Raw genomic sequence first — 126,021 nt, 5'->3', positions numbered from 1 at the left:
ATCTTATTCTGTGGGTTTCCTGCAGTGGAAATTTCTTTGGTAGCTCTGAAACACAGTGGGCTGTTGTCACTCAGTTGAGCAGTAATGGCACAACTGGGAAGCAGTGGAAAAACTGACATTGGAGTGATAACTGTAGCCTTTGATGTCTTTATTCCCCTACCAGTTTTCAGGTTTGTTTAATCGCTGGCTTGCTTTGTTTGATATCTGATGCCATTATGTGCCCAGATGTATGTTTCATTGATGTAAACAGCTATTGCTGCTCCATGCTAGGAAAGAAACAGCAGCAGCCATCGGCCTGCACTTCTGTAATGGACTTGGGCAAGGGAGGAAGGTGAGGGTGCCTTTGGGGTAGAGGAAGCAAGGGACCCCAAGTCTGAACCATCCAAACTTTTAAAACGAAACAGAATTTTGATGGGTTTTGACTAAAAAATTTAATTGCCTATGAATACTAAAGTCTGCTTGCTACCAGGTCAGCTGCCAGATGGTGGATGCTTACAGATACTCCAGCCCTCCTGATTGTTTTCCTTTCTTCTTCTTTTTCTTTTTTCCTGAAGGAGATGCCAGAGATCATATTGGCTTTCTCAGTACACTAAGGGTGTCAGAAACCAACCTGAGCAAGCATTTCTGAACACAGAACTATGAGACAGAATATTTTTCTTAAGTATTCAATTCAGAAATGTTTATGACTGTTTTGCTTCATCTATTCAATTTACACATATTATCTATTCTGCTACTTCGAACTGACAAGAAAAATTATTCTGCTACTTGGAACATTTTCATGTACTTAGATAATGCAGGAAAAAAACAGGGAAAAATATCATAAAGAAATTTTTTTTGTTTGTTTTCTTGAGTTGCACCATAACTCTTACACAGCAAACATTCTGACTTTATAAAGTTGCTAAGCCTCATCTACGTGTCCCCAGTTTTTTAGTATTCCTTGAAAGATGTTTGCATTAATGTATTTCACAACTGCATTGCTTCACAATATCTTCATGTCTCATAAATCAAATGTCTTCAATTTTTCTCAGTTGGGAGTTGTGGATTATAGAAATATCCCATAACTACCATTGTCTCTTGCTTGACAAACACCTGGAAAGTGATACTATTTGATTTGAATTCAAGCAGGAGTAAGTCCTGTACTCTGCAAGATTTTTGGTTTCCTTTGCAGAGGAAACCTCTGAAAACGAGGTCTTTAGACCCTCACCAGGCCCCTGAAAACCCCTGAGGCTGCGGAGCCCACGGGCATGGCCCTGTGCATCAGACCAGGAGGTTCCTCATTCTCTTGTCATTGCACCAGGAATGGAAATGTCAATAAAGGTGAGTGTAGAAAGTAGTAGAATAGGCAGTGGTTTCACAGCAGTACATGACGTAAATCTGTAAAGACCCATTTGTACAAGGAGACAGTGGTGTGATTAGCAGAAAGAAGCAGAGCTGTTCCCCCAGTGACACCAGTAGAAGCCCGAACTTATAGCACTAGTCAGCGGGCATGAAGCTTGTGCCACTACAGTGGGAGAGGTTACTGGGTTGTTGGCTGGCACTCACAGGGTGCTGGGAACATCCCCAGCTCTGTTGGGGCTGTCAGCGCTTGACGCCAGGCCTGGTGAGGGGGTGTGAGAAGGTGGAGAGTGAGGGGAGATGCTGAGGCAGGACCTCCAGGGGCAGCTGGCCTGCCCCGCCAAGAAAAGAGCCTCCATCTCATACTTCGCCCTCTGACAGTGCTATAATGTGGGGGCAAAGGAAAATAAAAACGTGGCTGCTTTACCAGCGAATAATTGAGAACCACTTGGCTGGAGTTTGAGAGGGGGGAGAGAGAAAGAGGGAAAGAAGTATCTTAAGAAGTGACATCTGTGAATGTTTTTCCTGTCAGTGTAACATTTCCTTTTCTGAGAGAGAGAAAACGTCAAACCCACTGGTTTCAGGAACAAAGGAAAAGGCCACTCTTGGTTTCCCAGGCAGGCTTGGGTCTCCCGTTCTGCACGTCTTCTCTGCTCAGCCTCTGGCCACCCTGCCGAGAGCCAGGAAGGGCAGAGCACGGTCAACAGGCCAGGTTTCCTGCCGTGACAGCTTGCCTTCTTCGTGCTTGCCTGGTGTGTGGCTGTTGCTTATGCCTGCTGAAGTGCTCCGTGTGTTTTCATAGAATAGTTTGGGTTGGAAGGGACCTTTAAAGATCATCTAGTCCGACCCTGCTGCAATGAGCAGAAACATCTTCAACTAGATCAGGTTGCTCAGAGCCCCCTTCAACCTCACCTTGAATGTTTCCAGGGATGGGGCATCTACCACCTCTCTGGGCAACCTGTTCGAGTGTTTTGCCACCCTCACTGTAAAAAATTTCTTCCTTATATCTTGTCTAAATCTACCCTTTTTTAGTTTAAAACCATTACCCCGTGTCCTGTCGCAACAGGGCCTGCTAAAAAGCCCATCCCCATCTTTCTTATAAGCCCCCTTTAAGTATTGAAAGGCTGCAGTAAGGCATCCCTGCAGCTTTCTCTTCTCCAGGCTGAACAACTCCAACTCTCTCAGCCTTTCCTCGTAGGAGAGGTGTTCCATCCCTCTGATCATTTTATGGCCCTCCTCTGGACACGCTCCAACAGGTCCATCTTTTTCCCATGCTGAAGGCTCCAGACCTGGACGCAGTACTCCAGGTGGGGTCTCACCAGAGCAGAGGGGCAGAATCACCTCCATCGACCTGCTGGCCCTGCTGCCATTTGTTTGGCAGCAATAGGCATTTCCCCTTTGTACAAAGAGAGGGAAGATTCACTTGGAATTTTGAGAAAAGATAACTATTTCATCTAATAAATAAGGGGCCTGCAGCTGACTGAGAGGTTCACTTGCTCTGCCAGTCTCCCTCCCTGACACTCGCTGAGCTCACAATTTAACCACCTGCAGGGGAGGAAGGAGAAAGGAGATGCATGGGGTGAGCTTGGCTAATACCAGAAAGCAAAAAATTCTCTGTGATCCACCAAAAAGGGAGAAGAAAGAAAAGCGCATACAGTAAGGCATATTTTTTCTTCTGCTACGTTATAAAAGAGAATCTAGACACCCTTTAAATCTAAACCAAACAGCAAATCTGATTCTTAATATAATTCAACTTTTTGAACAGATTAGAGACACTGAGTGCATCAGGGCACTGTGTGGAACACTGATAGCTTGGTCATTCTTCATTCTGTAGGGATTTGGCCCAGACATGCTCTATTATATGATGTCCTAAGAGCTGCTGGTCCACTGACATCTTCTGGGTGCACATGAATGTTTCAGGAGAAGCAGTCTGTCTGCATACACACGTGGCTAACTGGGTGCAGCTGTATGGCCATTGGCTCAGTGGCAATCCTGAAACTCTGCAATGCTGCCCTTGCATTAGGCTCAGCTTTCAAGAGCTCGTTTGATTGCCAGGTGTCACGGCACATGGGGGATGCAAGGTCAGCCCATTCTGCTCACAGGGAGGGTTACGTGGGAGGTGCTAAGCACCGTTGCTACATGGATTTTCTCAAAGCAAGAGGGGTCTTCTCCTGTCCCAGCAAGCCTGCCATAGGACAATGCCCCAATATCATTGCACAAACTTGCTGTTGTATAGGCAGATCAAGACCATAGCCTCCTTGTGCTTTACTGAGGTCTGTACTTTTCAGTCCATATGAGCAACTGCTTTCTGGTTCCCCTTTGACAGACATTTAGCGACATGTCTTGTAGTGGAGCCGTTTTTCCAAGAGATTATATCCTTCTAAAATATGCCTCACTGCAATCTAGAAAACCAGATAAGCCAAGGTTTTATTAGAAGTACTGACTATCAGATGAGACCTGAGGAAGTGAATTGACTTGATAATGGAATGAAAACCTTGGGTTTTTTTTTAAAAAAACAGTTTACAAAATGGAGACTGGGGGGCAGGGAGGGAGGGGAGAATTAAGTTTAGAACGTAATTCCTCCACGCTCAACAGCCTCATTTACAGGAAGAATACAACAAATCTCTTGTTTTTGCAGCACAAGGGCTTTATACAGGTAAACATGTTGAGAATGTTGCCTGTAGTGTTTGCCCAGCTAGACCATAAAGAATTCCTGTGAGCGGGGGGGAGCTAGTGCCATTGCACAGCCCCAGCGAGCTCTGCTTTCCTCCTGCCTCCATCTGCCTCAGCGCCAGGGAGGGAGACCGCTGGAGTCGTACTATTCCTGTGAAGCCGTCCAGCACGTTTATTCTGAGTACAGACACAGTGGTCTTCCATTTTGCAATTACAGAAACAAGAATATCCTGTCGAGCTTTCTCGCTTTCCTCCCTTCCCCACTGCCACCACTTGGTATGGCTGTAGGGAATATAAATGGAACAGGAAATTTGACCGCGTCCAGGATCAATGTCATTAAAGACACGTCTTGTTTTAAAATCTAATTTTATATAACTGCTCTGTTATATAATATGCTTTTGTTTGTCGTCTTGATTTTTATCGAGGTAGTGTACATTCCCCTGGACCTTTTCATGAAGGAATGTTTATACCTGTGGGCAAGCGCTAATGGCAGTGAAAGGCTTGCATTCATGGGAACAGCATTTAGCAATTCATGGTTGCCAAGGTAAGCAGCAAAGGCATGCCCTCTGCCACTCCACTGCCTCTAAAAGAAACAGTCTCTAAGGTAACAGGCTAGCACCCCTTGAGGCCAAAAATCTTTAGCTTTTTAGACAGAAAAACACATTAAATAATACCAAGAAAAGCATTTTTTTGTCCAGGCATTTTTTCTTCACAACAGAAAAGGGGCTCAAAGTGTTCTATTTTTGGTTCTGTGCAGGAATTTAATTCAGATGCTGCCCAGTGCTTTGTGCACTCAACGCCCCTTTGACAGTTTAGTTTCAGGGGCTCATAGGACTAATGAGCCAAGGCATGACTGCCGTTGGAGGCTGGCGTCTCCCAGGCCTGTGACTGTTGTTCAAGTGAATAGGCAATTTCCCTGATTAGCCTGGAATTTGCAGCATTATCTGGATGGTTATTTGGCATGAGCCCTTTTTCCAGGATCACAGTCAATGTGGCAGATTGAGTCACCTGAAGAAAAGGTATCCAGAGGCAGCACTTGCTAGATGATGCTTGTGATGGAACAGGAGAACAGGCTTCTCTTCTCGACTTCATCTTGCTCTGCAGCCACTTGCCAACGTCTTTTATCTTACTGTAGCAAAAGGGAGAAGGAGGTGAGTCATCACATTTTCCCAGTGCAAGATTTTAACTAGAAGAAGAAACAAACATTAGAGGGCTGTTTTTAAAACTGAATTCTAACAAAAAGTAAAATGCAACAGCCAGATCATCTTTCTGCTAATGTCGGTGCATCAGAGACCCATTGCATGCAGAAGACAATTTATCTATGTCATCTGCACAACATTCATATGACTCTAACACCAGTAAAGTTTGCTGGATGTGGGGAAAAGCAAAAGAAGCATTTTCTGGAATATTTTTTTTCTAAATTATTCAAGCCATTGCAATTGCTTGACCGTTATAAAGTGACAATTCATTGACTGTGACCGAGTAATACAGGACCTACTGGTTGTAATATGGTTTTTTACATCTGGTGCAGTTCCTGCAGTTCCTGGAATTGTCTTAGAGCTCTTCATGAGAGGGGAGATGCCTCCTGGAACCCTTTTGCAACTTGTTCAACAGACTTGATGCTGACATTAATACATTTTTACTCAGAATAGAGGCAGACTGACAATCAGACCTTGCTGTATTTTCAGGTGTGCAACATGTGTCTCACATTTCAGTGAGTCTTTGGGAGTAAACCTCACATTACTGAACTGACTTATAACAGTGCAGGGGGGATAACGATTTGCCTACTTTCAGCCTGACAGAAAGGATGCTGCCCTGATTGCATTCAAAGAAAGGACGTACATCACTGACAATTCACTTCTCCCTTTGCTTTCACTTCATGTTCTACAGACTAAAGTAATTACGGAATAACTATGGACTTTCTAATGGTTCGAAGCATAACACAAAGAACATTAAACACAGAAATGAATTAGTTATGTCATCCACCCCAGAAACACCCACAATGTGACAATTTGTTATTATGCAAAAGATGCGAAGTCCAGGGCAAGCTAAGAAGCATCCAGACACTCTCTTTAAGTTCAGCACCTTGTCATGTCCACATTTTGATGCAGCACGCGTTCACATGCTGATCTGCCAGAGAAGTCCTGCTCCATTTCAGACAGAGATTCGCTGGGGCTCACTAAATAAGAAGCAATTTGGTATTTGTTCATTGCATGTCTTGCTCTTTATTCACATCTAGGATGCACAAATGAACTTAAATTTCACTTCAGGTAGGATGGAGACATGTAGCTGCCTGAGCAAGTTGCAAGAAACAGCCTGTCTTCTTTGTCAGAGTCTGCAGGCACCTGAGCAGCCAATACAAAACGTCCCTATGCTCGCTCCCTCAGTTCTGGGGGGGGTTTAACAGCTTGTCTGAAGTTAATGGCCTCTTTCTGCTATTTTCTAAGCTAAGCAGCCCTGTGCCTAAGTCCAATGGGACTGGATGTTGTAAACAATAGCTTAGCGTGCCTAGTACATGCCCACAACACTGAGTTCAGCAGTCACAGCCACTTCCAGCAGCTGAAACACGACCAAGTTGTGAAATGAGTCTGGTCAAGAAAACAAAAGCACTGAATCTCTAAGTTTTTGCATATTCTCAGGAAAATCCCTATAGATTTGGCTGAAACATTTCAGAACCATTCATCTTGAAGGAGATACACAATATGCAAAAGTTCAATTTGATAGACTTTTAACTAACAGAAAATAAGTTCTTGAAATATGATGTTTCAGACAACAGTAGTAATAGGGAGCAGTATTAGATTCATCTGTGAACTAGCAAATAATAAGAACTAGGGACTGAGTTATAAAAAAACAGCCTTTTAAGACGCTGGCTTCAGTTTACTTCCCTGAACTTAGTGTTGATATTTTTGTTTACTCCACAAAGTGGGTTAACATGAGAACTCTACTCTGTATCTATAATTACAAAATATTATTTGATGTCCAAGCTATCATTATTAGCTGAACGGTCTGAACTCTTTTATTTTCTTCTTTTCCCAAAGAACCATTATGCTGTTAGTGTGAAAAGACAAAACCTTGGGAAAATTAAAGTAAAAACTGATTGCTCATACTTTGACAATGTGGTTTATAAAGCCTGTCTTTCAACAGCTATAAAATACATACATTCCCATGTTAGAAATATGAAAATATGTAACTGCCATTTGCTTAATGGCTCTTAAGTGTAGTTGGAAAATGTATTACTTTCATCTGACTTAATTGCCATCATGTTTGTCTTTCTCTCTAATCTCTGTTTTTTGATCTGTACTTTTGCAGATCCTAAGGCACAGTGCACACATGCATTTATATAGCATTTATATTCCAATGTACACATAAACTGACATCTGAGGGGCTGATCTAAAATTCAACAAGGTCTAGAACTTGACTCTAGAACAACTAGAAAAACTCCTAGCTAAGCATCAGTCTATCCCTGTGGAGCTCTGAGCAGGACTTTTCCTCATAATGCATTCCCTAGATTTCAGTCGCTGCTCCCAGAGTAGGTACAGGGACTGCATTAATGAGATTTTTTTTTTCATATTCAGGTTTTATTCATCCATTTAGCAAAAAGTTGACTGATGATGGAATTTCAAACAATCAGTGTTTTATACAGCAGCTGGATATTGGAGCTTTTAGAATATTCTTCCTATACCATTTAAACTTATCCAGTGCCCAAATATATTTGTCTAAAAATGTTGGGAACTTCACTTTGGTTTGTGTTCTCTGTTCGGACACATGTCAGAGAATGTAGACTCTTATCCAAACCTTATTTGAATAAGTCAAATGTCTTGATACTGCAAAATTGGAGAGGAAGTGATTGGAATATAAGACACTCTCGACAGATTTCCAACTGGGCCCAGTTGGCACTACCAACATGAGCATGAGCCAACAGTGTGCCCTGGCAGCCAGGAGGGCCAACCATGTCCTGGGGTGCATCAAGCACTGTATTGCCAGCCGGTTGAGGGAGGTGCTTGTCCCACTCTACTCTGCACTGGTGCAGCCTCATCTTGAGTATTGCCTGCAGTTTTGGGCACCACAGTACAAAAAGGATACAAAGCTCCTAGAGAGTGTCCAGAGGAGAGCCACAAATATGGTGAAGGGCTTAGAGGGGAAGCCGTACAAGGAGCGGCTGAAGTCACTTGGTCTGTTCAGCCTGGAGAAGGGGAGACTGAGGGGAGACCTCATCGTGGTCTGCAGCTTCCTCACAAGGGAAGGAGGAGGGGCAGGCGCTGATCTCTTCTCCCTGGTGACCAATGATAGGACCCAAGGGAATGGCAGGAAGATATGCCAGGGGAGGTTTAGGTTGGACATTAGGAAAAGGTTCTTCACCCAGCAGGTGGTGGAGCACTGGAACAGGCTCCCCCAGGAGGCAGTCATGGTGCCAAGCCTGACAATATTTAAGAAGCATTTGGACAACGCCCTCAGACATACGGTGTGAATTTTGGGGTTGTCCTATGCAGGGACAGGAGTTGGACTCAATGATCCTTGTGGGTCCCTTCCAACTCAGAACATTCTATGATTCTACCACAGTTTCAGCTTTTCTTTGGTAGTGTTGGCATTTATTTCCATGTCTATCCCACATCTAGAAGCATGAAAGTAAAAACATTTGTAAAAAAGACCAACCTAACATTTCAGGAAGCAAGGCAAGCTTTGGGCAGTACTAATTCTAAGAATAAGCAAAGATCTTTTATTTTGCTTGAACTACTTTGCTCATCTTCACCTCAGCATTTGCCAGAAAACCTCAAGATATTAAAACCCAAACCTCTTACATGAACACAGATAAATATAGTGATGTCTAATGATGTATGTAGTAGGAAAAGGAAAATAACCGTGAACTGTGTTATCAAGGATGGATTCATTGTATTTGCTAGATAATAGTAGATACTCATGAAGAGGAAGAGAAATCCTTCTCTCTGGCCCGTGTATTTATGGCTAGACCAAAGTCTACCTTCTGAAGTGTTTCTCTAAAAATCCTGGTATAAGCCATGTTTTTTGTCTCCTTCTGGCTTAAAAAAATTAATCCTGTAAATGGATGTAAAATATTGTTTTTCTTTCGATCCCATGGGTCACATATATGGTTGATAAGTAGAAGCTAGTAATCTTATCCCTGTGCACTGCCCCTTAACCCCACCACAAATAACAGGCCTTGTTGTTATAAATGATTTGCATCTTGTGGTGCTTTCCTGGCATTTGGGCTTCTCAAGATCTCCCTCATTTTCTACATTAATGTCTTACTGCAACTGGGACTGGTTTAGAGGTGATGATACATGAGCCAGGAAGAACCCTACCTTATTTTCAAACCAAGAAACAGCTCATTGACCTTACAGCTAAAACCACCAGCATCCTTTTGCTTTTAAACTGAAGAAAAGTGATGGGAAGTCACTGAAAAACAGTAAACGTGAACCACTCTTAAATGCCAAGCTGGCTTTAAATACTGTTTTGACAACACACAGAAAACTATTTATTTTGAGACTTACGGGACTTCTGCAGGAGTTGGTGCAAATACAATGAAAATGGTAATGTTTACATAATCTATAAATAAAACAGTAAAGAAACCCAAGTCCCACCAGGATCACAAGTCAAAAAGGAGTAAGAATAAACAAGATCATTAATACACAGATTGGTTGATTTTTTTTGCCTTGATAAACAATGAAGTAATTGATATACACATATCTGCAGATATATATAAACATGCAAAACTCAGAGAAAACAAAAATGTTTATCAAGGCCAATTTCCCAAAATACTACTTACGGGAAGCAGTTGAAGGTTTAACAGAAAGGAACTAGTTTCTTGGATTTGTAACTAATATTTTTAAGAGAGTGAGTTAGATCCTAGAAAGACAATAAGGACACTCAGGTAACATTTCCTAAAGGTAAAATTAATCATAAAATACAGCCTAATGCAGACGGAACCACAGCCTGAAACTATGTGTGCAAAATTGTCCACATCTGCATGTGCGTGCTTGCTCACTCACCCAAAATAGAAAATCTTGTCTAAAAAAAGTGCCCTTGTTATCACATATAGTAAAAAGATAACTTGATAAATCGGGGTGGAAAAATATCAACCTCAGGTGTTTGAGGGGGCAGAGGGAATTATATACTGTGCTTCCTAAACTTCCTCAGGATTATTTTTTGACTGTTTATGCAAAATTAATGGAAATGTCTCTTGGTCCTTTGGGTTCAAAGCAAGTCACTTTCTCTTCCTCAGAATCTACTACCTATAAAAAGTCAACATTTCCATTTCTAATCTTCAGAGTAAATTACAACTGATGGAGAGGTAATGCAATAAGCTTCATTAGCCTCATTTCTATAGACACAGTATTAACTAAAACCTATTTTTCTTGTAGACATACTAACATTTTTATACTAATGGCATAAAAATAATCTTATTCTTGGTGAAATACACCGGTGAGGGAATCACCAGCCATCCAGATATAGCAAGGTTTGAAAAATGAAGGTAATTTTACTAGAATTAAAAAAAATCTGCTCTGGGATTTGAGGAAGCTGAAGTTAATGACCTGGAATCCTTAAAACTTACTTACACTTCCCACAGCGTTGGCAGAGAAGAAGAAAAATACATTTTAAAAGTTACACAATCCTGTGTCCCCAGTTTTCCACCACAAGGAATCACTGAGCCAACACTGAGCTACAGTGAATAATTTCCCCCTGTTTTAAACAGAGGGCACAATCACTGGTATGGGTGTAGCTATGGCTTTGTTCACCTGGATGTTAGTTAAGGATGGTGGCTGCTGACCTTCTGTCACTGTCTTCTTGCAACCACTTGTGATAGATCGCTGCATGGATGAGTTAGAAATAATGAAGCTCCTTAAGAAGCTGTTTAACCAGGTATCCCTGCTCATCCTCCTGCAGTGTCCCTGAGTGCTCCTCCCTTTCTCAGCACTCCTGGCCCCTCGCACTGCGCCAAACTCCAGGATGGGTTGTCTCTGTGCTCTTGGCACGTGCCTGCCTCCATGCAAGCACCTCCACCCCAGGCTGTCAGACCACAGTGTTTTCCAGATGCAGAGAGGCAAATGTAGTTTTGACCCTATACTAAGTGTGGGGATAGAAATATGCTTGAGGGGTCATATCAAGGAAAAAGGTGGGTGGACACTCCTCAGTTTGGGGTCAGATGAGTATATCAATCTGTTAACCAGAACTTGGTTGCACTGATATGCAATGTATGTTGGAATAAAATGTCTCAGAGAAGGTGTCAGAGGACCAATGCTATATGAAACTAACCCACAGGTTCAGTGCTTTTCAAAGAATGGGGGTTATTTTGCTGCTACAATGCAAAACAAATATGAATAAAAATATGTGATGCTTTTACAATGTCAATGAAAAAAAGAAAAGGTGAAAATTTAAATTTATGTTAAGAGGAATGTGATTTGTAAGACAGTAAGATAAGAGAGGGAATTCTTTTACTCTGCTGGGCTCCTAGTTACAATAGTGAAACAACTTTTGGCATAAGAGTTCGGAAGAGATCAGTGCAAATGATGACATTAGAAAATATGACGTAGAGGAGAGGGTAAAGGAACAGGGTTTGTTTAGTCTAGAAAACAGAAGACTTAGAGGGGACATGTGCGGAGCAAGTTATGGACTGGATTGTTTAGATACTTTGGGTTGTTTTGTGATTTTTACATTGATCTTTTCCTTTCTGCTTCATCTTTGTAAACGTTTGCCTACTTACATAATTGAGTGTATTGAATTAAGTAATCAGAGGTACTCAGGTTAAAAACTTACACAAATTTTTTGACAGTGTAGCTATTACACAGAGGAGTTTACAGTTTAACCTCTTTTTACCTGGAAGTTCAAAAGCGAGAAAGAAACAGAGTATATGTTAGTGATTTTGGTTTAAAATCTTAAGTCTACAGCAATAAAAGCTTTGTGTTACACTCCTTCATCTTCTTTTTGTCATTTGAATTTAGTCAGGGAACAAAAAACAGCTAAAAATCCTCTTGTAAAATTGTTCTAGCATCCATGTGTATATGGGCGTTCGCATTAAGTACCTGCAGTTATTTAACTCAGAAATGGAAATATAAATCGTATCTTTTTCTATATAGTATCTATAAGGCTGAATATGACTTCCAGTCACTGAGAACTATACAGAATGAGAAAATTCTTCTGTGCTTCCTACTAGTATTATATGGTCAACTTTAAGGAAAGCATACTGGGAAGGATTTGGAAAGGTGTATTTTGTTTTTCAGTGGATGGCTAGTGCTTGGGTTGTTTAGATAAGAGACATAGATCCTGGAGGTGGCAGGCTGTATGCCAGGATTCACAGATTAAGCAGGAGTTCAGTTTATGCATGCGGGAGAGTTGCTACATTTGCAGACTTTCACAAGAATTGGTATAAAAGCACCTTTTCTTAGGCTAATACCAAAGCAAAATACAGAAGATGATGACAAGCTCTCTAATTAGCTTGAGTCATTTTTCCTAGGAAGCTTACGAAGTGCTTGCCAGGTTTTTAAGTCCTTATCAGTAAGTTTTCTAATATCAGCAAGGAAAACTCTTAACCATTAAATAAGGATCAGCAAACACCTACTCCTGCGTAAGTGTTTAGGCTTTACACCTTAGTTGGTGATAAGTGACTTCCAAAAGCCCTGTGTGACTGCTTCCTTCCACTTGCATTGCAGTCAGGGGGCACTTAGGTTTGGTTTTAATGGGCCCTGTACAAGGCTGATTTAAGGGCCCTCCAGAAACCTCTTTCTGGGCACTGTTTCTCCAAATTATTTTTTGCACAAACACCCAGTGACTTTCTTATGAGTTGGATGTTTTGACCCAGATCAAGCAAATGTGGAAATCAAGGGGACTGTTACCACTAACTTTGCTGAGCACAGAGTCAGACCCCTGAAGTTTTTGGAAGTGTCAGGCCAAAACTAATGTGGCTGAGACAGCTGGAGGCCTGTCAGAGCATTCCTCCCAGGCTCTCAATCCCCTCTCAGCAGAGCAGGTAGCTAGAGAAAGCTAGCCTTTCAACTTGCTTGCACAATAGTGACCGAGATTGGAATGCCTCTTCTGGGATAAAACAAAAACTAATGGGAGGAGGTCTGTCACACAAGTTCTAATCAACTCTTTTTTACGATATGGAAAAAAGTTATTAAAAAAGCCCATGACTTTTCACTTTTGTGTTGGTAAGAAGGAATGGAGTACAGGCAGCTGCTCTCTCTTCTGAACCATCTAACTTTTTGGAAACTTCCAGGAATCATGCAGAGCCTCTCAGCAGATAGGGATGTGCTCAGCTGTCATTTGCATGACCACTTATGACTAATTAGGAAGAAGAGTTGAGAGAGCTAGGGATTAGTTAGAAATGCCAGAGGCTGTGGATATGTCCACACTGTAACTCAGGTGCTCAGCCTGTTCTCAGGCTCCGTACCTCTATTCTTTTTCTTCCATGGATACCAGAGTCCTGGGCTGCCCTTTGGAATAAATCTAGTCTTCCCTGAGATGAAATCCAGAAATTATTCTGGGGATAATTTACTCCCAGAAAACACTAGTTTGGCTTGTTCAGCTCTATGCAGTTTTCCTATGTTATTCTAGCAAACTCATGCTCTCAGGTACTCTTACACAGGCTCGTACCATGCCCCATGGTGTGCATTAATTTGTCATCATACTAGAAAGACACCACTGCAGCAGGCTGAAATGTTCTGAAAGGTCACAACATAAAATAATGCTGTCTTAGGGCCATGGGGCCTTCCTATGGGCTCCAGAGGAGACAGCAGGTGAGTTGCTGCACAGTATCGCCCTGAGCAGTATGGCTGCAAGTCACCCCATGCTATCTGGTGTAGGATCGCTCCTGGGGGAAAGCCTGTAGTAATGTGGTTGTAGTTGATGCTGCAGAAATAAAACGGAGAGTTCCTAAAACAGGGAAGAAATAGAAGTATTTTTAAGGATTCTCAGAAGAATGAGGAAGATCTAAGGAGAAAATATATTTACAATCTATTCAGACAATAAAAGGGATGATGGATGAAGAGCACACTACTTGGATAAAAGAAGCTCATTCTACTTCTGCCAATGCTTCATTGTAATATGCGTCAGCCAGGCCCCAAATAGTGATTTGCTCTACCATAATTCCTGCATTCAGTTACCAGTGAAATATATTTATTGCCGGTGGTTAGCATCCAGCCTTTGAAATGGTGCACTAAGTGCCTCATTTTTATATTATTTAGTCAGAAAAAGTCATAATTTCACTTTGTTTTGCAAGTATTCCGACAGATCAAGGAAGGCTCTTTTTATTTTGCTGTCCAGAGGTCATGTGAGTCCCTTGCAGAATTTTTGGCATCGAAAAAACAAGAGTTAAATGCAGCATCTTTTCTCCTTGAGCAGGGTGATATGCGCTGAAGGCTCAGCCCTCCTTCCCTGCCCGTATCCCAAATCCCTGGAGACAGAAGGCAGAACGGCTCCTCAAACCAGCATGAGGCTTCACTCCAGAGACACTCTAGCAACAATTGTGCCACTCTGGCAGGAAACAAGGAACAATTTTTCTTTCTGTTCTTGAACCTTCTCTTCAGAAAAAGATAAGGACCTGGGAGATTAAAGATCTCGAATTCTAGACCAGCTGTGGCCAGCACACAGCAGAGCCTCCTCGGCATGCCACCAACTATAGGAAGCAACTGCTGACAGGCCTATGGGAAAATGGAAAATGTGCTACAAATGTGGTAGTCTTTTTCAAGAATTTCTGCTCCCAGAGAGCTTTGACAATCCTGCCTCAGCACCAGCCAGGGTGTGCTGGGCAGCCTGGCCAGGGATATTGGCAGAAACATGGGCAAGCACCATGTCAAATCTCTTCATTCCCATGCTTGGTCTTCTAGCAACCTGTGCGGAAGCAATGCGGCATGGCGGTCCATGAGAGCTTACTGCAGCAGCAATTCCTCGGGAAGTACGGGTGCTCGGCAGCCTGAATGTCCCAGCCATGTAGTCTTGAAGTAACAGGGATTGGTTTGGACAGATTTGGTGGGTGCACTGACTATTTTATTGACCTCTCGGGCTTTCTTAGCAATAAAGGTATAAGGAAGTGAAGGATCTGTTGTACATACAGAAGAAATCGTATGCATTTATACTAAACTTTAAATCCGAGGTTATTAACATAAACACTTTGACCTCTAGAGGAGAAGCAGTGCAAAACAGAGGAGAGGTATTTTTACATCCCTTCACTCCCAGGACAGCACACGAGAAGAGCCACAGCCTCAGGCTTCTTCTTGGTGCATTCCCTCCACTTAATAGCTTGGGTATTTTTGTATTGGGCAATATCAAAATGCTGGGACAGCAAAAAAAGAAAAGCCTCAAACTATTCCAAAGGCTCTTGCAGTCTTAAAAATTTGAATACTAAACTAAATAAAGTGGTGTGCCTGGTAGTTCCCTTTAGCTGTGATAGACATGTATAGTTATGTGCACAATGGCTTTCATTAGCCATCACTTTACCTCCAAAGTAAAAAAAAAAAAATCCATTTACTCAAGGTCTGTTCTAAACAATGGTCCTAAACTAATGATAATAAAAAACAGTTCTACAGGCACCCCTTGGTTTGGTTTTAACTGTAGAAATCTTAATTTATGTGCACAATTTTTTTTTTTTAAATGTTACAGTCCTTGTTCAGGAAGGCTTTTCTTCCTTTTCAGAGAGCTAACTCCCTTGCAGACAGCATGCATAAATACATATGTGTATTAGGCACACCAAAGATCTGTGAACAGGTCTGGTCTGGTCTTGTCTTGTCTTATCTTATCTTGTTTTGTTTTACTTCACTTTATTTTAATTTTGGTTTTGGCTGCTCATGCTTCTACATGCAAGTAGTTCCAAATGGAAAAAAATTGCTGAGATGGGTATCTCATTTGGAGAAAGTAAGTAGAGTTAAAGCATGCATAAGTTCATTCAATGATCAGGGGATGCTCTGCACTGCCACTGCTCTCCTTGTGCCCTCTTCCTCACCTTGCTTGAACATATACTGTGGCACATCCTGAAAGAGAAGTCTCCATCCACCACTCCCTTGATATTGATATAAAGGCAGCTTCACCTCCACCCAGATTCTTCCCTTTCCTCAGTAACCATGAAAACACAACATCCATCTTTCCCTCTCTCTCACTGTGTCTTTGGACTTTAAGCCAGGTAAGAGTATGAGCTATAAATTGAAGTGAAATATACAGCTGGGTAAATAAAGTGAGACGAAAGGGAGAAAAAGGGAAACATGTTTCCTATCACAGAGTTTAAAAAACAGACTTGGCACACAAGGGGAAAAAACAAAACAGGAAACAAGGTTCTACATATAAATTAAACTTTTTCACCCTGAACCTTTTTAGATAGCCCAGGAGTAATAAGAACGTGTGTTTCTTGGACCAGCAAAGCAAGCATTCCAACATTAAATGGCTTCCTGTTCAACACATTCAAAGCCAGAGACTGTTTTTGGGGGTTGGTTAGAAATATGTGTGAAGTATGCACTTTTACTTCAGGCCAAATCAAATGTTTTTAATCTCCCCCCCCATCCCCTCCCCCACCCCTCCCAAAAAAAAAAAAAAGCGAAATGTGACCAAAGTTTTCTCCTTCACTGAGGAAGTTCAATGATTAGCCTTCAGTTAATCTGCAAACATTCACACTTCCCAGTAAAGATACTTAGAAAAGAACTGGTGAATGACATTCTGCACTGGCATTTGAGGCTGTTGAGCTGTAATGAGTAGATGCGTACAAGAGCTCAAGAACTTGGCCCCATGCAAAGACAGGGAAAGAATGAATATTTGAGCGTGTGAAGTGTGTTACAGCATTTTCCCCCATTGGTATTAAACCTATAATTCACAAATTGTTGATCCATTTTCTTCCTCTACCTCTTCCTCAGCCTCGAATGTTATTTGGTACTGCATGTTCTTTGCAGATAGATCTTTAAGGGTTGGGTTTTTTTAGGTTTACAAGGTTTAATTACATGGTCAAAAGTGAAAATAACACACATGGGAAAAAAGCATGGAGCACCATATGCCATGGATGCGCCAAGGTGAGGAGGTTTTCCAGTTCCTCACTGAAGCCACAGGGTACTTTTTGCAAAAAAAATCACAAAAGTACACCTTTTTTTTTACAGCTAGTGGGCAATAGTTACATCTAACTAACCTGGGCCTCAATTTTTCCCTTTCAGTATAATTTCAGAAGTCTCACCAATTACTGCTTCTAGTAACATATTTTCTCCCAACTCCAAACAAACAGAAGCCCTGTAAGTGGTAGCCAACTATTTTCTTTTAATATTTTTTTCATTCCAGTGTTTTTGAGCAAACTCGGGATCTAAACCCTGTTCTGTTTCAATATTTGAAGAATGCTATGTACTGAGTACGGTCTGAGATGGTATGTTGTTGTGAGACATTGGTCTTGTCTGTTGCTGTTATGCCACCTTGAATGAACCAAGCTGCATACTTTGTTTTGGTTCTTTCTGCCGATTTTTAAAAAAAAAAACAAAACCAAACATTAGCAGGCCCTTATAAACGTACATTTTTGGGTTTTCACTTGAAGAAAATACATCCTAGGAAGAGATCTGGATCTCTAGTCTCACCTAAGTCAGTAAAATTCAGGCTATGCTGATTTGCACCAGACTAAGCAATGATTTTCTTTTGGCCCAGCCAACTACAGTACTCATTTTCAGAGGTACTGCTGAAGATAGAACTAGCAAAGATAGTGGAACTTAATGAATACTAGATAGACTCCACTGATGACTCATCTCTGGACCTCCACGTACTTCAATATCATATCATACTTGATATCCAGAGCTATTGCTGGGGAGGAGGGGGGGAAATAACCAATGAAGGACAGGTTTCCTGGATCCATCTCTCTTTGAAAGTCCAGCTTTCCCAGGAAGAGTCTTAGGAGTTCAGTTTCTAGTGATTCTGTGGCAGCTGCTCAGTGGGGCTCTTCTGCCACCTCCCTGGTGCACTTAAATTCAATTTCAGTTCAACTCCATGTCCACGTTGTCTTCTGCCCTTCAGACTCTTTCCTTCCCACAGGCCCATTCAAAATAAAAGCATCGTGTTTGTTTGCTATGTCTGAACGCTGCAACTTCCTTTCCCCTGACCTTCACCATTAATCCTTTTGAGTTTCTGTTCTAGCTCCCTCACATCTAATATCTTATTTCTATATACCAGTTATTTTTCTCATGTGTTAAAACAGTCCTTAGCAAACTAACATGAGTTCTCAGGAAGGGGAGTTGGTTTAGGTATGTTCTATGGAAGCTGCCTGGTCCAAACTTTCTACAGAGTCATGTTGGCAAAACTACAGGCTTCCAGCAGTAATCAGTATCAACAGGTTAAAAACCAAAGGCATACACTCTGGTGTGATCAATATGTTTCTTGTACCTCTTTTCTTCTAAAACTGACTTTTGAAACACATCCTTTCGCTTGGGACAAGGGAAAGTAAAGATCTTCAAAATACTATGAAGATACACATGAATTTTATGAGTGAGCCATAACAGTTACTCCTAGGTTCCCTCCCCACACACACACTTTTGAGGAAAGAGAGAAATAAAGCATGATAAAACACCAAATGAAAGATAGAGCATAAGAGAGAGAGAAAGAATGAAAGGAAAAAGAAAAGAGAAGAAAAGGAAAAAAAAAGAAGAAAGAAAGAAAGAGAAAGAAAGAAAGAAGGAAAAAGAAAGGAAGGAAGGAAGGAAAAGAAAGAAGGAAAAGAAAGGAAAGAATGAAGGAAACAAAGAAAGATGGTCAAGAACAGAAATCCAACTAAATATGGAAAAGAAAGCCAACACAAAAGAAAGATTTCAGGGATAATTTATGGTAGTTTAAATCCCTATTTCTTTTGCCAGGCAGAGAAATCCTAATCCTGTTACATGATCCTAACATTTTTCCAACTGCTTCAATGAATCATTGCCATTACCAATATGGCCAGAAATTTACTATATCAGCTTCCCAGACACTGAACACAGTGTTGGCAGAGCTGACAGATATTAATTCAGTGAGTCAGATAGGGTGTTCTTTTTTTATCTCCAAGGCACACAGCAGCAGCTCCAGCCATGTCGCCACTGCAGCTGCTGCCGAAAGCTGGGCAGCCAACATGGTAGGAGTGGGATTGCTGATCAGTGGTACTTCAAGACTTGCATGGTAAGTGCAAGCCATCCCAGTAGGTAATGAGACTATTATTGACATTGTGGAGTACTTCCTCAAGGTCATGTCGGTCATATTCAGGAATCTAGAAAAAAAACCCAACAAATAATACTATAGCTGTCATTATAATGATACATAGTTGCAGGCATCTTTATCTCAGTTGATAAGCTTTGTCTTGAAACTACCTTTTTCAGTCTCACAATGATTCCAAGTCTCCATCACTGGAGTTTTGTACCTGTGACATTATTTACTGTGGAGAATTCCACATTTTACTATTTTTTCTTACTTGCTTCTAGCATACATCACTTTCAGATACAGCTGCTTAAGCAAAGCGTTATTTTTTTTTTTGTGGAAGCAAAGTCCATACATCTACTCTTTACATAATGGAAATAGGTTTTGTTCCTTGGCAGGAAAGACTTTGGGTTTTTTTCTGTATCTCTGCTAAAGAAATAGATAGGGCTGAAGGTGATTGTGATAGAATCGAACAATGAATACACTCTGCACTCAGTAGAAACACACCATGAAAGCAATCTGAAGGTGCTCTGAAGCAGTCACGTGTGCTGTGGAGTCAATATATGGTTGACTTTTGTCAAGTAGCATCAGTGAACGAAGTAACAGATAGAGGCTCATGTTGCTCTTCAAGAGACAGCAGACTTTGTTTTCTCTCTTTTTTCCGTTCTCTCTGCTTTCAGTGTTCCATCCTTTGAATCATTTAAGAAGTCCAAATTTCAAAACCAAATACTCGCTGAGAAAGTCAGGCTATGCTGATCTATGACTAGGAAACTGCAGCTGTTTCTTTGAGATGGATGCATCACTCTACGCTTGTCTTGTTCTTGTGCTTTCCCCCAGCCACAGTTGGCCACAGGTCAAGAGAGAATGCTAGGGAGATGAGTACATCTGCCTCTCCTTATGAGCAAATTTACCTACCAGAGTCCACCCCTTCTCTACCATACTGCATTACTCTGCAGGAAACTCCTTTGGGCCACCCCACAGTCACCTCAGTTTCCACACTATGGGGGACTGATGCTCTAGGTGCTAGCAAAATGGATTCACAAACATTGGTCTCCAGCTCCAGTTTCTATCTGTGATATGTAAACATCAAACCTACAGGACTTGTCTGGCTGAGAGTTTAGCAGAAGGGGCTCTTTCTCTTTTTTTCAACTGCACTTGTGTTCATCTTGTTGGCCTGTATCATTTTGATAAAGTTGCACTTCAGGGATATTCAGAACCAAAGGCTGGATTCATTAAGTGATTTAGACAGTCTTATCTACATAGTAATTGCTTTTTCAACACAGTCACAACCATATTGACTCATCACATTTCTGCTGAACAACCAGATGGGTATCAATGCACTGCAGGGAGATCTGGGGTGCTGTCCCATACTGTCTTAATACAAGTTTCTGTGAAAAGGAATCAAGATATTGTTTTTCAGTTGTCCAGCGCAACTTTGAGTATTCTTTTTTGCAGCAAGATGTATAAAAGGAAGACTAGACAACTGGCTAATACAGTTCGGTAATGCTTCTGTTCTCCCACCAGAAGTGTTACTTGTACAAGGCTACAGGAGCGCAACCTGTTGCATCTTTGCTTCTGAAAGTGAAATATCTGAGTGTGAACAAACTGTTAACACATCATGTACGTTATATTTATGGACGTCTCGTCAGCTTGATCATGTACATAATTTGCAGGTATGATTTGCCATGACACAAACATTAAAAATATGGTAAAATACTGTAGATAGCTTTTCACTTAGCACAAAGGAGTTTGTGCTTTCTTTTGGTGTAGTCAACAGAAGTGCTTTCTTCTGGAAGAACTTTATATTTTTAAGAACTTTTTCCTTTCCTTTCCTTTCCTTTCCTTTCCTTTCCTTTCCTTTCCTTTCCTTTCCTTTCCTTTCCTTTCCTTTCCTTTCCTTTCCTTTCCTTTCCTTTCCTTTCCTTTCCTTTCCTTTCCTTTCCTTTCCTTTCCTTTCCTTTCCTTTCCTTTCCTTTCCTTTCCTTTCCTTTCCTTTCCTTTCCTTTCCTTTCCTTTCCTTTCCTTTCCTTTCCTTTCCTTTCCTTTCCTTTCCTTTCCTTTCCTTTCCTTTCCTTTCCTTTCCTTTCCTTTCCTTTCCTTTCCTTTCCTTTCCTTTCCTTTCCTTTCCTTTCCTTTCCTTTCCTTTCCTTTCCTTTCCTTTCCTTTCCTTTCCTTTCCTTTCCTTTCCTTTCCTTTCCTTTCCTTTCCTTTCCTTTCCTTTCCTTTCCTTTCCTTTCCTTTCCTTTCCTTTCCTTTCCTTTCCTTTCCTTTCCTTTCCTTTCCTTTCCTTTCCTTTCCTTTCCTTTCCTTTCCTTTCCTTTCCTTTCCTTTCCTTTCCTTTCCTTTCCTTTCCTTTCCTTTTCCTTTCCTTTCCTTTCCTTTCCTTTCCTTTCCTTTCCTTTCCTTTCCTTTCCTTTCCTTTCCTTTCCTTTCCTTTCCTTTCCTTTCCTTTCCTTTCCTTTCCTTTCCTTTCCTTTCCTTTCCTTTCCTTTCCTTTCCTTTCCTTTCCTTTCCTTTCCTTTCCTTTCCTTTCCTTTCCTTTCCTTTCCTTTCCTTTCCTTTCCTTTCCTTTCCTTTCCTTTCCTTTCCTTTCCTTTCCTTTCCTTTCCTTTCCTTTCCTTTCCTTTCCTTTCCTTTCCTTTCCTTTCCTTTCCTTTCCTTTCCTTTCCTTTCCTTTCCTTTCCTTTCCTTTCCTTTCCTTTCCTTTCCTTTCCTTTCCTTTCCTTTCCTTTCCTTTCCTTTCCTTTCCTTTCCTTTCCTTTCCTTTCCTTTCCTTTCCTTTCCTTTCCTTTCCCTTCCTCTTGTTTCTGTAACATGAAAACTAAAGAAAATAATTGGAGACCCAGGTACAATAGGTTCTCTTGCTGGTGAAAGCAAGCTCCTCAGACAAAACACAGTTCTGAAGACAAGATGGACTCTGAATTGCTCTCAGAAGAAGGCTTAAAACCTGCAATTTCCAGCTATTTCCAGCTTACAGAAAATTCTAGGGTCTTTTGCAGCTCACCAGATGGAAGGCTGGAAGTCCTGACAGTGTAACTTCAGGTTTCCTTGAGGGCTATACTGCAAGTACAACCAACAGGTAGGCCAGAAATGGACCAACAGGGAACAAATTGCAAGCTTCAGCAGGCATTTCATTCCTAGTCTGCATAAATTACTGACGGGCTAGTCTAACATTTAAGAGAGGTTGCTCGACTCTTATCCCGTGGTAGATGCTAGGGCTCCGGGTGCAACAACTGCCCTGTTCCGTCTGCACCAGGCAGTGATTCTCTGCAGTCCTCTTCTTCCCCTCATGTGTACAAAGTGCTGTGATGGGAGACTGAACCAAATTCGAGCTCAAGGCCAATCTAAATGATTGATTATTAGTGATGTTTAGTGTTTATTAGCAGTCAAGCCTTTTCAGGAACCATATTAAGTGTAAAACAGCAACTCTCTCTCTTTGTCTCTGTCAGTATGTACACACACACGTGCACACACAGGCACACATGAAAGAGCCCCAATTAATTTGAGGAATGCCCAGATGTCACTGAGTGTGCTGGAAGGTGGCTTCAATGCAAGGCTGATACCATGAATGTTATTACATTTGAATGGTAATTTAGGAATGGGAACTATGCCATTTTAGCCAGCTTGTTATCAACACACCATATATTCATGGTAGACTAATTAATCATCATCTTGTCAAAAACAAGGACTGGAGATTGAACATAGGACTTAGTGGTGCCTGGGAGTCCCCGACAATGCTTCTGAGCCACAGGAAGCAATTCTGTCAAAAGGCATCGAGAGCGGAAAGATGCAAGCAGGAGCAAGTAGGAGGGAAAGAAACCCCAGAACCTGGGGTTATGCTGGGGGTCCTTTCCCCTTTCTTTCTGTGCATGCAGAAAGCAGCTGATTTGATATGTTCTGCAAATAGATACAAATACATGCACAAGAGCTGGGAACATCTTGTACACAGATGTGAGTCAGTACTTGGCAGGTGGCTAACTGGAGTCAGATTTCCCAGACAATAATTACATTTTCGAAAAAAGAATTAAAGAGACAAGAGAAGAGGGACTCATTCCCACCTGTCAAGAGCATGAGCTCTGAAGTGAAATTCCCTTTTCTTTCCACGTAGTTGATTCTACATCACTTCAGGTGTTGCCTGCATAAAACATCCAGGAAAGATACAATGAATCTTATGAGGGTATCTTTTTCTACAGGTTAGACTTGAAACTTGAGGTTTCTGTCCTCCAAGCTGCCCAGCCAGTTCTGATCTGAAAGCTGTACAGACATAATAACGATGTGGTATGGTGTTCAAACATGTCCTGTGAAAAGGTCACAAGACGACTCCCATTATCAGTACAGTTGGCTGAGGAGAATGGTGTGTGGTACACTATTTGTTTTATTGTTGTCCGTGGGCCAGAAAAACATTTCCATAGCAAGACATAAATGCACCTTGAGGACTATGAACTCAGGCATATCTGCTGCTCCTATGGCAAACAGCATTCAGGTTCCTCTTAGCCCTGTGGGACCGTGTCTCAGGCTTATAGCGCGTTTTCTCATGTCAGCTTGAACAGCCAGATGTGGCCAGAACCACAGATCTGTAGGTGGGTCATGAATCTGTACATTGTAATTTGACTTTTAATTGCTGCTGATTTCAAATTTTGCTTATTCTCTGATAATCAGTCCTTTTAGAGATGTTTGAAAACTGTTTTTTCAAAAACAAAAATGCATGTGAAAATGTTTGCCTTTGGTAGAAAATCTATCTGCCTGTCTACCTACCTGTCTATCTATCTATCTATGTAGATTGCTAGCTATGGAAAAGCGGAATGCTAAGAGTCAAAACAAATTAGTTTTGGGCACAACAGTATAGTTGAATCTTTGTGTTCGAATTTTCGGATGAAAGGGCACACTCCTGTGTTGACCTCTGGCTCCTGTAATGAACCAGATCTCCTCTCCAAGTGAGCAGGCTGTGGTGTGCCCTGGAAAATGTGGTTTAACCAGAGAGCTATGCCTAATGAGGGAAATATGAGCATAAGGCCTATCAACTATAACATCTTTAAGGTATTATGATACCATTTCTGTTTCCAGGGAGGGCTGAAATATTTTAATATTTTAATAATTTTTGTTAATTTGTTACCAAATTTTCTGTGGAAAGTCTTTGCTACCTTTATTCCTCTTCAACCCCAGTTCTCAAGGCAGCTCTAGATGTTTTCTCTGTTTGTTTAATGCAGGAAAGGGGTAGGCCATGTTAAAGCATGATCCATGTAGGGTTGGATCTTCTAGGAAACTGCATCTGAGACAGTGTGAGCCACAGGAACAGTGTTAGGCTGTGTCTCTTCACAAGATTTTTTAAGGTCCAAGCTGCATTTTGTCCAGGATATTATCATTTTTGCTGTAATAATGTCCTTTAGCATGCATGGAGCAGTCCAAAGAAAGCTGAATGAGTAGGAACCACATCTCCATGAGAGCCAGATACCACCGCAAAACCAGTGGGAGGTAATATTTTCCAAGTGACAGAAATGCCCTACCTTGAGATGGGACAATGGCACAGAACAGGATATATTTTTTATTCATTTTAATAGGAGGGAGAGGGATTTAGTGAGAGACAAAGTGCAGAAGCTAACAGATAGATTATATTAAAAAAATCCTCACAAAAGTACTTTGCTGGGAAAAGTGAGATTAAATATTGCAAGAGATACTTGAAGACTAAAACAAAGGAATTTTTTTATATCCTCAGTTTCCTTTTCTTAAGCAAATTCCTGGGGATACTTACGGCACACAGCGTTACAGCTTCCAGTTGTTTCCCATGATTGAAAGCTTCCAGGTTACCCAGCAGCTGCCAAAGGAAATGCTGCTCTCTGCAGCAAGCATTGCTGTCAGTTCAGTCCTGACTATGGCCGATGGGAATCTTCCGGTTGATCGAAATTCAGCTGGATTGAGCTTTAAGCGATTTAACTTTCTGAGGCTCGCGAGGACACAGAAGTTCCCAAGCATACATTTGTCTTTGGAACCATCATGTGCATGACAGGTGCCATAAGGAAAAAGTTTGGGCTGATAACACCATCCTAGGCTGCACCTAAGATGCACCCGAGGGAGAAGGGGCAGCCCTTTTGCATATGGTGCTCAGGCTGCCTCATATTGCTGTGAGGACAGCTTCCTGAGTCCATTCTGCCCAGGGAAAGGACACCCAGAGCCCACTGATAGCCTGTAGAAAGCTTCCAAAATACTGAATGTATTTAGCAGAAAACTCTCACACTTTGTCAGTACCAGTCCTCAATACTGAGCAGAAGTCTGGCGTGGCAGGCTGGCAGTGAGGGTCTGGCCCCTCTTGTTGCTCGGTTGGTTTTGGCCTTTCTGAGGATGCAAGCTATTCAAAGGGAATATGTATTTCATGGTCTGAAATAGTATCTTGGTTACGGGGCCCCAGATGCAAAAAGACATGATATAAAAAGTGTGTTATAAAAAGGACTAAATATTGATCTGTTCCTGTGGTGAATGGGCGTGAATGGGCTCAAAGTGCTGTGCTGTTACTTTTGTGGATCTCTGAGTAGAGGCCACTGTTTATAAAAACAAACAAATAAACAAAGAGCTAATTAAAAGTCTTTCAAATCTCATCATCTCTGAGCTTCAGGAGTCTGGATGCCAGCTAGTTCTGAATCAAGGGTGCAGTGTCCAGTTCCGATTTTAAGCAATATCTTATACTTTGATGGGCACTTAGGGTAGGATTTATCCTTCCTTACTTAGTCCTCAAAAAGTTACTTAATCTAAAACTACAGTTGCCCAGTCTGTGGGATGTCTGCTTTCAGATGTCCTTGAAGAATTTCTTAATCATCTGGCTTTTGGAAAACTTGTTTTCCACAGCTTCTCTTAAAGAGGAAACCGTATGCAATGAGGAATCCAGCACTCACTGGGCCAGGAAGAGAGGGAGAGGGAGCACAACGCTTAAGGGCTAGCAGGTTGCAGGGCAGTTTCCATGTTTTACTCAATGTTTGCATAAATTGACTCACCCTTTTTTGGGCATCGATTGAAAACTTGAGGAAAGCAGGTACCAAGGCTCAGTCTGTCCCATCTGACTGGCTCTAGGCAGCTGCGTGTGATGGAGTGCAGGTGGTTTAATGTTCAAGTCCCAGGTGCCCAGCTCTGCTGAGGCACAGTACAAAGGAAACTGGAGATCTAAGCTTTTGGGCACAGCCAGAAAAATTGAATGTTGCAATACCTCTCCTTCGAGAAATTAGTTCTGCTTTTGGATCTAATGTCTAGTCCGATCCATACACACTGCGTGTGCCCTGTGCCTTAGTCCGCATCTGCATCTATTCCTCTTATCCCCAGCCTTGCCACTCCTGCTTCCTTACAGGATTATTTTTATTTTGACCTATGACCTTTAGCAAGCAAGTATTTTTGGCTGGGCTGAGTTCTATATCAAAACACATTTTCCTTTTGGAGCAAAAATAACAGAAGAGAATCTGTAATTCTCTCTAATGTCTTTTCCCCTTAAGTGGTCACTTGAAGGGTAAAATGTCCACCACTACGCAATGGAGTTTTGTTAATGGGGCACTGACACGAAATAAACACTTCTGCATAGTGTACATGTACTTCAAACCACTCCTCATTAGTACCGTTTATTCTAAATTGATCATAAAGTTATAAATGGAGAGCATACCACTAGCGTCTATTAATATGGGGTCGGATTCTACAGCACTCACTACTTCCAAAAAGTGCTTACTTGCACCAGCAAGTTCTCTTTAAAGTAATGGTGCTTTGGTTCCTTTTTGGCTGCCTAATCTGGCCCACATTTAGGGATGCAACAAGATTTTTTACTGCATTGGTAAGATGATAAAAACACTTTATGGAAAAAATTTTAAGCTCTTGAAGAAAGTGATAGCTGATGTCATAAATATCATTCTTTCCATATCCTTCTTATAGCAGTGTGGAGTGGGGATCTTCTGCTGCAATGGTTGCCAGTATTTCCAGTTTCACACTCTTTTTCAAGGGGTTATGACCTTCCTACCGGTAGTTTGAGCAGAAGGTTGTCGTGGAAGTGTTTTTCCCTATCTTGGAAGAGACATATTGGATTTAAATTGCAAACTAAAGTAACTGTTAATGTTTGTTAGGTACTTTGTTAGATACTAGTTGTTAGAATGTCTGAGACATTCGTTCACGTATTAAAACTACATGTGGCAGCAGTTAGCAAAATCTTCACTTTAACAAGAAGGAAGCATAGACTGAATGGAGAAGTGCTGCGCAGTATTATTTTTTTCACCTCTTTAACCATTGTAAGAAATCTGTTTTTAGCAGGGATATTTATTGTGTCAGTACCAAAGAGGGGCTTGACTACTATGTAAACAGATGTGTCTGCAGTACCTCTTTCAAAAGACCTAGCACTCTCTATTCCAACCTACTTTCTGTTGAATGGCAGGCTCTCAGTCTCTCTCCTGAGATCACGCATAAAGCTGAGAGTTAATCACACATCCACAAAGCCGGGCTGCTGCACTGCTCCTACAGCACCGTTCTGACAACCGTCCTAAGTGTGTCTGCGGTCCCTGTGTTCCCATCCAGTCTTCTGTCAGTGCTGCTCTTTAATTTAAATCTTCTTCCTTGTTTTCTATTTTTATTTTTTTTTTGTCCTGCATTATATTTGTAAAAAATGGAAAAATACTCCCTGTGCATTGCCTTGCCAAACCAACCAAACCATGATAACTTACCTTCTGTGTAAATTTTTTAGCACTCCTGATCTTTTAAGAAGTCTTCTTGTACTTCACCTTCACTTGAATATAGGTGACTATACCTATATAAGTGGCTGTACATGTGCACAATAAACTTGGACTCTTACCTGTGCACACTGCAAAAAGATGCTTTAATGAAATTTCTCTGCCCTTAGCCTTATCACATTAGCCCTTGAGATATTTTCAAATGGTATGACAAGAATCAGTGGTGAAATTTATCGTGTCTCTGCTTAAAAACACTACTTCTAGTGATATCCTTCTCCATTTACTGTGTGCTTAGGGACCTCAGCTCCTGCGACCAGATTCAGATTTATCTCATTTATCCATTGCCACTTGAAAGCTGACATCTAGTCCATGCTAGCTGTCTAGGGTAAGGCTCTAATTGATGTAAGGCAATTCAGCTCACTGATCTTAAGGTGGAAAGACTTGTATCTTCACAAAATGGTTTGTCTCTTTTAACTACAGAAGAAACTAGAGGAATTGACTTGACCAGATGCCATAACTTTGGGATGGTTATGTGAGATGAGTCCTACTCCAGATCTGGATAATACTTGAGTATTGGAGATGAGAAAATGAAAAAAGGTTTGAAGGAAGAGACAATACTGCATGTCACCAGTTCCATTTATAAGAAAGAGGGGGCATACCTAAAGCTGCTGGTACTGCACAATATATTAGCGATAAAGTGCTCTCTGCACTAAAAAAAAGTGGGGAGCAAAGAGACTCCCAAAAATTTGAGTGGAGAGTTGAACAAAGAAATATGAGAGTTATTATTAGTGGTTCAAATTTGTTTATGAAGACTTTTAAAATGAAATCATCCAGAGATTTATAGCAAAGATTGCAATTTTGGCCTAAAGAAGGAGAAAAAGTTAGTCTTCTTTCAATGTTAAAACACTGTTCAATGTTCATGATCTACCGAGATTTCCTAACCTTATCAGGAGAACCTGAAAGAAAGTGTCTGAGAGTGGGTGTCACCAGACAAAAAGAAATAAACAGGGGCTAACATAACTATGAAATTCAGCATGTGAAAAGATACTAGGCAGACAGTCAAAATTACAAGAACAAATATACAAGAGGGCAGAACTCTTACTGCCAACAATTACAGCAGTATTACATATCACTTGTGTTCTCACTTATGCTAACGTTATGCTAGTACAGCTCACTTGATCTTTCTGGAACTAGTCCTGATTTTCAGTGATGTGAAAGCAGAATCATCCCACATGTGCCTCTTGCTTTTATTTCTCCTCAGAACTAAGAGCTGAGGAAGGTGGAAACTTCTTGTGACTGTTGATATTACACCCTATGGAAGGCTGGGCTGAGAAGCAGGAGTTGAATATCTTTGTATATGTTCTTCTGTTACACAAGAAATTATTTTCGAATGCAAGCAAAACATTGACCCTGGATCCTGCTGCACTTAACAGTGGTGTTAAGAGTTCTCTGCAAGCCAGTTGAGCAAAAATAATGAAACACTAGTGAAAGTTCAAAACCAGGCCTCTTGCTTCTGATGGGAAAATCCAGAATATTCTCCAAATCTTGGCTTTCTCTGGTTCTGACTTGGATGAGTTAATATGTTATTAAAGATATTAAAAAATCCTTTAATTGAATAAATAGTGCATTTTCAAACACCAATTAGTTTCTTAGGTGAAATAATTAAAAAAATATTAGTAAAAGTTTCTGAGCGTAGGGGTTATTTTTACTTTTTTGTGTGTTTGTTTCAGTGCTGATGAATAGGTCAGCTCCACACCTGGCTACTACAGTCATTACTGTTGCCACTACAACTACAGCTATGCAATGGAGAAACATCTTGAGAAAAGGCAACTGCATCATTCTTAACATAAAGAAGAAATCTTAATACTTGAAGGCCCTTTTGTGAGAAGTCTAGCACAAGCAATACCACCCTCCCAGTGTTAGCAGGCCTTCCCGGTTGAGGTGTAAGATGGATATAGGGAAAAAATGTCAGCAGTCCAGGAGGGTTGTTTTTCTTCCTTCTGAGAACTAGGGCAAAAGCCCAGCTGGGCTATTTGCTGGTATCCTGAACCATTATTATTCTCTGAGTCTCATTACAACAAAAGAAAACAAAACAAAAACCCTGCCTTTGTCTCAGGTCATTCCAGAACATTTGCCCTCCCCTGTTATGTATCCAGGCAGGAAATGTTTTTCTTCTTTTAAAATGAGCAATGCAAGGATATTGTGGAGAATGCATGTAGGGCAATATGCTATCAGCACCCTCCAGTTGTTTATCATGGCCATTTTCAGCCCAAACGGGGACACTAAGTTCTCTTGGATTCTCACTGTGCTGGCAAAGTCATCTGTGTGACAACAAAAAAACCAACAACCACTTCCTGATAAGTTGCAGAGGATTACTTTTCTCAGTCTTATCTCACAGTTTCATTCCACTACTGAAAAGAAATGCAGAGTTTTACAGCAGGCTTGCCTCTTTACTGTATATTTGTCAGTGATAACTGTACAGTTTTGCCTTCTCACATGCTTTGCTTCTTTCTGGAGGAGATAATAAAGACGACTTAGTCTCCTTTGCCCTGTGAATAGATGTGGCCTATGTCTAAGGTCACTTCAAAGCAACAGACCCTCAACTGCAGTTTTGGCCAGGGGCCTTTTCTATAAAAACGCATTGTTTTGCTGGAGGCAGCAGAGTGGGTAGGGTTATGGCATGCCAGAGATGCACAGGAATGTGAGGCTACTTCATAAGGACAATTTCCAATCTCAGTATGTCTCTCTGCAGCAGTGTTGTGTTATGAAATTATCATGGATGTTTTATGCAGAAAGCTTTATGTTCTAAAGGCCAGCCACGGTGCCACTTAGGCGAGAAGGGTTTCTCTCTCAATTAGGTCATGAGACCAAAAGCACAGCAAGGGGAAGCCTCCTTTTGGCACACAGAAAAAGGAGACAACTGACAGCAGTGGAAAAGTCCTCACACTTCCTCAGTCCTTTTTCTAGAGAGAGCAATTTTCAGGGTATTCAAGGCTCAGTGGTGTTGGCTGCTTGATTATTTTATACCCCAGCTTGTTACAGTTCTCCTCTATGTGTATTTTGTATATGTCCACAACAAATAGCATTTTTAATTGCACCCTGAAAAGAAAGCAAAGCTCATTTTCCAACTGTGGGTGCCAGCTGGAGAGTACAGGGCTTGTTTTCTTTCTAAAACATAGACTTTCTTTTTAGCCTTAGCAACTACCTCCCACTTCCTCTCCAAATACATGTTTGATGCTTGGTAGTGATCACTCTGGTGATATTAACCGATGGGAGGAAAAAGGCAGGAGGATGGTCAGGATGATAGCCGCAAATTTAGGAAACCTAAATTAAAATCTCTGTGACAGACTTCCTATGTTATTTTACAGAAATCACTGAGCTACAGAGCCACAACAGGCTGCATTTGCCTTGATTTCTGTGCTTCAGTTTCACACCTGTTAAATGTGAAGCATAGAATTTCTATCACATGAGTTTATGTAAATTCAAATTGTGAAGTTCCTAGCTATTTGCTGTAATGGGGGCCACACTGCTTTTTAAACTAAGATTTCTGAAAGGGATCATTAAGATAGATGGCAAGAGGACCTGCTTTTACTTATTTGTTTATTCTCATCATGAGGAAGCCCAGTCTGAGCACAAGAATAAATGCTGTGGAACTGCAGAAGAGGATTTCTTCATCAGGAGCAGATGAACAAATCCTTGCAACCTTGTTGGGAGAAACTGCTCCTCTCTTCTTAGGTTTTCCAGAAGAATAAGTGAAAAACAATGGCTGAAATAATAAATTCTTCTAAAAAATTAGGGTTTCCTGTTGAGTAATCCAAGGCTTTATTGTTTCTCTGGAAGCAGAGAGCTGCAGCCTCTTAAAAAGAAAAAAAATCAACCCACTAGTTAGCACAGACTAATACAGTAAATGTTAACACTTAGTATTCATTTCTTGACGTGCCTCTGGAAGTGTATTTCTTGCCCCAAAGAATTCCTCAATGATAGCTTTCTGACTGTTTTTGTTTGTTTTGTGGGATTTAGAGTCCACTGATATGAGGTATAATTTAGAAATACAGGAGGCTAAGAAAGAGTTAATTTAATTTAAATAATTCTTTTACTGTCTTCTTGTCAAGTACCTATCCAAATCTATCAGCAAACTGTTAAATATAAGTCCCAGTCCTGGGCCCACGCAGGTAGAAAGGGAAATGATTGCCTCTAGTCAGAGTTGAGACTGTGGGCTCTTGCAAATAACAAAACATACCCAAGCACTGTGGGGATGGGGCTTTTTGAGTGAACAAGCATGAGGATCAGTTGGCAGTTACCTAATGTAAGTGCACTGCTGCTGTGGCAAAGTAGTCCCTGTGATCTAGGGGTTGAAGGTAAGTGCTAGAGTGGCCAGCACCAACCTACTGTGAGTAGCAGAACAGAACCAGCACAAAGTTTCCCACAGCTTGACCCAAACTCAGCAACAACTGCTGGCAGGAGAGGTAATGTTTCAACAGGACAAGTTATTCTTCAGTTGCTTGCCTTAAAAAATTAATGCTCAGTGTTGCTATTGCAGTGGAACCATAAACTCTTCTGCAGCGGTGACAACTTCTGAGTGGCAGCTGTGTTCTACCCACCAATGTCACCTGCAAAGTTTTTAGTGAACTGCTACAGTGAGAAAACTTATGAGAACAGAATTATTTTAATTAATGCTTTTCTTCTCAAACCTTAATGTTGTTAACTTTAAGAAGTCATTAGAATGCTGGCATGAACAAGAGACAATGCTTATGGGTTTTAATGAATGCAAATGTGGGGAGGAACCCATTTTCATCTTCTAAGAAACAGAAGGGATTAATCTAAAATGACATACTTAATTATTCCAATCAGGCCTTCTTCAGTGAGAGGCAATAAAAATAAGAGCCTGTGATTATTTCTATATTTCTGGATAAAAATGTTGATGCCATTAGCTAAGAAATATTTCAGTGACAGTTTGAAACAAATGTCTCCAATACACTTTTAATGTAGATCTTAAAGGTTCATTATTCTTGGCTAATTGCATGCCAGTTGATCATTAAAAACAGATTTGCTGAGGCTTAGGAAGCATGCATCCTTTACATGAATGTTAATCCTCAATAAACATGCTTTTAACAATCAGTTGGCTTACTTTATATGTATAGCAGGGAATTCAAGTCACAGAATGTTCGTAAGATGCTTACTTCAAAGTACTACTATCATTTCCCTACTTATCCTGTACTGTCTTCTCTAATTAAATGGAAAACCAATTATTACATAGACATAAGACACTTTTCTAATTTGGCTTTTGGCAGATTTCTCCTTTGCAGAAGTTCATTTCTGGTCGATTGCCCCAGTTTAATATTGAAAGTGCATAAATGAAATGTTGTCAGAAAAAAACATTGTCAGAAAGAAAAAGTGCACCTCTTCGGTTCATACACAGAACCATTGCATGTAAATAGATCTGTATTTTCTGAAAGACAGTTCTGCCCTGAGCCTGGTGACAATTGATTCAGGCCTAAAGGGTTCAGAATGGTCACTCCAAAGACTGGAGGCACATTAAAATCTGCCTGGTATCGTTTTACAGAGAAAATTTCATAGCGCAGATGCATTCAAAGATTCACAAACATCTGCAGCCATTTAAATTGGTTGTGTCAAAACAAAAAGCCTCGCTCCAAATTCTCTTAAGCTTTGAAGACAAAAGAAGGTTAAAAATCTAGATCTCATTTTGTAGCCTAGTTGATCTCCATTATCTAAGGCATGGTTGAAAAGTGTTTTCAGGTAGAAATCCTGTAAAAACAGGTGATGTCATCTTAAAATTGGGCAAAACTTGCTATTCTAGCTTAATTTAAATTTGAGTTCTTGCTTTTATTTCAGTACAAAATTCAAATAAAATTAAGAGCAGACAGAGACGCTAAGAAGAACTTCTGCCCCCCTAGTTCTAATTCCAGTCATTCTGTGAGATGGAGAATAGGAGAATATTGAGGTTTTCCTCTTATTCTGATACCAATGTATCACCCATGCAGTGCTGGTCATTTTTGTCTCAATTCTTTATAGTTTTTCTGAGATCGTGAAATATTTATGTTGAGCTGTATATTCAGCTATATATTTATTATTTTAAATATATTTATATGTTGACACCTTTGAGCACAACTTGAAAAATAAAGCATATGGTTATTCTTTCTGGCAACTTTAAGGTTTTAAATCCCTTCTCTACTCAGCTATTTCTCTAATCAGAGAAGAGATCATTGCTATATGGTATGGCAGAGATCACTGCTTGTCTCCTCTCAGCTCTTCTGTGCCACCTACACAATTATTCAATACAGAGGTAGTTATTTTTATTTTCAGATCTTTGGCAACATTAAATATACACACATCTTTGTATATATGTCCCCTTATTCCTGTAGGAGGAGAACGCTGCATCCTTCTGCATGCTGTTTGTTCTGTTAAAGACCTGTATGGAGGAGGAAAGGAGCCTGCTTGCAGGGCTGCCGTGTGAGTTGGCCCAGAACCATTTGGTATAATCCAGCTGACTATACTGCCTGTAAAGCCTGTTAGGATATGGTGGAAAAATGCCTAACAGGTGACTCCAGAGCAAAGTTTTCTGAAGGTCACAGATCTTACTGTAGAGAAATTGCAGAACCTGAAGCTTTTGCAGAGCCAGGGAATGAAATCCTGGTTTCATTTGGGGCAGCAAGGATTTTTCCAGTGATGCTACCAGGTCAGATCTGGTCAGGTGAGATGCAGGGACTCTTACTTTCAGCAAATCTCTGGGTATCAATGCATCTAAAGAAAAGCATTTTGTCTTTTCTGGGGGAAGGTAAGAACTCATCACAGCTGCATGATCTGCAGAAGATGGGGCTAGAAAAAGATTTACCTTTCCCCTAGACTATTTGGAGTGATCTGTGGTTATGGTGCAGATCAAGCAAATGACATAACATTGTTTGCCTATAGGTACACAGTTTGCCTCTCAGTTTTACTAGAAAGGGTCACAGGCTTAGCCATCAGTAAACTATATCTTGCTTTGTCTTTCTTTCTTCCTCTGTCTTTTCCTCCCAGAATAGCTCGGATCTGAGATTCTCCAAACCACGATTACTTCACAGGGCTTTTTTCTATCCAAGCCCCTGGGCGAAACAGCAGGTGCACCACGAGGTTGAGAATAAGCCTCCAGGAGAAATGCTAATGGTCAGGCTGCTGACCCACATTGCACAGCTGGCAGGTGCATGCTTCCTCTGAGGATGTCCCTGCTACAGAGAAGGTTTGGGCTCCCAGAGTGGTGTGTGTGCGCAGCTGCTCATAGGAAGTGGAGGAATAGCCCTTTCTTGTAAGGAAGTTGTCCTATTAGTCACGAATCCAAGACTGACCTTTTCTTTTCTGGTGGAAGCTAAGACTGGGTGGCCCTTGGCTTCTTGCAAATGGACATATGGTTATGAACAGGGCTCATGCGATGATATTAATGACTGGTGATTAGTACAAGGAAATACCAGGCACATGGCCTGTTCTATAGGGGGTCATCAAGCTAGACATGGTAGCTGTATTTCAAGAAAATGCCTAATAGCCTGAAGGCTTTCTAATAGCATTAGAAGTTTTATGTTCTGGAGTAAGGTAATCAAATCTCATGCTTCAGGGCACACGCTGGTCTCTGCAGGAACCAGCTCTCCCCCATGAGAGCTTTATGCAGTTGTCTGGGTGGTTTCCATCTTTTCCCAGAATGATGGTAAATGGAGGCGGTTGGAGGCAGGACACTGAACTGCATGGAGTGACTCCCACATATCTGTGTCCCCACATAGCTCTTTAAGGAGCTAAAGATTTCAAATCCTATAGAAATGAATGCTTATGACAGGAAAGCTCCAGCAAAATGCCTTCAAAGTGAAACCTTGGGCCAGCTTTCAGTCTCTATTAGGTAGGTGCAGTGCTGATTGAATTCACCCTCAGAATAGAGAACAATACTTGGCAAGCTGCTTCTAGTGAGGAAAAATGATTAATGTTTTGTGTCAAGTGCTCGTAAAATGGTGTGGCACTTGTACACAGTGTCTTTTCTGTTCTTAGGTAGGATGCTAGTGACCGCATCAAAGCAAAGCAGAGTGTTCACAGCACCAAGTTTTTGTTCTCCAGCTCCTAACACACTGCCATGCCAGCCAGCTTCTCTGTATGCCCATCTGATAAAATCTGTGCCCTGTTTTGGCTGCCTTCTACTCCTTTTCTACTTTTAATTGTCTCTGTGGCTTTTTCTCTTCCTTTTTTTGTTTTTCTTTTCATTCTCTTCTGCCCAGCTGGAGGAAATAATTTGTCAGTTGTTATTGAAATTTTTACTTTGATCTGGCTAATGTAAAATATTTTAATCCAGCACAGAATTTGATGCTGCCACTCTATCATTACTAAATTGAATTTTTTTCTCACGGGAACATTTCTATACACATATATATGTACTTAACAGTAGCATGGACAAAGGCAAATTGCTCCAGCAAGGCAACTTTCACCATCAGTTCAAGCCAAGATTTCTCGCTTTTTTCTGCCTGGAACACAATGTTTAAGTATATTTTTCTCATGATGTCACAGTCAATGCCAGTATTTTTCCCTAGAGATACCCCATATTTATTGTCATTATTTTTCACAGTCTTGTAAAAGGTGCGATGGTGCAGCTGAGGAAGAGTTTTGAAATGCTACATCTCAAACATTGGGGTCTAGAAAAGTAATTGGCTCCTCAGTCACTTTGTGAGTTTAACCACCAAAACTACTTGAGTTTGTGCAAAATGAAAGCTAGTCCTCTATCTGAGGGAAAGATGAAAAAGTAGAGAAATTAATCTGTCGTTTCTTTTTTATTTACTAGTTAAAAGGGGAAAAAAACCTGTCCTTTGTCCAGTGGAAAATATAGCAGTAGTAAATATAGCAGTAGTAAATGAGTAGGTACAAATATAATGCAATGTTACCTTTGTCATTCCACATGGAAACAGCAGAACAAGCAAAATAGTTCACAGAAAGTGCTACTGCCAGAGAAAAGCCTTCAGCTTTCATTCTTCTTGGGATTATCCTTTTTCCTTGAACACAGACTATTGCTGCACGTTGGGATCTACCCAGACATGCTGGAGCACATAAGCTCTCAAAGCTGTGCAGCTTTGAGGAGAAGCAACAAACAAGGGATGAGGCAGGAAAACAAGGGATGAGGCAGGAAAACGGCATGTTTCACATGATGGTCCCTTGTACCTGTTTTTCCAAAGAGGGCCAAGGATGATTTAATTCTGCCTTACACATCCTTGTGAAGTTGCTTGACTTTTAAAATATCATGATCTCCTTGTTCTTCTCTAGGGTTTGATGCAAATGGAACTTGAGAAGACCTCTGAAGGAGATGAAGACTATGGATTAAAAGAAGTGATTTGGGCAATGGAGAGCGATTGACCTGAAGTGGGAAAAGACTGAAGCTGTGATTTGTGATGCAAGAGGAAAAAATTAGGAGGGACAGAGTTTTAAATGGCCTTGGACAAAAGGACAAGAATTGTTACCCTCATGCAGGAAAAGAAGGAAATCCAGTAGAGAGGTAAAAGAATGTGATCGGAACTTTTTGTTAGTGGTTTTGCTTTTTGTGAACGAGAATGCTGCAATACTGGAAAGCAGTGGAAGCAGAGATTGTGACAAGCACAGCTGCAGATATACAGAACAGAGCTGCAAACAGCTTCTAGAGGATGTTTTATCTGCTCCACTGCTTCAGCAGAAGACCACCATACACTCAGCGAGAGAGACTAAAAGTGGTCTGTGATCATCAGTCAGTCAGTCAGACACAACTCTCCTGGGCAGAGTGAGAGGGGATGCACAGCCTGCAGATTTGTCGGTGGGTTTGATGGTAAGAGGAACAGAGTATCTGGGCAGGGAGAGGAGTATGCAGGAGGGAGATGTGAGAAGGTGAGTCTGTTCCACCTAGAGCAATTAAGGAGCCAGCTTTGTTGCCATTGCAACATCACTTTACAAAACACGAGCCCAATCCCTAATGAGCTTAACTTTAAAAATAGGAGAAAGCCTTTCTTGCCTCAGAGTACTTGTTATGTGCTCAGAATGGGCTGTTCTCTTTCCAAAAGCTTTTCATCTTAAAGTGAGTTTTCGCCAACTGGTCTGAGACGGAGCTCTGTGAAACAGCATGGCAAAAGAACAAGACCGCGTGTCATTCAACTTTAATAAGTCATGGGAGAAGACATTGTTTAGCCTTGCAGAGTTTACACTCTCAGATTTATAACTGTAAGTAATTAAAAAGAATCAAGACATCTTGGGCCTGTCTACGCTCCAGCTCTTACAGGACCCAGTGTCCTGCATCTGGCACGGCTCAAAGGTCTGTGCCCTTTCTGAAAAGGAAGGGACTAATTGGGTTGCTAGCAATGCAGGAGGCTCTGTGGGCAGTAGGGAGAGTTCTTGGGGTCTCCAGGCTGGTTAGGGAAAAAGGAGAACATTGCTAAACTTCTCCCTTCTTGCAGAGAAGACTTTTCGCTCTGTTGCCATCACAGTGACTCCAATATTTTGGACTGTTGTACAAAGCTTTGGATCCCAAAGATATGGGCTGGGGAGTGAGTGCACACACAGAGCTACAGCAGAGCTGAGGTCCCACTCTGCTTTTGGGGGGCAGGTGTGACCAGCAGCTGGGAGCAGTCTGGGGAGGGCTGCAAAGGTGGCAGATCTCCCTAGCAGTCTGGGCTGGCTCGTAAAATGCACCAGGCAGGATCCTGGAGTCCTAGTCCACATAAGCACCAAGGGCAAAAGGAGGGGCAGGACAGAGTTTTTGGATGCTAAGTCTAGGCACCTTAAAAACAGCAAAGCTTCTATGGCAGTGATCTCAGAAATGTTTACAGTGCTCTGTGCAGGGCTGGAGAGAGAAGCCAAAAGGTAGACTTGTAATGTCCTGCAGAAAAGACGGTAGGTGAGCAGGGACTCAGGATGACAGGAATGGGGGGTCCTTCTGTTGTATGGGAGACATATACAGACATACAGGCTTTGTCTAGATGTTAAAGAAATGAAATTTCTAGTGCTTAAAATAAGAAGATTGTGAATGAGTTTTTAAACTGAAGAGCATTAAAGGAAGCTGGTTGGTATGGAAGAGCTCATGGTTTGAGACAATTCTTCTGTTCTGGATTCTGTATCCAAATAGGAGACAGATCAGAGGATCGATAGCCACATAAGAAATGGAAAACTGTCATTTAGACTTCAGGGAACCAAATGAGCAGAATGCATGCTTCCAGAGGATTGCAAGGACTCTAATGAAGAAGATGAGAAAAATGGAGTACATAGCCCTTCACAAAAATATTGACACTGGGTATGCCAGGGCCTTGGTGGAAGAAAGATCACCACGGTATATGGTGGTACAAAATATACCTAAAAACATAGTAAACTCTTCTGGTACTGCAGTAATATTTGAGGTTAATGAGAACCTAACATAAAGGTAAATTAATAAAATAATAAATTAACTGCCTCGATGAATAACACCAAGTTTGTACAGGCTGAAATTCCAGGCCTAAATAGGAAGAAAAATAAATCATCAGGTCCCTATCTCCAGCTGTCTGATGAAGTAAGCAACAATGATTGCCATTCTAGGGAGATGGAAATGTGGTGCAGGTAAGAAGGTAAGGAAGTTTGAATAAAACAGGGAACAGCATTACATGCTTGTTTGCCCACACCTTGAGTGCTGCATGCCACTCTCATCCTGTCAGATGAAAAAGGGTGTATGACAACTGGAAAGAGTTCAGAGAAGAGCAACAGGGATGGCTGGAGATACAGAATGCCTTCTGCATGACAAAAAAATAAAGTAAACTAAGGTTTTTCAGTCTGGGAAAGAGATGACTCAGGCTGATGTAGTAGAGGTCTATAAACTCATGCATTGTACAGAAAGAGTAAGTAGTGATGGATGTGATTTAAATATCTCTTCCAACAGTAAAACTACAGGACATCAAATGATGCTAGTAAGAACTAGATTTGGGGGCGGGGAAAGGGTTATTAACATGGTTGTAGTAGTCCAAGCTGACCTAAGTTCAAAGGGAGACTTGATGAGTTCAGGGAAATTTGTTGAGAATTTCTAAACACATTGAAATCATATCTGCTTCAAAATGCCACTGAGATGGAAATATTCGGAGGCTGTGACAGTATAATGGGGAAACATCATGCATGCTTGCTTTATTTTAGGATGTTCCCTCAGCATTTGCTTGGAGATGATATGGTCCTGTGGTCTGATCCACTACAAGCTCTTATGTTATTGTGCGAAAGTAATTCTTAATCCAGACCAGTGGTGGACAGAGGACTCCCAGACTGGGCCTGACACGTGCATCTCCTGATGGGGCTTAGGCCTGGGCTGGTTGCTGTCAAGACATAGAGTAAAGCTTTGAGAGTAAAGCTAGTATACGATATCTCATGCCCACTGCCTTCACCATGATGCAGCAGTTGCCTCCCATCAGTGCCAGTGGAGCTCTCTCTGGAGCCATCCATCCTGTGACCCAGGGCAGAAATGCAACTGCTTCAGGAAGGACGAAACCCACCCTCGCCATTTCAGTGCAGAGTTTACAGGGGAACCCCACAAAGATTTGCCCTAGCACAGCTGGGAGGGTGGTTGGCCTCAGCCCCGGAGTGACGTTAACCAGCTGAAAGTGGGAAAGGGGAGGGAGAAAGGATAGTCTTCTCTGAGAGAAGGTAAGAACAACTGCACCCTCCAGTGCCTTGGTATAATTGTGGCATTGTGCGCTAATCAGAGCAATAAAATAATCTGTACTAAAAAGTGTACCTTTGTTTTATAGGTCATTTTTTTACACCCCCAGTATTTCATTCATCTTGGGCAGAAAGCAACACAGCCAAAACAGTTCAGTTGCCTCAGCCGAGGGCAGGACAAGGACACGAATAGGTGTTGGTTGCTTTTTGCTGCCTGACTGCGGTGAGTTGACCCTGGCTGGATGCCAGGTGCCCACCAAGCCACTCTATCACTCTCTCTCCTCAACTGGACAGGGCAGAAAAATACAACAAAAGGCTCATGGGTTGAGATAAAGACAGGGAGATCACTCACCAAGTACCGTCATGGGCAAAGCAGACTCAACTTGGGGAAATTAGTTTAATTTATTACCAATCAAATCAGAGTAAGGTAATGAGAAAATAAAAACTAAATCTTAAAACACCTTCCCCTCATCCCTCCCTTCTTCCTGGGCTTAACTTCACTCCCGATTTTCTCTACCTTCTCCCCACCAGTGGCGCAGGGGGACAGGGAATGGGGGTTGCGGTCAGTTCATCACACGTTGTCTCTGCTGCTCCTTCCTCCTCAGGGGAGGACTCCTCACACTCTTCCCCTGCTCCAGCATGGGGTCCCTCCCACAGCAGACAGTCCTCCATGAGCTTCTCCATTGTAAGTCCTTCCCACGGGCTGCAGTTCTTCACAAACTGCTCCAGTGTGGGTCCCTTCCACGGGGTGCAGTCCTTTCAGGAACAGACTGCTCCAGCATGGGTCCCCCACAGGGTCAGAAGTCCTGCCAGAAAACCTGCTCCAGTGTGGGCTCCTCTCTCCATGGGACCACAGGTCCTGCCAGGAGCCTGCTCCACTGTGGGCTTCCTATGAGGTCACAGCCTCCTTTGGGCATCCACCTGCTCTGGCGTGGGGTCTTCCACGGGCTGCAGGTGGATATCTGCTGCACCGTGAACCTCCATGGGCTGCAGGGGGACAGCCTGCCTCACCATGGCCTTCACCAGGGGCTGCAGGGGAATCTCTGCTCTGGTGCCTGGAGCACCTCCTCCCCCTCCTTCTTCACTGACCTTGGTGTCTGCAGGGTTGTTCCTCTCACATATGCTCACTCCTCTCTCTGGCTGCAATTGTTCTTGTGCAGTAACTTTTCCCCCTTCTTAAATAGGTTATCCCAGAGGTGCTACCACCATCGCTGATGGGCTCGGCCCTGGCCAGCAGCGGGTCCATCTTGGAGCTGGCTGGCATTGGCTCTATCAGACATGGGGGAAGCTTCTAGCAGCTTCTCACCAAAGCCACCCCTGTAGCCCCCCCACTACCAAAACCTTGCCATGCAAACCCAAGACACTGACAAAATGTAATGTGGACCCAGTCTCCAGGAAACAGAGGAGCCATAGGGTTTGGGGATGGAATTTTTTGGAGTTCAGTTTTTTTGCTTAGCCACCAAGGGCTAGGTACATGTATCTGACTCTAAGAGATGATCCTTGTAAGAGGCTTTTAAGAAGCTTAATCACAACATAAATACTAAGGCAACAAACAGGGAGCATGGGAATCTATAAGAATTTCTGCATTACGTAGCCTAAATTCCAATCACGGTCCTCAGAAAAAAAGCAAACTGATCAGCAAACAGAACAGAAGGACGCACTGGTGAGAGGTATTTTCATGTATGACTCAATCGCTGTATCCGCTGCATGGTGATTTAGGCCTTCTCAAAAGTTTGTGCTGTCTTTGTCACCCACTATTCAAGCTCTCCATATGGTTACATGTGTAGCTACATTCACCAGACCTGTGAGACCTGTGTACTCAAGTGGGAATTAATATTCATTGCCAGACTTTTTTGTTTTATCTTAAGGGGATAAAAGTTATAGTGGAAATATGTCATCTGAGAAGGTTTTTTTCAGTCATTCTGATTGGAAAAGCCAGGGGCAGCACATGCTACACACTTTTATCCCAATTTTAGTAAATTCAGATATGAATACAAATGGACCCTGCATTTTCAAGAGCTGCTCTATAGCTGAATGTATGTGCTAAAGCACAATGGAAAAAATACTGACGAAAGTGCCAGATGTCTAAAGCAGTTTAAATAGAGCAGACCAAGACTGCCTGGCTGCTGATGCACAGTCCTGCCAGCTGGCTTATGGGGTTCAGGTACAAGCAAAGCACTTGGGCTCAGAGCCACAGACCTTGAACTGATGGTATCAGAGCAGAAGATGATTTATTTTTCTTAAGTCCTGGATATGGACATTTGCACAGTCATTTAAAGAGGGGAAGTACTACCCTGCGGAAGCATGTTCATTTCCTTTGGCAAATTTGGGATAATAATTAGGAACTGTGGCAGAACTACTTAAAATTCAGGGAGATCACTGAGACAAAACACAGGCCTAAATTAAAAGTGGAGAACACAGCACCAAAAGAAAGAAAAGCTGTTAGCAGTTCACAAGGAGATAAAAGTCCCTACCAAAAAGGAAAACCAGGTAGTGTTATCATGACAGAAAAAAAAAAATCTGTTGGGTATGAGCTATTCTTCTTCAGGAAAGAAATAAAATAAATGATAGAATGAAGGGAAGTATTAACATGTAAAGTGAAGACTCCTCTAGTTGAGGTGGTGAAGACTTTCTTATTAGGCTATACATCACTGAATCACTAGGCTGCTAGACTTCTGGCTGAGACCTGCGAACATTGATAGTTACTGCCTTTGCCAGTCAGAGTAGAAAAAAGGCTAAGCTGTACTGTGGGTGCCCTTTGTCACAGACGATCCACCACCAGCAAGAGTTTATTCTTTTGGCTGGCATATCCTTCCCCAAGCACCACTGCCAGCTCTGTCTCTATGCTCTGGGGAAGAGAGGACTGATAACTGTGAGCAGACACACAACAGAAAGAACAAAGTGAATAATTCTGCCTCCTTCAGGTCCATTAAAAGCTGTTCATGGTCTTGCTTCTTGCTCAGAGTACTTCAGAAAGCCTCTTTACTGTCTTCCTATGGTGAGGATCCCAACACCTTAGCTACAATAACACATTACATCATGAATAGCTTTAATGAAGGTAATGGAACCTTTAACACTCTACATACGTAATTTAAACTGGCTTACTGGCAGGAATAGTGTATGTCTATTCTAATAAACTCTTTCAGCCTGCAAAACAGTGTACTTGCATGCAAAGTCCCTGCTGGGAATGATCCCAGGAATGTTCAGACGCCAGACCATGTCCAGGAATTGTTTGGGGGTGCTGGCTGGCAGGGACCAAAATTGTGCCTGGGAGCCCTCTGATGGGGAACTGTATAGACAATAGCATTCCAGTGCCTGGGACTGTTCCTGGGCACTGTTTAACTTACTAGCATAGACGTAACCTCATTGTCTAAAGTGATGGACTCCGGAGAGCTTCTCAGTTCGAGGATCTGGGTATATGTCCCCTTGCCTCCCAGCCTCGTTCTGAAGTGAGAGAAAGGCAATCTCATGCCTTGACTGCTCCGAGAAGGAGACTTGGATACACAAGTGAGAAGGGTGACTGTACAGACAACTGCAGGACCAGAGCACTCTGGCACACAATTCATCATCGGTCCACACGGACCCTAATATGATAAGGCATTCCCTCATTTTGTGAGTGTACCAGAATACAGACCTAAATAATAATGCTTATGACAACAGGACTCAGTCTGCATCTATTTTGCTTCTGTCCCTTTTCTATGGAAAATGGCTATGTTTGCCCTTGAATTCCTTCCAGAGCACTATCTAGGCATGAACTGTTCTGTAATTAAACTAAACTATTTCAGCTCACAGGAATAACTGAGTGCAATTTATCTGAGAGGAATGATGTGTATGATCCCTATGGAAGCCTGGAAAGACTTTATCAGCATGCCAGAATAATTTCATAGTTTAAGTAGAGAGGCCTAGAATAAACTCCACAGTCTTCATGAAGTGCTCTGTACTAACAACTTTGCTATATTATTTGCATTAGACTTGCTTAAAAATACCCTGTATGGACACAAAGAAAATTGTATTGCTAATTGCACATTGGGAAAACACATGAGTTATGACTTGAGACCAGCAACATGACTGCTGCTCAAACTGAGAACTGCAGAGTTCATCAGAATTGCTCAAATGATGGTAAGTGGAGCTTTATCTTCCCCTGTTGCATTGATGATGTGCTTCACACTGCTAGAGACTTTAACGGTGTTAAAAGAGGTCAGAAGGGGTTTTGAATCTCAGAACATCTGTCTGTCAAGACCCACTTCTGGGGTCATGACCCCACTTCCAATTATACTGCCAAGCTTGTGCATAAAAGTAAGGTTGTGACCCTCGTTTAGGAACTAGTGGCTTAAAATAAGCTCTGGGAAGAAGGAATAAAAAACATTTACAAAGCAGTGTATACTTGGAATGCATGTCAAATGTAGGGTACTTTCCAAAGACACAAGACTAGGGTGAGGTCATGCAAACATGCAATGCATTGTATTTCTATTTGGGTCATTCTTTTTCTCCATAAAAGGGGAAGAGCTAACCATTCTCAAGACAGAGAGAATCATAGCAGCTGTACAGGTTCTGCACTATTAGGTGATTTAGATTCCTATCCTGCATTTGAATTGTCAAAGTGCAGAAGTTACACACCTAGAAGTAAATAGCAAGATTTTCCATTGGAAACTGGGAGTTCACCTGTTGAGAATCAGGATGGAGCATATGCTATAGTGGCTGAGGGTATTAGTCAGTCACAGGATAACTATGAAACACTGACAGGACCAGTCCTGAAAAAGGCACACATCATCTTAAGATTTATCAGATATGACATTTCTAATATAGCGTGCAGATGAGTCTGAAGCATCACTGGGGATTTTACCTCTGGCACCTAGTACAATTTCTCCAGCAAAATGAATTTAAACAAAACATGTGCAGAGAGGATGATTGAAATGGCCAGGGGATGAGAGTCTTGTCTTACAAGATAGAGACTGAGAAGGACTGGCTTATATAGCCTAACACAGTGAAAGAAAGAACAGGACTGCACTGCTTAAGTCCCTTGATGGGTGAAGGAAAGCAGGGGAAGGAACTATCTGAGCTTAAAGATAGTGTTGCACAGGAAAAAAATATGTTGGTGTTTTTTTTTTTTATTTTGACTATGAATCATTCTGGGTTAGAAACTGAAAGAACTGGCAGTACTGCGAAGTCTTAGCAGAGGTATGACGAGTCTGGGGCAAGGAACTTAACTGGTTTTAAGACATGCTGAATGGGATTATATAGGAAGATGTATGTAATATCAGGAAACAGGGAACAACAATACGGACATTAAGTAGGTGGTTCCTACTTAGTAGTAGGTCCTAGTTCTCAGGAAGAAGAAGAATATGATTATCCTTCTGACAGTAGTGTACCCTGGCTATGGTACATCGCCCAAGGCTCTCCCTAGCCTGACACTGGAATGCTTACAGAAAACTAAGGTGGAGTTAGGTCTGCTGCTATATAGCAGATTCATCTCTAATAAAGAGGGTTGTTTTCCAGATGCAAAGCCAACATTTTGCATTGCTCAATGTCATATTATCACTCATAATTATATGCAATTCGTCTCACTCTATGGTGTTTACAACTTTTAAATGTGGGTAGTCAGTTATAATAGCATTCTTATAGTGTTAAGCAGTGTCTTCCTGTCCCATTTGCTCATTTCATTTTATGTGAAACAAATGTGATTTTTCTCAGTTCTTAACTATTTTAATTCTGTATATTCTTTTCATGATCAGTTAAGTGTTTCTACTGAAAAGTTTACATAGTTTTCCAATTAAATGTTTATTCCCTTTCCTTCCACTATGATTAAGGTGGAAACTTTATCAGGTTTACAAAAGGGATTAAATGGTGACAGACAATGCAGCCTACCTCGTGCAATTTACTGACTTTTCAAACCAGATTTACTCCAGAGAAAGAAAGAATAATTCATACCCAGATTCTTTGTAGGGAACGCAGGCCTGTTGTTCATGCAATGCAATTATGCAACAGAGAGCAGGCAACACTCCTAACCCCCCAACAATCTACTACTGTAATGAAGTTCAGGTCCTGATTGGAGTCTGATCACTGGGCCTCCAGTTCATCAGCCTTTTTTTTTTTTTAATAAAATAAATAAAAGAGGCTTTTCCAGAGATGTGAATAGACCTGTGAACTCTAGGCCTGTCATCTCTGTGCCGTATCTCTTCCCTTTGTTCCGTATATCTTAGTTCCCTTCCTTTTATGGGTCTTACTGCCTGCTGTTGTTTTCCACGTTATCTACTGCAAGCCAAAACACTGGCTGGTCAACAGAACCCTTGGTGCCCCCACTTATGTGTATTTAAGAAAGAGCATCAGCTGCTGGGGGTGGTGGACACATGGAGGGTGACACTGCTGACGAGGTGGCTGGAGGTGCACACTTGGGAGGAGGTGCTCTGTGCTGCAGGAAATACCTCTGAGGGACTGGGGCTGTGGGTGACTCACACCAGGGCAGTGACAACCCTGATAGATTGCAGCGAAGGCTAACCCACACTGGAACAGAAGCACCCCTGAGGGACTGCAGCCATGGATGATCTCAGGGATGCCCATCTCCAGGATGTCCTTGAGGGACTGTCACCAAGGATGACCCACACCAGAGCAGAGACACCCCTGGGGGACTGTGTCCCATAGATGGATGATAGAATTGTATCATAGAATCATAGAATTGTTTAGGTTGTAAAAGACCTTTAAGATTGTCATGTCCAACCGTTAACCTAGCACTGCCAAGTCCAACACTAAACCATGTCCCTAAGCACCACATCTACACGTCTTTTAAACACCGCCAGGGATGGGGACTCAACCACTTCCCTGGACAGCCTGTTCCAATGCTTGACAACCTTTTCGGTGAAGAAATTTTTCCTAATATCCAATCTAAACCGCCCCAGCACAACTTGAGGCCGTTTCCTCTTGTCCTATCGCTTGTTATTTGGGAGAAGAGACTGACCCCCACCTCGCTACAACCTCCTTTCAGGCAGTTGTAGAGAGTGATAGGGTCTCCCCTGAGCCTCCTTTTCTCCAGACTAAACAACCCCAGTTCCCTCAGCTGCTCCTCATATGACTTGTGCTCTAGACCCTTCATCAGCTTTGTTGCTCTTCTTCGGACATGCTTCAGCAGCCAAAATTTCCTTTCTTCCAATCCTGAGGAACCTCCCCTGATCACCAAGACCTGTCAAAGACAAATTGCAAGTACCCTTGCGGTGATGCCTCCCAGCTCCCTCAGCATTCATGAGTCCCATGGACTTATGCTTGTCCAGTTTGTTTAGAAGTTCCCTGACTTGATCCTCATCCTTCAAGAGTAAGTCTTCCTTGTTGTAGGCCTTCCCACTGATCTCAGGAGCCTGGGATTCCTGAAGATTGTTTTTACCAGTAAAGACCAATGTGAAGAAGACCTTGAATACTGTGTCCTTTTCCATGTCTTTTGCCACAAGGGCACCTGCCTTATTCAGCAGCGGGCCCACGTTTTCCCTAGCCTTTTCTTGTTGTCCTTCATGTTTCTCACCAGATTCAGCTCCAGGTGGGCTTTGGCTTTCCTAACCCCATCTCTGCACAATCGAGCAATGTCTCTGTATTCCTTCTGGGTCATGTCTCCCTGCTTCCACCTCTTGTATGCACCCTTTTTTTGTCTGAGATTTATCAAGAGATCCTTGTTCATCCATGCAGGCCTTCTGTCATCTTTGCTTGATTTCCTTCTTGTCAGGATGGACCATTCTTGAGCTTGGAGGAGGTGATCCTGGAAAACCAGTAAGAAGCACCAGAGCTGGCTGAAGAAAACCAGTAAGAAGCACAGTGGAGTGGAAAGAAGCCAACAGGTACAGAGCAACAGGCAGAAGCTTCTATGCACACAACCCAACTTCCTGGGCCACCCACTGCTTCACCATAGGAATTGGGATGGACTTAATGTATCCCACAGCAAGAATAAGGGAAATTGAGACTAGGAAGTAAGGAGGATAAGTGTTTGACTTAAAGTAAGCCTGAGGAAGGAGGAGAAAAGATGTTTACTTAAGTGTTTAATTGTTTATGTTCTCTCTCTCTTTTTTCTCAATACCTAGATCAGTGATCAGAAATTTCTGTTAATTGGTAATTAATAAAATTAACTAAAAATAGCCCAGTTTTTGCCTGTGATGCTAGCAAGTACAATAGTCAAACTTTCATTTCACTGCACTGTGGAGACCCTTTGGCATATTCTGCTTGCATAATGTGGAGATGCATTAAAATCTTTGGTAACTACAGGTAAACTCACATTAAGACTCTTTACACTGAGTACTCTAAAGAGAGCTCGGGTACATAGTAGGGAAAAGCCAGCTGAGCTGTTGAGTCTACAGCAAGCTTTGACTACACTAATACAATGTTGAATCAAAGCTGATTAACTTTGCTGTGCCACAGATACATTGGTTTGAGTTTAGTGCTGCACTTCTGTAATTGCTCAACTTCCAAACTACATCTGGTTTATGACTATTTTGGAGCCATGGAGCAGACACACAAAGGACTACACCCATTTCTGTAGATATTTTCTGCTGGATATGTGTCTACTATGCTTTGAGCGTGAACTGCTGCATGTTTGCGCTGTGAGGAAGTAAAATTCTGCTGTCTTTTGACTGTGGAAAAGCCTCTGAATATGTTGCAAAGAACGTTTGGATGCACACTCTTTGTGAAGGCTCAGACACAGCCATAGGCAGTATCAATGCACTGCCACCATGATTTTGTCTGTCCTTGTAGGCTCATTGCATGGCTGACATTGTGCAGACAAGGCAGTGGAAAATCCTCTCAGGAAAGGTTCTTTATTATGTGCTAGAGGGAGAAATAGATGAGATTTAGAAGTACTCTGATCTGTCCTTGTAAAAGCACAGGCTCCCAAATCTGAAAAGCCAGTGTCCTACATTGAACTCAAGTCTGGGAGCTGTAGAATAAAAGAATTTTATGGGTAGGGCTAGAATCTTTGTTTCGTTAACCAGTATGTTTAAAAAATGAAAGTTCTCAGATTAAAAAACAAACAAACAAACAACAAAGAAACAGTTACAGGAGATGTGACTCTTTCTTCTAATACTATTGCCAAACATTTTTTATTAGATGCATAACAAGCTGAAGAACTCAGAAAGGGCATGGTTGATCAGAAGATCCCTCTACTACGTGGCCAAGAACAGATGTATGTGGAGACAACCAGATATATTAAAAAGAGTATTCTGGCAGATCCTTATAAACAAAGAACACGACAGCTTGTCCATGTCAGCATGTTGTACTGTCAGAGAGGATTAATTCTCTGCTTAGCATCCTAAACATATGGAAGTCAGTGGGAACTGGAGTGACAACACCTACTAGGAGTGGATCAAATTTTTTCCCCCCTCTTGGAGCAAAGTCAGTTAGCAACCCAGGAACACCCCTGTTCCTTTTGGCTGGTTCTCTTGCCTTTTTGGCCTTTTTTCTCCCCAGGTGCACGGAAGGATGAGAACTTGCTGAGTTGGTTTTGAGAATTTAAAAATGTGAAAAAAGGGAAATTAGACCCTGGCTGTGGTTTAAATTGAAATGGAGATCAAAGTCCAGCACTTTCAAGCATAAAGGGTGTGTATACATTTTGGGAGCAGCTCTAAGTTTGATGTAAGTCAGTCTGCTTGTGTAATTCTACCATACCTAGCCCAGATTCCTGTCTGCAGTTGTGTTTATTTTAGAAAAAGTCTCTCTTGGTATTAAAAAAATAAAACCAAAATTTTTCTCCTTCTAGCACAGTTATTAGTAAAATCAGGATGAGAATTCTGCTTCTGAAAAACAAAGGTCTGCTAGCGGCTACACTAACACCAAGCTACTTCATCCTTTGTTACTCTCTGAACTCTTAAGTGGACCCATTTTTTTACTTACTACCGCAAAGCAACATGTGAATGGAAAGGCACTGTAGAAGGCTGGGTGGCTTTGAGAGGTACTAGGTGACCTCTGATTACAACAGGTGGGAATGAAGTGTCAATGGATGCTCCTAATCTTCATGCTGAGGCTACTGCACTGTCCCATGGCTCCTGCCAGAAGTAGGAGAAGATCTGCTAGCTGCAACTTCATGTGTATGGGGAAGAACATTTCGTGCTGCTGTCTATCTTCTTTGTATGTCGGACAGTTATCTGTGGTTGAGGAATCCCTTTTCATTTAGTATCCCTTTCCTCTGAAATTGTTCTGAATTTGAAACCAGAGAAGTCTTTTGCAGTTACTGTTGAGATCCAGAAAGAGTTCTGGGGTATTAGTGGAAGAAAATAGATCTCCAACATTACTTTTTTTTAATGATGTCTGAAGGGGATAGATAGCAAGAAATATCACTCTAAAAATAGCTCTTTCTTTTGGCTCTATACATCCTTTAGGTAAGACATTCCTAAAGCTTAAAATAATGAATATTTTTAAAAAAATCCTCCTGCAGAACCAAACTGCAAAGCTGAGAAGGATGACCATTATTTTTCATTTTTTGTTAATCTTTACTCCTTTTAAGTTCAAATCTTGATCACTTTTTTATTTATATACAATGGTTTGTTTTTTTTTTTTTTTCTTATTTTAATTTTGTTGTAGTCCTAAGATCTCAGATGAAAAAGATTCAATGAATAGAACTTCTACCTGGGAACTCTGAATAAAGCAGGATCAGTTTGAGTTAGGTGTTTACCGTATGGAGAAATGAAAGGATAGCTGTCTCCAAAGAGACAACATTCAAATTAATTTACCGCCCCCCCTCAAAAGTAAAAACCCCTGGCCTGTCTATTGCTTGCAGCTGCAGTTGAACTGGCAAGAGAAATGTCATGCCTTGCTTTATTGCAAGTACCTGCTGAAACATTAAGTACTTTCTACCACACAAGCAGAACAAATTTTCAATTATTTGACCAGAATGTTTTTGCCTGGGGATATTCTGTCATCCTTCTTGTCATAGCATTGAGTCTGTGAAGATGCATGTGTGATACATGCTTGCTATGCCCATGTTTTACAAGTTATGAACTGTGAACTCCGCAAAGAAGTGAGTTGATTTGTCAGCTGAATGAGCCTGGGAATAAAATAGAGGGCCAAAATCTACAAAAGGATTTAAGACTGTAACTGCTTTTTAGGCATCAATGCTCAACATGAAATTGATGGGAGGTTAGGAACCTAAATACCTATGTGGATCTTGGCCTGTGTCTTGTTGATCCCCATCCAGTGTCTTGTTGATCCCCATCCAGTGTTTTGTTGATCCTCGTCCAGTACCTTGTCGATCCCCATCCAGTGCCTTGTCTCAATAGCTTCTCTTTCTCTAATCAGCTCCATGTTTCCTGTAGTCCTGATTTACAGCTATTTCAGGATTCATCTTGTGATACAAGAATGAAGGAAGGTGATTATTTCTGGGCTCTGGTTACTGAGATCCCGTGTTGGTAATGTAGTGTCTAACACACACCACATTATATGGGTGTCCGTTCGTACCCTGGCTTTGAAGGTGCCCTTGGACTGGTCCTTATGTGAACTTGGCAACCTGTCAGAAGCATGACTGCACAGTTTTGGTAAGCTTGGAAAGTTCCTTTAAAGGCTTGCAAAAGGGAAAGGCCTCATTTCAGCACATTTTTACCAGTGACATAATCTCCTTTTAATATTTTTGTATATAAAGCATAGTGCCATTTACCAGGTCAAGAAACTCACTCCCAAAGAATGTATGCCTCTGACTCTAGGAGAGAGGGTTTAAAAAAAAAAAAAAATGTTGTTGCCGTTCAGCAGCTTTCCTGGGTGTCTCATTCTTCAGCTGATCCACATTCTTTCCCAGTGAGTGAGAACATGATAAGGCACTAGTGCCTATTTATAACTGGAAGGGAGAGATACTTGCTTAGTGATGCAGTACTCAGTGAAGGAAAAAAGGAGAAAAAGCTGCCCAGTCCCTAATGCTTGCCCTGAGTTCTGCTGTTGGTTACTCCTCCGTGCTGGCATCCTTACTCTTCTTTGGAGGGCACCACATGTGACTTGGCCTTTGAGAGCAAAATATAACAACGTGCTCAGGACTGTGCAAAATGAGTCACCAGGAAACCATGTGTGCTTTTCATCTCCTCGTAGTTTTTGTGTTTGATTTTTGTTTCTCTGAGAATGACTATTTATACTGTGGTAGTACTTAGAGGCCCTGATCCAAACTAAAGCCTGCATTGCTAGGCTGTGTGCAAATATGGGGTGAGAGACAGGTTCTGCCCTTAAAAGCCAGTGATCAAAGTGACCCTGACAACTGAAAGATAGGACAGGAAACGGATATGATGTAACTTTCCAAAAATTACGCCACAGATCAATCACTTGCCAGACAGAAGAATCATTTACTTTTCATCTTCTCCCTCCAAACAGTTAAGAATGCAGTAGAAGGTAAGACAAACCTCAACAGGGGAGAATTCAGCCTCAGTGAATCACTCTGGTTGTTGCTTGCTATTCCTTGGTTCATTGCCTTGTGCTGGATGAGAGAAAGAGGGATCTTGGATCTGTTTTGTACATGCATCGCAAATGTCCTCACCACAGTGGTATGAAGATGGCAAGTTTCCAGCCTTGCTGATTTTGTGGCTCTACTCTTTTACTTTCAGTTGAAATGCACCACATAGAATATATATGGCCTCAGAAATGAATCTTCATCAGCTGAGAGGTAGCCTCCATACAGAACAGCTTTCCTTTTAGCAGCCTGTTCAGCTGCGACTGTGTGAGAGCTGAGAAGGAATATATTTTTTGCCAGCCTGGTAATCCAGGCTGCCTGTTTTCTAACCTGGCAGGGAATGGATGGGTAATTTTATTCCTTGTCTAAGAGATGGGAAAAGCTGAATATTAGGAAAGGAATATTAGGAACAGACAGCACAGATTTACCGAATTTCCAGTGAACATGGACATTTTTCTTTCCGTGAGGTTTCTATCCATATTGTTTCGCCAGTGAGCATAAAAAAAAGCAAGGCACCACTTCACCCACACTGTCTTCTTGAATGTCATTTCATGATGTATCTGGTGTGCTGATATCTCTTATGTAAAAGATCGATGAGTATGATTTGAATAAAACCAAGCGTGTTCTAAAGACATTAGAGTTCTACTGGAATTGCTTTAAAATGTATTGACTATATCAGTGGCTGATCCCCTTTTTAATTATAATTCTCTACAAACTTAGTCAAACTGTACTCTGTTCTGTTAGAAATTTTCATCCTGGGCTTTTTTTAGGAAAAGCCACTCTCTGCATGCACCTGTAAATATTCCAACTAGAAAAACGTGAGGAAACTACTGCCACATTTATTTAATTAATTTATAGTATTCGTTTATTATTGTTCTGAAAACTAAGCTGGGCTATGAATAATACTGCTCTGGAGATTTAAGCATGTGACTGACAAAAGAGAAACTTCATGAATGCCTGAACCAATTGTAATGGAAAAGAGAGCTATAAAAACCCCACCTAATATTTTTACTAATAATACATTTTTGAGGTAATGTCTGCATTGTGCCTAGGAGCCATAGTCATAGACTACCAACACAATGTGGGGAATACTGGTGGGTGAGATCAAAAGAGGGTGACTCTCCCACAAATTTATCGTCTCTCTGAAAGAAGATGACAGAGCTGGATGCCAGCAGAAGACTGGTTACAGGTATGTTCAGTGCTCTTGGCAGCGTCAACCCTCTGGTAGCCAAACTTTTGTCAAGGTTTTTCCAGGCATCTTGTCAAAAGAGAGATTTCAATAGGGATTTGAAGGAAACCAGAAAAATGGCTTTGCTTTCAAGACCATATTTGAAAATTCAATTATGCGTAGTTATGGGACGGCAAAAGATGGAAGTCAACTATCAGTATAGGTGAAATAGTAGGGGAGATAGGAACTAGCTAGTGAGGAGCCTGAAGTTTTTCTCTCATGTGAAAGAGTAAAGAAACACAGTTTAAGTTGTAAGGAGAAAGGTGACAGTAGTCAAAGAGATGGATTAGAAAGATGAACATTGTAGTAACTTTCTGAATGGCTAGGAGAAGGGTAATCCTGTATTAATTAAAGCAGAGGAAAGAAATGGATATATAAGGTGGCATGGCTGGGCAGCACATCTGTCTCATGGTAGAGCAGCTTTTCACATTCTTTTCCTGCAGAAGTGAGAGAGACTTAATGCCGAGGAACTGCCCTGCGGGACAAGTGCCCCACACAACCGGGCCTCAAAAATGGGGGCTTCTTTGGCTGCAAGAAGCACCCCTCCAACTTACTCCCTATAAAATAAACCCGCTGCTTCTGTTGAATCTCTCTGGATGGAAAACACAGGGAAAATATTCATTTGTGCTCTGTTTTCCCTTACTGCAGGGCAGGAGTGTCCAAGAAAGCAGGTGGTGACATGGGTGTGGAGGACGGATGGCAGAGCTCTCCCCACAGTGTCTGAAGTGGCCAGAGACTGTCCTGGCTTGTGGGTATTACCCAGCAGTGAATCCCTCTGCCTGGCGTATGTTCACTTTGTATAATGCAAGATGAATGAAACAAACCAGACAATTTGGCCTTAAGATGCTATAATTGTGAACAAACTGTCCAGAACAAAAATGTTTAGAAGACACAAACCTCACAATCCTCCCTGACTTTTGATTTTCCTTTCCCCATGCTGAATCTATTAATTTAGAAATTTTGAACCATGATTTAAGGAAGGCCTTAACTCTGCGGGTACTGACTGCTACCAGTTTCTACAATCACTCCATGGGTGGGATTTAAAAAAAAAACTCTGAGGTGGCCCGCAGGAGAATCCCATTTTCCTTGTCTCATTCAGTGGGTACAGGGTGGAATTTTCTTTTCCACGCTTAATTCCATTAATGAAGCAGGCCAGGCTATAACAGATAACTGATGTCACCACAGTTTGGAAAGCACATACTTAATTGAAAATATAATGCAGCGTTCTTACAAATTGTGAAACTGGACAGCCTGCAACCATCTGGCACTCCACCTCTGAAAGAACATCTGTAAGGACAATGTTGTTCTTTCTGTAAGAGTACCACCCTCTAACTGCAACCATCACAGAAAACCCCTTCTCAAGTCAAGCTTTATTCAACTTTCAAAGTCCATGTGAAAAAATAAATGCTATTTCCAGTGCAAGCCAAAATATTCACAACTATGACATCCTTAAATCACACCCTATACCTGCTTGTATTAGTACGGGCAATAGTAAATACTGTGCATCTCAGTCCCAGCCCCAGCCCCAGCAAGATTAAATACATTGTAAACCTCAGGGGAAAAAAAGTGTGGAGAGGTTGGAATCAAGGCACAGTAAAGTTGCGTGCTGATTAAATTTCCCCTGAGCTGGCTTTGATGGTCCAGCTGAGGACCCCTGCTTTAGGTATCAAAACTACTTCTTTCTAATGACAATTTGAGGTCAACTCTGGTAATAGGTACTTCCAGTCTAAAAAATCCTGGTGGCAACTGTCATTTTTTTCTGTTCAAGGCAAGCAACAATGCTAATTTCATCAAATCTGAACCACAGTAGGAAATAATTAAAAATTACTTCATGAATACAGTCTTTGTGCATGGACAGGGTATCACGTCTTCTCAGCTTTGTCCTGTAATAACTCACAGTAGTAATATGGAAGGAGCTGAGACAATGTGTTTGGTTGTATAAAAAGCATTTGGTTTTTCATTTACAGCCTTATTATTAATGTAGATTTTCAGGGCCAGAACTATCCAGTGATTCAGTGGATGGAGTTACACCTGAGGATCTGCAAGTCCAGCTCAAATTCTGACCTTGGATCAACTGAGGAACATGACAGTCTTCTCTTAACACTCTTTTTTGCTGCCCCACAGGCTGACAGAACTGGTGATAGGCAGTTTCTGCTCAGAAGATTTTCCTTTCCAGCTTTCTAAAGGTGTTTCAGTTCAGTGCTGACATATGACAGAACTGGCTGGGAAACCTTACATGAGGATTGCTTTTACATCTATTGCTACTCAGTAAAAAGTTAAGCATGTGACTAGTCTAAAATATGTGCTTAACCGTCGATGGAAATGGGACATAGGCACATGTTAAGTGTTTGTCTGAATAAAGCCATTTCTTGGAAAGGGTAGTCAAGGTGACTGCTCAGACCAGCATCTTGCATTTAAAACTGACTAATATTTTTCTCAGTTCAGAAGGATTAATTTCTGTCATGATTAGAGCTGGGCAGAGAAATACTCAGTTGCAACACTGGTTCCTCTGATGTCTGGTGACCAGTCAGAATGGAAAAGACCTTGGTCATTTGGAAAACCTTCTGGCAGAAGCCAAGCAGGCTGCCTGCATGCCTCTTCTCTGCTCCCCTGGCTGCATGGCTTCTTGTGCTTTGGTGGCTTTTCTGCCCACAATTCAGTTTCACAAAGAATTTCTAGCCATACTGTATTCAGATTTGGAAATGGCAAAGTCCCCTGTGGGAGAGAATTGCTGTTCTTCCTCCAGACCACTTTCTGGCTACTTAAATTTCTGTAATTTATATGAGTGAGGCTATAATTCTTTAATGTAGGGTTAAATGAGAAGATAGATATTTTTAATAACTATTTCACCTTATAGTCAGTCACTTCGTGGATTACTGAAGCCAGCTTACATGCCATTATGGATGGAATAGGAAGTGATGATAAGATAAGCGTGCCTCAAAAAGATGATAGTCTATGAACATAAAATAGATTGAATTTTGCTTCATTGAGTAAGAAAATTAACACTGGTCATGTGTGACATGTAATTCTTCTTGCAGGGTCTTTCCAAAGAAAGGCTATGCTTTCACTGCGCAGTGAAATCTGATTTCAGAAAGTATTTAGCTGTACTAACCTGCAGGGTGCAGACAAAGCACTCCCTGTTTTGGGTGCTTTTCCAGACTGCAGTAAATCTCCGGGGAACCACTCTTAATCTTAATTTTGGAATATTTTTAACAAAGTTGTTCTAAGTGCCTATCAGAATAGGCAGCTGGTTAGTATATTTTCCAAAAATCTGATGCACCTGGAATTTTCCCTTCATGGTACATCATGATCAGAATTTTTTGCTAAGTGTCAAAGAGAATCCAGCCTTTTTGACCATATTTTAATTTTTCCAAAGAAAAGCGCTTTTTTCTTATAAAATAACTTTCTCCCTATGGCAATATTTTTCCCATTTCTCTATAGAGGAAATTGCAGTATTATGAAGAAAACCACCAGAAATCAAGTGTGAGAAAACAGTAGTGCACTAATCAAAGTATTGGAAAGTAAATAGTGTAGCAGTCAAAGAAGTCTGAACTTCATTCTGTGGGTAAGAAATCTGTTTAGTCTGTAGCTTTGTGTTTGATTGTGGGCCAGTGTCTCACTGAGTAGTTGACACAGACATGTTTTCATATCTTGATGACTTTCTTGAGGCTTCTGTATTACCATCCTTATTTTGTTGATGAAAATGAACAGATTATCCTTTTGTGTCCAGGATGAGTATAATACACAGTTACCCTCTATCCATACGTAACTCTCTCTTGCAAAGCCAAACATAGGAATAATAGAGGGTCTTCCAGAAATGACAGAGACGTTTTAAGCATATCCTGAGCAGTACAAAAGAAACTTAAGGTTTGATCAGCTCATCCTTTCCTCACATTTACCTTTGTATATGAAAGCATGTTGACCTCTCAAACTTTATGGTTGTCGCTCTGTCTGTGGAAGGCAGTACCCTAGGTTGGCATTGCCACAGACATTTCATATTGTCAAATTAGAGCTTCAGTTTGGCACAGGAATACAGCATGAAAAAACAGAAAGTGGCTGTCAAACAAGCAAAGGTAATGTAACTCTACTTCATTTTCAGATATTAGTATGGAGAAAAATATTTTCCTGTCCTGGATGGATTATTCTGTATTTCAGCACTTTTAGTTCCTTTTTTTGCTGCTTAGAAGACCTTGCTTGAATAGCAACTTGACAAACACAAACCTGTGTGAAAAGACCATATTTCATTCTGGCTTCCAATCAGACTTCTTCTGCAGAAGTTTATTTTCATGTCTGAAATGGATTTCCTATTGTTTTTGACAAGGGTGGGCACTAGATCTGGCTACCTTTGTCCATCAGGCTTGTATTCCATGGCTTGATTATTTTACTGGATATTTTTAATGTTTATTCATTTTTAAAATTCAAGGACAGGGTGATGAAACAGGAGTTGTACGCTCTGGAAAGCTGTAGTTAACTACAGAATTTATACCTCTGCAATTCCTCTGTTGTATTTTCTGCTTTAGGGATCTCATGGCCAGATTTTGCAATAACACGTAGAATTTTCTTTGCACTTCGATAGGTCAGTGTTTTCCTGCACCTAAGAGAGCCACTTCTGGAAAGACATAAAACAGTCCCCAGTTTATCTTCAGGATCTCAGCCCTTCATTTAAAACAAACAAACCAAAGGACAAATATAAAAAAACCCAAAAATTATTTGGAGACTACAACAGTGAGCATTGTAATGACTTGCTTTTAAACATCCAGGTTCCCTGTGGATTGTGTGGCAGTTGTTACCCAGGGTTGAGGTCAAGCACTGTCCCACGCAGGCAGTGCCTTAGTCAACATCATCAATAAGCAGCCAGCAGGTTGCCAGAAGGGACATGCTGTGTGCTGTGGCAATTTTTCAAAAGAAAATGTTTATTTTCCCTGCTTTTTGTGCCAATATAGTGCTGCATTAGGTATGTTCTTTGCATGTCCCTTTGGTCAGGGAGAAGGAAGGTCTGCTTTGTGGATACTTGTTGAACCTATATGTGAGTTAGGCATCAAGTTCATAGGATCATAGGGTAGTTCAGGTTGGAAGGGACTTCTGGCATGTGAGTAAACAAATTTAGACACACAGGAAACTTTAATGTCATGAAAAGATGCACATACAGAATTTAGTTTATGCCAGGGTTGGATGATAGCTAAGCTGAGATTTCCAGGACCATGTTTCTATGATTTTGTTACCCAAAATCAGCCTAAGAGTTACTTTGTCCTAGGGTGGTCTCCTAGTTTGAGGACACTGGGGTCCATGACCAGCAGAACTTTAGAAACCTTAGTGTAGTCTTTCCCTGTCATTTTGTCAAGGTGGTGACATGCAATGACAGCTGAAGAAACTGCAAATTTTGGACAAACTTATGACATGTAAAATGTTATAACAAGTTCCCATAGAAACTTTTTTTTTTTATTAAAACATAAATGTGTCAGGCATTCTTGTGTAGCCGTGTACATACATGGTAGCCCTAAGTGGGAATTGTGCTGCTTACCCTCAAGCTTGCAGGAACTAGGACTGATTATGAAAAGATACAAGGTGCTTTAACATGCAACAGTTATTTTTTCTGTTTTCCAATGTCAAAAAGTGCAAATATTAGCACCTTGTTGGTATTATATTGATGATGTATAATCTATACTGTTCTTGCTTTTTATGATGCTGTTTTCTCAAATCTCTTTTTCATTATGTGGGTGCATATGTGCGTGCAAACATACACAAAGACTTGGACTACAAATAGAGAATGAAACAGCAGTCCTGTAACGTGAATTGCCTCATTAACCTGTAGGATGCTAACTTTAATTCTTCCTTCTAATACTGCAAATGTCCATTTGTTAAAGATTTTAATGCTCAGAAGACTATATAGGCAGCAACTGCTTTCAAAAATGTAGAAAAACTTGTATTAGAAGACAGGTATTTCACCCAGACAGCAGACATTAAGAGCTCTAAAAGCACAGAAAACAGATAGAAAATGAGTGCTTCAGAAGAACAGTCATATTTGTGGAGTATTTTGCCTGACTTAGGCAAAGGAAGTTAATGATTTCCCAAAAATACCCTTCAAAACCAGACTACTTGCACAGAAAGCTAGAAGTGAACTTGTAGCTTTGGTATGTAGCACTCCTTTGAAATGCTCTATGTGTTTGATCTGACAGGTACCATCATTACAGGACATGGTCTTTAGTCCAAATAACACATCATTTAATCAAAATTACACAGGGAAATGTTTATGTATCCACCATATTTTATACAGTAGTAATATGCAAAAAGATATCCTGCAAAAGTATCGTTACATTGTAGCTGGCCAGACTCTTCCAGGACAACTTGAAAATGCATAACAGCATACAACTAAACACACTGCTCAAGCAAAGGACAGTGGCCCCTGGGAAGCTTTCTTCTTGTGCTTTTATCCTATCTATGCAAAATTACCCCCAAAGACATCCTAACCTAAGTGTATGTTCCAGTCCCTATGTATTCACACCACGTCACGGAAAAGATGTCTCAGGGGTATTTAAATCCATTTACTGTAACGTGCTTGCAAGGATGAGGAACCAGAACTTACATCAAACAAGCTGCCTTTAGGAGCTCTACCAGAGCTGTAGCCAAGCAGAACCATGCCATTACCAGCGGTTAATGCCTGTCTGCAGCAAAGTACCATTAACACTTTCAGTGACTGTTTTTTAATGGAAGTAAGGACGAACTGTGGACGCTATTTTCATCCAATCATATCAAAAGACTAGAAGAGGCACAATCACAACGCTTTCTCTGACAACCTATCCTTCTCTTTCTCTATGGGAAAATAAGCCCCGCTATTCATTTCTGTGTCGTAGCTGTGACGTTTACCACGTTATGATTCAGAGTGGGTGGCAATTCTCTCCTGACCTCATCATAAGAAAGAAAAAGGAATGTTAACATTGCAGATAAATAAATCTCCAGGCTTCCCTTGGGTCCGAGGGAAGAACTGAAAGATGAGCTGTATATTTATATGGCTTTTCTGCACTGCATTCAGCAGATATTGGCACTTGCACTAAGGGAGTCAGTGACAGGCCTGGAAGCAATCTAGCTGTGGTCAGCTCTCAACTGCTCTCTTCAGGGGAGTCCTGCCCATTCTGGCACCCAAGCCAGATTGTTTAGGCGTATCCATACTCATTCTCATCTTCAAGTATGCTTAACGTCTGATTCAACACCTAAATTCCACTCATAGCTGGACCTTCAAAAGCTTTTGGTCCTGCAGTTAGCAGTTAAAAGCAAATTAAAAAGAAAAGCCTCTATAGGAGTAAATAGTACTATAGCCATCTCCTTAAACCAAATGCTATTGGAAGAAGGGTGAATAACAAAGGAAAGTATTACGAGCAGTTGCAGATTGCTCTCCACAAACATGTTTGGTAGATTCTCCTTTGCATAGTTGTGTGTAGAGAGAGGGACAGGAGGAAAAGCAGGCCTTAGAGTAAATATTTTGTGTGGTGTACTCTAGGCAGAGATATCCAGCTAAGAGACACCTGTACAATAAATGCTAGCTTTTATTGTGGTGCTAGAAAAGAACTCAACCAAATTTCTGCCTCTATGGCTTCCTGAGTTCAGTACTGACCTTCCTGATGCCAGAGTACATCAGGAATTATCTAAATGAAGTTAATAGAGTCAACACATCTGGTAGTGCAGAATAATGACTCTGCACATACCCGCATTTCCCACTAGGAAAACTAGAGTAGCACTGGCTCTCTGAAATCTCCTTTGTTGCCTGTAACCACAACACTAAGATCTGCTTAGGCACTTGAATGCACAACTCTGAATTATAAACAGAGGAGTACTGTTTCAATCAGGGGTTTTTAAGACCAGATTTGTATTTGATCTGGCAGAACTTGAATCTGTTGACCTTGAGGCCATATTGCAGAATTGCTGTGTTATTATTTTAGGCTCTCTCTGGGCTGGTGGGCTGGGATGTGGGAGGAAAGGTGGGGTCAAACCCTGACTTTTATTCAAAGTTAAATATTTTTCTATGTTCGTTTTAAATCAAATTAGACTAAATTTATGGACAGGCATGTAATTGTGTCATTAAATTAAAGAAATAAATTATCTTTGTTTTTTTTTCCCTATATTTTGGAGATATAATTGTATATATGAAGAGAAATGGTAAGATAGATATGTATAGACATAAACATATAACTAGATATATTGAAACTCTCCATATACATTTCAGTTAAAAAAGTTTAAGAAGAAATAAACAGCAAGACAAAATACATCTTGAAATTTCCACTGAAGTGTTCTTTGTTAGGGAAACAAAAATAGAAGTGAGAGAAGCCACAGGAGTGACAGCAGTTTGATTTTACCTGTCTCGCATCATCTCGGAAAAAGTCAAGAACATTTAGCACTGCTCTAGTAAACCACTAGAAAGTAAAGTGAAGTGAACAGCACTAATATATGCTGGACAAGAACTCTGACTCAAGAAAGCATTAAGACATGCTTAAATGCTTTATTGATGTATTTGAGGCATCCGCTATCAGTCAGAGCTCATTTTCTTTGATGCTGTGCAAATACCAGATATTTTTTGTCTCAGCAAGAACCTAGTTGATCTAATAAGTCTTTTTTTTTGAGTCCTATAATTTGCTCTTTGTTATTAGCTTGCCCAATTTACTTGACTTCATATACATTGGATTTGGGTTAACACTATAACAATTTCTGCAGACTTTTTAAAACAAAAAAGTACACAGTGCAGTGTCTGAGAGAAATCTCCAGACCCAGGCAACTATATTATCCGGATACCTTCTTCCTAGAGCTGCCTTGAATTCAGTGTTATGAAGGTAAAATCCTTTTGATCTATCTATGCTCTTTTTACTAGAGCTCAACGACATTTAAAATTTACTACAAAACAGTTCATATAATTTGCCGTAAGAGTAGCTGCACTCTTTACATCTGTCTTTTTTTGCGTGAGCAGTACCCTCAGGCACTTGTCAGGATGTGGGAAACCAGGTTCATTTCCCTCATCTTGGAGAAATCTCCACTCCCATTTCCTAGATTTCAGGATTAAAAATCCTGATGATAAATGGCTGTTGTGAAGCTTAGCTAAAGGAAGGGGTGCTCCATTTTTGTCTTGGACAATATCCTGTTTTGCTGAAATAATGAAGTAACAGGCACCAATGGTGACAGAGGTGGCCCAAGTATCAGCTCGGTGCTCCAGCTGCTAAAGCAAGCAACCCCACTCACCCACACCTCACCCAAGTGCTGCCGAAGCAGGGCATCCATCCAGCAGCACTGCAAACTGGAGAGGCAGGAACAGACCTACAAGCCCACACCCAACCAAAAATATAAAGTGTTTGTCATCCCTGCTTTATGTTGGCTGATGTTTTTGGCATACTCAGACTAAAACCTCTGGGAGTCTCATGGCTGTCCACCTGCACAGGAAAAGTCCGCCCTTATGCACAAAATACGTTCTCCTAGAAATGTGTTCGGCTAGTAGGCATCATCTCAATGGATAAGATGATGGACCTCATTTCTACAGTCTGCAGCGTTCACCAGTGTAGTCTCATGTCTGTGGCTGGTCGCACAGCAGACAATTAAAGACTAAGGTTGACTAAAGGAGAATGTATAAGTCTACTGGTGCATGATTTAAAAAAAAAACCAAACCAAAGTGTCAAACACCAACCTTAAGATTACAAAATATGATTGCGATTTTAGACTTACTTTTTCCTATAAGGACTGATTCCATGAAATAAACTTAAGATATTTTAAAGATTAAATGTCTGACCTTCAGGCTCCTTCTGCTCACAAGAAAACCTCATAGATGGGTTTATTCACACTGAAGTCAGGTGGAAAAACGTATCTGAGATGGAATTCTTGCCTAGATCCACAAAGCACTTAAGAATTTATTTCTATTATTAAGTATGTTCTGACTACCATCAAGATGCTCAACAGTGTTTCTGAACTGATATTTTATATATTTTGCACTGAACAATTAAACAATTGTTAAACATGTAGTTGTCATGGTAACAAGGAACAAATTTTTAATGTGTCATGTACATTTCACTATCCTAAACATGCATCTAACCCAAAATGCTTTGCTGGATTAGTTCAAAGACATCAATAACTCTTTAGGGCCCTTGTAACTCAGACTGGAAAAGTTTCATTCTCCTTCCTGTCATGTTGCAATCAATTTTTGTCCAGAGTGGACAAAGCATGCTGTCCAGGAAAAAGGCAAGGTCAAAGACAAACAACTGCAGTACAGGACGGCTGTAATGATCTCCCTTATCGCTACTACCACAACAAAACAAAAGTTTATTTCCTTTCCTGATAATGCTTATTTAAGTGAGATAGCAAGTTATTTTTCTCTTATCTTAGTGAAAATTTAATTTAATTTTCCCTCACTTCAAAACAACATTTTTTTATACCTTCTTGTTCTTATGGAAATGTCTTCAAGGATTTATAGGACTTTCACCTACAGAAATTGAACCAAGATTGTATCATCAGTGTCACTATTCTAAAATGCATAAGGTTCCACTTCAGGAAGAAAAGCTGTGGGACGGTTCAGAACTCTCTGAAATTTTGTATATAGTCCATTAATCCCTGCAGGAGATCTCTATAACTGCAGCTACGTACTGATTGACTGCATTACTTTGTATACTTGTTTTAATATCTGTTATATCCATATTTGACCCCTACCTTTGGCCATATTATCCGCTTTTTTTTTTTTTTTTTCATTCGAGAAGGTTCTTAATGGCTCAAATTGAAACACATGAATATCACCATGGATGCTGCTGCTGATGTGTTAAACCTACTATTGATACCTGAGAATATACATAGAAGCTCCTGAATACTCCCCTTTACCAAACAAAAGCAAATCTTTGTGAATAGTTAAGACACTTGTAAGATAAGAAGCTCCTGAATACCCCTCTTTAGACAGCTAGGCCTTGGGAGAGCAGATATGCGGAGCCACGAGGATAAGAAAGTTGCAAGATGACCATTAGACCAGAACAAACCGACCTTGAAGGACATAGTATACCTGGTCCCAGAACTGAGTTTGCGCAGAAGTAAAGGTCAGTCAGCGAACACAGTGAAGAAGACTATGAGCCTTCATCTGAAGACCCCCAAAGAGCACCTGAAGACCATCACGGAAGACGATTGTGCATGCAGATCAGACATTTACATATGTTAATAAGTTCCAGGAAATCTCGTGTTTATGTAGACGAATTCTTGGAAATCCTACGAATATGTATATTTTCATAGTATATAATTATTGAAAGTCTATCAAGCCTTCGGAGCACTTATGATGGATTTATCCCTAGTGCTGCCCGGTGCCGCAATAAAGAATGCCTGCTTTCTAAAACTTCAAAATTAAGTTTTAAAGAGTGAATTATTTTGCCACTTTCTGGTAACACTATGGTGGCTTAATCTTACTGCAGTGACCAAATCTTATATGCCTGTTCCCATAATTAGCATTGTCTGTCCTCCATCTTTTACTCCTTTACCAGAGGGGCAATTCAGACAAGACCTAACCAGGCTGGGTACTCTGAAAATGAACCATTTACTTTTTTTTCAAAGTGAAGCTAGCTAACTTTTCTTAGTTGTTATCATCATTACTAGAATTAGGACTGCAAAATATCAAAGTAAGCATGCTAAAAGCATAGGTCTTATTATAACAACGCAACATTGACTCCAACAGGGTTTAAGTCAAAGTGCTTGCAAGGGAAAGCCAACTTCAACTGCATAATTGTGAAAGAGATTTAATTAGCATAGCAGACTGGCATGACTGGAACTACGTTGGGCAGCAAAAAATGAATGTTATTGTAAGTTTCTTTCCAACATAATGCGTGAGAAATATGCTAATGACCACTCCGATAAAACTATTGCCCCCTCCCACACATAAAGCTACCATTTATAGTGCATTTGGATTTTAGAGTAACCTCCTCTTATTTAGTTTAAATAAGCATGTCTCCTTAGCAACAAATGTCACCTAATTAAAGTCTGTCACTCAGCTTAGCATCTCAATGAAAGATTGAAGTAGGAAGGGGACTATGAAACAGCTGAAAGCAAAAGGGAAAAAACGCGAGGAATGCCAAGGGCCCTCCAGGAATATCAGATAAGAAAAGTCACTGAAAAATGAGCTCATTAAAGGAATAAAAATATATTGAAGTGATGCTTGTTTAGAATTGCCTATAAGCCTGGACTTTTCATTCTCTGCAGGTTTTTCAGGGTATCATTAGGTGTGGTTTTTAGGGTTTTTTTTCCTTCTAGTGAGGAAAAAGAGTATATAACTAACTTCTTTCTAAGTAACTAGCTTAAAATCATCCCAAAAGTTTGAGGTAAGAAAGCCTCTTAATATTGTTCACAATTCACAAAACAGTGTGGGAAAGTTCAGGTTTTAGAAAGAAAAATACTTTATCCCATCATCACAAAAGTGGGATTTAAGGAGAAGGACTTTCAAAAATGCTCAGCAGTTTCTTGAGTGTTGCTGACATTTTTTTGAATAGAAGCAGGTCTAGGGGAGTGCTGAGGACTCCTTGTAAATCCCATTTTCCTTAGGCCTCTTTACAGCAAATAGGTTGAAGACCTAACCCACGAACCACTGAAATTGCTGTGGGACATGAATTAGATAGTCGCAGTGATTTCAGAGGCTTTGCAAGGGCCACTGTGATGTTGCTTGTACTAGAAATGGGTGTCACTTCTAGGTTGTCTTGTGCCGGGGCAAGTCTTGGGGCAAGTGAAGCTTTCACATCTCAGAATGTCTAAACTTGGCTATGTGAAACAACACAAAATATGAGGTGCTCTCCAGCTCTTCCTCAAGGCTAGGCCAGCCACCTGAATGGGGTGTCTGAGCACAGACCATTCTCATGGCAAGGTCTTATCAGAAGCAGGAACACATCGGAGAGAGCGAACTTGCATCCAGAGAGAGCGAACCTGCGTCCTCAGGTGCGACTGAGACTCTTCCAGTCGATTTCAATTTCTGTTTCAAATACCTGGCTCTAGGGCATTCGATTAGAGTCACAAATGACAGTGGAGCACCAGGAATGAAAGCAGCTTGTGACTCTCCCCTACAGGTGAAATGAGCTGTCAGCCTCTTCACTGCTTAAGGACCGGTGAAGCCCAGGAGGAGGTAAAACCTTTGCAGTCTGAAAGTGGGCTAAAGCTGGTTGCTTTATGATCTCTTCCTCCTAAACATTGCCTTGCTTGCAAGTTTCCTCCTGCGGGTTATTTTCCCAGCCTACATCTTCAGCTACTCTCCCCTTGGCACCTCCTTGCATCAGCATCAGCTCTAGGCAGCCTCAGTGCCAGCAAGGAGCCTCTGCCTTAGCTGAGCAGCAACTCAAAGCCTCTCATCTCTACCTTGCTTTACTCTTAATGCTGCTTTGCTTGGCTTCTTGGGAACCTGTGCATTCCGATCAGAACTGATCCTGTTTGAAAGGCCCAGGCTAGGTAAAGTTGCTGTTCGACCCTCTGAGGTTTGGAAAATGAGGTAGTACCTGACAACAATGATAGTGCCATTCTGATGTTCTGTTATTTCTGCTATGATTTCTAAGACTAAAAGTGACTCAGGCTAAAACTCAGGAGGGCAGAGGCAGACAAACAGGAAAAAGCCTGAGAAGAATGCAATGATTCTCTTGGACCTCCAGGAAAGTTTGAGTTGAGCTCACGTGTTGACCAAAGACATTTGGGAAAGGATTCCTTACCTGAAGATGGTATTTACATTGTATCAACAGCACGTTGTCTGGATTGGTTAATAATATCCCTGCTGAGCTCACTTTCGTCACAGCTTTTCCTCTGACCTCATTCTGCTTCCTGATGTTTTTGTAGACAATCCCTTTTAAAGTTTTTCATGAATCTGGGAGGCCTTGATGTACAGGCGATGAAAAGGTTTGCTTATTAAAGAAGACCACTCCTGACACTTGTTCTGCAGCTCCCAATACAACAGTTACTTGTGAGTTTGGTCCTTTTGAAAACCATGTGGGTAAACTGTGAATCAGGCCTTCATATGCAATTTGATTGTAAAAGGAAGTTTCCAAAATAAAAGGTTTTGCCAGTCCCCTAGCATATTAAAATAGGTAACTGCACAAAGTTGCAACTGAGGTTCGGTAACAGAGCACAAGGTATTTTGATCGTAGGCTCCATAACTTACTTACTGGTAAAGGAGGTGCAAAAAATAAAAACAGAAATTGCTGTGATTAGAAAGATTTCATCTTCAAAGACGATATCTTTGCCTCACTGAACTTAATGGCACAATTCCCATTCCTTTTTGTGGATCTGTTCTCATTTTCCCTCTTTGTATATCTTATGAAGATCTAGAGATAGGAGCAATTTATATCCCTGTGGAATGATATAATTTTCCATGGAGTATCAAAGCATTTATATTTCCCTTTTCAACCATATGTAACAGGATGGATAACATCAATGAATCAGGTGAGATTTCCAGAGCAAATCTCTGTATATCTGTTTAGGTAATGAAACTACACTAGTTCTATCTCATTAGCATAACTTCCTAGTAACTCCTGCTTCTCTGCATCCCTGACTGCTGCAGGATTTCACATCCATGATTACCAGTGCATGCCTGGACTGCACTAAAAGAGTCTTACATGTTATCCACCTGCAGCAGGATGGCACGGAGCTCACATCACCAAAACCTGGTAAGACAACACATGCAGTGTGCTTTCCAGCACGTTTAGAGAGCAGAGAACACAGTGTACTCCTTACGAGAGGATTTTAAAACCACTACACCTCAGTAAGCAGACTGTGGATACTGTGCAAATAACTTGGTCTACAGTCCCTCTCAGCTCACTTAGCTCTGGATTTGCATGCAAGACAATAGTATAAACCTGCTACTTGAAATAGGACAGGATGACTGCACACACATACACGCATGCCCAAACTCTGAAGGCCAAATATACTGTCTGGCCTCACTGGCATTGCTCAGGGTGCAGAATCTTGGAGCACTTGTTTTGGATTTACTGCTTGAATGCAGTCATTACTGGCTCTTTCCATTCCTGAATGATAAGTGGAGGCGTGTGATTCATCTGGCATATGAAGATCCCTGGGGTTTTTGGTAGCCTCGCAGTTTGGATGCTAGAATCTTATCTAGGCATAAATGACTACTGACTTCATGGTTACTGGATTAGAGCCCTTTGGGGGAATTAGTTCCTCTTTCCCAATTCTTTGTAGAAAACAACTAATTCCTAAAAGTCATTCCTATGTAAAACAGCCTTATCACTCTGTACATGATAGATACCTTTCAATATCAATGATGTTACTAGAATACATAGACTTAGGTGGAAAAAAAGTTCAAGTACTTGTAAACCATGAGTTTCTGGTATGATATCTGGCCCAACACAAAGAAATCAGGCTAATGTTGCATCCCTGTAAGTAGGGAGCACACTGAAGGTGAGTCTAGTGCCAAATCCTCCAGTTTTATCTTCTCCCTGTTCTCCTCACAGAGCTCCCATGAAGGAAACTCTCCTGGAAGCCTCATGGAAGACATATTTCATCTCTGCATGCTATTCATGCTTTTCTTCTGAGCAATAGCATCGTGGTAACCCCTGCCAGCAAATGGAAGCATTTTGTGAATTAAATTTTGTAAATTAAATTAAATTAAATTTTCAACTAAAATTTAGATCTATGCATGTAATAACATGGTTAGCAGATGAGACAGTTTACAAAATCCTAATGACTTTATAACACTCACATAAACATCATTCACAATATGTGTGAGGTCCTGTTGCACAGCTCAAATCAAAATACCAGCCTTTTTCAATATTCAAAAGTGCTTGCCCCCTCAAACAAACAGAAATTCCTCACCTTCTGCATGGCACGGTGGATCGCACAATATTTTCTTTTGGAGACTGAGAAGCTGTTCACTACTAACAACCATACCTGCTTAGGAAATCTTTTAAACAGACATTTAGAAACTATTAAAACAGTTGTTGCAGGCAATTATATTTTTAATAAGCCCTACTGCTTAGTCAAGTGGTTTGCCAAAAACCAGATAAGTGTAGTAAAGTGACTCTAGTTAAATTCAGCCATATCTATGTATTTATATTTAAAGCTACATTTCTTCAGTGAGGAAAGGAACAGGAGTACCTAGATGTTCTGACTGCCCACTGCCTGCTCCTATTAACTCTGTCACAGCTTCCCTTCTTATGGCCTATGAGGTATCTGTTGGTCTAAGAACCTCTATTGACAAATGCAGGAAGAAAGACTGTGCAAATACCTTCCCCTTAAACACACAAATGGAAAAGCATAGCTACCTCTTCAAAGGTCAAGTCATCTTCTGTTAGATGGCTCTAGGGAGGATGAGAGGAATTACCTTCTGGAAGTGCTGATTTCTTTCCAATTGCTGTAAGGGGTAGCTGGGCTTATTCACTTCAATTTGCACAACTGTTTTTTTAAATCTTTCAGTTCCGTGAATGGAAAATCACTGTAGATTTTGGTGACATCTCTATGAACAAACTCATGAAGGAAACTTCAAACTTATAAGCTCCTGACCTGATCCCATTATTCAGCAAAAGCTTCTTTCCATTCCTTTTGCAGGACAATTGCAGTAAACAATGAATTTTCTTAGCTCGACCTGAAGACACCTGAAGAACTGTGTTACTGAGAAAGGGAAAAGTTTGTTTTCCAACTATGGACTCAAAGCAGGTAAAAGGCAAGATGTGTCACAAAGCTGGAATCATGCAGCACTAACTCTCCCCTGGCCATGCCTTTTTTGTCTATTGGATCTTCTCTCCACTTGCACAGAGGGGCTAATATGTGGTACCAGTGATTTTATGATTTGATGCCCATATGTAGTGCCTATGTTGAGATATCTTGACTGTAAAGGTCCCTTGCTTCTTCCTCCCCATCCTTGCACAAGAGAGCCACCCAGTTTCCTCTGCAGAGGGGCTAGGACTCCCTGTCCTGACCTACTCCGCAACCCAGATTACATCATCTTGAAAGGCTTCCTTTTTTTTTTATCTTTCATTTTACCTTCCAGGCTAATGAATTATATGGATCTTGAAAGAGAAAATCTGAGCTGAGAAATGTGGAATGCAATGTGGAAAAGAGCCTTTCTTATTTTTTGTTTAGCTATAGTTCAGAAAGGGACAACAGCAAATGCTTGGGAGCCAGCCAGATGGAAATTACTTCAAGCGCTATCTCAAGTGTAATGGAACTAAGGTACTTTTAGCATACCGTACTCATTAGGTACTTGTAACATCCAGCACTTCTAAGTGCTGTAGTCTGACAACTCTTTTGCACAGTGCTCTGAAAAAATCTATAGTGCATTTTGACTCAATGAAGTTTCAGCAGAAATTAACTTGGGGTTTTTTAGACATTCATCACATTTGCAGGGGAACGAAATACTACTGAGGCATTAACTTAGATTTAAGAACAGAGGAATAGTATTTATAGCCACATTTTAGCTCTGGAAGAATGTGCTTTCACAGGACTGCTTTCTCACAGTCAGATTAAACAAGTAGAAAGGCATTTGTGTTGTATTGCAAACAAAATCATATCAGCTGCAAGGCTTTTGTAGCTTGTTGATCATAGTAAACACTACACCTGTTGATGAAAGGCAGAAGTTGTCTCAGTTTTGGCATGAATATGAGTAAGTTTTCTATATTTTGCCTGTGACTTTGTACAAGTTAGAAATGTGAACGACTGTGTGCTGGAGCACTTTAAAAAAGTATGGTGCTTATCTGTGAGATAAGAAAGTTTATTCTGTGTATTCTTAGCTAAAAGTACCTGAGAACCTCCACCTCACTGGGAGGAACTGGTACACTAATGTTTGTTCCCAAACAAAAAAATATGTATTTTAAACCCGCAATATCACATTCAATTTATAGAAAATGCAGAAAAAAAAAAATCAGCAAATTGGAAGGAATTAGAGGAAGACCAGTAAAAAAAATAAATTAAAGCAACGAAAAATTGATTTTTGAGGAATCTGTATTAACAGATCACTATTTTGGAATCAATTTATAAATCCAAGATAATGCTAGGCAGGCATAGGAACCCACTGATATAGATCTCATTTAAGACCAACACATAACTGGGGGAACATACATACATGCATTACATCAACTACCTGTAAGGGTTTGGAGAGTGTAAACACCACAGAGATACGATTTGAGCATGAGTGAAATTATCAACATGAGCTACATGAAAATACAATAATATTATGGAAAAAATACTGATTATATCTAGGGAGAATTTTTTGGCTCTGGAATAACCTCCTGAGAAAACAATGGGAGCCCCTATTGTCTGATTCTTTTAAAGAGAACTGAGAAAAAGCACTGGAAAAACATCGCTCAGAGAACAATCATTTACCAGGAGAGGAATGGAAAAATGAGTGTATCGTCTTAGATCATTTAATCTGTCCATGACTTTTATGATTCTGTGAAGCCATACAGCTGTCTTAAAAAAATGTTACTGGAGGCCTAGTTCATTGCATAATAGACACCCGATTACTTGTACTTATTAAGAAACACGCTGAAAAATATTTAGAGAGTCTTTTTCCTCCGGAAAATAACTATTATGTCCTTCACTTCCTTTGATATTTCCTTCACAGTTTACGTAGAGGGGGTTTTTGTAGGGAAGTAAGAAGTGGTAGGGTTTTCCACACTGTACAAATCTTCACTGATTGAGGAACTCGACAGGGCTTTTAAACAATATTCTGTTCACACTGCAGGTATCTCTCTGATATCTGGGATCCTAAGAATCTTTACTGCTGAGTAGAAATATGTCAGATGAAAATTCAAGGGAAGGGATAATTCAAAATTTATCTCCTTGTAGGATGAAGACTAAGAATGGGAGACACAGATACCGCGGTGATAGGGAAAAAGTCTCAACATTGGTGTTCAGATGTTAATCAGCCACTCACCTTCAGGAAGCAGCTTGAGAGACAGAAAGCAGAAGACACTTGTTATTTAGTCGGCATATGAGGCCAAATCCAGGCAGGAATCCAGTCTGCTGCCATCATGACATGGGTGTAGCTTTGCCGACTGAAAACATGTCACATCTCCATCTGTGCTAAAAAAAGTGCAGAAATAAAAATACGCAAGCATGAGGCCCTAGGGTTTTGTGTGAGGCCAAAGTCCCAGAGAAAGTAAAGGGTTACCAAGACCTTGCAGAGGGCTTTGGCAAGGGAGAAGACCCAGAGGGATAAAGAGGTGATGCACTGACCTCCCAAGCCCTGGAGTGGGTGAGCTATCTGTCCCTCGAAATACCAGGGCTGAACTATAGACTCCCAGATGCTGGCACCTGATAATCGTCAGTCTAACATGAGGAGAAGGTGCCAGCACACTCACCAGCCTCCTTCCCTCTCCTGCTTCACCACCACCTACCCTTCACCCACCCTCCGGGACTGCTCGTGGCCCTTTACATTCACTGGCAGCCCAGTAGGCAGCCGCTGCTGCAGTGAGATTTAAGCTTGAGCAGACTCTAAGACATGTCACACCTTGGACTGGTGCCATGGGGAACAGTTCAAAACAATAATAGACTATCACTGGTTGCATGGTAACTAACACACCTAACAAGTACAGATTAAAAGAAATTAATGATGATGGCTGCAATCAATGCTATTGTACTAGCTATTAAAACACTTAAGAAGATCAGTATATGTATCCCTAAGGACAGCTTACCAGTGATTTTATTTTAGACTGCAACCATCTATGTAGAGAAAAGATTCACATTAGTATTTTGCACTTTAATCTAGCAGAGAAAAAGTGTGATATAAGTCAGTGATTATAACTAAGACTGGATAAATTCCAGATAGAAAAAAAAGCGTATTTTTTACAGGGGAAAATTAATCACTTCTACAGCCTGTATATATCTGTGTATGTGTGTGTGTGTGTGTGTATACACAGGTGTATATATACATATACATATATGTGTATATACACAGCGAGGTGTATATATATAAATGCATATGTACTATCTATAATAATATACTAATGTATTTAATTAGCAATAATTACATTAACATAGCAGTATCAGGATATTCATACATTATATATAATGAATTATAATATGCAACATATAATACCTAATGTATAGCATATAATATAATACTATAGAATATATTGTTATAGTATAACACAATATTAATATAATATGATTAATATACATTATATATGTATAATGTGGCGATGAGCACTGCAGCAGCCTTTGAGTAAGGCAAGATGTCTTTTTTGAAAGGCAATTTCGGAGAATCTCAACCTTTTAAAGAGAGGTTAGGAGCCTGATGGAGAAACCTCTGTGCGATACTTTATAACCTGATGTTAGGAAATGACTTCAGGTGATCATGATGCTGTTCTGACATCATGACAGATGTGAGCTACGATTCGAGGAGCAATTGCTAAAAGCAATGAGCAACGGACAGCTGTGCAGTGGAGCATGCTGGTCCTTTCAAGCTAGTCAAAGTGCTTAAACATCCAGATATGAAAGCAAGACAGCAAATCAAAACTGGCATTCAGCAAAGATGAAGAGAATAGGATGTGTAAGGAGTTGAAATTACACTGATCCCATGCAATGCCTCTCAGTATTTCTGATGCACATGACAGAGAAATATGCTGATAATTTGTTGGTCCTGCAGTTATCAATTTGTCTTGTCTAAAGGAAAGTAAACTGATTTGCATAAAGGGCAAAGGAGCTGATGGGAACTGGTCAGAGTTGCCACCTGTTTCAACAGAAACAGAACCAGGTACTGAAAGAATAATGAATCTTTTACAGTTTGCAAACAATTAACTTCTGAAGTTAAAGCACTTTCATCAGCAAAACCAAATGAACTTTCTAGATGGTTAAGGAGTGTCATCAGGATTTGGCAGCTGGTAATGGAATGACCAGAAACACAGTACAGACAAACATCCACATTACCCTCACAAAACCTTTCTTTCTACTTGTATGAGGTCAAGGCAAAGGTTATTCTTACCAAAAAAATAAGCAAATTAATTATTATGGTTACTTCCATTTGTGGGTAGACACTTTTATCCCATCTAATAAAACCTATGCAGACTTCAGGGTTTTTTTTCTGTTGAAAAGTCCTGCCTGAAAACATCAGGAAATACATGAACATAAGCCGGAGTTATTCTACACTTTCTGCTATGCAGCTGAAGCCATTAACTCTGTTTGTGATGTGTACTTAAAGTGTCGCTTGTGATGATGAAGTTTACAAGAACAGGCCTGGACAAAAGATCAGCAGAAATAGTGAACAGTGCCACAAAGAAGCAGCCTGGTATGTCTTTACTAAACACAGCACAGGATCCTCTTTGATCCTTAGGACCTACACCAGTGGCCCAAGACCTGATGAAGCAAAAAGCATCTCATGCACCTTGATTTGCAGTGATATGGATAAGATTTTATAGACTTCTCAAATATTATACAAGATAGTTTCTATAAAGTAATATTTTGTCTCCCTTTTATGTAGCAGTGCTGAAAAAAAGCCAGAGGAGTCACACTGCAGCTGATTTTTTTGTCTCTAAATTACAATGTATAATATACATATTATACATATTATAGAAGCCTCAAACAGAACACTTGTCTTTGCAGCCTTAAAATTCTGTAATATACTTGTGTGCAAAAAAAGATATTTTTATCTGTACATGTCCAAAACAGGAAAAAAGTTATGTTTCTTTCTTTGTGAACCCATTGCTTCAGCAGTAAACTGCAGCCTTTGCAGTGCTCTACAAATACATAAGCAGAGACCTGTTCTCTTTTCAGTGCACCAGTTAGTGTGCTCCCAAGATAGTACAGCCAATGCCAATTCATATAAGATGAAACAATGTAGTATCTGATGGTAGTATATTGTAGAAAATAAATACATAAAAGAAAGAAATACATGCCCGAAAGCTTGACAAGGGAAAGCCTCAGACCTTATGCCTTAGTTTCAGAGTCTTGGTGGAATTCAACATGATTCAGTACCGCATGAAACTGTGTTAGCTCTCCAGCATCTGAACTTGTGTCTCATCCTCTTCCTGTAGGACTTCTACCTGCCTTGTGAGAAGAGGTGAGTTGTGCCTGGAAAACTTGATCTGTTTTTCCATTTTTTGATGCTGAAAGTATTTGTTTCTCTGATGCTTGGGAAACACACACTTTGACTGAACTTCCTTTCTTATAAAAGACCTTGGTGTACAAGTTATCCTTTCCTTCCTGTTGCAAAATATTTTGACTTGTGATGACTAGAGTGGCTCAGAGAAAGCAACAAAATACTTGCGAACATTATATCTTTCTTCCTTCACCTCCCTTTTCTACTCTTAAGAAAAGGAGTTCACCTTTCATTTACTATTGATGTTGAAAACTTGGAAATCTGGCAATATTGCCAAGGTATGTTGAATACTCAAGATATCATCAATCCCTTCTTAATCTTTAACAAAGGTCTCATATACTAAGTACTATCTTTAAGCGTATATGTTATATTCATGCTTCACTACCTGTCCTGGTCTTCCCCTGGATTTCAGATGGAGCTTGACCTATGAAACACATAAATCCTCCCTCCAGAAAAAGGCTTTCCTTCTCACCCTATTTGCACAGCTGTGATCAGCAGAGTCTTTTGAACAGAAGGTCCCTGTCTGTAAGGGAAAGGTGCTCACCACAGTAGCCTGCTGGAGTTCACTGGTTTCCTGGGCCCCCAAACCTTTAATATGCCGATCTTCCAGGGTAGCCCACCTTAGTGAGTAGGCATTTGGAGATGGTTTGTGACTTTGGCTAGGAGGTACAGAAATTTAATCATGCTGTAGGTACTGAGTTTTCATCGTTTCACTGTATTCCAGAAAGTCAGACATCCTTATTTACCTAGTTTGACTTTTAAGCTCTCACACAGGTGACAGGCATTTTGGGACCCATCCATGTGCCTGAACAAGTTGCTTGTGTCATTTTAGGTGTCCTGTGGTACCTGAGACATGGCACAGCTTGGATCTATGGGAGGCCCATGTTATTCTGAAACAAGAGCTGGATACCAGGTAGGATGTCTGAGTACCCCCCTGCAATTTTAGACACTGATGTTCAGAAACCTGATGAGTCCTAATCCTTTTTTTTTTTTTTTTTCCCTCTTCAGGATGCAGTAGTTTTGATTCATCTTCCTCCTTTGGTGATCTGACAGCTTTTTTCCCCAGAACATGCTCCTGAGATCTCATGCCACTTGCTCACCCCTGTGCTGAGTTCCAAGTTTTTCTGTCCAGCCCTCTCCAAATGAGGACCATGAACACTTTGGGAACTCTGCTACATAGCCCTAGACTTCAGGTATTTTCCTTTAACTGTTGAATTTTACATCTTTGGGTGTAAAACAGCAGCTGTATCTATCTCACCCAGCATACCTTCCCAGAACTCATGAGGAGATTGCCAACATATCAGACTGTCACTTTTCCAGCTTAACCAATGGCCTTAATCAATGTCATGGTGTGCCCCCGACTATGTTTATGTGTTACTAAGCGGATGAGGTCTCAGCAGTGGTTTCTGAGCCCTGAAAGAAGACTTCTAAATAGCATCCTGTGCCCAGCCTCCAGCACCTTCTCTGGAAAAGCAAGGGCTCCCAGATGTTCCCAGTCAGAGCTGCCAGCTCAGCACAGTCCCCGTAGAGACCACAGTGTTTAAAAGTGCATGAAACTGGTTGCTCAGGTACCTGCTTGGGTGACATTTGACTTCTTTCACCTTGATCCTTTCCCTTGAGGGGATGGGTAACTGAGTAACCTGCATCTTTTCTTCTCCAGTCCCTGAGGTGATTTAAAGTTTTATACCTGAATGGTTTGCACAGCTTTGCACACCCAGGTCTGGCCACGAGAGCTAGTCTTATATTCAGTACTCTGAAGAACATTGCTTAGCTCCACAGCTCAGGTCTTCTGGGCACCTTTATTTTTGCTGGGCATTTCATTCTGTGACTGGCTGTTGGGTTTTTGTCTTTGTCATGCATGGTAAAGTTGTTTATTTATTTAATAGAGAATTCTTGGGCTCCAGTACTACTGGTTGCCTTTGTTCTTTGTAAGCCAAAATACACCTTACCGCTGATGGACAAGGGTCATTCAGTGACTGTGTCAGGAGTGGGAGAGAGCTTAGTGGGAGAAGGTCAGAAGCTGAGTTATTTAGGGAGACTTCCTCCCTACTCCTCTGCTGCTTCTCCCAGCAGTGGCTCCACATCGGAACGGGTGTACGTGTAGGAGCAGGCTGGCATGTGGGACCAACCCTTTCCAGGAACAATGTCACAGTGGGGCTACCTGAGGGTGGCTAGGTTTTCCGACCTTCATTTTGATTCATAGCAGTTTGGGTGAGGGTAAATATGATGTTGTTTGTAATTAAATATGTGCAACAAACAGTATGTACCTCCTCAGAGCTCCTCTGCTGCCCGCATGGCGAGCCTCGGGCAGTGCCATCTAGCTCAGAAGAATAAACAAACCATTCAAGACCTTTGTTTGCCTGTGAGTCATGAGGGGGCTGCTCACTGGAGTATTAAGATAAACATATGGCAAAACTCTAAAGACTATTTCTGGAAACCTTGACTGGAGGGAACAGCTAATCCATTGTTCAGAATCTGCAGAGTATTACAAGGCTGGAGAGAGGAATGGGAGCAGGAAAGAAGAAAAAAACCAAAAATCCGAGAGATCAAAAATTCAGAATGGTTGTAATTACCCATGTAGGCACAAGGGCTTTGTGGGAAGAGGGGGATGAGTGACACAGGGGAATTGCGGGAGGGGTTGGATCCATGTGCAGTCATAACAGGAGGCAGTTGTTACCCGTCTCCTCAGGAAGTAAACAGGGAATATCATGCATTATTTGACCACTGTTCCAAAGGGAAAGAATATTGGTTAGAGATGATTAACAATTATTTGCTGATTGCAGTTAGTAGAAAGCCAACGAGTCATTTCCCCTATATGCTCCAGCCGAAGGGCAAGAGGGAGTATTGTACCTGAAAACGCAAAGGCCTCCGTTTTTGTTGTCTGTATGTTTTTTTGTTGAAAAGGAACATCTCTTTCCTTTTCATTACCCATTATATTTTCTGCTATTTTAGTTGTTTCATTTATTACTGTAAATGAAAACATCACAGATGTATGCAGAAGCTTGTGGCAATTCATGAGGTGTTGCTCAGGAGAAGCAATGCAGCAACCTCAGTGTTTCCTGAGGTGCAGACATGTCCTCTCTCCTCAGGGCAGTCCCTGAAAGTCTCTGCGAGGCACCTCTGCACCTCGCATGGGCTGGTGCAAGTGAGTCCTTGTGCTTTTTTCTGTTGTGCTGAAGAATAATGTACAGCCACAGAAATGTAATAAAATAATTGCAGGTGTTCAGTGGAGAAATATAGCTTCCACCTTTATTTTAATTATATTGGTCAGGCTGTCTGGGATGAAACTTACCCGTGAAGACTTTAACAACATACTGGGCTGGTACCGAGCTTCAGATGGCAACTAGGACTGATGTAAATAGGACAGTATCTTTTAGTAGCTCTTGATGTCGGCAGGCACTTGTGAGTTGGATCAGGATTGAAACCAATAGGTAGCACTAAACCAGATTATGATTATTTCCTCTAAAAAAATTTGAATGGGTTGGAGTTCGGGAAGATAAGCAGTCTCAGGTACTGGTATAAATGTGGCTTGAGTTTGAATCGAGGACTGATTGACAGCAGACTAGAGATAAAACTGGGTCTTTTGAGGGGTGCAGTCCCCAGATTAATCTGCTGGATTTAGTCTTAATCTTAGCTCCAAACTACTAGCTGCCCTGGGCCTGAGTACTGTCCCCAAGGTGCTGACTGGCTCTTAACCTACCCCTCGCTTACAGCCACCTACTGCCTCTAACCCTATTTTAGCAAAAAAGTCGAGTATAGGTATGATCCTAATCTACCCAGTGCCTGCAGTTTAACAAAAACCACCCCCCAGGCCTGAACCTCCGATCATTTACTGTGGCCTGCCACTGCTTATCGCTGGCCCGAGGTGCCCACTGTGCCAGGTCCTAACCAGACCCTGAAACCTCTGCTCCTCTGTGCTCTCCCTGGTCTGCACTACAGACTGCCTGACAGCCCCAGCCATAGCCTTGCCTGAAGTCCTGCATGTTAGGCTGTACCCATAGCACTATAATCTCACCCAGCTTTTGCTAGCCTGAAGTCACCCATTGGCCTGAGAGCTAATGTGTGGCTAGGTTCAGAGGTCTCACTTTCAGCCCTGCCAGCTAGATTTAAGAAAAATCAGGAATGGTCTGTTGTGTCCAAACTTCTTATCAGTGCAAGACTTCCTAATGATGTCTTCTCTCATGCCAAAGCCAGGTTACTTCCCTGTCCCACACATAACACTGATTTAACTCAACCACTCCCGCAGTGCAATGCTGCCTGATGCAACAAAGCCTGACTGTATGCTGTGTGGGGGATTCATCCTCAGTCCCATCCCAAAGCCATTCACTAGCCCAAATCCTAAACCCAGTCTGGCACAGTTTAGGACCTGGCCCAGCTACTTCACTAGCTTCAAACCTACCTTCAGCCGTCTCCTTCCTTCTAGTTGTTATCTCATCTACCACAGTCATGGGCAGTAGGTATTTACTAAAACTAACCAAAACTATCCTGTGATGTCCTCCTACCAGTTTCAAACTGCCTTACATCTAATCTTAGGTCTCATACTGGTCATAACCTAAGCTCCAAATGGCTTACCAGTAGGTCATCTATGGTTTATCTTTTTGCTAGCCTGTGATCACCAAACGAGACACATCATAAACCTACCACTCAACGACATACTGCTTCTGCCTGAAACTCTACACAGAGACTACCTACTGTCTCTGAACCCCAGCCCAAGGTTATTGTTAGACATAACTTTATTCCTAACTCTTCGCTCTTCACTGGTCCCAATCCTATCTGCAGATTCATCTGTTTGTTAACTCCAACAAAAAGTTGCCTACCAGCCGAGTCCAAGCTCTGTCTCAACACAGCTTCTTGGGCTGTCCAAGTGTAATGTTGCTCCAGCTCTTTGTGGAGAGCAAGATTTCGCAAGTCTCACTTGATTTGAATTATATTTCAATACAATGGCACAAAAAGGCAGTACAGAAAGCAGAACAAAAATCTCTATTCAAAATGGAATTTGCAGAAGGAGCACTTAGGGGAACATTGGTATCCTAATTATCCAGATTTGTTCCTATTCTGAAATGGAATAGCTACAATTTCAAGATTTTATCCATATCTACAAGAAAGGTCTAGAATTACTTTTGTCTGTTTTCCTAAGGAAAATGGCTTATCATATTATTGCCCTGGCCTATCTGTTTGATCACCTCTGGTATCTTTTGAATGCATTCACTAATTTCAACCTGATTTGTTGCAAAGTTTAAATTTTCAAGTTCTGTGGAAGCTGGTTAGCAGCAAGGAAGCCGAATGAGTTCCTTCCAGAAGGAGAGGGAGGCAGAGCTAAGCCTTAGGAGGTTTTGCCGGGCAGCAGCTGCCTGCTCAGTCAGAAGAGGGACCAGACAAGAAACCATCATTGATGTGTTTCTGTATGAACCATAGTCTGGCATGGCTATTATAGGATACAGAAGAAGGTGAGTGGAGAGTAGCAGCAAATGGTTGTGAAGGGATAAAGATGATTACTTAGGAAGTTTTATTTCATTTATGTTATAGCTCACAGTAACATTTTGGGGAAAAGGGAGAGGAGTTTCAGTACATGTAAATCATGACTCTCAAGTAATTGTGACTCCAGAGGCTAGGACTTTTGGGGCGAAAAAACCAATGAAAAAATTGTAGGAGTGGGCAGCAATGAACAGGACTGCAAAACATTTGGGGTAAGAACTGTGTTGATTTTATATGTCCTAGCACAATGCAGACTCTTCTTACTCAGGGCTTTTACATGCAGCTGTTATTAGTAACAACATTTTGTATCAGAAAAGTAATAGCCGTAGAAAGGAACAAGTAGCTCTTGCTCCACTCTCATTCTATGATTATTTTAATCTTTGGAAACACAGAGGAGAGAGCAGGTTATGTAGCTGTATTTGCAGCTGAGGTTCTGGCAGGAAGCATTAATGGCACAGGGCTCAGTTATTCTGCTTGTGTGAGTGGTGTCCCTTGACAAAAATAGACAGACTCTGCTGTCTGCAGTTTGTAAAGAGCAGCTCAGGGAAGGAAAACAATCTTCGGAGGTGGTCGGCCAGGACTGGCCAAAGGCGGCTGGAAGGGGAGGAAACGCTGAGTAAAACCTTTGCAAAACTGGCAGAAATGTCAAGGTGACAGCGTCCCCGTTACTACTGACGAAGACGTTTACCTTCAGCGGCTTCCTCTCTGCGAGCGGGGCTGCAGGCAGGGCATGTCTTTCTCCTCCAGTGACGGTGGCTGCTCCTGCGTTTCCATTGGTCTGCCTGTGCCTGCGTCCCTTTCCTGTGGAAACAGAAGATATGGGCAGGAGAAAAGACATATTTGGTAATGTTTCTCTTCAAAGCGCCTTTTTTCACAAGGCTGCCTCAGCTGCAAAATGTTAAGGGGAAAAAAAAAAAAGATCTTGGAACTAACTCCAGACAGACCCTAATGCCTACAAATTTGTCTAAGTAAGCCAAGTCCAGAAAGGCAAAACATGAAGAAGGCTCATTATTTGACTGCTAGGGACACTCAAATAACCAGACACACCAGTACTTAAGATCTTCATATTTCAGACAGCTCGTCTTTCATATCCTCCCTCATCCTGCACTCCCACCCTGTTCACTTCTTATATTTCCCTTCATCCCCAGTAACTCCACTGCATTTAAAATGTTTATAGAACATATAAAATATAAAAATATTCTTTAAAATACCTATGGGGAAACAGTCTGTTCATCTAACCGTCTGTTTGGTAGAGCCATTCACAGCTCCCCTAATTGCTTCACGTAGTTGCTTGCACGATCATTTTTTTTCCTCTCCAGAAAGTCCAAAAGGGCTTGGTGGATCTCTTTCTATTTTCTTTTAATAAGAATTGACTGAGGAGGTGCTAGGGAGTTTAGGGCATTGAGTGAATGTCTCTGATTCACAGTTCTGCCAGAGCTGTGCTCAGGGCAGGAGGTGGAGTGACTGCACTCAGTTTGAGGTTTCTTGGGGAGTTCTCCCCAAGATGTTTTAGAGCATCACAGGACTGCTAAAGCGACAGTCACCATCCCTGGCCAGAAGGAGGGGCAATTTACATTCTCTCCATTCAGGACACATCCAATCTATCCCTGGAGACCTGTGCAGAGCAAAAATATTCACAAGTTGTAAATTAATCAATAAAAACATTGTTTTAGCGATTGCCAAAACAACTCACAAATTCAACCAAAATCCCTGACTAGTTTTAGCAGGACAAGGATTGTACTTCAGCTATTCACAAATGTACAGGAATAAAGGCAAAGGGAATACTCTCAATCCAACCAATGTTTTTTCAGTATTACCTATCACAATTCAGTTGAAGGTAATCAACTTTAATTTCTCGTTGTAAGGTGGACTTAACACTCTGAAATGGTCTATCTGTGGATATTCAAATATAATGGTTCTTTCCCTTTTTTTTTTTCTTCAAGACTAGATTGATTGCCTGTGAGATGCAAATTGAATACAGTAGTGAACAGAAACTGATATTTGGTTTTGAAGTCAAGTGCAGAATTACAAGGTTTTTTTCCCACAGTTTCCTCAAATCTAGTTTTGTTGCTCATGGATTCTTAGTAGTATGTATTGGTTATCATTCACAGTCTCTTCCAGCCTCTAGGAAGCTTGAATTTGTCCCCAAACCATAAACTACATTCAGTTTGATGAGTGACTCCAATACAACATAAAAACTTTAAGGGGTGGTTAGCATGCAGACACTTTCCGTTTGTATTTAATAACTTTGTTTATGATACTGAAATAATAGTTGTTTTCATAGCTTTTAATGCCAAAAATAGCTATTCAAACATCTAGTCTGACCTCCCATATAATCCCAGCCATAGAACTGGATTGTTTGGCTAACAAATGGTAGACTTCTACAGCACAACCAAGTAACTGTCTGCAGCTGCTAAGTTACATAAAACATAGTTTTTTTCCTTCCTCCTCCAGTGGGCTGATGAAGAAACTGTAGTCTAGAAATTATTTTGTAAGAATACTGTTTATAGTATGAGTAGGACAGACAGAAATACGAGAAAAGCCCTGGGGCTGCCAAAAATCTCATTTTTTGGAAGAGCAGCCCTTGGGCTTTGAGAAAGTACTGTAGGAAAAATGTTATTTAAATGAGATAATTTCTGTCTCACTACAAAATAATTATTCCCTGACATAAAAAACATTTTGCGGACCCCCTCCAGCCCTCCTTGTTAGGGACAGGCAGTGTGGCATTGCCTCTTCTTTCTGGCTCTGCAAATTCCTTTCTCCAACACAGATTCCAGAGTTTGGGGAGCAGCTGAAACTCTTAGGTTGTTCCAAAAACCTGGCAGTTTATGGTTGGGCTTAAATCCTACCTTATTTATTACCCTTATTCATTTTACCTTATAGGACAAGCAACGTATATAGTATTTTTTCCTTTTTCTGGCCTGAAGTTGCAAAAGGACTTTTAATCCATGCAGAAGGCTATCTATGACTATTACCCAAAGGGATGCTAATGGCAGCTATGTGTTACACAGCAGTGGCTGTGACACATCCTCCTCCCTGTTCACTGTACAGTTTGGCAAAGAATCTGTGGACTTACTACTGTTGAAGTCAGAGACAAAATTCTCCTTTCTTTCTGAGGTAAGAAGTCTGGACCAGCCCCGATTCCTCCTCGCAGCTAAATGCTCCCAAAACAATGATACTTTTATAAAAGGGAACTAGTTTAATGGGAATAAATGCTGATACCTTTCATTTTGTTGCTTCATGAATCATTGTGTTACACTTCTGTTCTCTTACTCTTTGCATCCCAAGTTCTCTCACACTTCATACTGTGTTTTTCAGACAATCCAACCCACTGAAAGAAGGGGGATCAGTCAGCATTTACAGGGGGGAAAAACACTCAACATATATTAGTGGTGTGTACAGAAAGTAAACTTCAGTGTGCATTGGATGTGGTCTGGCTCACGTATATCCACATACTAACACCAGCACAGGAAGAGGTCAAGTGAAAAGAAAGGGTGAGGGACTGGCAGGACCTGGTCTTTTGGTGTCAGTTATGTATTATTATAAGGTTATATATTATTATAAGGTTATAGCAGCATATATATTATAAGGTTATATTATATATATATAGCAGCAGGTTGAGAGAAGTGATTATTTCCTTCTACGTGGCACTTGTGAGTGCAGTTTTGGACTCCCCAGTACAAGAAAGACATGAACATACTGGAGAGAGTCCAGTGTACGTTCACCAAGCTGGTCAGGGGTCTGGACCACACGATGTGCAAAGAAAAGCTGAGGGAAATGCATTTGCTCAGCCTGAAGGAGAAAGGGCTCAGGAGTGTCTGACTGATGTCTACAACTACTTAAAGGGTGGTTGGAGAGAAGATGGAGCCAAAGTCACCCTGGAGGTGCACAGTGGCAGAGTGAGAGGCAGCAGGCAAAGGGTGAAACAAACAAATTTACAAGACACATGGGATATTATAGTACGAAGAGTATTGATTCAATTAAATACCTCTTGGGAATGGGAAATGGTGATGTCTGGAGACATATCTTGAGCTCTCAGAAGACTTTGGGGCCTTTCAGTTTAGAGTCAGTTGAGATCAGGAGATCTGGAGATATCTGAGGTCTGTTGGAGGATTGAGTCTTTGTGCCGGCCTTAGACCACTTCCAGAGCCTTCCCGGCTGGGTGAGAAGATAGGGTTGGCTGAGTTTGAGGTAACTGCAGGGTCTGTAAGTGCTGCTCTGTAAAGGCAGACTGAAAGAGTTTGAAGTTTGCCCATATTCTGTCTGAGTGAAAGGAGAAAATGTGTTTTTTTCTCCTGAACAGCTTTAAAAGTGTTTGATACTCATGGTGGGAGAGTGTGATACATATTGTCAAGTGACAGAAGATGGGTCCAAGCTCATGTACTCCGTGCCTCACCCCCAGCCTTTCCCAGGCAAATTGAGGAGACGGCCCAGTGCCAAGGGGTCTGCGGTAGTGTCATGCCTGCTGCAGCTGTGGAAGCTCCATAGGAGCCTGCAGGGTGGAGGGGGTTGCGCAGTCTCTTAGGAGTGCTCCCACAAAGGGGCAGAGATATGGGTGTTCACACAGCGTGCCCATGCTCTGCTGTGCACTGCATTCATTTAGTGAGCTGCAGAATACTCATCAGCTCAGATATCTCTTAAAAAGCATGAACAGTTAATTTACTTCTGCAAACCTGCTTCCATTAAATTTCAGTCTTGAAATTTCTTACCCAGAAACCTATGAGATTTTAGACATACAGTTATACTTCTATAGTGTACTAATTGAGAGAGATGTAGTTCAGGTATTTCCTCAAGGACAAGACTTATTTTTTAAGGAAATTCAGAGGAAATGCAGAGGAAATGCAAGCTTGATGAGCAAAGAGTTCAGCTATGGCCCTCTAGATCTAAGGATCATCAATAATTCAGGGCAATGTTGCTTAAAATATTAATGAATGTGAGATATGGGGGTTCTTTAGGAGCAATTAGTGGATACCACAGTGGAGCAATCTATAGGACAGCATCCATCAAACTGATCACTGTTTATAAGCATTATTAAGGCACAGCTTTTCAGAGGCCTTACCCCACATACATTTCCTGAGACGGTATCAGAAACTGTGGGTCCTGGAAAGAAGACCAATTTCTGTGCCCAAGTGAGTGCTCTATTCATGTTTCCATGCTAGGATGAGGATGGGAAGCATATTGTCCCCTACTGTAAGCCCCATGCCCCCATAGGGAGGAAATTGAGGCTCACAGTCCAGATGAGAGTCACTGGCCAGGTCCCAAATCCAGCTGGTGGGGGAGCAGGATGGTGGGGACCTGTAGAGTAAACCTTCCCGTCCGTCCAGTTATATATATATAACCCAATTTTATCTGTAATGCATGCAGACATAAGTAGAGCTCACCATCAAATGATGCATCCTAATGTGGACTTTCCGACTCACTGGAAAATAGGTTAAATCATTGAAGGATTACTGCTCTGTGTTTAAAAAGTATTTGTAGTGACAAATATTTTTAAAAGTAATCCACTTGGGTCAAAACATCTGTCTGACTGATGCTATACCTGTGTGAGACGATAACACATAAGTCGGGGAGGGTCTACCTGAAGAGTGTAGATAGTATCCAGATAGTTAAGATAATCTGGGGACACCAGACAGCTTCTGAAAACCAAATACAAGAGATTCTCTCATCTGGTATTTGTTTACTTGAATGAGGAAGTTTTGAAAGCTTTATACATTTATTCCACATTTTGGCAGCATTGGGCACAAAAACTGGAACGAACGGACCTTTCCGACTTTTATCAGACAAAGACAACCTCTGTGCCTTCCCTGCTGTCTCCTCACCTCTGGCCCCCACTCCCTAGAGAAATACAGCACTGCTTCTCTTAATTTTTCCTTCCATTTTTTTCCCTTCCTTCAGTTTGTTTCCTTTACCACTCTGCACCTGTTTTTAAAATGCAGGTTACTAGTGAAGTTATTCCTTGCTCCTGGGAGAGACAGATGGACTCTGGGAACCAGAGCCATGGCATCTTCCTTGTGCAGGGTTACAGAAATAGCTCCCATGAAATACACCGTTTAACTAAACACAGATGGTCTCTTCATGATAGGACATGATGATTTAAGAAGATGGGCAATACCACACACACTCATAAAGCAAGTAAATCCAAGAAAGACAATTCTCCTGTAGGCTGTAATTACAAGGAAGACAGCCTTTCTGTGAAAGCAAGCTGTGCAGGCAGCAGTCTCGAGGATGCAGTGTAACTGTGAATCATGCTCTTTGCAAACTTCCATTAAGTCAATTTGAGAAAAGCCACAGAACTTGTTGCAGAACTTGATCTGATGCTTTGGCTTCCTAAAGGTGGGCCTTCTTTCTATCTGAACTCCGTCGTTGCATGTAGCTGTGAAATTGAAGCTGGGCTCATAATCTAGCATCGTAATTGTCAATAATACTGTGTAGGAATCTCATGTATCTCTGGTGTGTTGTCTGCTAAACGAGAGTATGTGGTGTTTCAGCAGGGATGTACATAGCCTGTCTTCTACTAGATATCGTGTCACACTTCTGCAAATATGTATTACAAATTCAAATATATGAAGCAATGAAGACACTTGTTAGCTCCCTGGTTAAAGTGATGAGCCGTGTACTTGGAAGTAGCTGGGCATTATTTCTCTCTAATTCTGTAGCATCCAGTAGTCACTAGGACAGTCATAACTTGCTCAGCAGCCATGACTGCTTTTGTTATAAAAATATATGACTAGTTTTCATGAAATTTTTATCAAACCTAATGAAGTGTCCTTCTGTGTTTGTATAACTTTAACATATAATGATGTTTGGAGTTTTTAACTCTGACTAACTGTCCTGTCAGCAAAAGTTTAAGTTGCTGGGAAGGCTATTCGGATCTTATCAGATGTTACCAACAAGCCAAATACTGCAGCATCAGTTCATGGTTAATTAACTACTAGCCTTAAGAAGGGTATTGGGCAACAGGGAACACAGTAGGCTGAAAAGACTTTTTAATTGATTTGCTGTCTGTTTGATTGTTATCTACAAAAAACACATGGGGGGGGGGAAGTAGCAGTATCATTATATATGCAGTAGTAGTTTATAGACAGCAGAGGCAGCTTGAAGAATTTGATCTCCAAGGCCCATTCTGTTACACTGACTCAACTGTTGTACTCCACAATAAGAATTTTTAAACCAGCAGAAAATCTCTCTGTGCACGTAGTTTTTGCTTCAGAGACAGGAAATGTATCACAGAGTTTTGGTTTAAGAATTGTTGACACAGAGTGATGCTGCCACATGCTATAGAGTATTGTTAGAAATTCAATTGTCTGCATAGTTTTAAAATATTGCAAGAGAATGTGATCATAGTGGTAAAATGCAGAACTTGGTTTTTCCTTTCAGGTGTAATCTAAGTTCAATCAGTCTATTTTCCCATTTTCCCATTTTTATCATTCAATAAGGAAAATAATATCTAAAATTATGTTTAGAGCAGGCAAGCAGGGATCACACTTTGGATTTTTCTCAGATTGGATATTTACAGATTCACAGATTGTAAAATATGTATATCCTTAGCCAGGCTGGTTCATCTATCTATGTCTCATTTTTTTATGTGAATTAAAAAGGCTTCAGATACCCACAAACATGCTATGAAAGGTAATGTAAATTTATGAAGTGTGTTGGGATCCTCAGATGAAAGGCATTATAAAACCACAAAGTATTCTTTCATAGTACAATTTATTGATGTGGTTTCTTTTTCACCTGCCAGATTCAAATGCTATGGTATGCAATAATTCCAATTTAAAAGAACAAAATGACTTCCATGTTATTGTATTATAAAATGTATTTATTGTATTACTACAAAAATCTCAAACATGATACAGCTCTCTCAAGCGTAAGTTAACAAGCACAGCTAGCTGAGAAATCTGTTCTTCTGGTCTCCAGAAAAGCCTCTTTTATCAAGTGGAGGTAAATCCTATGATACTTTCAGTACAAATTATATCTGACACAGGGCACACACATCCTGAGGTAAAGGTCATTCTGTGGTGTAGGACACGAGTCTTTAATATACACCTCTTAAACTTGTGGATAAATGTTTCTTTCACAATGAGATAATCCTATTAAGCCATCTGGAGCATGGAAAGAGAGTCTAAGTATCCTAATAAGATATAAGCAAAATGATTGCACAACGTCATATCCTTGTTGTTTATACAAATAGAATATGGCTCTCAGATCCAAAACCTCAGTGTTAATTCAGTCAGAGCATTTGGCCTTTGAGTAGCAATTAGAATATTAATAAACTTGGCTGCATTTATTACACATGGAAAACAGATGGAAATGAAGGTGCCAAGACAGTTGCTTACACTCCTACTTACAGCTTTTCTGCAATACACTATAATTTGTCAATGTTTGAACTTTTGACCTTCAGTTATCTTGAAAAGATAGCAATAGGCTTTGGAATAAGCCGACGCAAAGGGGCAGAAAGAGACAAGTATGGAGGGAAAATCCCAGAGCAAATGGCTACACAACCTTGGAGCATTCTAGCTGTGAGAACTCTTGACTCAGCAAGCAATGCAGAAATGGCAGGGGTAGCAGCTTCTGGAAGCGAAAAAGCCAAGGAAGCAACAGATAAAATTTCCTGGATACGAGACCTTTTTGCCCAAACACTTTCCAATGACCTGCATCATTTTTTTGTTGTCTACATAATAAATAACATGCTACCTTTTCCAAGTGCTTTAGTACTGTGTCTTCTCAGAATTTTTCATCTCAGATGCTGTTTTAAGTCTAAATGGCCAACAGGTTGATAATGGCAGGCTGCAGCAAGGACTGACTCTCTGGGAACCAGTGGTGGCAGCTTCAGATGCTGAAACTTGAATTCAAAGTGCATTTTAGATATTGGGCTTTGTATTATATTGAATTAGCCAGTTCAGTTATGAGGAACAACTAAAAATAGTTGAGTCACATGCAGATTTCATAGTAAGCGTAAGCAGCTCAGAGGACGACATCACTGCCCTAAGTATCGCAAATGAGCTGCCACTATGCAACCTTTAATGTGTAGTTTGGCAAATGCTGCCATGAGACATCTTCTGGTTTTGTTGAGACTACCATGTGTGTACCAGGGCTCAACAACTTGACCGTCCTGTCTGCTATGAGGGAAGGCAAATGAGACATAGATTTATTCTAAGGCCAAGGGAAGTAGTGAAGCAATGTGTCAATTTTGTTTCCTATCAGGCCCTATAAATGTGCTGTAGGGGACAGGCTGCTGTTCTTCAGGGAGGTTGGAGGTGGCATATATGGTCCTTATGAGAGGAGAACTGAGGAGGATGGCTACACACATGTGCCTAGGGCAATTCATAAATTTGGAGTTTTCTAATCTAGTCGGCAGCATCTTATATGAAGCCTCTCCTGTGAATTCTGTCCTTCTAGGACTTGAACAGCAGAAGGAAGCAACAATATATTGATAGCATATCTCCTCAAATTATTCTACAGCGGAGCACGCCAGAATCTTGGACCTTATTTGAACAAAATTCTTAACTGGGGGGAGCCATGCATGTTGAATACAGTGTCCCTATGGAGTGGGCAGCTGGTGCAGCTGTGCTGTTGCCCATAAGCCGGGTAAGGGCAAGGTCTACTCTATGACCAGCTAGGAAGAGGAAGGGAGGGTTCATAGTTGGCCAGACATGGGGCCTCATTTCATTGCATGCAACGTGGCCCAGACCAGCCACTCCAGCTCACTGACAAAATCAGAAAATGGTGCATGAGTACATTTTCAGTAATACTGTGATTAATTTTTCTTACAGCTAAATTGCAAAAATTCCTTTATAACAATTGGACTATGAAGGAAAAGGAGTTTTGCTGCTTGCACTTCAATGCATTTTTCATTCTTACTATCAAGAAATCACAGACAGGAGCAATGGAAAAAGTCTGCGTTGCTTTTCACAACACTGGAAGATAAGTTCCCAGAAGACAGGCTCTAATGTATATCTGCAATATAATGTAAGGTATGAGATGGTATTTCCACTATTTGGGAGCGGCATCCCTGACTAGCCCAACTTACTTCTGCCTTCACAAAGTACTGGAAAACCTAACACACGCTTAACAAAGCTGAAAATGTTTGAAGGTACTTAATTGCTGAATCTAACAGACACTGTGGTTCCCACAGCCACCCTCACTTCAGACTAAATCACACAGATCAATGTTTGTATTCTTTGTCAAAATTACTGAATGCATCATTCCAGCCTTTGACTGAACACAATGTCTTGTAACTCACACATGTTATCTTCAGGAAACAGTTGACATCTTTAAATTCCTTCTGCAAGGTGCCAAATTAGCCGGTCTGAGGACTCAAATCCGCAACTCACCCACAGAAAAGACACAGTTTTCGTCTTGGCAGTCAATACTTCCCATATTGCCTTCAGATGTATGCCATTCCTGGAAGGAGCAATTCCATAAATAACTGTAGCACATGTTTAAATCCCTAGCACATGTTTAAATGCATCCCTTTTGAGGAAAGCACATGCTTAAAGTTAAGCGTGTGGCCTAGGTACTTTGATGAATAGCATTGCTTTCCTAAACTGGGGACAGTAGGAAGGGGAGTCTGAGATATCCGTGCCCAAATGCCAGCTGAGATGCTTTCAGTGATGTGGGTACCACTTGGCGCTGTACCAAAGCTAACAAGCTGTCTCCTGTAAATCACTAAGCAACTGTCAATTAGTCATGTGTGCTGGTTGTTTGAAATATTCCTTACATTTACTTTCCTAACTGAAATTTTGCTTTTGGACTAGGTTCTTTTTTCTTGTTTTTTCTTTATAGTACAGGGTTGGTCAAAAGCGGGTGGAATGAAAAAAAGTCCTAGCTCTTTGCAAGGGCCTCAATAAGGTTATAGAAGTTGCAGGGGAAGTTTTAGTTTGCTTTTTGTTTAATGTTGTTTTCCTAAATGTTTCTGAGACTCAGGAAAATGAACCTCAATCCTTTAATGAGCATGGGCTTCCTGAGGTTTCCCCCTTCCCTGAATATGAAATACCTTTGCCTACCGCTAGTCAAAAGGGGAACTGTTTTGCTTTTTGTGGTTTCACCATCATTTCAGGATTTTATTCATTGACTGATGTTTATAATGTCCCACCAAAGGTCAAAAGGAATCTTTTCTTTCTGTCTGTCTTTTCTGTTTTTGTTTTTAGAAACACAAGATAGGAAATTATCTTAGCAGAAAAATTAATCAAACTATTACGATTGACCCTGCTTGTTTGTTCATTAAAAAATGAAGCAGAACGATCAGTTTCTGCCAAATAAAACACTGTCAGCTATTTCAATTACTGTTTTAATTGGCTGGGCCTGCCTGTCAGATTATCCTCTAATCTGTACAAGAATGTTGTTTGGAAAAGATGAGGCATGCCTGAATTGGAGGCCACCTTCATCACTCCAGCACATTCTGGTCCAAATATTGTTCCGTTAGCACAGTGGAACTACATGACACTGAAGGTGGTATGTCCTGGGTCTGCTTCCTTCTAGAGATCCCACGCAAGACACATTGCCCACATCATTGTGTGGAAATGCCTGAAAACATTGATGTGAGAGAAAAAAGTGAAAGCGAAAGCTCCAAAGCTCCACAAATGGGTGCATTTGGATGTGTTTACATCTCATCAGAGCTGCCATTAGGCTGAGTTTAATAACTGTTACAAGAAAAATTGTGGAAAATCAGTCTCGGGACCTGTGAACCCTCACAGAGAGGCTTCTCCATAATTTTGACTCAGGATCCACTATTTCACTGAATCTGTGTCTTCTATGGACGCCACTATTCTGTAAGAACAAGTTGTAACTATGCTGTGCTGTCCTAAGATCTAACATTCATATCTGCCCAGGGTAACCATTTAAGCCTGAGAAAACAACCAAAGTTAAGAAAAAAAAAGCTCAAGCCATATCATTGCATTTTAGGCAAACAGAATAGTTTCAAAGTGAGGTACAAAAGTAGGGATCTTAAAACATACGGGTTTAATTGCATCAGACTTCACTTCTGGCACAGACCTCCTGCATCACCTTGAACAATCCTCTGTATTAACTCTATGCCTCCATTTCCCACTCTGGCAGAGTGGGAACAGTGCCCAGATTTTATGCACCTTATTCCCGTGCTCCTGAAGACAGAGGTTCTTACTATGCATATAATGCCCAGCACAGCATAGACCTGATTTCAGCCGAAATGCTAAGATCCCACTGAAATACCAAGTCTGCATTTTTAGATTGATTTATACTTAAGATCCATGTACATGGACAAATGCTATTCTCAAATAAAGTGAGAGAAATGGCATGGAAAATTACAACATTTGTACAGGAGTTTTATTGCATTGACTCAAGGCCTGGCGATGTGCATAATCGTCATTGCCACCCTAATTTGCCAAGTTCAGTGTGATTTTTTTTTTTTCCTTCATATATTTGCTGCTTTCTTAGATGACTACAGCTTTTTTCCCTTTGTACACCAGAGCTGTCCTTCTCACAGCTACCTACTCACATAAGCTGCTAATCACACCTTAGGCAAAGTCAAAGTGGAAAAGGCAGGAAGGAGATCATGTACAAGTCCTTGAAGGGATCAAGGGAAGACCTGCTTTTTAAAAGTGTTTTGATACGATGGAAAGGGACACAGAGAAACTAGTCTGAGGCTTAGTTCTGCACAGAACTAGCGCATATTTTGGAAAAAATGTAATCATTTTCCATGTGTATTTCATCATTCTTTTCCATTTATGTATGAACATGTACACATCATGTTTACAAATGTTTCATCATGTGCAAGTACAGAATCAAGCTATGGCAACAACGATGAGATTAATGAGATAATCCTATTACGAGATTAACATGACAATCCTACATAGCACATTAATGTTCATGTGCAATTGCATCCAGTTCTAATCAGAGGGTCATTAAAAACTGGTTTTTGGAAGCAGAGGGAAAGATCACCACGTACTTGTCCTGCTTCTTGCATCCTTCCCCTAAACTACTGCCTTCTACTGAAGAGGATAGTGGTCTTGGCAGGTCTTTGTTATGAGACAACATGTATATCTGCTTTAGAGTTTGATTGAACCAGGACTGTACTTTTGAAGTGAATATGACATTCGTACTTCCTTCCTGTGCTTTGGTTTGCATCATGGAGCTGGTCGAGGATTAATGAACTTGATTACTCCCATTACTCCCTCCCGGTCCTGTTCAATATCTTCATTGATGATCTGGATGAGGGGATTGAATGCACCCTCAGTAAGTTTGCAGATCACACCAAGTTGGGTGGAAGTGTCAATCTGCTGGAGGGTAGGAAGGCCCTACAGAGGGACCTGGACAGGCTGGATCGTTGAGCCAGGGCCAACTGTATGAGATTCAACAAGGCTAAGTGCCAGGTCCTGCACTTCGGTCACAACAACCCCATACAACGCTACAGGCTGGGGGAGGAGAGGCTGGAGAGCTACCTGGCGGAAAAGGACCTGGGGGTGTTGGTTGACAGCCGCCTGAACGCGAGCCAGCAGTGTGCTCAGGTGGCCAAGAGGGCCAATGGCATCCTGGCCTGTATCAGGAATAGTGTGGCCAGCAGGACCAGGGAGGTGATAGTGCCCCTGTACTCAGCACTGGTGAGGCCGCACCTCAAGTACTGTGTTCAGTTTTGGGCCCCTCACTACAAGAAGGACATCGAGGTGCTGGAGCGTGTCCAAAGAAAGGCAACGAAGCTAGTGAAGAGTCTAGAGCACAAGTCTTACGAGGAGCAGCTGAGGGAACTGGGGTTGTTTAGTCTGGAGAAGAGGAGGCTGAGGAGAGACCTTATTGCTCTCTACAACTACCTGAAAGGAGGCTGTGGCAAGGTGGGGGTTGGTCTCTTCTCCCGAGTAACAAGTGACAGGACAAGAGGAAATGGTCTCAAGCTGCACCTGCCAGGGGAAGTTTAGATTGGATATTAGGAAAAACTTCTTCACCGAAAGGGTAGTCAGGCATTGGAACAGGCTGCCCAGGGAAGTGGTTGAGTCCCCATCCCTGGAGGTGTTTAAAAGACAGGTAGACGTGGTGCTCGAGGACATGGTTTAGTGTTGGACTTGGCAGTGCTAGGTTAATGGTTGATCTTAAGGGTCTTTTCCAACCTTAATGATTCTATGATTCTATGATAGCTGGACAATGGGACCACAGCTGACACCCTCCAGCTCAAGTTGGACCTTTAGTTCCTGGTGCCAGGCAAGGGTTAGTCTGAAGTCTGAAAAACCCTGAAATGTATATAATTTTGCATTTCGGGTCCTCTGCACCAATTAGTTAGCTCTACAAATTCTCCTCTATCCATCTGCAATACGTGTTAGTGCAGATACATACATGGATTGCAGCCCCCGTACAATCGTCATCTGTATGGGATATTATGAAACAGAGCAATGGCAAAATGCAGGTTATAGAGTATCGAGTGGAATGAACTGAGGGTTTAACATGCTTTTTTTCTTCTTCTGCCTTTTGGGACAGAGAAATTCAAGAATCAGTGAGCAACTCATAATGCACTGGCAACACATAAAGCAAATAGAGTTGCTATTTTTGCAATAAGCAAGTAGCGCCAGCTCACAGAACTGGGAAATGATGGTGCTAAACCAGAACTGGTAACATGCCAATAAATTGAGCCATCAAAAGGCCAAAGCTTCATGTTCAACTTTGACCTTGATAATTTACATATTGAATTGCTAAATTGCAGCATGAATATATACCTACAACCCAGTAAACTATGGAACGGCATCTTTATTTTTCTGTAGTTTATACAACCTGAACAAACTAAATCTGAAATCTCTCTGTGGAGATCTGCTTTTAGAACAACTTTTCACCTGGCTGGTTAAACTTTTATGACAGGGCCTGTGTTTTAAGACTTTCATTTTTTAATTCAGTATTTATGTAATGCAGAAAACAGGAGAACCTTTCAGAAGGAAACAAACTTCATGCCCTACAGCCTTGTTTTTCAAGAGTCTTGTGGTTAAACTGCATAGCACTTTTTCATATCAGCACAACAGGCACAAGTCTAATGAGGATGAACATGGAGGCAGAGCAACAGCTCAAAGATAAATACAGCTTATAGCACTTAAGGATTTTTCAGTGTTTAAGTATTGCTCAGAATTTAAACTGATTGAGCATTTTTAAATACTAAATGAAATCCCTTTATCTGGTTCTTAAGATGCAAAGTAGAAGGTAGATAACAGCTAATGCTGCCTGAACAGTGATGCTGATATTTGTACAACTCTGTTTTATGTTGATTTATGTTGGTATTTGACATCAACAGCAGGTAGTGGAGCAAATATACATGGGACAATCATGATCTAAAACTTTTTTTGGTGATTGTCTTGAGTAATTTGTTGAAGACCATATTTTATCTGCCTAGGATTTTTGTAGAACCATGTACTGATGGCCATCGCAGTTGGATAAGAGGGACGTTCACATCAAATCACGAGCAGTATCAGAACCCATACTGAGCATCTGGGACTTGCCAGAGCTTTTTTCTTTTTCAGAGGAAAAACTTCTAGCAGAAGATTGTTAAGTTTATGCCTTAATTTTTGGGGCAGGGTGGGTGGATATTTTATTTAATAATCTTTTAGTCTGGTTTCTTGCCCAAGGCACTAAGGATTTGGAGATTGTGTTGTGTGTATCTCTGTCTGTCAGACATTTCAGTCCAATTACATTTGAATCCATCAGCCAATTTCAACCAAGCTCAGCAGACCTGAAAAGAGATACGATATACAGGTAGAAAAGAGATGAGTGTTCACAGGGGGGGAGGCTGCAGTGAGCTAAACACCAGATAAGCCACACAAAAGGAAGATCTGATGAAAGCCCTGCTTCTGGCAGAAGCATCAGTAACATTTGTACCTTGTTTTGTATCAGAAACCTCACTTCTCAGTCAAGTTTTCTTTTGTGTGTGGGACTAGGACTGCAGAAGAATGGATGTTGAAGCTTTAATAATGTGAATCACATATTCAGTCCAGAACGACTTCCATTATAGGAGAAGCAGCAATATCTCCAACTGACTTTGTTTTGATATCCTTGGATAGAAAAGGTATACTTGAAAAGTATCACGAAACTTAGTTTGCATTTAATTTCAAGAAAGGTTAGGTCGAAATTGAGTTGTGGCTTTTTCTTCTCAGGAAATGGGGATTTAAGAAAAAACCAAAACAAACCCAATGAATTATTACAAATAAAAGTGCAGTGAGCTACCATCCATCCCCTGACACCCCTTGTTGTTACCTCTGCCCTGAGAGCAGGTTTGATCACACAACGCTTTCTCAGCAGAGCAGCCCTGGGGAATCGCACAAGCAGATATTCTACAGCAAAGTCCATCAATCAGAGCCTGAAATTGTTGCAGTTTCACCTTTTGACCTGTTCAATTCGACAATAAAAAACCCTATTTCTTTCATGAATCTTTGCAACACATTTTTTAAAGCCAGTTCAAAGGTTTTTTTTCCCTCCAAAACAAAGAAGCATTATGTAGTCAACAAAACTGTTTCCACATCAAGGACAGATCCTCTTGGCATAGAGTCAGCTCCAAAGAAAGACGCTAACCGCTAAAACCTAGCTGCCAAAGAGTTTAATATATTGTTTATATTTTCACATGCGCACATATTACCAGAACTTTGCTGAATGAAAAGACAGACAATGTACCTGACCTGAACCTTCAACAATCTTTATTTACAAATACTTATTATGTGAAAAATAATAATAATAAAGGCAAATGTAGGAGGAAGAAAAGGAATTATGAAGATGGGTTTGGAATTGCTATATATTGATTCCATTATAACTGGTATCATTATTATAATTCCTGTTGTAGTAAACTCTTCTTAAAGGTGACACAAAAAGATAATTTTATGAGGAAGTTTAATTAAAAGTGAGCTGTTAAATTAAACGCAAGACTAAAGGAAATGCTTTCAAAATATAAGCAAGACAGAGCTATATAAAATTTCGAATTTCAAAAAAAGGTGTTTGTACCCTGTGCAAAGATGGACAAAATAATTTATGTGTGGCTGACTGTTTACTTGTAGCCAGAGTCTGAGGAGAGAAGTCAAAAGAAGAACCAAAGATCGTGTGTTTGGATGACAAGGAGAATGGTGTTCTTGGCAGCCATAGAAAATGTGAGTGGAAAGGGTTTTGGAGGTAAGATAAAAAGGATTGGTTTTAGTTAGACTACGCCTGAGTTGACCTTGAGCCATTCAGGATGCAAAGTCTGAAAAAAAGAAGAAATGCCAAACTGAAAGAAGCTGGAGAAGGAAAAAGGGAGATATTTTCTGAAGCAGCTTTGTTGGCTCAAAGTTAATAGGTAAATCTGTACAAATGGTGACATATAAATGGTGAACGGGGTGGTGGGGGAAGAAGAGGTGAGTAACAAAAGCCTTGGAAAGAGGATGAGCATTCACAGCTGACAATTGCATACAATGGACATGCATTCCACTGAGGTACAGAAATACATATGACTGCAGCAAACCATTTGATTTAGGAAGTAGTTGAATTTAGGACCTAGACTATCAAGTGGCGTGATGAAGCAAATGTAGAATACTTTCAAATAACTAATTTGAGAAAACACAGACTCAAACACTACTATTCCTCAAAGAGAAGGGGAATTTAATGTAATCCTTGTTAAGAATATTAAGAATTCAGGGTTAATAGTTATTCATTTCAGAGGAATATTTAGTAGCTTAGTTCACACACCTTTAAAACATATTTTTAGATTATCAGATGAAAGATACTAAAGTAATGAAAAACTCTGTTAGTTGTATGTGTAATTATTTTAATAAGACAATTGTCTCTTCAGAGAGATAAATAAGAACATGATAAACTTTAAGCATACCTTAAAATTTCATTTGATTGAAGTACCTGCTTAAAGTTGATCATTCTGGCTGTACTCAAACAGGCTGAATTCTCCTTAAGTCTCCATGTCTAGGAAAACTAAGCATGCTTTAAAGAATCATTCAAAGGGCTTAAACTACATGTTAAGCAAAGTAGTAATTAGAATTAGCTAATAGGAAAAAACAGGCACAGCTACTTAGTTAAAATACAGCATGTATTTATACACTGTCTTGAAGAGAAACTGGCTTATGTGTTCATCTAAAGTGCTTTCCTGAATCTAGACCTATGCTCATAATTAGAGATTAAATTGGTGATGAATAAGCACCATATTGCATCAACCACACTCTCCCCAAGTGTTATTTTAATTAGCAGATAGTCCTGTTTGACCTAACTGGGCCCGCTCTGGTTGCATTTTTAAAGCAGCAGATGAGAAAAGCATTTAGGGAATGGCCGGTTTACTAGCACATCGTTTATTGTCCATACTACATGTGCTTTTGGGGGAATATATTCATATGTTTTTAATTTTTTTTTTTTTTTTAAATTAGAGTTGAATATTTTAACACTGTTTACAAAGCTGCACATTTTAGCATGCAAAGCAGTCAGGAACATTCCATAGGCATCTGCTGGGACACGGGCTACTGCTCTGCCAGCTTTCTGTGGGCAATATTTTTTACTGCAATGAAGAGAATTCCTTTGAAAAGAACAAGCAAATATATGTGTGTAGTTTACATACTTTTGTGGTTCACATATTTTGTGGCTAAAAATATCCAGAGTCCATATCCCACCTTCAGATTCAGTCTTGGAAGCAGATCCAGCTGCAGAGTACAGCTCTTGTGTGCAGCTCATCTTTTCTTACGTGTGAAAATAATTTATAAAAAAAAAAAAACCAAGAAACCAGAAACCTTACACCTTGGAATCTGACTTGGCTGGACTATTCCTTTCATAATTTCATTTCAGAAGATGATTGGTCCAACTGTCTCTATGTAAGGATAAACATACAAAGCTTGGACAGCAGCTGAAAAACTAAAATCTGAAGACTTCCTAAAATCTGATATTTGGACTGACCAAGCTGAAGGAAAATATATCACTTGGTTTTAAAGATTGCAACATCACAGCAACAGACTCTCCTAGATTTCTGGCAGGTTCACTTGCTTGTTCATACTGTCACAATGACTTTCTCAATATAAAATGAAGAAAACTACTTTTACTACTGTACTTAAGTAGGATGTTTATTATGCTCCTGCAGTACTTCTACAAATGGAGATGAGTTACATGGAGGGCAAGACCCCAGTTCTTTTTCTGCCTCTACACGCGATAGGGAGAATGGGAACTACTCTTACAAATTAAGAAGATAAAGACTGTCATTTTCAGCTGACAATACCATATTATTCCTTGGCAGTTTAAGGTCTATAGTTATGAAGACACTCTCACCATTTAAGGTGGGAACATTTATTCTGACCAGTTCTCTTTAAAAACAGTTAATTGATCTCTAAAATGATACTCCAAAGAAAACCAAGGAATATAGGATTAATGTGAATATTTGTGCAATGATGTGAACATAGGGACTTTTATTTTTGCCCTGAATCATGTGACAGTTAATTATTGTGTAGGCTGAAACACACACAGCTAAGCAGGAATTCGTCCTTTTTTTATTTCCTTTGTCTAGGGCAACTAGCTATCCTGCTTTCTCTGACATGTCCCCTCTTTTAACCCAGATGAAAATGTAATTTGATTGGGACAAGGGGATGTGGTCATTTGTCCAGAGGGTTTAGGGGTTGCCCTGCTGCCAGGCCAGACAATGGCAGTAGCTCTCGATGGGTTACTGTGTCTCCAGAGGTGTTGGACCAGTCGCCAGAGTACTGGTGTGAGCTGAATCTACAGACACCCTGGGCTCACTGCACATAATCCCAGGAGTCAATCTTTACATCTAGTCTGATGCACCCAAAAACATTTCTAATGTAATGCGTTAGCCATCTGTGCCGTGCATGCATGCATATATACCAGTTCAGGATTTCCCAGATGGAAATATGGGAGCACTTTCTGTACCCACTCTGAAGTAGTCGTTGTTAGGAGTGACTTGAGTCCATGTTTGCCCTTCTCAATATACAGACAGGGAACCAAATCAGCTTTCATTAACATGGCTGCATGTGCTCATCCAAACGCACAGGAGAATGTTGCATAACTTCGACACTGCAAAAACTTCATATCTTTCTCGCAGAAAGTTAGTCAGCTAACAAATGTGTTGGCTCTGAGAAAAGGGTAAAAAAATCCCAGCTTTGTTAAACCAGAAATGTAATTTAACTTGTTCTTGATTTAATTTTTGTACTGTTCACTCTCAAGAAGTACTTGTTTGACCTGAGGTTCAGTTTCCAGGGTGCAACTCACATCTGTTGATTTCATCATGGGAAATAACTTTCCTTCCCTTTGACAGATAAGTAACATCAGGAGATAGCTGTTTAACTGGCCACAGTTGCCACCAACAAATTCCAAACAAATGAAAAAAAAGGGAGGTAATATGTTTCTTGTTCTCTTTGAGATATCTTATATCCTATTCCTTTGCCATCATTCATCTCTAGTTGGGAAAAATGTGTACATATTTCCCCTGAAAAATGGTCTCTGATGGCTTAGGAAGTGGATCAGGATTATGTGTTTCACATCCACAGGCTACAGGGAGGTCCTGAATTCATTCCTGAAATGCAAAAATTTATGTAATCACCAAGATGCTGAAAGTACAGTAATGTTGTTTCCAGCCTCAACCAGGAGGAACTGAGTTAAGACGGAAGAGTAGTTCTGGTGAAAAAATGATTAGAGAAAAGGTCTGCTGTTTGAATAAAGGCATGAGGTATTCTAAGCTATATGCCTGCCATTAAACAATGCAGACCATATAAACACCAATTCAGTGCCAAGGTTAAAAATCCCACAACACTGAAGCATAGGAAGAGAAATCACCTGGTCCAGCCCATGCCTCAAGTGAGGATCAGGTATGCCTAGGTCCCACCTGGCAAATGTTGGATTGTTATGTTCCCTAAGACCTCCACTAATGGAGATTCCTAAAACTTCCCAGATAATCTGTCTCAGTCCCTCATTACCCTTACTGTAAGAATATTTGGTGTATCTCCAATATGGACTCCCTTGCTGCATTTGAAGTCACAGATTTTTTTTCAACCTAGCAATGGCATGGAGAACTGAATATCCCCTTCCTCTCTGCAGTAACTTGTGATTTATTTGAAGATTTTATCATGTCTCCTCTCAGTCTTCTGTTCTGCAAGCTAAATGACTATGAATTCCCATCCTTTTCACTTTTGGCATTTTTAAAAGACCCTGAATCACTCTCACTCTGGACTTACCTCAGCTGGTCCACGTGTTAAAGAGTAGGTCAGACTTTCTGAGCAAGATGGCACCACAGGTTTATTGATTATATGCCACCAGCTAAATGCCCTGCCTCTAATCTCACCAGCCTCCCTGATTTCACTAATTCAGAAAGGTATTATTGATATCTTCTGATCTCCGTTAGTTAGACTAGGTCAGATTTCTTCATGGGAATCTGGGGAGTGTCAGGGCATGGAGCCTCTCTCACATGAATTTACAAGGAGAATAGTCTTTCTTTAGGAACATCCACATGTTTCCACAGCACCTTCAGTGTGAAGGAGGTCCCTTTCTGCTTCCCAGCTAGATTTTCACACTTCTCTGCCCAAAGAAGTAAGTCAGCTTGTCATGGAAATAGGAAATAAAGAGCAGAAAGCACAAAGATATATTTGTGATCACAGATTTGATTCTGGTTGACATTTGTTAGCACGAAGATTCCTTTCTCTCATAACTATATGTGGTGGACCATGGAAAACTTGAAGGAAGCCACTTAGGTAAATTCTGAGAGGCCTTGACTGTGAACTCCAACACTGACCTCATTCTGAGCATCAGATTCTTCATATGTATACCATCCATTGTCTTCCTTAAGACTTGCTTTATCTTAAGGAGATTGGGTCTTTCAAAAAGGGAGGTCAGTTATTTTGACAGGAACACCTTTGGGAAGAGGTAGACTCAGAACTAACACATCATAGGGGCAGCCAAAGACCCGGTCACTATCATGGATCTGTGACAGCAGTTTTGGAAATGCTTCAGAAATGCATCATTTTCTTCTGGAGCTGTATGCAGGCACTGAAGAAAATGTTAAAAGAATAATATGAAATTTTTCCTTTGGGTTCTAGTACAACAGTTCCAGACTTTTTAGCACTTGGACATTGTCATTTGCAGAAATCAGCAGTGTTGCAGTCACAGTAACCCTGAGTCCTAATGCCTGCCTTCTATATGACAGAGCATTAAGCCAGGAACTGTCTTATGTCTTCTAGTTCTCCATTTTTAGTATGTTCTTACTAATACCTATCTACCTGCACAAGAGATACTAACTTGTGAGACTGAGCTCACTGTTCTATTACACTGAAATAATACTAATGAGGAAGAGATCCTCCAACATATTTTTGATTAGTTCTAACAGGTCTCTTTATTTCTCCTTTAAATCCTCATTGTTAATTACCTGATAAGATTTCCTGGGAAAAGCTACAGAAAAATTTTTAGAACTGTGGTCACTTCATTTCCCTAGCCAAATCTGCCTTGAGCATCACTTGATGCCTTTCAAAAAGTATAAAGGCATCTGATAGGCAGCTAAACACAATTAAGCAGATCTTAAACAGAACTAAAAGTAATACACAGGATTTACATCTAACTAACAGGGGATGGGAAAGGGACTTCCACAGACAGTGAGGAGCAGGCTTCTTTTTAGCATGAAAGGATATTTGTACCCTACACACCCTGGCAGTGGAGGCAATTGAAATATAGCCATTGCAGTTTCAGAGTTCAGTTCTGCAGCTACAGCTCAGCACCAGTCTAATATTGTACTGCCGAAATTAGATGCCTTTAGACTGAGGCTGATGCATGTCAAGCCATAACAAATTCCCAGCAGAATGTTCAAAACCAGCATAGACATACTCAGTGTCATAAATGAAGTGAGGCCTGTTTTCAGTGTTGATTCATCTTGGTCCATTCTGTTTCAGTTTCAACTCTCCTTCTCCAACACATGTATATCTGGTTTATACTGAAGCCATTTATTTTGCTGATTCTGAGACCTATTGCCAACAGCAGTGCTGTAAAATAAGGAAGTCTTCAAGCAGCATTTTTCTAAGGGTTGATTGATGGCATTTTCTGTACATGTTTTCATGTGTGTGTTTGGCATGCTGGAGGCCAGAGTACGCCGCTCCTCCAAGCACCTCAGTGTGCACCAAGACTAGCAGACCAGCATCTGCACTAAGATAGCGAAATGCTGTTCAGTGAAAAATTACCTTGGAGCGAATCCCAGGTAGTGCCATTCGTGCATACCTATAAACTTTGCTGCCAGAGGAGACCATCAGTTCAGTCACATTGTGGCAGCTTTTATACTGTGAGAGGGTAATTTCAGAGCAACTGGTTATTGCTGAAAAAGATCAGGAGTTCCCTAATTCAAGTGGTGAGACTTTCATTTTGTCCACAGAATCCATGATTCCAGAACAGAAAAGGTGCTCCAAAGCCTTGGCAAACCTTCCAAAACTCTGCCTCTGTTGTTCATTGTTTGGAATAACCAGAACTGGTGAGGCTAATATATAAATCCAATAAGCTCCGTATGTAAATCAGTTCAGTCACACAAAGGACATGAAACAAAAAATATCTAACAAAGGATCTTCACAGTTTATAGCTTGCCAGTCTTTAAAGTTATGACAGTGAAGTTTCTTGTTTTCTCTTGGATGGTCCCGTAGATTATTACCCAATGAGAACTGCACCCCATTCAGGAATGCTTGCCTGGAAATCTCAGACAATAAAATGTCATATTTCTTGCCTGAGCTATAACAGAAGTGAACACTTCAGCAGAGGGTCAAGGGAATGACATGCCATTACTGCAAAAATTTTCTCCTATGGCTACTCTTTATTCTCCCAGTGGGATTCTTCCCAGGATAATGATGGAAAGCTGTTTGCACATGAACTGCTTCCCTTTTAGATCTAGCAGGCTGACAGGAATCATTCCTGCTCTAAAGACCCTGAAGTCAAGTGCGCTGAACTCTTTTGGAGTGGGGCTCCAGTGCTCACAGCTTTTCTATTGAAAAACAGTTCTTTATAGGGTGAAAGAATGGAATTTTCATAAAATCTGTTCATCTTAGATATAGCAAAACTGAACTAGAAAGCAATTCACAGACATAGGAAAGAAAATGCAGGCACAAGGTGCTCTGTTTTTAAAGGACTGTGAATGAGCAGCTTAATAATATTGGTATAATAGTGGACAGAAAATCGATGTCTGCACTATGCAGATCAGAAATGGATGTACCACTTCCAAAAAGCAGTATGTGGACAGCCTAGCAACAGTCACATGCATTACATGTAGCACCTGTAATGCAAGTTTGGCCTATAAAAGTTTGAAATGCAGGCTTGGAAAAACAATCATTTGTTGTAATGAATTTGTTGACAAACAAAATAAGGGAGATTCTGTTTTGTCACAGAGGTACGCCGAAGAGAGGAGTGGTTCACTGACTCCTCAGTGGCTTCCTCCATCCAGAAGCATGCAGGAAGAAAGATTGGGAATTGCAGAGGAAGACATTATGTAGTCTTGTTTTTCTTGTAGAAAGCCTTTGCTACTGAGCTCTGGAAGGGAAGGGTGGAAGGAGGAAGGCTTCCTAACCCTCTCGCTGTGTACCAAACCCTTGACAGAGGGATCTGCACAAAAGACAGAAAATGTCACCCCATCAGCAAGATGTGCAGGCATCAAGGCAGCCTCCCCCCTACTCCTGGTGTCTTGTACTCCACCACCAACACCTGCGGGACCAAGCAGCTATTAGACATACCAGCTGCAAGAGGGGCTGCTGCTGTGCCAGTTTCTACTCATCCTGCTCTCTCCTACGCACATACTTCTCAAAGGCCTCAAAACCATCTGTGCGACTTCACCCTACTGTCATAGCAGTTCCTCTTTCATCCATCCCAGCTGCATCACCTCACCTACCAAACACACTCCACCCACCTTACATCAGGCTGTTAACACCCAAACTCCTTGTACTGATGTGTCCCTGATCTCACAGCCTGAACAAGAAGCGCCAGACTTGAGAGGTCCTTGCAGCAGGCTCTGGCAGCAGAGCAGCTGGAGAGCTGGCTGCCTACAGGTGATCAGCAATGGATTTCAAAGTGGGAAAATAGAGAAAGAAGCTCAACGATCTCAAATACAACAAAACATTGATAGTTTTCTTCAGTGACAAAATCTGTATCTCCACACAGAGAATTGCGTATCTTGTTATTTCTAATCTTTTATATCTCATTATATCACTATTATCTAAAGAATCTCTGATTATTTTAAATGAGAGGAAGAATGCATCAGCCCTCTTCTTTAAAACATGCCTTACAGTACAGTGAAAAACACAGACATTGCTGATATACTGTGTTACCTACAGACACCCTGAGCTCTAATCCCCACTAAAACCAACTTCGAAAACAGCCGCACGGTGACTCTGGCCCTGAGCAAAGAGGAGGATTTGGGAGGGGAGAGTGCGGGGCAGGGGGCTGCGCTGCCCGATGAGCAGTGTTTTGCACAATGGACAATTGTCTTCCAGGTGTATTCATTTGTCTCTGCTGAACAACATTCCCCAGAGCACAAAAGCCTTCAGTGTGGGGACAGCTGAGCATAACAAATGACATACCAGACTTTCCCGAGGTCTTTGATGATTATAAGAGGTCTCTGTTCCACCGTTATTGACTTTGCTGTCTTTGTGTTATTCCTTTAAAATGGACTTAGTGTGTTGCATCATTTCAAGTCCTGCTGCAGGATTTGCGCTGGAAGGTAAGGAAACCGGAGAAGGAAGAGGGACTGTGAAATAACTCTTAGGCTGGCACTTTCTAAAATAGTCTGTTAGTTTGTTGTCTTTCTGGCTGCTGGTTTTGTTGTCTCCACTCTTTTTTTACAAAGCAAAGGTTTTTACAGAGTGAACGATCTTCATGTAGCTCCAAATAACCACTTATTTTGGTAAAATTTATAACACCAGATTCTACTTTTAGCCAGGAAATGCAAACAAAGCTTGGAGACAGCTTGTTCCCTGACCCCAAATTCATTCCATGTTGCTATAGCATCACCCCCTGAGAAAATGGGACCAGCTCTTTTCCTCTCCTTAGACCTGCTCAATGGGCTTTTGTCAGCTGTTGAATTATAGCATTAAAATTTAAATACTAGGGATTTAATGGAGGATTATTATGACACCCTGGTGCATTCTTTGTGTTGCTCTTGGCAACAAACCCAAGGAATGAGTGAAAGAAATAAAAACGAAGAGCTGTCTTGTTAAAATCATGCTGATGCTAGGACATATTTAGGAAGGAGAAAAATGGTTCCCTAACTTTGACTATTATTATTGTACCAAATGGACTGAAAACTCTTTTTAACCAGTAAGCATGACTAGCAGCTGAACTCTATTCCAAAGCTGTTATCATTTTCTGAAAACAGGTTTCTTTCTACCTTGTGCACAAAACAAATGGGATCAACAGTTAGGAGAAGGGCATTGCATCCGTTTACTACTTTCCCTTGCTCATCAGAAAATTGCAACACTTTTTAACATTCTGGCATGACAAAAATGTCAGAGAGATTATTTTAAAGCAGAAAGCACAGTCTGTCTCTCTCAGAATATACGCATGGTACTTTGCGTATACATATTGCATACGAATGACAGCTACACAAATGCTTAAATTGCTCATTTTCCACTAATATCTCTAGATTTCAGGAATGTTTTGCAAAAACCCTCACCTTTTTCATAGAACTGAATAGGATTTGGTGTTAGTCTTTAAATAGGAATTGCATTCTGAGCCATATAGCCAGCCTGTGCAGGGAAACATCAAATAATTTGTGCATGGAGCACACTCTTTGTCTGCTCATCACCAGTTTCCCTGGAGAAACTGGGCCCAAATTCATCTCCAGTATAACTGCTCTGAACTTGTCAGAGGTGTATTTTCACTCTTTTTCTTTGTGCTAGTTACATTAAATATATAAAAACCCAGAAGTATCTGGAAATATGAACTATATAATTTTGGACAATCTAATATAACAGTAGGTTGAAACTTTGGAGGGCAACTTAACATGTCCTCAGGGAATGAACATTAGCACAATGTATTTAACATGGTGAAATTAAGATCGTGAGCTGAAGCACAAACACGTAACCCGTTGCTGTTGTGTTGCATCACAGAGCAGTTATCCTCAACTCCTTTTCCTGGGTAATGAGAAGCAGACCAGGGCAAGCATATTAAACATGACCCTGCACACCTCTGCCTGTGTTGGCTGAGAAGACTCCACTAACAGTGAGCATCTGACTGGTGAGAGCAGCTGGGACAGAAGCAAATTGGATAGGAGTTACAGACAAAATGAAGTGACAGTCAACTAATGACAACAACAAAATAACCTGATCTCAGACACGTTTACCTTGACATTTAAGTATTAAAAAAACTTTGAGTGCGGAAGAATGCAGGAAGGGATGCTTCAGTATTTTGTTTTCATTAGTAAAAAACTGAAAACATTATATTAAATTCTCTCTGTAGACTACAGTCTCCCACAAAACGGGAAAAATCTCACAAAGCCACTTGGATTTTGAGAACTGTACAGAAACAGGAGAAAAGTTTTTCTTGTATCCCAAAGAAATCAATGACTGTGGTGATATGTTCCTACAGTTTTGTGTGGGGTTGCCTTGCACAGAAAACTGTCTTTCTGCTTCAGGAGAGTTTCACACACAGGATTTTCTAACCCTAGGCTGAGGATCAGCGCAATGGACATCTTGAAGTGTTTCATTAATGTGCTCTGTCCTCTTGTGGGCTTCAAATAGGGAACCGATTACGCCCCAGGTGCTTCAGGAACCATTACAAGTTTAAATTCACTTGAGGCATGCCCATTGTGTCTGCAGCCAGAGTGCAGAATAGTTGTCAAGTGAAATCAGTGGCAGGAATCATGCCAAAAAATGTCAGCTGCTGGGAACTTGTGGAGAAAAGCTACCTTGCTTACAAGAAGGACAAAGGGAGAAGAGGGGCCTCCAAGGAGGCTCAAGGAGGGGTACAAGCATCTGAGAGAGGGGGCTTCAAGGCAGTGAGGAGAAGCCAACGCAAAGTTTTGAATGTGCTTTTCCCGTGCATGGTGTATCTTCTTTTATTTTCATAGTAAAAACATGCCTTCCAAACTACTGATCTCTTCCAATGACTAACGAAAAATGTGTCAAACATGTTTTAGTCTAAAATGTATGAAAATGTGTCCCAAATAACACCTTGATTAGCCACCCTGGAAAAAAACTGCATTGTGTAATGAAAATAATGACTGTGTAGAATGAAAGTAATGACCAGCATATTGTGTGGAAGAAAATATATGACCACCAGGTGCAGCAACCTAAAGAGAGGCCTTGTTTTTACAATTGATCTGTTTACTCTGGTGGAGATGCCATCTCTGCTAGAGAAAGCACAACATCTGGGAACGCGAATGTTTCTGGTTTCCATTATGTCCATTTTAGCACCTGTGATCTTTCCTTTGTGTTTCTGCAGAGTACAGTAGCTCCTCTATTGTCTGCTGCTAGCTTCATACATTGGAAACTGGACATGTGCAGTAAAGAGAATTTTAAAAAAAACAAACCAGCAGCTATCCCATTCTCTCATAAATACCTTCCTGTTTGTGTTTCCAGACTGCCAGGAAAGAACTTTTCAGAGCATTGCATGGCTGGAACACCTGAGAAATTTTTTTGAGACATTCCCACTAAAAGGCTTTAAGATGAGACTGTAGCTTTTCTTAAAAATGGTGCTGGTTAGACAGACCTCAAGGACACACAGTAGCTGGCTGTTTCTGGAAAAGCATGGGATTTCTATGCTACAAGTTCTTTATTAAATCCTGATAAATCTAGTGCTAGTATTTTGTTCATGATTTTGAACATGATTATTTACTGATAGTTGTAGAACCTGTATTTTAAATATGCATTTAGTTTATGGAGATGGTGAATATTTTAGAGCCTCTCTACCATCAAGATTACTAAACTAAGTCCCTATGCATGGTTTTAAAAGTACTATTTGCTCTTATATCTCAGGTTACTGCACATGGCGTAACTACCACACATAATTAACAAATGATGAAGTGAGACTTCCAAATTGTAGCAAATACATTTTTCTCTGGAATTTTTTTTTTAGCCTTTTATTTCTGGGATTGTTCCAGATTTACACCATTTCAAACAAAATCTGATTCAGGGCACTAGTTATATTACAATTTCCAAAGCAAGTGATATTCCTACTACGAAGTTAACATTTCCTCTCAACGGGAAGCAAATTACAATACTGTGGGAAAAACAAAAAGTCCCACATACCTGGCTGACCTCAGAGAAAATCTCCTACTGCGAGGGAAAAAATATTATTTTCCTTCAGTAGGAGTCCTTTTTTTCTTTCTTATGTATTTTTCTGATGATGAGACATGGCTACACTGAGTAGCACCTGTGGAACAAACAAACAAGTCTATAAATAAAAATGCCTTTCTCGATGACAGAACTTTGCTCTTCTTTGCTCTTTTGGCTTCAAGACAGACAGCTAGAAGTACTAGATATGAGCTTCCCTGTCTTTTCTGGACTGGCTTCAACTAAACTTGGCAGAGAAGCCAAAATGACAAAGCAAATGGGATTATTCTTTAGATAAATACTAGACTACTAAAAGCTCTCAAGGTTTGCAGTGTATTAACATAAGTATTTTCAGTTGCTTTTGGCTATTTTCTGTTCTCTCACTGGCAATGAAAAGAGCAGTACCCAACCTCTTGCTTCTTGCTATCCTGAAGCTCATCCACCTCAGATTGCTTTCTGTCCATGTGCCCTGCAGAAAATGCAGTGAAATGCCTGTCTTCTCCTGTGATCACATCTTGCTGCCCACTCTGACATCCTACTCTAAAAGCTACTTCTTTCCAGTTGCCTTGATAAATCCTGAAGAAATTCCACTTCATGGCTAGGTGTCTGATGTTATTCTTCTGCAAAGCTAGTTGTGAGAAACACATCTGCTTTTCACAAATGAAAGTGTTTACACTGAGTTATTTACTAAGGCACTGGCTATCTTTTACATATTCTACAGGGATTTCAGAAATTTGTCATGAGGACAACTGCAATACAATCCTAACCAATGAAAATAAATTATTTTAATGTTTGTCATTGAACACCTGGCATTTAGCATATGGAAAAAGTACATATTAACAGGTGTTTTAATAACTCTTCATTGCGCTGGTGTTTTTAAACTGCCCTTAATAGTGGAGGTTTTCTATGACACGTCATATAAATTCATAAGGATCAAATCCTGTCTCAGAGCATATGATCCATATCGAGAATGCAGACAAGAGGTGGGAGAAGAAGTAATCACAGAGTGATATTTTGACTTATTGAAACTTTGGGAAAAAGAGTAGTATTCTGGGAACAGAATGCACCTTTTTTATTTGCCTGCTAGAGCTCCTTGAATATTTAATAGAAAATAACAGTTTTAAAGTTGTTCCCAATTCCCTATTGCTTAAATGACCCATTTTACTTCCCTGTAATATTGTATGATATATTTGTCTACATAGCTCCTGAAATTATCTCCAAAATTCTTTTACATTTTTTCCAGCCAAAAATTATTTTTCCAAGATGAAAACTACCCTTTCAATAAATAATTTAATGTTCTAAAAATTATTAAAATGTTTAAAGGAAAAATGTAAATGTTTAAAATGTCATTGGCTATTTTATGAAAAAAGAAATATAAAATGGATGTGAAAGGTAGTTTGTTTTTTTTTAAAATGGCCCATTGTTGGACTGTTTTCATTCCAAATCTTGTAACCCATAACCCATAAGGTTCATCAGTATAGCTCAGAAACTTGTCAATTCTTCCGGTCTTACCCATCTTTCCCAAAGACAACAACACAATCTCTGTAGATCTTCATTTTAATGAAGCTGAGAGTTTTACTTCTCTGTCGAAAATGTGCCAAAAATCAAGTTGAAAAAATATCTCTTTATTGTATTCAAATATAGCATCAGTTAATTTTTGTCCCATCACTGCCTCTTTCTCTAAAACAGTATCTCTTTCTCTAAAATGTTGAAGTATATGTGTCAAAACCAGCCTTCTCTTTCCCATGTTTCGTGACTGTTTTGTGATGTTCTGAGTTTGTTCAATGGCTCTAATCAGGTGCATATTTTCATGCATTTTCTTTTTAATAATGACATTTCCTTTTTATTTCTTTATTTTCAATTTTCCAGCTCTTGCTCCAAGGCCATCTCCAAATTTGGTAGCAATGTCAATGGGATGCTTCCTGGCAAATATATTGCTTACATTTTTGTTCTGTGATTGCATTCACTAAGCCCCTGCTAATATTCCAAGACCTTGGGGGGGCAATAAAAGCCTGTTTTCTGTTGCAATAATGTTTTTGTGCAATCCATTTCCTTCTGCTGAATTAAGAATGACTTTATCTGTAAAAAGTTCTCTGCTATTTTTATCACTTGGGGCTGATGTAATGGTAGCAATTTAAATAGTTCCGGGCAATGTTTTTCCTTTGTGTAAGCATATGGTTTAATCTACCAACAACGTGCACTGGTGATTTATCAAAAGGGCTTCATTTTCGTAGTCTTTTATGTTGTACTAGGCGTTCATTTAGTTTGGAATAAAACGAATTCTCTAGTCAGCTCATATCTGAGTGTGCTTTCAGAAGGACAACTCCCACTGTTGCACTGGCTATGCAACTACTCCATGTCACCTTTTCTTTGACTTGATGACAGTCACAACAATTCCATATTTCAAAGTAATTTGCTGTATAGGGTTTTCTTCCCTTCCCCTGCGGCTAATTTATTCCACCCCTTATTTGTTCTTGCTTTACAAACTCTAACAACATTCTTCTATTGTCACAGGTCAGGCATTTCTTTTCCTGCACTCTGTTGGCTTTGTCATTTGACCTACAACATGTCAAATGGTTTTTCACAAACATTTCATTGATTGTTATTACTGAAAGCTTTATTACACTGCTCCTTTGGCTATGAGATCGTAACATTAAAAAGAAGACTTTTCCCTTCTTTTCTTACCTTTCTGTTTAATGCACTTTTATGCCTGCTAACATTTTCGCTATTTATTGGAACACTTCATATCACCCTGTAATCTCTACTGAACAATATATTGATTTGCAGTTATTGGGGGTGGGAGGGATTTTCTTGCAGTCTCATGTACTGTGGACATCAAAAATGAGTTCTTTATCATGTTAATGGGATTTTCTTGCGACAAATCTGTTGCTCAATCTTAGCTAAGGGAATGACTTGACAGAAGTATCTGTTGTATCAACTTGCTTTACAGAGAACTTTCTCTTCTTCATAGGTAAATCTGGGTTTTTACATGCAGTATGTTTTTCAGTACCTCTGATGTATCCAGTTATTTTCAGTACACTGTGGATTTGACATTCAGCTTTTTCCTAGTCAAGTTATTCTCAACATAAATCCAGATAAACTGCACAGAACTCACCTGTTTGTTTGTATATATCCTTCATTTCAGACCGATGCCAAACATTTCAGGTTAAGACAGCACCTGTTCTCCTTCTGCATCAGTTCTAGCATCGTTCAGTGTTACCTGCTTTGGATAGGTCTCTGCTATCAGCTCCTTTTGCAACAAACTAATAAAGGTCCTTCTGATGGAGCAAGGGCCTCCAATGGGAAGCTTCAGCAGTAAATAGTGTCTCAAAGAAACATGTGCCTCATCTTAGGGCAGTGCCTACTCATCGTGATCTGGAGGCCCTGGTGTTCCATTTTGCAGCCAGATGTTACTTAGATTAGTTTTTAGACACTAGTACTTGGTTTCATTTCCTTTGATATGAGTTTTTGAATAAATAAAAACAGTTTTGGGGGGCATCAACTGTTTCTTATGTTCATAAAGCCTACACCAGTCATCAAGACATTCAAAAGGGAGGATGGTGGTCAAAATCTTATCCTTATTTATATCCACTTCAAACCATTTTCTGGAAGGGATGGCATGGGTATAACTGGTTTTAAAAAGCAGTTCGCAGAGAAAACAACAGCAGGGAAATTGGATTTTTGCTGGAATCATACTAAAGCTTTACTGGAATCATATTCAGTACTCAGAGTAACTCCAGATTTTAAACTCTGTTCTTGCCCAGCTGGTTTTCAGCCAGACTTCATTATTTTTGGTGAGCTCATTTAAATTTTTACTTTATTCTTCAATCTGCAGACAGCTGGAACATTAAACATAAATTTCAGCTCTTGTTTTTCTTAAGATTTTAGTAAATGTCTGTGCAGTTAGCCAGCCTGTTAATCTAGACTCACGCAAGGGGCAGCAGAAGCACTCCTCCTCCACCTGAAATCCAACAGCACAGGAATACAAGGGCTGCACTAGGAAATCAGCATAGTTTCCAACAGCAATCTCCAATGAATGTTTGATAGCAAAGTGCTGAAAACAGTCGTCACAGAAAATTTTGCCTTTTTTTTAACAATTTCAAAAGTGAGTTTTTAATCCTACTTGAAGATCCCATTCTGCAAGCATGACCTTGCTTACTTGTATTATGAGGAACATCTTAACCAATTTGCTGTTCAAACACTAAGTGGAGCAGATGTGCTCTGCAGAATGGGGAGTCCCTGGAGCCAGACATGAGAGTAGCTACAAGGGTTTTCACTTTTTTCCAATTTGCCTGAGTTTAAGCTGTTGACCTCAGTGATGTCTAGTGACACTGAGTTCCTCAAGTTAATCAGGAACTCTGAGAATATTTCCATTTGTTTCACATCTGCTGCCTTTCGATTTCATCAGCATACCATCTTTCTTGTATTATGAAAAAGGCTAAATATAAGAACACACATGCTTTTTCTGTAACTTCCCATATTTTGAAAACCCTCATCACATCTGCTCAGCATTCCTGCTCTCTTCACTGTTTCATACGAAAGACGCTGCCTCTAACAACTGCTGTTACCAGTTGTGGACTCCTTTCAATGTTTCTGTCTTTCCCAGAACCGATGTGGCATTTTGTGTGAGAAGGTATTGACAGGTCTCAAAAGGAACCATTTGCAATTTGCAGGTCCCTCCTGTGCCCTTTCATGTGCTCTTGGCTCTCTCTTGGGCTGTTGATACAGATGGAGGGTTTCTGTGGCTGACCTCAGGGGAATTCTTCTGATCGGCAGGAAGGCTGGCATGTTTGGCTGATGACTCATCCTTATACCCTCTTTTCCTGCCCTTGCCTCATATATTTGAGTGTTATCAGATAACATCTATTAAAAACAAAGCCAAAAAAAGGTCTCTTAAAACTTACGGCTGTTCATAAGAATGGTTCTCTCTCTTCTTTGTGCAGCTCCTCACTAAAAGAAACCATCAAGAAAGGGTTGGATCAGGGCAACTGGCTTTGCTTCCCCTGCTTCTGTGCTGTGTCCATCTTCTAAAAGCCCTTGCTGTTCTGCCATTGCACAATCAAAGATAGCTCTGACATGCAGTTGCTGAACTCTGAATGTTTTAAGTCTGAACATCGTGAAGTCAATTATGGAAAAAAGACATGACTCTTTCACCAGGAGAAGAAAAAAGCACTTATTTATAGTTATAAATCTTGATGTTGGGTTCTGAGAATCCCAAATATCAAAACACTAACGTCAAGGAAAATGGAAACAGCCCTATTGACAGTTCAACCAAGTGACAATATAAGGTTTCAAGTAGTTACTTGTGAGTTAATGAGTGATTAACAAGTCACTCTTTTTAATTACTTTTCCAGAAGGACTTCGAAGACTTCAGATGGAATTTCAGCTGGATTTGGGTAAGTATTGGCAAGAGCTAGTCTGCAAAATTGGTTGGACAATGGACAGGTCTTTTGGTGAGATTTCTAGTTCTTCCATCTGGTCACTTGAAATCACAAGACTAGGTTCTATCTTGGACTTTTCTGGCATTTTTAATGCAACTTAAAACCAAGAAATGGAACAGCTAATGAAAACCAAGACGAAGGCAAATCAGAATGCTGCTGAATTTAGATTCTTGTTCTTTCTAGAAAGATATTGCTACCCCTAAAAAATAAATAATTTCAAAATTGTGGAAGATTTTAAAGTACCATTGCTATTTCTGTGACTGAGCAAAGAAATAGAATGCACCTGATTGAAGTCATGAAACAGATGGAATAGCTTCGATTTTTTTCTTAGTAATGCATATTAAAAAATACATGCAAATTCATTTCTTAGACTGAAAGTCCCAAAATAGCACCAAAACCACTACCAAAACTTGCATTTGGTCATGGGTAGTCCGACAACTGCAAAACCACGACATTTAAAAATAAGTTAACAAGACTCTAGCTCTGTCTGTCTTTTGGCAGCTGGCAGATTGAATCGGTACACACTGTTACAGATAGAGGTAGACTGAGTGGACCATTGACTAAAAGTTCTCAATTTTAGAGTGTGGATTAGGCTATGCAGAAAACAAAAATATTAAATGGAGTGTCCCTGATAAATATTGACTCTCTGGCAGGTTTGAAACCCACAATGCTAAATAAAATATGCAGTTTCTTAGTGACACTTGACCTATGAAGTCAACTCCAATAATGTTATAATACATTGGAATCGGAACAAAAAACAAACTAAATGTCTCCTGGGGCCAAATGATTACAACAGGTTTTGACTAACTTTCTTCACTTCTCCCCTTGTTATTTGCGACCTATCACGCAAAGTCTGTTTCTTATGTTATGAATGCCTGGTTTTCCCTTTCCTGTAAATTCACAGAATATTAAGTGTAAACATGCACAGCAGTTAAATAATTACAATAAGAAAGATCTGATTAATAAAACATTTTGCAAAGGCATGGAGGGATATAATAAAACACTATTACACAAATACATTTGAAAGAAAAATGACCCTATAAATAATCCTTTGCAAGTTTTTTTTGTGAAGATAGTGGTTATAAATTTATGCAATTCATATAAACATGAATTTGGGATAACCACCAGCCTCACATAATCTCCCCCTGCATACTGTGATGTAGTCATGTTTAGAAAGCTCATTGTGTTTTTAATAATTGTGAAGGACAAGAGCTAAAACTGAGAATAAAATTAGCCATCCCAATTCAGCTGAAACATTGTATGTACAATTCTGATCTCTGACTTACAACCCCATCTTGGAACTGCTGCCCTAGAGAGACTATGGTCCTACTCCATATGTCTTCTGAAAAAAGTAATGTTGAACCTAATGAGGCTATCTGAGAAAGGGGAGAAAAGTCTAACTTCTTTGTGGTAGACTGATGAATTTTTGCATTTCCATGTTTTTCAAGTGTTTTCCATGCAGTTCCATAGATTAGCAAAAAAATAGGATTAATGAGCCACATCCTTGGTCTTTATTTTCGATGGTCAAGTTCATGGCTATTTTGAGAAAAGTAGCACAAGGCACCCCAAAGCCAATGCTTTGACTCTACCTGATCTTCCCAAAAGGTGCAATGCGGGTAGAGACAGGTTAAAACTTTGGCTTCCAGCTCCCACGGTGTTATGCTGTGGTAGATCTGTTATCATGAGGTATGTGTTGTATGCCCACAGAATATTACAGCCCTTCTTTGGGGATGAGCTGTGGAGCACACCACCCCGTAGACCTCCCCTGAGACTGTGCAGTTTTGCTCAGGACCATAGGCTGCGTGTAATCTGTCTGAATTAAGTAATCTATATCTAATGTATCCAGTCCTGTCCTCTTAATCAAACAAACCTTCTGTTGTGTGTTAGGGGTTTTTTTGCTTTACACAAGATTGCCAAGTTCAGGAAAGTTTCTATTTTTGCTGTTGGCTAGATGCCACAGAGGTAAATGATAAAGTGATAAAGTAATAAAGTAATTTATAACAAGAGTGCATTATAAACAGAAAATCAGTCAGGGCTCAAATTAAGTCTTTCCATGTACTTAGAATTTTTAGATTTGAGTGGCACTATAGAAAAAATCTCTAGGTAGATGACAATTAAAAAATGAAAAATCTTGCTGCAAAGTAATAGTTAACACTGCTAACAAAATAACCTGAATGGAAAATACTCTGTAGAACAAGAAAGAAAAAATCAGTCTTATAAAGCAAAATAATTTAGTGCTTCTTTCAAATGTTCCATTATTAGGTACTGAGAACCAGAACTAATGTATTAGATTAAATATAAATTAATGGGATGTAAATGAAATGTATATTAAGCAGAGCAGTAGACAGACTGCAAAGGAAAAGGTTCCCAGTACAGTGACTGATGTAATGTATGCTTTGAGATATAAATTGAACATGTGTTAAGTGAAGAAAATACAAGTCTAAAACCATCAAGCTCCTTCCACTGTTTTGAGTGATCTGAGTCTAAATTAATGATAACAATACTTATAATTATATTCTATTTTTAATTCTATCTAATTAATTTAAGGTTTCAAAGTGAAAAAAAAAATAGTGTGTATGCCAAGCTTTAGCCTGCTGTGAATTAAAGTGTCTGCGTTCTAAATTAGCTGCAAAACAAGGTTTTTAATGGGAATAGCAATTGACCTTTGGCAGTCACAGTGTTAAGAATTGCTGCTGTAGTATTAAGTTACATCTCTGTTCCCTGGGCACGGTCTTACAAGTTATATAACAGCAACCATTGCAGGATTACTCAATCCCCTGACCTAACCCTAATTGCATGCTGGACTTGTGGCTCCCACAATAGTTCTCCTCTATTGCCATGCTCAGAGAAGAAGTCAGGGACACCACCAAACCCAGATCCTGCTGCCTGCACAGACCAATAATGTTCTGCTTACTAGTACCACCCACCCTAAGGGACATTATTTTGTTTTTCCTTCTTTCCTTTCCTAGCTGGCAACCAGTTCCTGCCCAAAATGATCTACTCCTGGAAAAAATCTGCACAAATAATAGATGTATAAACTACAGGTACAGTACGTACTGTACTTCATTTCTTGGCATTTGTGTGAGACAGCCACCCAGCTGGAGAAGGAAAGAATAAGACATATTAAAATCTGTGATACAAGGCTATATTTTTACTTGGGTTTTCTGGAAATCATCTGCACGATAGCAGCAGATCTTGAGTGTTTTTTCTATCTCACATAGTCTTTAATATGCAGAACTTTACAGCATCCAGGCCAACATTTTCAAACCTGTCTATCTGTAGTTAGGCAGGCAAAAATCTGGTTTAAATTGTCTCAGTGTTGTGATTTTTTCAGAGAGCAAATCATCTGATAGATCCCTGTTAATATCTGCTGGTTACCACCTTTCAAAGGTAACATCTTACCCACCTTTCAAAGATACAGGGCAGCTTTGTCTCACTGTTTTCATAATCCGGAGATTACGTGACTACTGATTACTAGTAGTAGCACTCCAAAGTCCTTGATCTGGCTGAGAGTCCTCTTTTACCAGCTGATGGGCAAGCAAATATTGAGAGGCAGTTTTCTCCTGAAGCAAAATAATTGTTCCTATCCAGGGAAATCTGGCTTACCACTTTTAACTCTTCCAGTTCATCTTGTAAAACTTTTCCCCAAGGGGAAGAAGCCATCTGCTACCAGACAGCCCAGTGCGAAGCCGGGTCACTGACAGTGCAAAGACAAGGATTCAAGGAGGAACAGACTCTGCCATCCCATGGACCTGTGTTCCTCTAAAAGCAACTGCTTTTCAGTGGAAACGTGCCTGCAGGAGAAATTGAACCCACACAGTTTCACATCTTGTCTGCAGAGTCATCTCACTTGCAAGTCAGACAGGATAAGGGATTTAGCTACTTCATGGTGTTCAGCATGTCATACGACAGATGGAGATTTCTCAGAAATCTCTCTGGCACTGTTTCAGCATAGGAAATATCTGTGTGAAAGGCAATGGATACGTTAAGAAGTTAAAAGGTCTCCTAAGTGGTGTGCTCCCACAGATTTGGTTCCTAATGAGGCAAAAGGCAGAAAAGGATGCAGCACACTGGGAACACACTGTTACCTCTCCTGACTTGAAAAGTTAGCCTCACTCTGAAGTTTCTCCTAACTTGTGGATGGATCCTAGCAGAAGGAAAATTTGATTATGGAGATGGGCAAAGCAGGATAAAATAGTGGTTGCTCACTGTTCAAAAGCTTCTTTCCCAAAAGCATTTTGCCTGAAAACATATTCTTTTCCCTACTGACAGTTCTCATTTTTCCTCCTTCTTAATGTTACCCCTAATTTTGATACTTCACTCTACATTTGGCCACCTTTATTGTTTTATTCCTCACTTTTACTACTTCCTTCACAACATGCTGTGCAAGTGGCAAGACCCCGAAGGAGCTGCTGGATATATATTGCACAGAGTTTAATCTGTGAGGCAATTCACTTATTTCATTTTTTCTCTGGCACACCTGGCAGCAAGAGGCTTCTTGTTCCTATGTACTCAATACATCAAAAAAGATGCCTGTAAAGCATTGTAGTGATAGCTATGCACTTCTACACTAATCGAAAAATGACAATTAAAACATAAAAAGGAGTAGATTTTAGGTAGGTGAGCTTGACTGTAGGGGAGCAAAGTGGTAATTGGGAAAAGCTGGGTCAAACAAGTATCCTCTGCTTTTTATTCCTAATATCAGTGTTAGTCATTCTAGTGAATAATTCCACATTTCATCATTTTTTTTAAAACAAACTGTGTCAGAATGGAGAGCTACAAGATCTTCATAGGCGCAGTTGTATCAATAGCCTTACAGCTTACTCTCAACATTTGCACTATTTTTTTGGGATACATATACATGGGCTGCATATAGTGTAGTCAGCTGTGACCTGTGGATTTGCATCAGTAAGCATATTAAAGGGAGAGCCTGCATTTGGAGCAAGGGGGTTTGTGCTGTCTCTGCTTCCATAGTCAACTGGTTGCACAAAGTACTCAGGATTACGGTTGCCTCAGTGGGTAGTCAGAGCCAGAAGAGCACACTCTGTTCTTGTCTAAGTATAATAGTGGCGTAGTAGTATAATTGTATAATAGTAGTATAAAAATGTATAATAGTAGTATAATTGTGTAACGACTAAGTTAGACAAACGTAACCAGCTGAAAACATAATATTGTCCTTTTTCTGTGTCTCTAATAATTTTCTGCAGTGGCTGGGCAAATTATTGATCCATTTGATCTAACACTATTGTCTGCTCACAAGTTGTCTAAGACAGGCTTCCATTTCATCAGCAAGCCCATTATTTAAATTACAAGGTGAATTCATAGGTTACACAATATATTCCCTGGAAATACATTGCTTTCAGCATTTGTTGTTCATAAATCTCCTCTCCGTTAGCTAAATCCTGTGATATTACTTCAGTTGCCACAGTGAGTAACTTACTTTTAGAAACAAGATCAAACTGAGTAAATCAGACAGCTTTAATTTCTTCACAAAATGGAACACAAGCCTTTGCATGGAAATACAGCTGCACCTTAGTTACAAGGCTTTCATTCCCTATAAAAAGTTACAGAAGTATACCTTTTGTGGAGTGGTGATAGCTTCCATCAGCCAAAGGTTTATATTTCTTGAACTACTTCAACACAAAGTAAAGGCACTAAGCTACTCAGTCAGTCACTGAGTAAAATACGGTGAGTGAGAACATGGATAGTAACCACAAATGAGAGTAATCTCTGCAGAATAAAGACTGGGGCCATGTGCCTCACTGCAACACAGCAGGGCCTGGACCCCAGCTGGGACCTTCAGGAGCTACCAAAATACATGTAAGACACAGAAGACACAGAGAAATCTGGCTTGGTACTAATGAGCGATGCTGAACAACTACCAAGTGACCTCTGCCTGAGGGCTGCTGATGGAAGCTGGGTGCTGCAAAAATCTCTGCACCTGCCACAAGAGCAACACGTGTTTGCTCTGCCACTGTTTGCACAACATCCTTGCCATACAAAGCTCAGTATGGTAATGAGAGCAGGGGCGAATGGGAAAAGCAGTTGAGTTGGAAGGGGAGAGGGGTTTTGAACTTAAGCTGTCTGCCATAAGTGACATTATGGTCATTCACAGGTGCTGGTGGTGACAGCTCCCAGATAAAGAGAGCAAGATACTCAGATTCTTTGTTCTCATTCAGACAAACTTCTCTTGTCTACAGAGGAAGTTTGAGTGGAAACTGGATAAGGTACCTGGTATTTTGCTTAAAGCCATTAGAGCTGGAAATAGCCTATCAGGTTGTTGGGGAAGACTATAACATGTCTATGAAGTTTTTATCAAAACTACACAGAAGCAAAGGACATACAGGAAGATACTCATCCCCCATGAAAGATTAATCATAACCAAATCTTCCAGAACTTGCTCCTACTGCTGATTTCATGTCTGCTGTCTCTGTGCTACAAAAGGATTAGTAACCTCCTGTGAGACAGTACCAATCTCCATGTCTATATACTTCTTCTCAGCAGCATTACTTCATAGCCTAGATATCTACTGTCAACCAAAAGTACTGGCCAGCCCATCAGACAAACACAGTAGTCAGTCAATAGCTGATTGCATACATCAGCCGTGCTCAGGAGCGGCGTTCAGCAGTGTTTGTATTAAAAAGCTTTTGTGGCTAGACAGCAGGACTGACTCGCTCGGAGCTTGGTTACGGTAACAGTCCCCCAAGGCAATGACGCATGGCTTGAGAGAGGAAGCAGGTTCTCTGATTTACAAACCATGCTCCCCCTCTTCGCTGCCAAATAACTTGAGTGTCTAATTGCACCTTAAAAAGGGGGTGATCTGTAAGAAAAAACAAACTTACTTATGAATAAGTGCTGATTGTAGCTTACACAGCCTCTGTATTTGTCTTTTGTCTGTCCTACTTGCACTTTATGTGTTTGCCTACTGTCCCGGCCAGGGGACTGTGTGTATCACCCCAGGGCTGGTCCTAAAAGGCACTGGGATTCAGGGAGACAGTGGTTTCCTTAGTCCTTCTGTGAACAAGCAGAGTGTCGTGGTAGCACCATCCTTAAGCAGGTAGCACTGTATCCTCGGTGACAACACAGTACACCTGGCCTGTGGAGGGGCTGGTCTTTTGAGAGCTGGTATTTCCCTAACACTACCTTCTTTCCTAAACAATAGCAACATCATACGAGGTTTCCTCAAGACTCCAACTACTGGCCCATTAAGTGGTCCAGATTCCTGATATAAGTTGAATTTGTGGAAATTTGAGTATTTTCGCTGGCTTATTTTGCTTTTGAGGTGCTGTAAAGAAACTTTACATCTGGTCCCTGTCTTTCTATGCTGATGTGATTAAAAATGATGAGCTGTGGCTCAGCACTGTTCCCTGGTGTTTCTCTAAGGGTTTGATAGAGTAACATTAGAGAAGGCCCTTCCTGACACAGTAAAACTGGCAGAGATAATCAGTTTTCAAAATACGAATTTACTTTGAAAACCCAAAACAAAGCGTAAGAGCAAAGAATGGGGTTCTGCAACATGATCTAAAAGCTGTGGAAACTATACTTTAGTTTAGTGACAGTCACCCTTTAAACCTCCATCGTCAGTCTTAGGTTCAGAGAAGAGCTAAAGTAGGTCTGAATTACCGAAGACGGCAAAAACATAAGAAAAATTATCAGGCATATTTAAACTTTTTGGCCAAAAATCTGTTGCAGCAAGCTCAGTTTCTACATATGTATTTAGCAATAGTAATCCAAATGCTGGTAGTCTTGCTGGAATTATTTGGATTTTCATGAATGCCGATTTTGCCTGTTCAGCATTCATTGTTCAGGGAGTGGGATCTGTTCTCTACATTTTGGTCTCTGGACTGCTGAAAGTTTCTAAGCAAATTAATTATTTGTGCTTAAACACCCTTTTTCAGTTATAGATACAAGCGAAGAACTGACATTTCTCAAACAGTAACATGAAAATGAAAAAAATAAAGCTTCTCTGTGTGAATATAGTTAAGGGAGAGAACTACAGACAAATTGAATGCTGGAATGTGAACAAATATTCTACAGCTCTGTGTTTGCAGCAGTCAGGCATCTCTCACTACAAGAAGGGCAGTCATTCCAGGATGTAGTGAAAGGCTGTCAGGTTTACTCTTTCAGTATTTCTGTGCCAAACAGGTTCACATAGTTTGGACATCTTGTGAATAAGCATCAGTCTTTTGAATACTTATCTAAGACAAACTTCGGAAAACTTTCAACAGCCTCTATTGGAACTAATTAATCCCTTGCGCTAAAGCCAGTGCAGCTGGGTTTATGCAATTTTCCAAGAGAGAATTATCACATAAAAGAAAAAAAGGTTCATGAATACATTTTTAATGAAAAAAGATAGGATGCCTTATTTAATAGAATAAGTCTCTGCTTTTGAAGCTATGTTCATAACAAACAATATATTCTATGGTGTTAAGTATTAGACTAGCAGGTGACAGCCCATACATGAACCTGTCCTTTCTGAAATCAGAAGTGCAGGCCCCAACTCTCACTGCACCTTATCCAAATTTATATAACATAGGCAAAACTAATGGTTTCCTTCTACTTTCTCTTGGAGCCTTTTCTCAGGAGAAATCACATCTTTCTCAGTGCCTAAAAAGCCAAAGCGAGGCAAACATAACAGCTTTTTGAGAATGCCAGTGCTCCATTTACTTTTCTTCTGCTGGTACTAATCAACAGCGAAGGATTTTACATCAGAGCTGCTGATTCTACATTTACTTCCATGTTCAGTGCAGTTCCCTTATTTTGCTTCTTTGTCAGAGCAACCTACCTCACTACGCAAGTGCTAGGGAAGTCATTTACTGAGTGCATGAATGAAATTCAGAGCTGAGCTGCAGGTGTTTGTGTGGACTGGAGTGCTCCTTCCAAAGAATAAATGTGTTTTCTTGACAGCTTCCCCATGCTTTCTTTGCTTGTAAAGCCAGGGAATGGGGGAGGTAAGGGGTAAGTGAGTCAAAAATATGCAGAGCTGTTCAGAAGATATCGTGTCTAATTATATAGCACAAACTGGTTTTCATTCTGCAGTGGAAAGACAGCAAAATCTTCCCCATATTTCTGACAAAACTGAGTTGTTCCAGTCTTTGATTTTGTTTAAATTGGACCTCAGTTTAGTTTTTCATCCCAAATGCTTTCAAGTCAGGCGGAGAATGGACTTTAACCCTAACATATCTGGCTAACATATTTACCACCAGGCTGTGTTTTTCTTCATTGGTCTTGTTTCCATGTAACGTATTGACTTCAATGATGTGATCAGTTCTAACACCAGCTGTTCCCCATTGCATCATTTTCTTCTTAGCTGGTAATTATTGTATCTACACTTGTTTATGACATAAAGACAGACTTCCAAAATCTGATGGCTCAGGTATGCTTACAGAAATGCATACTCGTGCCATCACCTTCCTCCTGAAAAAAAAAAACCAAACAAAAAAACCCACATGTGTCTGGAAAAACAAATCATTTACAAAAGAAAGATTCAACTTTGTGAATTCTTCCCCTCTGTTGTATACCTTTTTCTTATCTGTCGTCATGAGGTACATCATTGTCTACCACATTCCATGAGATTTCATTTACCTCAGGAGAAATTCCCATAGTGTTTTTATTTCACTTTGATTCAGGCAGAACTGACTTTCGTTTTAATTATTTTTTTCTTGTTCTGGCCAAGAGAAGGCCCACCTTGAAGAAGATTTCCTCAAAGTCACATTGCTGGTCAAGGCCAGAGCAGAGCTCAGAGCTGAGTCTCAGGTATGGGCACACAGCCCTTGCTGGGTGAGAGAGGGTGTCCGCCAGCAGAGGATACCTATTTGCTTTGCCTTCTCG

The 126,021-nt window shown here is 40.7% G+C and overlaps 1 long non-coding RNA gene across 2 annotated transcripts; it reads right to left on the bottom strand.

The window, feature by feature from the left end:
- Positions 1-5,004: 5,004 nt before the first annotated feature.
- On the bottom strand, positions 5,005-73,069 carry LOC148053350 (uncharacterized). Of its 2 annotated transcripts, none has more exons than XR_015708998.1 (3): positions 72,930-73,069; positions 23,187-23,263; positions 5,005-5,137 (listed from the first exon to the last, which is right to left on the bottom strand). It is a non-coding gene; the product is annotated as an uncharacterized LOC148053350 (long non-coding RNA). The 2 variants fall into 2 exon arrangements; XR_015708999.1 differs by lacking the exon at positions 5,005-5,137 and adding an exon at positions 18,986-19,201.
- Between the last annotated feature and the right edge of the window lie 52,952 nt (positions 73,070-126,021).

This window comes from Nipponia nippon, unplaced genomic scaffold (assembly GCF_047370975.1).
Source record: "Nipponia nippon isolate SJK-2023a ecotype South Korea unplaced genomic scaffold, ASM4737097v1 scaffold_4, whole genome shotgun sequence".
In the NCBI taxonomy this organism is placed as follows: domain Eukaryota; kingdom Metazoa; phylum Chordata; class Aves; order Pelecaniformes; family Threskiornithidae; genus Nipponia; species Nipponia nippon.
Note: the sequence above shows the minus strand (reverse complement) of the source record. Positions and strands in the feature narration are given on the sequence as shown.